General features: G+C 41.1%; 2 protein-coding genes across 3 annotated transcripts; one reads left to right on the forward strand and one right to left on the reverse strand.

Moving 5' to 3' along the window:
• Positions 1-2,816: 2,816 nt before the first annotated feature.
• Positions 2,817-42,317, forward strand: ITPKA (inositol-trisphosphate 3-kinase A). 2 transcript variants are annotated; one of them, XM_050974848.1, is made up of 8 exons: positions 2,817-3,551; positions 3,902-3,952; positions 26,766-26,862; positions 28,992-29,205; positions 30,831-31,035; positions 36,013-36,114; positions 37,195-37,266; positions 38,159-42,317. In XM_050974848.1, the coding sequence occupies exons 1-8, from the start codon at positions 3,048-3,050 to the stop codon at positions 38,360-38,362; spliced, it is 1,449 nt and encodes a 482-aa protein (XP_050830805.1). In that variant the 5' UTR covers positions 2,817-3,047; the 3' UTR covers positions 38,363-42,317. The 2 variants fall into 2 exon arrangements, with proteins under 2 accessions (XP_050830805.1, XP_009100695.2); XM_009102447.4 differs by lacking the exon at positions 3,902-3,952.
• Positions 42,318-43,480: 1,163 nt separating this feature from the next.
• On the reverse strand, positions 43,481-111,887 carry LTK (leukocyte receptor tyrosine kinase). Its single transcript, XM_050974849.1, has 29 exons — positions 111,774-111,887; positions 97,390-97,503; positions 93,312-93,467; positions 92,449-92,671; positions 85,468-85,607; positions 83,546-83,680; positions 82,519-82,671; positions 81,524-81,624; positions 79,752-79,918; positions 74,536-74,630; positions 69,685-69,786; positions 67,911-68,088; positions 67,229-67,379; positions 64,934-65,065; positions 64,241-64,397; positions 63,178-63,360; positions 62,566-62,664; positions 61,925-62,077; positions 61,080-61,190; positions 60,245-60,431; positions 59,496-59,586; positions 58,179-58,243; positions 56,084-56,213; positions 54,744-54,841; positions 52,363-52,455; positions 51,658-51,759; positions 49,589-49,723; positions 49,167-49,257; positions 43,481-48,526 (listed from the first exon to the last, which is right to left on the reverse strand). The coding sequence occupies exons 1-29, from the start codon at positions 111,874-111,876 to the stop codon at positions 47,753-47,755; spliced, it is 4,419 nt and encodes a 1,472-aa protein (XP_050830806.1). The 5' UTR covers positions 111,877-111,887; the 3' UTR covers positions 43,481-47,752.
• Positions 111,888-144,179: the final 32,292 nt, after the last annotated feature.

A 144,179-nucleotide genomic window follows, 5' to 3' on the forward strand; every position in this document is an offset into this window, starting at 1 on the left:
GAGCAAATTTGAAGCTCCCTACTCCTGCCCCCGACTGACTATATATCTGTAGTCAACTCATGTACTGTCTATCAGTTCACCCATCTGTACAACAGGGACATATTTATCTGCATCTTATCAGAGCCAGCTCTTGGCAAGCACCACCAGTGGATGCGGGCAGCCCTGTCCAGTCAGGAATGCGGGATTTCACAAGTGAAAAATACAAGTCACCAGCACTTTGTCAGGACACAGAGTACCATTCCATTTGTTAAAACTGCTGTACACTTACAAAGAAATGTGGTGATACTGACTGAAGGATCTCTTTATTCTCTGGGTAGCTTTGAAAGATTTTGAGTGAAATCTTACACAAACTTCAGACAACAGTCACTCTCTAGAGTGATATGCTATAAATGAAGCCAAACCCATCTAACCTTATCCAAACAATCACCACTAATCAATAGTACAAAAGAGCAATTTTAATTCATGTATTTATTAATATGATAATGTATTGCATGTATTTGTTTTCATCTTTAGTTGAAAGGAAAATCTTTTAAATTATGTTTCATAACTGAACTGAGTTACTAGTCCCAGAACTGTTGCCAAGGTTAAGGTTTCCTAAATAGGGTTTCCTAATCATAGACCACACATAATCTTGTAATTGCAGAATCAGCAGACAGAGCAATGGCTAAAAGAAACTGGAAACTGAAATGTCCTTCTACATGCAGCAGGCCATCTCCTGGAGGGCTCCTGTTTGCTCTGTGAAAGCTCACACGTAAACCCTCTCCTGTGAATAACTATATTTTTCTGGCTTGCTTACCTACAGACAGAAGCTGCCACAGTGACATAAAAGTTACATGGGTCCAACCTGTGTGTATAATCTTGAATACCCATTTAAAACTGCCCTCTGCATTTTCTGCTCAATTTAAAAATTTATTACTGTGAGTATTCTTATAAAACCATCAATTATAAAATCATGCTTTTGATTAAACCGTTATGACTTTAGATATATATTAGGTCTAGTCAATTTTCATGTTTTGAGACTGCCTTTCTGCTACATGAAATTTTGAAACTGATTGCAAAATTAATAATAAAAGCAGTGACTATCTTCTTTCAGAAAGAATGTAAATCCATTACAGTCTACCATGAAGAAATACCCTCCTACAGGTACCTACAGTGGTGTTCTCACTGCCTGTTGGGGAAAAGTTGCACTGCTGTGCACTCTACTGGTTTTGTTTTCACATACTTTGGCAGCAGCTCTCAGCCCTGCCTCCCCCATCACATACCCCTTGAGAGAACTCCCACCACGGCTTCGACACAAAACTAAGTCCACCAAAAAGCTTGGCCATTTCAGCTGAAAATCCAGACCTCCCAGATTCCTCTCTAGGCACCACGTAGTTTCAGAAAAGTGTCCAAAGATGACCGATTTTTTTTTTTTTTTAAGTTTCTCAGCTGCCTTTCTATCTGCTCCTTAGCATTCAGAAGCTGTGGGCCCTGTGAGAAGCACAGCAGCCACCTCAGGAGAAGGCATGTTGTGTAGTGCCTTTTGGAACAGGCTTTTTCAAAGATAACCTGAAAGATCGAGCTGTAAAATAATCAACTGATTATTTTACAGATAATCTGACCGAATCACAAGACAGGTTAACAAATCATCTCCGGAGGGAGGAGTCCCAGCCGTGGCCCGGGCTGGGACTGCGCTGGGTGTAGTGGAGCTCCCAGCCCAAGCACCAGGCAAGAGAGAGCAGATGGTGAGCGACAGATGGGAGAGTACAAGGAAACAATGAGATAAATGAGCAAAAACTCAGCTGAAGACTTTAGCATTTGGTTCCAAAATTATTAATTTTAGTAATCAGCTGATGTAACCCTGTGGTAGAACGCCTTTCCTGTTCCAAAGGTCTTAATAGCTACAATTACAACACATGCGGCAGCCCAGCACGGGTTACATTTTAGGTAAGAGTGGGAGTTCAGCAGGCAAGAAGTACCAAGGCAGGGGGGTGTCAAACGCTGAAATTCGTTCAAGGGGGCTTGGGTATCGCAGCAACCGGCGGCTGAAGGCAACTTGATTGAGCACTGCTCAGCAGTAAGGCGCTGACTGACAGACAATTCGGGCTTCCCGGGAGGCCCCAAGCCCCTGAACCCCACCGCTCGCACCCCGCCGGGGATGCTACAGCGAGGCGTGGGGACCCGCAGCACGGCTGGGGGAGCGCCCTCAGCTGCCGGCACCGCATGGTCACTCACGCACCGCCACCCGGTCCCCGCGGGCTGGTGACAGCCCGGTCACATCCCCGCCCCCGCGGCGCGCGCTGAGCCACCCAGGATGTCGCGGTCCCGCCACGGCACCCGCGGAGGCCTGAAGGTGGCCCCCGGTGTCAGCGCGCACCGAGGGGATGGTCACACACGGACCCAGAACACCACGCTCAGCCCTGAGGGGGTCGAAATCCCCAGGGAGGGTCAAAGGCCACCTCCCCCGCGTCCCCGGCCGGGGGTGGGCTGCGGGGCCGCGCCGCCCCTCCGGCCCGCGGGCGGCCGGGGCTCGCCGCGCTGCGCAGCCGCCGTGCCCGGGGAGCCGCGGCCGGCGAGGGGCGGCGGGCGGGAGCGGCGGCGCGGAGGTAAGGCGGGCGCGGGCGCCACGCTCGAATGGACACCGGGACACCCCCAGGCCGCTCCCCGGGGGCCGCCGCAGGGAAAGCGAAACCAAAAGGGCGGTGATGGTGATGGTTGCGGCGGGAAGGGGCGGGCAGGGGTTCCCGCGGCGCGGCTCGACTCGACTCGACTCGACTCGACTCGACTCGGCTCGGCTCGGCTCGGCTCGATTCGCTCCTCCCCTCAGCGCCGAGGCGGAGCGGGGCGGTGGCGGCGGGCGGGCGATCGGGCGGGCTCAGCGCGCCCCCATGGCCCTGGCGCCGGGTCAGCGGGCACGGTAGCAGCCTCCGGCTGTCGCCGCGGGTGACTCAGAGCTGCCCGGGCAGAGTGGGCTGGAGATGCGCCTCTCCGCCGGGCTCCGGGCAGCCGCGGGAGACTGACTGAGCCACAAAGAAGTTTCCCCGGCGGCGGCGGCGCGGCGCTCCCCCATGCACGCCTCCGGCCGCCGGTCCTGGAGCGCTGCTCGGCAGGCGCCCGGCGCCGACCCCGCCATGGAGCCCCGCGCGGGGCTGCACAGCAGCCCGGAGCTCAGCCGGGCCAAGCGGCTGACCGTGGGGGAGCTCTGCTCCCTCTTCGAGGCTCGCTGCGCCGCCGTCGCCGCCGCCGCCGCTCGTCAACTGCCCGACCGGCCGAAGAGGGGCTGCCGACCCCCGAACGGGGTTCTGCCGCCCGTCATCCCCCGGCTCACCGTCACCGCCGAGGAGAGCGAGGAGGCGCAGGGCAACCCCCAGGCGCGGCAGCCGCGGCCGGAGGGCGGCGGGCTGAGGACGGGCAGCTCGCTGCACCTGCAGTCCCGCCGGCTGTCCAACTCCTCGATCTCCTCCACCGGCTCCTCGTCCCTCCTGGAGGACTCGGAGGACGACGTGCTGAGCGACACGGAGTGTAGGAGCCAGGGCATCGTGCACTTGGAGCACGGCGAGGACACCAGCCAGGTAGGGGTGCGGGGTGAGAGGTTCGCCCGGGACGCGCTGCCCCCTGGCCGGGCAGCTGGGCGCCTGCCGGGCTCCTCAGGGGCCAGCCGATGCTCCCGCTTGGAGTGGGGTTTCTGTGACCCAACTCCAGGAAAGCTTCGTGAAGCTCCTGTCCTGGGCTGGCAGCAGTACGCTGCGGTGCACAGGCTGCTGTGCCTGCTGGAAAAGCGCTTCTGCACGTGGGCTCCTCAAAAACCCGGCCAGGTGTGCGCTGTTTCTTTCTGTTGCGGAGTTGTACTTTTTGTGTCCCAAGAATATGGGGAGATGTTTTTTGATCGTAAGTGGGCTGTTTTTTTTTTTCTTTTTTCCAGTCTCCTGTGTCAGATGCTCAAAATAAAATTTTACCAGGCATTTCCCAGCAGGTATTTTTTGTCTCTTTCAGTCCTGGAGTCTGTGGTGTCAATTTCTGAGCCACTTCTTGCTGTGAGCATGATAGGAGATGGGGAGGAGCTTGGAATGGATAGAATGCATGCTTTTGTCCATTCTGGCAGCAACACATTCTTCTCAGTAAATCCCCTCTGTAATTTGGCAGCTTTCATCCATGAAGTGCACTTTTAAAAGCATATAGTTAATTGCTTTTTTATAGTCTTTCATGTATATTTCCCTGACTCCATATAGCGTGCTTCTCAGGCTTTCGTACCTGAAAAATGTAGCTTTAGTGAATTCCCCCTCCCACCTTCATTGACACTGCTGCTTAAATTGTTGTTCTACTGCAAACTCATTGGTGCTGAATTGTTTTCAAGCACAACATATGCTTTGATAAAAAAGGTATAAAGAAGAAGTAATGCAACTTGTAGGTGATACCTCCAGCTGGACTTTTCTCATGGTAATTGTGGGTTTACTACTTTAGAGGACACATAGTACAGGAACTAAAATTCTGTGCATAATATTGGTTTTGTTTACATCAACTTGTGGCCTGATTTTGGTAGAGGAAAAAAACGTGGTTTGTATTTTGTCATTTTGAGTATAAAGAAACCTGTAATATAAGTCTTTAGTTTGTACTTTTGATTCTGAGATAGAATCTGGTTTGCACAAAAAAAAATCACTGTTGTTTTGCTTTCTTTTCTAAAAGACATGCTATGTGATTTTGTGAAAGTAGCAGGAGAACAGAAATTAAAGATAATAAAAGGCCATGGGATCATCTGGCTCAATATCCCTGCTATGGCAGTATGTGTGCAGCAAGAATTAAGTGATGATGCTTCAGCAGTAAGAGAACTCTGAGATGGCATTGTGGCATCTGGTTAAACTGTGTGTGAGTATAGACTGAAGTAAAACTGATTCTTCAGATGAGAAGCTGTGCTACGTCAAAGCTTATGCTTCTGATTCTCTGAGGTCATTGGTACTGAGTGCAATATTGAGACCTAAATGATTTGGGCTGTATCCTTCCCTGTAGTCTGACATGCATGCATCATGTGAGTGCTACTACTTTCTTTTAGGAAGTCCTTATAGTCACCTTTTAATTATGAGAATATAAAATATTAAAAGAAGATCTCTAACACTGATTTATAGATAAAGTAAAAATATCTGTATTATAAATGTTTTAAACTCTGGAAGACCATACTGTTCACTTAGGTGTGAGGAAAAATGAGAACTTTGATAGTGTTATAATAATTCCGTTTTTGAAAAAGTTTTTGCAGTTTTCCAAAGTTAAGCGCAGCTGCAGGGCTGTTTAATTCCTCCTTGGTAAAGTAACTCAACTCAAGAGAAATACTTGATGTTTTAAAAAGCTGCAGTGTAGGGGAAGATGGGGTAAACTGCACCCAGGAGCTTGCATTCTGGCTGATTTTCTTTATCTCATTATCCCTTCTGTGGCAAGTCCTGGAACCAGAGCAGGGGCTGGTACCTAGGACTCCAAACCAGCAGAACTTAATGGCACTACCTAATAAATTCAATGGGCTCGCCTGGTCAGTGACTGCTTACATGGTTCATCCCTCCCTTCCTTGCTGCATTACCCACCAAGAGCTCAAATCCCAGGAATCTGCTGTTTCTCCTGTGGTCAGGTGCACTGCCCTTCATCTCAAGTGGCTGCAATGTTTGCTCACCAATACCTGGAGGCATCCAGGACGGTTCTTGTGATTGATGTCTTTTGGTCCTGGACAATGCTGTCCAGTCGTTTCTTCAGCAAAACAGTGACCTCCTACTGTGCCCAAGTTGGAGTCTATGCTTTGAACCTCTGGGGGTTCAACTTTACAGGATGTGTCCTTTCAACTCGTAAATCTTGAGGCAGGATGAATGTATGGAATGGTTTTATATTTTGAAGATTTTCTTTAGAGGCAATTAGGAACATTTTATTTATATTTATTGTTTTCAGTGTATTAATAGGTGAAGGCTTGTTCTAAGAGTGGAACACAAAGCATAGAGACTTTTCTGAAGGAAACTGGAATCAGAGGTGGGCCAAAATTTCTGTTTCCTAATTCATGGGAAATTTTGACATTTTAAAGTTTCTCTGGTATTGGGGAATTCCCTGAGGCTTTTCTCTGGAAATGTTAGAAGTTAATTTGGAGTCTGGCGCCTTATGACTAAGCTCAGTCCAGTGCTTAGAGAACTGCTGGGTTGTCAAGCCTACCAGGCTCCCCAGTGCCTACCAGGGACCTTGGAAACTTGCCCAGGTCATCAACTGTGGGAGTAGAAGTTCTGATAATGTTCCTGTTATCAGAGCTTCAAGGCTTCCATCTGGAGACCCAGGAACTTGAGACCTAAGATGAAGAAGGCCCTCCCAGGCCTCTCTACTGTTGGTCTGGAGATCAAGACCCAGCTGAGTCTGAAATATTGTGGGCTCTCAAGCTACCTGTGCAGGACTGTGTGTGAGATGGGAAGCTCAGGAACCTCTGTGTCCAGGGCTTGCTGCCCTGGAGCTCTCAGGCCTTAAATCCCAGGATGGTATGCCTGGGAGTGCTGTCTCTGACTGTATTCCTTGGAGGAAACTTCTCCTTGGTAGTTCACTTGGAAAACAACTTTCCAAGAGGATGAGTGATTCAGTTAAGTATTTCACAGAGCATTTGGGCTTGGATGGATTGACACATCATGATGATGTTAAATTTTTGTTTCTTCTTGAGCACAGTACGTGGGCATGTCCCTGGAGTGTTGGGGGCAGTGAATACCTTGGGGCCGATGGCTGACAGTGACAGTGACAGTCCCAGCCTGGCTCCGCTGGGACAGCTCAGCATCTGGGCAGGCCCACCTCTGAGAGCAGCTCTGTGGGTGGTGTTCCAGTTTCTCTACAAAAGTTATTCATGCCATTTTGCAGTAATTAGCAGAGGCTTTGAAGTGGGGCTGTCCTGGCCATCCTGAAAGAAGAACCTTCCAGCAGTGAAGGGATGGAAGTGTGAGAGAAGCGTGTTCTGATGCTGTCCTTTTTATTCAACTTGGGATTTGAGAAAACCAGTGGTGCAAAGCTGTGGTAATGGAAACTGCATAATGCCATATTTTGAGCTTTGTAACTCTTGGCAGTAACTTAAAAGAAGAAATATTGGTTATTTTTTAAATATCCAATTGACAGAATAGATTTTACCCTATGGCAAAAGCTAATGTTCCTGCATTTAAATGGGAAGCATACCTTTGGAACCTTGGTTCATGCCATTGGGAGGTGTATATACACAGCTGAATCTTGCAGTGAAAACACCAGTGGTGCCTTTGTAGTAATGGAGAGGATACAAGAGTTGTGCATTTTTGTCTCCATCCTGTGAATGAGCAGTTTTAAGAAGTACCAAGTCTGGTTAGCACCTTCTTTATTGGGACAGAGACTTTAAAGAGTGGTTTTCACAGAGAATAAATACCATGATAATGTACAGCAGCCTCTTGTCCCCTTTATAGGAGAATGTTATTTACTAGATAGAAATATGCCTAATAAATCTGCTCATTTTTATAGCTGTGACCTGTCATTCCAAATTCCTAGAACCGTAACCATGAGAACAGCTGACAGTTTGCTAGAGAAAAAGCAGTTCAGTTCTTGCCTGCAGTCATACCAGTCCAGAAACTTTGGGGCATATTTATTAGTGAAGTGCATTTGGTTTGGTTTCGCTGATCTTCTTAATTGTATTTTTCATAACATCAAGTACCTTAAAATGGACAAGTGTATAGAAAGGCAGACACATAGCTAACTAACTAAATAAGTTAATAAATACAGGATGAAAGTTTTAGCTACTTTGGCTCAGGGGTGGGTTACATAAGCTAATGCAGTAGAATGTAATTGTTATTTTTAAATGAAGAATAGGAATGACGGGATGACATAAGTAAGACTGTTAATGGGATTTTAGCCTACTCTCCAAAGGAAAGAGGGCTTGTGTAATCACTCTATCAATTCAATTTCAACTGCTTTAGTAGGTTTCAGCCAAATTTGGCAGTGGCATAGACATCTCAAAGTTTCTTCAAGAGCTCTTTAAAGTTTCACAAAGGTCAGACTGGGTGGAAGAGAGGAAACCAAAATAAGTGCATACTTTTTATTCTCTGGGGAGGAAGTGCCAGAGGAGATAAACAGCTGTCTTCTGTTTTGCTTGTTGACTGGCAAATTGCCATGTGCACACTGGCTAGTCCATAGGTGCTTCCATGCTGGATCCAGCTGCTGTGGGTAGTGTCTCCTCTCCTGAGGGCAATTAGGAAAAGGTGTGGGAGGGGTCATACACTGCTGTGGGCTGGTGAGGTTAGGGAATGTGGAAGGTGCTAGTTGAGGAACAGGGGTGAAAGGGAGGAAGTTATGAGGAGGTGTGGAAGTGTTAGGGAGTTTGGAGGGCTTTGGGAGCAAGTCTGTAGAGGACAGTGACAAGCTGTAGGTACTCTGATAAGGGTGCAGGACAGTAGATGCCAGTCAAGTAGAAACTAAGCTTCTCTAGTGTTCTGCTCATGAGGCAGCTGCTTTTGATGGAATGCATTTCATGCTCCTAAAAACACGCATATTTATAATGGCAGTCCAAAAACTGAAATCTTCCTGTTGTATGCTGAACAAATTTGAGGCAAACAGCAGTAATGTTCCACGTTTGCACAGTACTTGGAACAAAACCCTGAACTGAGAGTCATCTCTCACTTTGAGGATGAATTCCTCACCACTGTACATTGCAGGGGTGGAGTATATCCAACCATCAGCAGTATCAGGTCTAATGGTGACTTTTATTAGTAGTGTGGATTCTTCTCTGTAAGGAAATGACTTAGCTGTTCCCAAATCAGGTGAAAGAGAGGCAATTAAATGCCTTATCAGATAAGAGTTTATAATCCTGGATATGTCTGAAATGGTGACTTGGACGTTACAAGATTCTTCTTTTCTGAATCAATTTTACCCTGATAGTTTTAATTTTTCATATGTTAGAGGACGTGTTGTTTGGGCATACGGTCTAAAGTTGAAAAAATTCTGTGGTAACTTTTTCCTTATGGACCTGCATAGAAGTTTCTCTGTATTTCCACTTTTCTAGTTCAAACCTCATTCTAATGCTTGTTTCTACTGGAAAGGTGAGAAAAAAGTAACAGCAACTCCTTATCACTGGATGTGCATATTTAAAGAGGTCATACCTGAGTGTATTTTTCTCAAGCTGTCATTGACTCAGCAGATTTATTTGTGAAAACCCATGCCAGTCTTAAAAGGAATATGGGTAGTGGTTGGAGCAAAAGTTTGCAAATTTTGCATGTCTGTATATTTTTGGGTTCTGACACTATTACCCTGGTTTGATTAAAGTTAGTATTTTTAAACTGGTTTATTTGATTACCACGTGTAATTAGTGTGGTAGCTAACATATTCAAAAATTACCCCAACACATATATAAAGTTTATTATAAATTGAATATGTTAAAGTGGATTGGTTTGATTAAATGCTCACAATGTGATGCAATTTAATGTTGGAAGCTGAGAATACACATTGTATTTATGTGGTAAATAGCTGTTTTGTTTAGCAGTGGCTGAGAAATAACTAAGGATCATCATATGGCATTTTGTAGTGATTATCTGTAAAATGTGGTGGTAGAAAAAGTAATGTTAACCTTAGACATCTTGGAAGGAAAAGGTGATCTTATGTACAGCAGCAGTCAAGTCTGTCTCTGTTCTTCCTTCACAGTCAGGGTAGTTCTTGCAGTGAAAGGGGGCCGAGGCAGAGAAAACTGGCTTGTCAGTCCATGTTAATTTGGATCTTGCATAGCGTAGGTTTGAATGGAATTTTTAAGTGCTCTTCTCTACCAACAGAGCTTCATCTCAAAAGCTCACAAATTAGGAAAGATAGCATTGTCCCTCCAAAGCATAGCATACCTGGGGAAAAATATGATAAAATAAGGAGGGGAGTGGGAGCAGGTGTTAGTGTCCATCAACTCGTTCTGAATAAAAACATAGGGAAGAGGAAGAGGTTACCTGTTCACCCAGTGTCAGGCTAGCAAATAGCCTGGATGAACAGTGTGGTGGTGGTGTTCCCAGTGGTGGTGTATTGGTGTATTATTTCCAATGCTTAATTCATTCCTGTCAGTAATGGAGAATGCTTTCTGGCATAACACATAACCAGCATTTGAGTGGATTTTTTTACTGAAAAATTATGAGCTTCTCACAAGGGATGAAATATTTTACTTTCCAAAACATGTAGGTGAGAGACAGATTCCATAGAAATCTGCCCTGAACACATCAGGCCTGGCTATTGTTGCTTGTTAGCAAATCTTCTATTCTTTGGCAAGCTTGGGAAGAAGTCAGCCAAAGACAAATCAACAGCTCGTGTGAAGCAGTGATCATAGACTTGACATTATCCAGATTTAGAGTTTGGGACAGACTCTCCAAGACTGTAGCAAGCAGAACACAGACACTGCTTTGGCATTAACCCAGAATCCAGGGGCACTCCATATTTACAGGCTGAAATATCCAAGTAAGGTGATGCAGTGATGCAAACGCTTTAAACTGTTTACCTCAGCCCACTATTATCATGTTTATTTTACTTACATTCAGCTTCAGTCTGCTGCTCTTATTCAGCCTTCTGACCTCATCTGTACATGAGTCTCATTCTAACAGAGGTGTGGTTACAGGTGATAAAGAATATGTCTAGAAACTTGTTTGGTCTGGGTGTCTTTGGTACTGAAACGTGTCTGATTGATCCAGAGGATTTACAGGAAGCTGGAATGTTGCAGAACTGTATGAGTTAGTTCATGGGAATGGCACAGTTCACTTGGGATGTATCAGCAGAAGCTGCTTCATACAACTTCATGTGTACTTTGTACAACTTTCATGTAATAAGAATAATGTCTCTTGATAAATTACATTGAACACTGCATAGGGAGGGAAGGTCTTTGTTTTCAGTGATGGTAGAAAATTCTCATTCATTATCAACATAGCTGATTTTGTCTCCTGATCTCTGCCACATCCCAACATAAAGTGATCCAATCTTAGTTACAGCTGCATTCACTACTCTGAGCTGCTACAGAGAACACAGCTTTCTTTGTGTCTCAGCTCTTTTCAAGCAGTTCCATATAGCTGAGAACACTGCAGCGGTTCTTTCTAGTGATGTTCACTCAAGACAGCGCTATTTTCTGTGCTCTACTTCGTTTGCTTCCTGTGGTGGAGTGCTGAATCAAATGCAGGCTTCTAGTTCTCACCTTTGAGGTGCTGGTGCTAGTCAGAGTCTGTGTGTTGTGGGCACACAAGAGATTGATGGAGCTCAGCTGTGAGGGATGTGTTCGGCCATCCCACTCCAGGCGCAGGAGGTGAGCTTCAGGAGGCTCAGCTGTGCACCAGGCAGCTGTGAACTGGGCTTTCCCATACGAGAAGGCATCTCCCACCAGCCAGCCAGCTCTGGCTCACTCTGCAGCACATACTTTGGAAATTGAGGGAGCATTGTTGCCATTGTTGCCATATGTCAAGACCTTCCACTACTAGAACCTCTCCAAATGCTCTGAAATCAACAACTCTGCTGAAAATCTTCAAAGATTTTGAAGCATCTGGCACAGTTCTGAGCATGTGGCACAGACAGTGGTACTGCCATGTGCTTTCAAGTGGCCAGTCTTTTGGGTACACACAGTGCAAAGGGCAGCTGGCAGGTTCTAATGCAGGCTACTCAAGAGCAAACCTTTGGAGATGTGGGAGGTAAGAGGGTTGTAACAGCTTCAGGTTATGTACCATCAGGCAGAAGGGGAGTGACTGACAGGCATTGGGAAGGGTACTGGAAATGTGAGGGGAAGAGAAAAATTTAATAATCAAGCAGATTATTGCTTTAAAATTCAAGGAAAATACGTTCTCAAAAAAAAAGAAGGAGAACATGTGACAACTATATTAAGAAATCATCAGTCAAACATTGAAAGTATATGTAATGAAAGAACTCACGTGCCTGCAGTGTGGGTATGTTAATGCTCTGCTGTCTTTCATTACAAGTAGGCATAGCACTTGATGCTCAGGATTCATGACTTTCAACAGTTCTATATTTTCAGTCAACTCAAAGGATAAGTTACAGTTTCACAGTGACTGATGTCATGTATTGCAGAAACCTCTGTTTATTCACAGATAGCTCTGCAGCAGATCACAGAAGGGAAAGGCTGACTTCCCAATTTAATGCTGCTGAATGCTGATGTGGAGAGCTGCTGCCTTTCACAGTTTCACAGTCCCTCTTTGCCTGGGAAGAGACTAGGGAAGTTATTTATGGAGACTTTCACCATGGCCAATAGCTGTATTTTTTTCATTCTCCTTTTGACTAACTTGAGAGTGAGCCTTACTAGCAGAAGCACTGAACATTTGTGCATACAGCCAAAGTTAATGGGAGCTCTTCTAAAACAGTACTCTACAGTATTGTATAACACTGGGTATTAGGAAAAGCAGAGGTTGATACCTCAGTTTAAGCTTTCAAAATTAGTTGTACTTTTCACATTAACCTATCTTTCCTTCAGTATTTTTCCCTATAAGAGATTAATAACCCCCTTCATTTAACAGGTTGTGAAAACAAATTCACCAACACTTGGAAAACAGTGTACTGCTGCTGTAATGGTTGTCTTTAAGTTTGTACTGAAAACTTCAATTCTGAAAATTTCCAACTTCTGAGTACTCAGTTTTGCATTTAAGGCATTATTAAATTCCAGCTCAGATGTAATTCTGGATCTGAACATGTTCCAGGAGCAGAAGGTGCTGACGTCTGGCAGTTATGTTTCATCCCCCCTCCATTCCCGAGGGGCTGCCTGGCCCAGGTGAGGTGCCCGTGCTGGAGAGGGCTCTCACAGCAGGGCTGCACTCAGAGAGGCTCTTCAGGCACTGTGATAGCTGCCCTCTGGTGTGGGGAAAGCCTAGTTCACAGCTGCCTGGTGCACAGCTGGGCCCTCTCAAGCTCCCCTCTTGTGCGTGGCTGAACACATCCCTCACAGCTGAGCTACACTGATCCCTTGTTTCTGCTGTGCCAAGCAGTCTCCACAGAAGGTAATTAAATACTAATGAGAGTCTACTGCAAATTAACTTGAGGTTCTTACAATTTGCCAGGCTTTGTCAGGTTGACTTCTGCTCCTCACATTGCTTACTCCTGCTTTGAAAACACTCCTCTTCCTAGATTTCAGGTTCCTTCCTCCAAATTCAAGGTTAAAAAGCTTTTCAGAGGATTCACTGGAAATTTTCTAGTGGGGTAATATGAATCTCTTTCTAGCCTTGGAAACAGCTAAAGTTTTTGTTAGAGTTGTTCAGCCTGAAGCAAACCAAAGAGTTTTAGCTCTTTTTTGAGGTGGTTAACTTACAGCAAATCGCCAGAGAATGAAACACATATAAAGAATTCATGTGCATTGGTGCTTTGCTGGTTGTGCAGGAAATCTGGGTTTTGGGACCCTCTGAAAGAGGCAGAGCTAGAAAAGTCTGTATGGCTTTTGTACTCTTCTCCGTCATTCTGCTTATGTGATGCAGCAGAAAGGATAAAAATCTGTGTGAACAGTGTTTTTGCATGCAGATCAGCTGTTATCTTGTGCAGGGTTTGAGTGGGTTGTTGGCTAAGTGCACTTGACCTGAATATTCTAATGATGATAAGCTCTGCTTGGTGTGGACTCCCTCCTTTGCCACCCGTGTATGGTCTGTAGGGACGGCGCCGCTGACCCCACAAAAGGTCAGCTTTGTTCAGAGGAAAATATAATCTGAAGAACCTCAGAAACCTTCCTCTGCATCAGCTCTCACTTTTCATAGTGCAAATGTTGAGTATCAGAATTTTGAGCTGATAATTTGGTACAGTTTGTATGGTCTTGCTCTGTGGCATTTAAATAAGGAACCTTTTTGCCTTCTTTGTACTAACCCAGAAGGAGTAAGCAATTAAATCCTGAGGTACTCATTTCAGGACAGATCCTGCCATTCTGTTGAAAAACCTATGAAAGGATTTTAAAGGGACTCTCAGGTGCTTGGGTTTGGGCACTAATCAGGCCCCTATAAGAGTTTCATGAGTTGTTTTCCCAAAATTTATAGCAAGACCACAGAAAATTACTTGCTTTCAGCAAAGACGCCAAGAAAGGGAGCAAGTCCTGAGCTCTGTAACAGTCCAGTGATAGTTAATCACTATGCCAACAGTCTCCAAGTCTTTCTCCAGTAATAGGACTGGCTGATGCCCTGATTATGATTTTTCATTCCAACTCATATTAAAACTGGAGTGACAGATAATTAATCATGTGTTCTCTGTCCCTATTTATCCATTGGGATTTTCCGCCTCATCTCTAGAAATATGTCCACTTCTAGAGTTCTGTGTCTCAATCCTAGTCTGCCTTTTCAGTCCTCTGATTTTGCAGGAAACAATCCTGTATGGGACTGTAGGATGAATGTAGCAAAATCACCAATATTCTTTTTACATTGCATTCTTCAAGAAAAAGAATAGATGGGCAGCAAAATCAGTCTTGTCTTGTGAAGTAACTTCTCTGCGTGGCCTGTTCCCCTGAGTCCAGTGTGGGTCATCACCCATCTGCAGATGACATTTCAAATGTCTGTCTTCTCTTTGTTGAGCCCTGCTAAATTGATATTGGTTGCTCTTGGGTTTTGCTACCCATGCATGTCCAACGTGGCACAGAAGCTGCTGCTTGGTCCATATATCAGGAGGCTGGTGTAGGTGGTTGTGCAAGATATGGGAGTGTGGCTTGCAGTTCTGTTGCTAGGAGCCAACAGTATGAAGTTCTTTGAAGTTTTATGGGGGTTTTTAAATCTCTTTTACCATGAGATAATAATTTTGGTAGATAAATTGTCCTTATAAACTACACCCTGTTTATTTTACTTTATTTTTAGGTGAGTTTGCATCTTAGCAATTGGCAATTGATGTTTATGCTTCTACAAAGGTGGGATCTCCAGTATCCTGATGGTGAACACACGTTCACCTTCCGGGCAGAGGAAGCATGCTCCACAAAACACATTTGCTATTGTTCAAACACCCACAACTCTTCAGGAAGACAGATGCCTTGTTTCAGTTTCAGTCTTCAGTTGAGTCACTCATGCTTATGTAAGGTTTGAATTTGATTCTCTTTCTTAAGGCTACATTATGGAAATTAAAATCTTAAATAACCCCTTGTCTCTGGGGCTAGCTGCTACTGATACAGAGGAGGAATTCAACTCACTTCTCTTATGTTGTTCAGTTAACAGAAATTATCTTTTGATCCTGTAGTTTTGCTCAAGGGAGAAGTCATCTTTTCTCTGTATTCCTTACATAGTTCTTAGGGCTGACTTGGAGAAGGAAGAGTTTCTCTAATCTTAGGTTTGCATCGAAAACAAACCTTGTAAGCCTCTCGCTCCAACGGGATAAGGTGAAGAGTCCTAATTTCCATAGAATTACGGGTTTCTTAATCATTGCCACATTCCATTAATAGGAGCATGGGTTTTTGTTTGGTTGGGATTGTTATTTTTTGTTTGTTTGTTTCAAAATCCTTTTGACAGAGTGGTTTGGAATACTCTCAGAGTTATACTGTGTTGAAGCTTGGAGTTATTAAAGCGGTTGAAGGATGTGGCTTTCCCCTAGGTAAACACCACACCCGCTCAGTAGCAGTGCCTGTTGCATGTTGACACTTGCATTCCATTGCTAGGGGTGGGCCCTGTTTGAACAGTGCAGTGCACTGCAGGTGAGGCAGTAACTCCTTATGCTTCCTTAGAGGATAATGGAAGAGGCAGTTCAGAGGAGACAAGGCAGGAGAGGTGGAGTACTGGACTTTGTCTTGTGATAGGTGGAGGAGCATTTGGCAAACTGCTACCAGTATATGTGTGGTCTGTTTTTTACATGACATGTTTTTAGACTCTCATAATCCTTTTCACTTAACACTAAATTGCTGCTTATTTGAGTACTTGGCTGTCTTATTTGAGTGCCTCTAATTTAGTTTACAAGCACTAATGACTTAAATTATTCGACAGTGTTCTGAGGTAGAGTTGTTATGACCTGCAGTTGTGGGAACTGGAGCAGAGAAAGGGCACATATCTGGACCTAGATTCCATATTGAAGCAGTGGAATTTGCTGAGATCTTTTGCAAGTGAGTGTCTGACAGTTTAGGATGTTAGAAGCTGAATTATCTTGGTAGGAAGGAAAAGTTACATAAAAACATTTTAAAAATCAATATCTATCAGTAACCTCTCTGTATGCATGTAGATATATACATGCAGGAACTTGTACTTCCTGTCCTTTCCTATAGAAAAAAATTAATTACAGTACAAGAGTCTTCTGCTGTTACATTTCTTTCAGGCAGAATCTCAAAGTTGTGTGGGATGCAGTTTCTGGGGCTGTTAGGCGAGGATGTGCTGAAAGCAAGGTCAGCTTTCTACAGGTGTCCACTCACCCAAACTGCTGGGAATAGAAAGAGAGGGATCTTTACCAACTAGTAGAAAACAGTTTTGCAATTCCTGTTGGATGGTAGTGGTTTCTGGCAAATAGGGAAGTGGAAGAAAGGATAAGCATTAAAATTTTCTTTATTTCTCTTTGTTCAGACCGGAGGTTCCGCTGTGGCCTCTTGAGTCCGTGGGATGTTAAGGTGGTGGAGTGCCTAGCCCTGAGCTGCTGGGCAGGCAGGATAGAGCTGTGTCTCCAGGTAACAGACTGCACCACCATTGCAAATGAGATGAAGCACATGCTCAGCTTCCTTCCCGAGTTCACTCAGGGGAGATTAGCTTATTGAAGTTATTTCCTGGCTTCTTGCCAGAACACAGCCTCCCTTGATGTTACACAGAAACCACACCTGATTTAAACTGATTGGCACTTGTAGTACATTTGGATTTGAGGTCATGCACAGTTCACAAATGACAAGTTTGCGCCTTAACAAGTTGTGATTACGTTTTGGGCTAAAACTATTTATTGGTCTGTGCACAGAGAAATGTGGATCTGTTGGGTTTTAAGTATTCCCAGATATTCACCCTGTTTGGAGCTGATAATTCTGTGTCCTACCTGATAGGATGTCGGGCTTATTTTATCCTGCAAAGAGTGTTGTCTTTCTAGATGTCCCCTTCTCATGACTGGAGATGTCAGTCAGTGACCCTTGAGATGTAGAAGACAGGCAGAGAACTGTCAAATTGCTAGACTGTTTCTGAATATTTTAACTGCAGTTGTTTTGGAGGTTAAGAAAGATTTCTTTCCTTCTGCCACACCATCTGCTAAAGTGATGTTTGATTTACCACATATCTGTTCTGGGTGATGGACAGCCTGAATAAATCTTGAATGTTTGGGCTCTGAGTCAACTTTCTTGTAGTGAGAAACTTTCCATTTACTTCTTGGATAGTAACATTTCAGCTTACAGCAAGCCTGATGTTCTGGCAGAGCCCTGGTAGGAGCAGAATGTCATTGATTCAGCTTTCCTGTGCTCAGTAGGGACAGGTAGCAGAGCTCCATCCTGTTAGAGACCCAGTGTCTTTCAGAGCAGACCACAAGCTGTGAAAATAGGGATAGTGGCCATATTTAATACCTGCTATGGAAGGCAGACAGTTTAGTATCCCTTCGAACAGAAAACATTTATTCTTGTTGAATTAAAATCTGTCTTTCAAACAACAGCATCAGCTTTTACAACATATCTGTGAGATAAAAGAAGGAAACCCTTGTGACAAGGCACCTCTGAAGCCATCTAACTTTATTATTTTGTCTTTTGGCCCGGGAATAATGTAGAGGTTGCAGAAATTTCAACTCTTAATAACCAGAAACAAAATGCCCACATAGATCCCTGCAGAACAGTCAGCAGATTGTGGCTCTTGATGCTCTTTGCAGGAGGGCAAACAAGGCTTTTGCTTCTTTGTAGTTAATTTTCCTCTGATTTAGAGGGGAACTGCTCCTGGACTGTACAAGTAGAATCCAGCTATGGAGTGGGACATGGGATTTTGTGCTCCTAGTAATTGAGTCTGATACTGACCATCCATTTCTCTTACCTTCACTTCTTCCTTTAGTCCAGACATAATGAACACCCAGCAGGCTTACCCCGTATCCTAAAGAGTAGCAAAACCAAATTAGGTGTTCATCTCACTGCATGGTGAGGCACCACAGGGGAGAAAACACAGGAACCTGAGGCTTCTGACTTGCAGTGTTGTTTCTGCTCATTGCATTAAGTGTTTCTCATGACTCCGAAGATTTAGCCCAGCCCATCCTGAGTGCAGCACAAACAGGAAATGGAAACCCTGCAGTCAGAGGATCCACCTGCCAAATGCTGGTTGAGCAGCTGTGGCCCTCACCCATGGCTGAGTGCAAAGCCAGAAGCATCAAGGGCTAAGAACAGGCTAAGCACTGTTTCTTCTCTGAGGTTGGAGGCTGGAGGGTGAAGGAGAGGCAGGGAGAGTTGAAGGTGTGTTCTTGCCTGGTAGTCTGATGAGAGGTGCTGATCAGGAGGTTGCTTGTGTGGCATGCAAACTGCTGCTCTTTAGGAGTGCATGTTCTCCCTTGCTGTTGATTATCAGTCTTACAGCTCCAGCTGGCACTCCTACAGCACGGGAAGATCAACTTTGTGATAAAACAGGGAGCTTTAAATTCCCTTGGGAACTTAGGTGCAGGGCTGCCAAGGCATCCAGTAGGTGGAGAGGGCTCAGGGATATCCTTGACCAGGGATGTGGTTACACTGTATTCCTTGAGCAGCTGCTGACAGCATTTGAAGTAGCACAGCTTCCCTGGCAGAAGGCCATTTGCTGTGATTTGGCCACATTATCAGTGGGCATTGATGGGCATAGATCTCAGTGTGCAGAACGATGCTGTTGCCTCTCGGGCACAGTCTGTCTAAAGCTGGTGCTCGCAGCCCCAGGCTCTGGGCCAGGATCATTGTGCAGTTATCCTAACGCAGCATCCTGGCCCCAAACTGCTTTTTGTCTAGTTGGAGGCACTGACTCCTCTGTGGATCCGTGTGTGGTGCCTCAGGAACCTGTTTCCTGCCCAGCACCAGGAGAAGGTGAAATGTGGTAACAGTGGGGCTGAGTGAGTTGCTGTAGGAGCCTCAGCCTGCCTTGGGAGCTGAGTTAAGTGTTGCACTCAGAAGCTCAGTGACAGAGGTGTGTGAGGGTTCACTCACATACGTTTGGGGAGCATTCTCCTACTTAACTTGCTCTTTCACCTCCCACCCATTGAGATCTTTGTCTCGATTTGTGATTCATGTCTGATTCAGCCAAGTGGGTAGTAGACTTGGCAGCAAGAATCTCCTGAGCTTGAGGATTCCAGGAACATTTAATAGGGGGCAAGAGCACAGAAACTGGCTGCTGAAAGTATAAAGTGCCTTCTGTGGTAAATTCAGGGATTTGCTGTCGTTGTTTGGGGCATTTTTGTTTTAGCTATGGGAAAATCTTGCACCTTGCTTCCCTACACAGAACCTTTGTGGATATTTCAGTTGTATTTCTCCCCACAAATACAGTAAAAATGTCACGTATGCCTCGCTTGTTCCGTGTCTTGTAAGGTGTTCTAAGTTTCTTCACGTACCAGATGATCCCAAGCCTAGGACTTGTTATAGTCTGGATAATTATTTTAAAAAGTAATGGAATTTTGATCATCTGCAGTCAAAGGCTTTTACTGTATGCTTTAGGTATTTTAAAAGCATGCACAAATACGTATGCATTTTTATGTGTACGCATATTACTAGAAGAAACACTGAGGATAATTTTGTTTTCCTTACATTTGGCATAAAAATGTCAGCTGGTTCAGGATCTGGATCTGACCAAGATGACTGCCTGCCTGTTTCATATCTGCAAAAACAACTACACTAGGCCTCAAACTGAAAGAACTCAAAACCAGAATCCCTTGATAGGCAAATTTTGTGACTGTAACCGGAAAGATACTGTGTTGCTCAGCAACTCTCACTATCTTTTTAGTTTTTTTTTCCTTATATAACATCACTCAGATCCTCGGCTCTCTCCATGAGGTGAAACCATATGCTGAACTGTCCCAGAACTATACTCCTTGAGAAAATGAAATCCCTAATAACCTTTGAAACTGGCTGCTGGGAAGCTGCACCCATGGAACAGTCTTTGGTTTGGGGAAATTGTGCAGATAACAACTTTTCTTGGTAGAGTATTGTGATTTTGACAAAGCAGTGGATGCTTTGCTTAAGTGTTATGTGGTAATAGTAGATTGTAGTTATAGTGCCATTGTTATTGACTACATTCACACAGAGAAAGAAGCAGATCTAATTACTCAGTAATTAAATTAGGCCAGTAATTTTCTTGGTTGTGATTTGCTCAAAATTATTTCTTATGGAAGCTTTTTGTAGTAGTGGCAAGTATTGACTGTGTTGAAACAGATGAAAAGAAAGTTTTGTTTTGGCTAGGTTTAGTCCATTAAAATAATATGGTTAATAGCTTTAGACCCACATTTAAGTTCTTTACCTGTGTAGGTCCAACATGTCAGGTCAAAGCCAATTCAAATAAAGTGGCAGTCAGAAGTAGTGAAAGAAGAGAACAAATATATTATTTTGATTTTCTAAATTATTTAAATAATTGAATAAAATGGCATAAATAATTAGGAAAACAAATTGGCTTTCAAACAGATTTCAGTTTTAATAAACTATGGTGAAAAAGCAGTCAAGGGTTTTGTAAATAAAATTAACAGAGAGGTTTTAGAAAACATTTTAAGTAAATGTATGTAAAAGTTAAAAAAGTGTATATAAAAAGTAAAACTGAAGGCCAAGAAGGCCAATGGTATCCTGGAATGCATTAGGAAGAGCTTTGCCAGCAGGTCTAGGGAAATTATTCGACCCTTCTGCTTAGCCCTTGTGAGGCTGCAACTGTGCTCCTCAATACAAGGGAGACATGGAGCTCCTGGAGCAGGTCCAGAGAAGGGCTTTGAAGAGGATTAGGAGACTGAAGCAACTCTTACGAGGAAAGGCTGAGGAAGCTGGGCCTGTTCAGCCTCAAAAAGAGAAAAATGAGAGGGCACCTCATCAATGTCTATCAGTATCTGAAGGGAGGGTGTCAGAGGATGGAGCCAGGCTCTGCAGTGGAGCCACGTAACAGGACAAGAGGCAATGAGCAGAAACTGAAGCACAGCAAGTTTCACCCAAATAGGAGGCAAAACTTCTGCAGGTGGCCAAGCACTGGAACAGGTTGCTCAGAAAGGTTGTGAAGTTTCCTCCACTGGAGATAGTCCAGAACCATCTGGATGCAGTCCTGTGCCACGTACTCTAGAATGACCCTGCTGGGGCAGAGAGGTTGGACCAAAGGAACCACTGTGGTCCCCTCCAACCTGACCCATTCTGTGAAGCAATGATAAAACTGTAAAAGATACAGAGTTTAAAAGAAACAGTTATGAACAGAAAGAGACCAGCTGCTCACGCTGATATCTAAGACACCTGTGTGAGTAATATTGTGGACCTCCTGAGGATTTGTTGTGTCACTCAGAGTAATGTGGTGCTAGTGTGTGACCAGGAAGGAAGAGAAGAGGGGCAAAAAAGCCAACCCAGCAGAAAGGTGAGCTGCTGGAGAATGACTAATTCTGTGCCTGGATAAGTCATAACTGGTACCCAGTTTAGTAATTCTTGGTATTATTTTTGGGCCTCATTGAAGGCAGTTCCAGCCTTTGACTGGTCTGATGAGTTCCCAGACACTTTTTACTTTTCCAGACACTGTTGTGGTTACTGTGCCCCAAAAGAGGCCAACACATCACCTTCTCATGTGCCCACTGCTCCCTATGTTGGCCAAGATCCCTGGGCAAGGGGTTGCTCTGTGCTCCTGCATTTTGGGCACATGGCTCTTACAGGATTGCTCTGAAATGCACATAGTAACTTTTTGGTAATTATAGTTTTCTAAGTCCCTGTGGAGGAACTTTGTTCCTTCTAGGAGTTGGTGAGACACTGAGTAGGCAGTGGCAAGCAGAGTTACGGATTAGATTTCAGCCCCCATGTCCCAGAGTGACAGAATTTAGCCTAAATGATGTAAAGACTTTAAGAGAACAGTAGATAATGATGACTGACAATTAAGTACTCTTTCTTAAAGCCTTCTTGAAAAAAAAAAAGGATTACTAAAAAAATTTCTCATTATCCTTTTGTTTCTTGCTGTCATAATAGCTTTCTTATGTAGGCTTTGTGTTATGCACAAAAACAAAAGACAAAAAAAAGACAACAGGATCTTGGGTAAAGAAATGGCTGGAATTTACCCCATAAAATGATTCAAGGGTCATTGTTTACAGTCACCTATCAAAATTTCCATGATGATTTAGCAGCTCCATGATGATTTAGGCAAGAAACTACACCTCCACTCTGCTGCTGATGGAATCATGGATATTTTTAAAGACCCTGTTGATTTATATTGAATTTTAGTGTTCTTTTGTTCTTCAACTCATTATAGTTTCAAGTAATATGCTAGAATTATGAAAGCTGAATTACTTCATTTTTCTGAAGAAAAGGTTTTTCTTATTCCCCCAACGATTCCTAATTTAGATGTGACTGATGTTTTTAATTATTGTAATTGCTGAAAAGTCCTAAGTGAAACTAATTCTAATGTATGTTACCTGTTTGTCATTTCTTGCCTGAGGGTAGTTACATGTGTTTCAGACATTCACAGAACTGAGATACTATTGTTTTATTTTTACCCTTAAATAAGTGAGAGATTTTATTTGTTTTTCCATAGAACAGCAGAGGAGCATTCAGGTCCCTATCCACCTTGCCTTTAGGAATTAGAGTGGCTCTCCTGTTCCTGAGGAATTCATCATATGCTCAGAGAGATGCTAGTTGTTCTGTACTGCCTGTAAAACAACAGTAACAACTAAAAAATCCCATCCAATTCAGGGAGTTTGCACCAATCTCTTCAGTGAGCTTGCTTGTTAGGCTGTTGCAGCTCTTGTCCTGCAGTGGTGGGAGGGTTTCAGGGAAGCCTGGTAGCTCTTACTCTTGGCAGCAGTGGGGTCTGAGGCCAAACACCTTCAAATGGGTGAACTGCCTCCCAGAGAGTTCAGTGGATTTTCATCAGGTGAGTCCTCTGGTGTATTTGTGCAGGCTCATCATGGCTGTGCCTCTGAACACTGGTTGTGTGTGAAGTTGTGTGATTATCATGAGAAAAGGTCTGGAGAGAAGTGAGCTCACATAAACCAGTGGTGCTGGGTTACTGCTGCTCTTTGCTTTCCCTTAATGGATAGACATGATGGCAGCAGCCACCTTTATCCAGGGTGGAATAGATGGGAATACCTCATCCAGGCAGCATCTTGTCTGCATGTGCGCTGGGCAGGTCTCCACATCTGCTGCATGGATGTGGGCTTCTCTTCAGAGCTGTGCTTAAATTTAGGAAAGTGAGTCAAGAGAGTAATCCAGCTAGCAGATCAGACACCAAACCACAGTTCCTTTGCATGCACTGTGGCTGCATTGCATGAATTGCTTCTCCCATTCTCTTCCCTGAAGTTTTGTCCATTTGCTGCCAGGGGCACACTTGCCATGGCACAGACTGTCATATGGTCTGCCCCACTGGCAGAAAACTTGCTTTTCCCTCTTTAGTGGCCCACACCTTTTATTGCTAAGGGGGTTTATATCATGTGTCAGTTAAAGTTCACATTGAGTAACTTCTGTGCTGAGTCTAAGAATGTTAATGTTTTTCAGGTTTGCTTCTTGACTCTTTTGGTATGCCTTTCTTCTTCTCTTGGAAAACTCTTGAGCATATTGAGGCATATAAAACAGCATCAGTGATGTCAGTTCAGACAATCCTGAGTGCAAACACAATACAGAGATACCTGACTTTCTCCTGGGAATCTAGAAGAAGTGAGGTCTTGGAGAAACCCAGGCAGAGAAAAAAAAAAAAAAAATCAAGGACTGAGCAGGAATCTAGGAGAAACAGGGGCAGAGGGAGATAAGGCTGCAAATGCAAATGGGCAGTGGTAGAAGCCCTCTTTGCCATGGCAGCATAAAGCAGTGATTTGAAAAGCACATAATGCCATTGCTAACAAAGAAGAGGAGATCTAGCTTTAGAAATAGAAGTGAGAATGATTCCTCCTACAGCAAGCACACAAAGTTTTCATCTTCCCACTCACACCACTGCTCTACCAGCATGCAGCCCTGCTTGCATCCTGGCAATTTGTACCCTGGGTTGAGTGAGCTGGGAGACTAGAAATTGAGGTAGAGGAAGGTGAAACTGCTGAACCCCTGCTGATGGCAACACTCCCCACAGTACAGGTCTGAAGGCAGTCCTTTCCCTCCTAGCTTGAGCTTTCTGCTTCCCTGTCTTGAGGGGGAGGAGAGGTTTGTGAAGAGATTATTTAAAATTAAAAAAGGTAAATAAAAATTGTCAGTGTCTGTTTATTGGATGAGCAGCTTAAACATCCTCCAAGGCAGCTGTAACCTAAGCAGCCAAAGTCCACTTGAGCTAGGGCTGAATTTGGCCCATTGTCTCTCCTTCACACCCACAGTACAAATAAAAGCTTCAGCTTAGCATTTGGTGGGAGGGAGGAGGCAGGAGAGCCCCTGGAGTGTGATGTAGCATTGACAGTTGATGTGCATTGGTTGAGAATCTGTGCCTCTCGTTACTGATGCGTGCAGCAGTATGACAAGTCACTGGGAGACAGGATGCTGTTTGTTAGGAGTGGAACATTTTGATGTGTGGGGGTCTTTATGGCAGAGTTATGGAGCAATGTTGACTTCTGATTAAGGGATGAGGAAAAGCCAGAGTTGCCCTAAAAGCTGGTCTGGAATCCTAAAAAACTAAATCTTTGGTAGGCGCTACATTCAAAGAGGTCATCTTACTTCAAACAATGTTTTTTTTTTCAACTATTGTTTAAATAACTTGTGGCTCTGTCCTTCTGAAGTAGAAACAGCACAGTAGCTTGAAGAGCTTCTGCTATCAGTGAAATCTCACGGATAAACTAGACAAAAATAATTTCTTTGCTACTTGAAAAACAGTATTTACATTGCACTTTCCACCAGAAGGAGGCTATGGACATGTTTAAGTGGTCTTCAAGAGTCTCTCTCATCCTCACAGAACAGCAGCTGGGTCTGCAATAGACACAAGTCACTGTTCAACACTGCAAGGCTGCAGTCTGGAGCAGCTTAAGGCAAATTTGAAAAAATATGAAATCCAAATAATGTAGCATATGATCCTGCAGAAGTTAGTTATGCAATTGGAGTTTAGCTAGAGCTAGTAACATCTGTGGAGTTTTAATAAGTGCAACTGAATCTTCATAATTCTCAAACATCCAGGATTTCTCTGGATGCTTCCTATCACTGGTATAGTACGTTTTCAAAAGTATCATTGCTGCATGGGGCACATATCTAAGAGTGAACTAATTTTAGACTAAGAGTGAATTAATTTCAGCTTGAGCTCCATTAAAACCCAAAGTTTAATAGGTAGAAGCAATCTCATTTCAGAGTAGATATGCTCATATGGCAATTTTGTTGTTATGTCAGTTTAATTTGAGGCATTACTTGATACTTTCTTGTGAAGGCACATCCTTAAAAAAAAATCACTTGTGTCTGTGGTTTCATATATGTTCTTGATACAATCAGAGATAACTGCAGGGTTTTGCCCTGACACGGTGACCACTGTTGCTGGAGGGTACCTTATAGGAAATGTTGTGCAAGTTAATAAGTTTAAGGAAGCGTGGCCAGGTCAGAGAGTGATCTGGAGTGCAACATTTTGCCTGTGTTATCATTTCCTGCAATTTCACATTTTCTGTTTTACACTTAGAGTGTAGAAGACAATAAAAATTGCTTATCCTAAGCATCTAAATCTTCAGATCAATGTCCATGCTAGAGAAGACACAGTTGTTTTGAATGTGTATTTTCCAGCTGATGAGCAAGCACCTGAACTTGTTTTCAGTGACATTAATACTTCCCATTGATTTTGGTGATTTCCAGTTGAGCCACTGATGAACACTTCTGTAAGTGCAGCCTAATCCCCAGCTACACCTGATCCCAACAAAACCCCCGAGCACTAAGCTGTCATGCCATAAGTATAATGCAGCTCCATTTTCCTTCTCCAGCAGTGTGTTATGTTCTAGTGATAGAAGAACTCAGCCTGCTCTCCTTGTTTGTAAAGCACTCGGGGATCCCTCCAACTATAACGTGAACATTGGTGGCTGTAGTTCTCTCCCATCTGGGTTTGACTTTTTCACTTTCTACTTTTTTTTTCCCCCCTGCCTTTGTGACAGAGCACTCAGCTGCTCTTTGTGAGGCTCTTTGTGAGCAGCTGTTCTGTTTCCCTGTCTGCCTGCAGCGGTACCCAGGCAGCTGCAGCCAAAGGTTGCCAGAGCAATGCCCAGCTTTGTTAAAAAGTAACAGGTTTGGGATAGGAGGGAGGGAGTAGGAAAATTTGTGACCTGGAGTAGGTTCTACAGCATGCTGTCAGTGGGTGCTGAGGGACCGGGGTGAGCTCCATGTCCAGCTCGAGATACGCCTTCTGTGCAGGTGTCCCAGAAGGATTTACCTGCTGACTCAGGGAAAGCTGCTAATCATGAGGCGATGCTGAAGTTCTCTGGGAAAGGAAGTGTTGCTGACAGTGACAAGCAGCTTATGTGCATGTCTCATGGAAACTTAAATGTGCGTCTGTGTGCATGTGTGTGTTCGTTCAGCATCTGCTGTCCGATACTCTGTGACTCACTCACAGAGGGCGAGGTGTGGCTAAGAACAGGCCTGTGACGTGCAGTGTGACTTTTTTTTTTCCCTCCTTATAGGCAGCTTTCTTGTGTATGGCAGGGCGTTATCTTTATTTGTCCATTCTTGGGTTTGTGTGCATATTTTTCCGTCAATGATGATAGTGTTTGTTTTGTGGTCCCGCCTTGGAGCACTTACACATGAGTGAGAAACAATTCAATGTGCATGAAGCTGTGTAATATATTTGTGGTGTGTCAGGATTTCAGCTTTTGCCCAACTTAAGATTTCTTTTCTTTTCCAGAAAAAGGCATGGCATACAATTAAAACCATGGTTAACTTACCAGTCATCAGCCCCTTCAAGAAACGCTACTCATGGGTGCAGCTGGCTGGGCATACAGGTGAGAGGGCTATCTTCAGTGTGTTTGTCTCTGGAGTGAGGATGACTGCAGCATGGAGAACAGTCTTTCTCTGTTTCCTTCCTTCCTTCAGGTAAAAAGGAAGCAGGCAATATCACACAAATCTGTGACCTAAAATATCCAGTTGTGGTGTGGATAGGGAAGTGGAAGTGATATGCCTGAATAATGAGATCAGCAGGGAAGCAATGGTCAGACTCTGGAGAAGGGCCAGGCTTGTAAAGTGACATGTGTAAAATACTTGTCAGAGGGAAACAAGAGGTTGGGGAGCCAAAGCCCTAATCTGTCTGGTGCCTTGGTTGCAGTATGGGATCATTTTTCCTGACTGAGTAGCCAGTAGTTAGTTCTCTAGGGGGAAGGATTACTGTCCACTCCTGGATGTACTTCAGCCCTGGAAAGGACAGTGTTTCACTCCAAACCCCTCATCTGAATGTAGGTCCTTGGGTGGGAGACAAATAGGAAAATTGCCTTGTTGACCATGTGTTTGCATTGTGAGTCTGTCATTGTTCAGTGTACGAGTGCAAGGAGCAGCTCAGTTGGTTAGTTCTAGTTTTGTGTCTGTAAAAACTGGTAGGTGTGCTCCTGATGGAGGCTTACTTTCATTTGTAAGGCAGAACAACAACAAAGAGAAGTCATCAGGTTTGTGCCTCTCGTGCTTCATATAATTCCTGTGCAGTGCTGGTGGGGGTTTATTAGTACACATGTGGGCAGGCACCCACGCTGCATCGTGCTGTAATGCAGTACGTGAACCACCTCTGTGTATGCTGATGCCCTAATATGGTGCACTTCAAAGCTGTGCTGAGAAATTTACTGAGCCCTAGAAATTGAGTAGCTGCATTTTGCACAGTGTTGTTGTTGGGTCTGATTTGTATCACACAAAGTGCCAAGATGATCCAGTCTTAATGCAGTTTTTGTCACAGAAGTGTGGAGCTGGCTTCGTCTGTGTGGAGTGAGGCCACTGGTCATGTAATCATAACCCTTCTGGAGACACATATATTAGGGTGGAAGAGGAGAGTTAAGAGTTTAATAGAAGCTGATTAGGAGAGATACTGTTCCAGTTTCCTTTTAGCAGTGTTCTGTGGCTGGGTTTATCCATCCTTTCTGCAGCTGTTCTACTCTGATATGACAGGTTTTTTTTCTGAACTAGAGCCTGGGCTGTTACCACCCTTTTGCCAAGGCAGTGCCTGTTCTAGGATTTGTCAGGGAAGAACCAGTTTGCAATGGCTGAAGGATCCCGCTGTGGTAAAGGTTGAATGTTATCCCCAGGGTTAATGAAGCTCCTACTTTGGTGCCCAATTCATTTTGTCTCAGTTAAAGGGTGCCTCTGAGTGAAACGTGCGCTTTCCTCAGATGCTGTTGGCAGGTTGCAAGGATAGGAGAGTGTTTGGAAACTCTGGTCAGGTGGAGGCTGATTACTACTGACTGTGGCCTCTGCAGATGTCATTTGTGCTGGATACCATTCAGACACAGGGCTGTAAAAAGCACAGTCACCCTCCAGGCTGTACCTGCAGGGCATTAGCAGATAAGCAGGTTTCCAGAGGAGGGGCAGTACCTGCAGGCAGACGCAGGCGCAGTCACAGTGTGTGTGTGTGTGGAAAGGGCAGTGCTTGGCTTCTGGCTGCTTCTGGCTGTTCAGGTATCACTGATTGACTGCACTGCCTCTGTCTGGACACGCTCAGCAGGTGTACATACCTTGTGTGAGGATTAAGGACAAAGCCAGTGCTGGCAGTGTTATGCAGCTTTAAAATAGCCTGTCAGAGGATTAGTGATGAATTCTGGCTTGTGGCTTCTTCCTGTGCATTTTAGTAAGTATAGTACTGTTTAATAACCTAACAAAGACTAGTATGGAAAAAAATCCAAACAGCCCAAAGGCCTGAAGCAACTGCACTCATTAAAGCCATAAATTCTGACATGGGAATGTATCCAAACGGACTTTCACTGCTAACAATTGTTTGTTTTGTGGGTTTTATTTTTTATGGAAAGCATCTTATCTCTTCTCTTCAGGGGAAATCTTTAACTGCTGCTATGATTGATGAAACTGGAATGGTGGGGGAAGGGGCTCTTTTTTCTTGCTTGTCAGTCTTGTCAGGAAGTGTTTGATTTTCTTTTTTTAGGGAATTTCAAGGCAGCTGATAGTGGGAAGATTCTCAAACGCTTCTCAGAGAATGAAAAGGAGTGTTTTGAGCGATTGATGAAAGATCCACTACGCTCCTGCGTCCCTTGCTTCCATGGTGTGGTGGAGAGAGATGGCGAGAGCTACATCCAGCTGGATGACTTGCTCACCGATTTTGAAGGGCCGAGTGTGATGGACTGCAAGATGGGGATCAGGTGGGTGAATGAAAGAGAATGTACTTTCTCTGCATTTGGAGGAAGGGAGAGATGTGGTCATGCTCACGGTCACCTTGGACAGCCTGAGGACAGTATCTCCCATGATTGCCAGTTTGTACAAGGGTTCTGGAAACTAACTGATCTATATTGTTAAAAACTATCCACATCAAGAAGTGTTCAGGGGTGATTTAAGACAAAGCTTCTCTGCAGTGGCCTGATAATACGTGGGAAAAAACGGCATGATTTATTCACTGCCAGTTCATTGAATATTTGTGTATGCAGTGATTCAGAAAGTCTCACAAAGTAAAATTTCCATGTCCCAATGCAAATGACTGAATAGCAGTGTGAAAGCCCATTTCCAATGCTTGAATGAGTCTTTGCTGGTATTGATCTTTTCTTTAAAGAGTCCACCGTTTGCTCAGGACTGACCTGTCTTTCCCTACTCTGACATCTTGAGGTGTTGCCATCTCTTTGTTCTCCAGGTTCCCACTCTCTTTTCCATTAATTGTCTGTGATTAAGACAAAAACATCAAAAATACTATCTAAGCATAACAAAGAGAGAGAGATTTGTTGAGATCCTGGAGTAAGGTAACAGTACAGAGAAGTCTGAGCAGTCATAGTAATCTTTCAGCTGGGATGTCAGCTCAGATGCTCAAGAGTTATTGTCATAAATTAGTTACTCTACTTACAGGAGTACAGATATGCCTTTTCAAATAGATGCAAAATTTTAAATTAATTAGAAAGATGTACCAGTTCTTCTGAACTGGTATGTTCAGAAGAAATAGGAGAAGGATTTGCAACAATACACGTTTTGTTGAAAATAGGTGACATTCTGGCAGTGAGTGACATCATCTCCTGAATGCCATCCTGGTTTGTTACACTGTGATGAAGAAGGTAAACTTCAGGCACTTGACAAAGTGCAAGCTTTAGGAATCTAGTGGAAATTGGAAAACATGGATAGTGCTCTTCTAATGGCTACCAGATTAACAGATTGAGTGATAGGAGCAAAATGTGGAAGTTCTGTGTCCCTTCACCTTCCTGTTCTTGGTTACCTCTTCTGGTTTGGAACTACTCTGATAATCTGCTTTACTCTAGTTTTTTCTATATGAAGAGTGATGCTGTCTTTCACTGAGGTGCATTAAGTAAAACTTAAACTTTCCGAGGCCTAAAAAAATTACCCATGACTGTTTTAAAGTTTTTTGAGGAGAGAGAATGCAGTAAGTCTTCAATAGCCCTATTTTTTTTTTTTAAATTTCATTAAAAGTGATCTTTCCTACCTGTTCTGTGAAAATGCAGTTCTATTTCATGGCACAGTGGGAATTCAGCTTCCTCCAATTCTGTAACCAGGAAATAATCATAACTTGTAACAGCAAGTAAAGGCATAGTTAGAACAAGAAGTGAATTAGAATTCCTGATTTCTGGGGCTGTTTCACTAAATATGCCTGTGTACTGTGTACAGTAAATATGCCAGTCATTGCTCTGTGTACTTTGGTTTCCCCGTATGCAAAACTGGGGCAATGATAAGGCTTATTTTCCTGGTTGTTATGTCTTGAGGCCAGTTTGTGAGCTGTAAAAAGAAATGCTGAGCAAGTCCTTAAGGATGTGTTGGGATGTGATGTTTGCAGAACATACCTGGAGGAAGAGTTGACTAAGGCACGAGAGAAACCAAAGCTGCGGAAGGACATGTACAAGAAAATGATTGAAGTGGATCCTCTTGCTCCCACAGCTGAAGAGAACGCCCAGCACGCTGTCACCAAACCCCGGTACATGCAGTGGAGAGAAACCATCAGCTCTAGTGCCAACCTGGGCTTTAGGATTGAAGGAATTAAGGTAATTGTTTCACCTCTGCCTGTTCCTCAAGATTGAATTTTTTTGGTTAATCTAACAAGCTTGTGCACATCAGTAGGCAGCTTTTCCAAAGAATCATGTGAAAATGCACTAACTGAAACCACAGAGTTCACTCTATTGCAGTGCTAAAACATTCATTCTAATTGTAACAGAGAGTGTCAATCAATTTAAGCTTCAGATACACATCAGCCATATTTGAATCAGCTACAGAGACCTTACAGGAAGGACTTCAGGAGGTATGCAGTGCAGATAGAATGAAAATGAGACTATTGTAAGGAGGAATTCAGAACAGGAGTATTAACTCCCTCTCTGCATGCAATTACTTTTTTTATCCAGGAACTATACATATTTATTCCAAGTGAATCACAGTAAAGTGGTTTTGTTACAATTACGTTTATTGGCAAGGCACGTTAAAAGCATTTGCTTAGATACTCTGGGGATCAAGGAAACCACTTTTTCTTTTAAATACATGATGAGATCCAGTAGAGCTGGAGCTGGAATAAATCCAGAACAATCCAAAATGAAATTTCTCCATCAGCCAAGTTCACCTGCTGTTCTTGATGGATAAGTTTGTGTCCCTGTACCATTCCTAGGATACTACCTTACAGCCACAGTAGAACCTTGGCAATTTTCTTTCCTACCCATTACTTCCTTGTCTTTTATAGAATCATAGAATAAACTGGGTTGGAATGGACCTTAAAAATCATGTAGTTCCAGCCCCCATGCTGCACTAGACCAGGTTGCTCAGAGCTCCATCCAACCTGGTCTTGAAAAATTCCAGGGATGAGGCACCCACAGCTTCTCTGGGCAGCCTGTTCCAGTGCCTTACCCCACTTGCAGTGAAGAATATTTTTTTAATACCTGTTCTAAACCAACTCCCCCTTTTTAAAGGATCCCTTGTCCTGTTACTGCCTGCTCTTGTAAAAATCCACTCTCCATTTTTCTTGTAGGCTCCCTTCAGGGTCTGGAAAACCACAGTTAGGTCACCCCAAAGCCTTTTCTTTTCCAGGATGAAAAAACACAGTTTGCTCAGTCTTTCCTCATAGGAGAGGTTTTCCATCCCTTTAATCAGTTTGGTGGCCTCCTCTGCACTTGCTCCAACAGGTCTATGTCTGTCCTGAGCTGGGGACCCCAGAGCTGAATGCAGCACTGCTGGTGGGGTCCCATGAGAGAGGAAGAGATGGGTAGAATCCCCTCCCTTGCCCTGCTGGCCATGCTGCTTTGGATACAGCCCAGGACACAGCTGGCTTTCTGGGCTGTGAGCACACATTGCTGCGTCATGTCCAGCCTCCTATTCACCAGCACTCCCAGCTCCTTTTTGGCAGGGCTGCTCTTGATCTATTCGCCCCTCAGCTTGGATAGTTACTAGGGGCTGCCCTGACCTATGAGCAACACCTTGCACTTGAACTGCCTGTGGTTCCCATGGGCCCACCTTTGAGCCTGCCTGTGTCCCTCTGGATGGTATCCCATCCTTCAGGTGTGTCAACTGCACCACTCCAGAATCTGGATTAGTTTTCTTTCCATTTCACAATTCAAGCACATAGAAATAAGGTATAAAAGACAGTGATGCTGCTGAACAGAAGCTCTTTAAAAACCTCTTTCTTCTCTCCTTTGCTTTGTGTCTTCTCCCTTCCTTATTTACAGATTCTCTTGCTGTGATACTGGAACTGGGGCTCCAAGCTCATGCAGTGCTGGCCCCTTGTGTGCTGTGCCACCCACTCCTGGCTGTTAGACACAGGCATCCTCAAGCAGGAACTGTCTGGGTGGTAGCTGAGTAGATGATCTGGCTCCAGTCCAGCCAAACCACAGGATCCTGTCTTGCCCTTTAACCAGCTAATGATGTTATCAAGATACCTGTTTTATTCCTGTACAACTTATGTCTTTGTATGCTCCCCTGTGTCATGGAATTAGAAACCCTGATGATCCTGAGGGTTTTCATGCGTGTTCTTGGAAGGATAGTTGGTGAGTGAAGATGTACAGTCCCAGACAGTGACTGAGCTAAAGGAGAACATGGGAGCTTCAGAAAAACCTCCTGGCTTGTTCTTTATGGATTTATTTCTTGTCAGAGGTAGGAGCAGTATGACACACAGACTGTGTAGTGTTTCCCTCTGTGGAGACACTGCTGTAACTGTGCACAGAATGATTACTTAATCCTTGACTAAGTACAGGAAGTACTTTGGAGAACATTCCCTTTCTCTCTATCTCCCTGTGCTGTTATGAGGAATGTAGGTATCTTTTTAAATTTTTTTTAGATGGAGAAAAGGCGGCAGAAACTAAATTGTTCAGGCAATACAGGTAGTCAGTACTCCCTGAAATGTTCCACTGAAGCTGAACTGTATATCCAGTTCTGTATTTTTGCAGAAAAGCAAAGCCATTCTGCAGGGATCCCCATTTTGGTAAGAAACCCTGTAAAAGTCAGTGGTGCCAGCTAGTGGTTGATGGGAACAAGGGGATGTTCTCCCTGACTGGACTGATAACTCCTGGAGTTAGCTGATGAGGTATGTTGGGTTTGGTCATTCTTGCCCTGTGGCTGCTTGAATAAGAATCAAAAGCAAAGAAAGTGAAATTATAAGCCTTTCTGTGAATTGGCTGCTGATAAATGAGATCTGATTCACCATATGCACTCCTGCAGTAATGGGGTATCTTTTATCTCTGGGTTGACCCTTTTCTTATCCTTGCCTTGCTTCTGGATCCCTGAAATCAAGTCAAGTTCATTTATGGGATTTGTCACTTTTCCTCCTATCAAAAATATTCTGAACCATTTGGTTTCCCTACAGTTGGAACCTGTTGCTCAGTATCTTGTGCCTGCCTGATTCCAAACGCGCATTTCCTCTCTGGCAGAGACTGTCTGAAGGCCAGGCATTGCAAACATTTTCTCTATAATACTAAGCTAATGCCTGGGGCTGGGATTTGGGATTTCTGTCTTCCCATTCTGTCAGCGAATATCTGTGCAGTTTGAAAAGTTACTTCTTCCTTTGGTGCCATTCCTTTAGCTGTAGGTCAGGGATAGCCATTTTCCCAGGAGGATAACAGATTTGATTCCTAAATCTTTGTGAATCCCTTAAGTTAACCTAGAGTCCTTTAAGGGAAGTCTGCAGAGGGCTCTGAGCAAGACCCCATGGTTTAAGATGAATAGCACTATTTTATGGAGCTGGGACACTTGCCCTCTGGTGAGCCATGTCACTGTCACATCTAATAAGAACTGGCCCACGAGGTGCACTGTGTGAGAGAGTACTCTGCTGTGCAGGAGTGTATGTGGAGTCCTTAGCAAAGGTATGACTTCAAGGAGTGAGTCAGGCAAGTGCCTCCTGAGGATCAAGTACATGCAGGGCCAACATGGTTTAGAATACTGGGGTGGTGCCATTCAAACTCTGGATGTTGTTTACAGCAAGTAAAGACAGACAGTAATTATGCTTCCTGCCAACCACTGGAAAGGAGCAAAATCATAAAAGTGTTAAAAAGGGAAGCAAGCAACTAGTTTGTCCAGACACGAAAGGTTAGCAAGGGAACAAACACCAAGCAGCTATTCTAGACATTGCTCTACAATCTGCAGCATAGGGAGAAATGATTTTTAAAACAACCTTGCTCCAGTGAAGAGGTAAGAGATGAAGTTCCAAATTTCTACGTGCTCCTGAGTATTATCACACATCAGATCAGATGGATTCTAACTTTCACTGCCTACCTGCTGAACTGCTCTGGCATAACTTGCACATCTCAGGCTGACGTGCGGCACTTGTATCTGTCCAACAGCCTTGGAATCAAATTCTCTTGCATGAGAGATCTGGAGTTTTAGCTTTATTGAGTTTTTTCCATGTATGAATTAGAAAACAAGTTCAGCTGTGCAATAGTGTTTCACCTGCTGAGTGAATTTGTCATTTTGGTGTAGTGACTTAACATGTAGGAGACAACATATTTTATTGGCCTGCTGATTTACTCACAATGAAAATTGTGAGTAAATCAGGGATTGGACTTAAACAATGGAGAGGAAAACAGTTTGATAATCCTGCAGGCTTTTAATGGATTTTTGTTACCAGTTGTAATAACTGCTGTATTTTACATGCATATCCTAAAATCTCCTATTTGTGTCTCTTGAAGCAACAGGGATGCTCTTGGAGACATGCATATTCATATATTCTGTGTTTACAAATACTTCCAATTAATGCACTGCTCTTATTTACTTGTGGCTCCAGAAACACATAAAAATACTTGTTTTTTTCAGTAGCAGGATGCTTCTGTACTGAATCTTACTGCTTGCACAAAAATACTCTGAATTTCTCCAGGACACACTTGGAACAAGCATGCCTGCACTGTCCTCTGCCAAAATTCATTCACCTGCTTTGTCACTGCTAGCGTTGCAAATCCCATTCCTGTCTGCAACAGATTTCTGTTCTGTGACTTCTGTGTCACATTATATGTTCAAAGGTATATTTGGAACTGAATCAGAAACAACAGAAACAGCAACAAAAACCACCACCACCACCAGTAGAAAACCCAAATAACAACAAAAAAAATCAACACCAAAACCCCCAAAAGAAACCCTCAGACTAAAAGGACTAATAAAATTCATGTTGGAAATGTTCCCTCACCCCCTCAGCCAGGGTTTCGCTAGCCAGACAAGACTAAAACCAAAGAGGTCTCTGTGGTTTGCCCCAGTGAATTTGCACTGCCAGAACTGATGTGAGAAAACCCTCCTGCAAGCTGGTAATATCATGAATTGTTTCTTTTTTTTTTTTTTTCTGCTTGTACTCAACAGGAAATAAACTGCCAGTGCCATTTAAAGCTATCCAATCAGCTTTTGTATCTCTTCTCTTCTTCTTGCTTGGTTTCTCTTCCTGTTCAGTTACTTACTTTCATCTGGTTAGCAAGGGCTGAGCTGTTGCTGGTTCAGGAGGATTGAGTGATGAGGGAAAATGATATGATGCAGTATAAATAATCTCTCTGTGTGTGGGTTCTGTGCAGAAGGCGGATGGAACATGTAACACAAACTTCAAAACAACGAAGACACAGGAGCAAGTTCTACAGGTTTTTGCGGAATTCATTGAGGGCAACACAACTATTGTGGTGAGTCTGAGCTCTTCAGGTGCACTGATCTTGGACCAATGCTCTTGCTTCAGGGCCATGCTTTCTTTGGTACAGGAAGTAGGAATTAGAATCCCAAGGGGGTAAGTGGTTTTGACTTCCAGTTGCTCTCAGGAGATGGGATGGACATGGGGACTTGGTGGGTTGTGAGAAGTTGACTGAGACCAGTTTTATCAGCTCTTGCCAGAAGCTGACCCCAAATGCCTCATGCTATCAAAATGTCATTCAAACTAACTAACTTATGGCTTGCCATCAGCTTCAGTCATGGGTGTTAGATGCATTAGATGGGTGATATCTAAGCAAGGATTGTGTTGGCAGGAAAACTTGTGATTTGGGAATTCAGTCTGGAGAAGATAAAACCAGAGTGTGGAGGCAGGAAGTGGGATTGGTGACTAGCTGTGTTCCCATGTGTGAAACTCATCTCAAAGAGGAATTCCTGTGTGCTAATCCATGGGTAGCACAACAGGCATGTGGTAGATGGCATAACACATCTCTTGTGTTTGGAACTTCAAGGATGCTGTAATGTTTTGCTGCAGTGTGGAAGCCATTATGAAGGCAGAGTAGCCCTTCAGGAGTGTGCTTGTTAGCTCAGGGCAGCCTTAAAAATCTGCACTAGAACTTTGTATATTAGGCCTTGATTCATTTTATTCCCACTCTGCCCCCACCATGATTGGAGCTCCTTGTTTTTCTAATACAATTTCTTTCTTTTCACTTTGGGGAACTGGAAGATTTTTAATTCCTTGAAAACTTTTTCTCTTTATTAAAAAAAAAAAAAAAAAATTTGTAGAAATCCTGATGACATCCAAATCAAGAAATCAAGACAGATAAATATGCCTGGTGTAACACATGCAGCAGATGAACTCCAGTCTGTTAATTCACTATGAAAGCTTGAAATGTATTTTCAGATTGACTTTCAAATGATGAACCTGTTGTTTTGAAGGACCTCTAGCCTAAAATGAATATGATCTCTTAATTATATTGACTCTTGTAAACAGATTATCTTTATTCAGTTTCCAATTAAATGTTTATGGGTTGTTTTGGGCTTTTTTTCTTATCTTCCAGAAAAAATACCTCAAACGTCTGCAGGAAATTAATGTCATTCTGGAATCCTCAGACTTCTTCAAGCGACATGAGGTGAGCAGTGAGTGTAAAGCTGTGGAGGTGCATTGCTTCTTCGTTTGTCACTCAAGTGTACTTCAGAACAGCCTGCTGTATGAGTAGAAGGGGTTTTGTGAAGGGAAGGGAAAGCTAATGCATGTTGACAACACAGATACCCTAAAGCCTTCACCACGATGATACAGGAGATTAAACTGGTTGAGGAATAATAAATCCTCCTGTCTTTATGACATCCCAGCACTTATAGCTCTGGTCCACTGTCCAGAGTAGTTTATTAGTACTAGTTTCATATGGTTTTTCTAACCTAGATGTGCTCCAGTGGGAATTTACTGGGGAATGGCATCATGGAAGTTTGCATTTGGTGCAGTAGCATTCAATTGTAGTTTAACAGTGAAGGCTGTATTACTTATAATGGATTTATGTTGAAATACTATTTAATTCTGCTGTCTGTGTTCTCTGTGTGCTTTGCTGTGCAGAAGGCATCATTAGCATTATAATTTCTCCTTGTTAACAGCTCAAGATTTTGAGATTAGACATTTTATTTTACCTTGTTGATGCTCTCTTATCACTAGAAATATTTTTTTAAATTATGGGTCGTGATCTGTCTTTGAAAGGAGTTATTGGCCTTTTCTGAATTGCTCAAATTGAGACCTGATGCTAAGTAAGATGAATAATTGCTTTTCTTCTTGTTTTCTACTGAGTCCCATTTCTTATCTACCCTCCCATTTGTACTTTACTGATTGATATGGTTATGCAAATGGGGCACCTAAATCATCAATTTGTAAGTGCAGCCCAAAAGTCTCTTGGGTCACAGGTGAGATGAGGAGATCATCTTCTTAGCAGGAAGTGTTAATTGGTGGGGGAGGGCTGAAGATGTATTTTTAACTACAGGTCTCAATCTGTTTTCCAGGTCGTAGGAAGTTCACTACTTTTTGTACATGATGGCAGTGGGAATGCCAATGTGTGGCTGATTGATTTTGGAAAGACCACCCTTCTTCCTGATGGGCAGACACTGGATCACAGGATCCCCTGGCAAGAAGGCAACAGGGAGGATGGGTACTTGTTGGGATTGGACAATTTGATTGGCATTTTGGAAAGCATCACTGAAAGATGAGTTGAGAAAGGCACAAAACTTGCCGGGCTTCTCTGTAACTTTCTGCTTTACTGAAGTAGAAGGAAACTCAGTTAGAAGGAAACCTTTAACTCCAAACTCCTGAGGTTGTCAGTGCAGAGGGAGCTGCATCCAGAACCCAGCAGTCAGTGATCAAAGTTACTTTGCATCAGCCCTCTATGAACTTACATGAATCACTCCAGATTGGTCTGTATTGCACCAGATGAACTTGAGACTGGTCCTCAGAGAACGAAGATCTCCATACTCGGGAATCACATCAGCATGAGTCAAGAGGTCTGTGTGGTAATCCAGAATGATTATGATTTCTGGCAAAATGGGACTCCAAATTACTTCTTAGAGAACCAGGACAAATGCTTGGGAACTCAGGGCAGGAAAAACGATTTTTCAGGGAACTGCATAGTTTTGAAACCAGATTGTGTTTTTTCCTCTCTAATTCCAAGTCCTCTTGCTTTTGTGTACACTATAGATTGGACCAACAACTTCTGCTGCATTGTGTTACACCGTGAGCAAGGTGCAACTGGGTGATAATCACAAGAAACTGGGAGCAAAGAGAGACAGCAGTTTACAGTGGCTTGATGTGGCTACCTGCTGTTGACCATTTCTCCCCTTCCCTACCCTAGCCTTGCCTCTATCCAAGAAAGGCCTTGGCTTTTTCTGTAGCCACTCAGGAGATTACAAATACTCTAGGGAGAGAATAGCAGCCTATTGTCTCCAAAACTAGTTGACTTTCCATCTGGGTGAGCTGTTTGGTATGTTGCTGAGTTGGAGAGTTAGGCCTCTTGCAGCTGAACTGCAGCCCTGAAAATCACTAATGATCTTTCACAAACTAGTCAGGGAACTAAGTTTTTTTTTTCCAAGGTTTGTTTATTTTTGAAGATAAAACCCCTACACGCATGCACACACTAGCAGTCAGCAACCAGTGTGACCTCTTAAGATCATGATTTGACTGTCTGTAAATGCACGTGACTTCTTGGCCATGTCCCTCTTCTCAAATACGATGCTGCCACTTACACATATAAAGTGGCACAGCAATCAGGGAGGTTGCGTTTCTGCATTCACAGCATTACACAATGATGAGATAATTCCCAGGCATGCTTCCTCCAAGGTATCAGCTGTTAACTCCATGCACTTTGGGCGAAGGAATGTCAATATATTACATCCTATAGTCCCCATCTGGAATCACAGGGTGATCTGCACTTCATTATTTTGCTGTGACCCAGGCACAGCCACAGAAAATTGAGTTTCTAGGTTAAAATCAAGAAAGATTGAATTGTTTTCTTGCAGTGGCTTCACATACCTTCTCTGTTGGTTGCCTCTAGTCACTGGAACAATTTTTTACATGCTGGCAATATGAATACTATCATTAGTCACATGTTGACTCACATGCCAGGTTTTAACGTGAATAATGTAGTGATGTAGTTTTCACAATGCAGGTAAGAGTTACATTACCAGCTGATGGTTAAAGCCCTTTCAATATCTAGAGGTAGTAATGCACATTGATCAGAAATTCCTGTCTTTTGTTGGTTTCCTGTGCTCAGGAAAGAGTCTGACAACTTTGGATGAAGGTGACTGCACTTTTGGGAAACTGCTATTCCAATAATAGTTGAAATCATAAGCAAAAAAAAAACCAAACCCTATAGAGTCCAGATCTGGAATGAAATCTGCAATATTTGTAGTTCAAGTTGGACAGCCTTAAATAATTTCTAAAAGGAGTTATTTTGAGTAACACACTAAAGTGTGTTGCATACTAAAAGATCAGTCAGATTTAATTACTTTTTCATAAACTCTAAACAAAACAGGAGTATTGAAAATTGAAGCTGTGATGTAAAAGTTAGATGACATAGAGTAGGTATTCTGTAGGAAGTAATGACATTTGGAAATATTTCATCTTAAACCAGAAGTTGACTGAAACTGGTAATTACTTTTGCAGTGAGCTGCAAATTCAGACAACTTCTGTGGCCTCCCAGAGTTTCTCTGTTTTATATTTATGGTAGTATGTTAATGAATTTTTCTCTTAGAAGTTTCTGAGTGTTTACATTAGGTTTTTTTGAAATGACAGCACAGATTAAATCATTCCAGATGCCTCGTAACTTTTGAACTGCTGTGAGATGACAAATGAATCTGAAGTGAATTCCATACAGTTAAAAAAAAAAGTATTTCTCCTTTTCTGCAGCCAGCAGGTAAACTATGGGATAGCAGTGCCTAAGGAGAATAGCAATGCCCAAGGACAATAGCATGTAAATAGGTCTCATAGGCAATGACATTGCCTTTTTTATGAGATTGCAATTGCAAGCTGTCCTACCATAACTAAAAAGAATTACTTAAGTTGAAATAAGATAAAGACAGAATTCAATTAGTGGTTTGCCTAAATAATCTTCAGAGTTAAATTTCTTTCTTCTGTTACCACATGTGTGGATCTTTTGCACCAATGTAACCTATTTTCTGGAGGGGAGATCTAAACAGTAGAGGCTGGTGCTCAAGTGTCAGTTGAGAGTTTAAGACAAACTTTTAGAATGACTGTCCAGTTCTAAAGGAGAACTGGAACAATGTGTTATCAGTAGGTTCAAAGAAAACAGCTCCTGGTAGCACCTGGCTGGTTTTGCAGTACAGGGTCCTGGGAGAAAACATGGAGAAGGTTTGTTCCACTGCAGTAGCTGGAAAGGTCAGGGAAAAAGGAAAATCTCTGCTATAGCAGACACTGGTCTGGAAACTCATTCTAGATGATGTAAGTTCTAGGAAGTTAGTTTTGAAATGGATCTTTGTCTTGCTAGGGGATTAGAAAGAAAGAAGTCACAATCATCTGTTGCTCTTATGGGGAAGGAGAGAAGGAGGCAACTTTTCATAGCAAACTGCAAGTGTAGGACTTCAGCTGAGCACTGGAGCTCTAAGGAGCTGAGTCTGTGTGCTCAGGAGCCACCTGCCTCAGGCTAAGTTGTAGGTTCCTTGTTTCTTATCAGGTGGCCCAGGGCACCTGTCTATGGACACTCACTTGCTAGTGTGAGGAAGCAGCATGGCCTTCTTTCACTATGGGGTAAGTTGTGTTGAATAAGCCTATATTTACCAGAGGGTCAACATGGTGCATGTACACAGGCATATATCACAGGGGGAGGTGATGCATGGTAACCAAGGAGTTTGTTCACATGCAAGTGCAGAATGTCATTCATTAGTGCATCTGCTGAGAGAGTGCCTCACTCTGGAGACACTGAGTACATGTGATTCCACAGCAGGGTCAGAGATGCTGGCCTAGAGGCACTTTGGTGCTGAGCACTTGACCTCTGACTTAGGCTCCAAGGTCCTTAAACCCACCAGTTAGATGCAGTAGTGCTGCAGCTGCTGCATTCCTGTGTGAATCAAGAAGTGGGACTAGGACTTCTCTCCCTCAGCTTCATCATTGGCTTGGGTTTTTTTGGCCTTGGACAACTCTCCTAGGCATTGTTTTGTTCCAGTTTTACATATGGGAATAGACCTACTTACCTCGTGGCAATGGTGTGAGGCTCTCCTTCATTACTGCCTGCAAGCTGCTGTGAGATTCTTTGGAGGAAGGTGCAATATAGAAAAAATTCACAGAAATAGATCGGATAAGTTTAAAAATTACAGATGTTGAGGCCCCATAGAGATATAAATTTGGCTGAAATTTAACCAAAGTGGTAAAACCTAAATCCCTCTAAATTTTGTACAGGAAGGTATTCACTTACCGTCTGATCCAGTTCCTGTTAAAGGGAAAGATTTCAATGTATCTCAGAGGGCTTTTGCTACTTTTTTATTGCTGTTGTTATTATTTGTTATTCTTAAGGTACTGAGATCAAATGGCCTGTATCACCCACATGCATCTGTTCTGAACACTACAATGCAATGCTGACATTGACTGTATTGGACGAGTGTTTGTTACTCTGAAGTGTGTATGCTACAAAATAAATCAGACTGAAGGAAAAAAAGACATCTACTGTGATTTGGTCATGTGAGAATAATGTATTTTCTTCAAGAATTTCTTTAGGGAAGGGAGAAAAACAGTATGTTTCACTGCTCTTAGTCTTTACCATGTGGTACTTCCTAAAGCAAAACCAGAAGCCAAATGGTGGAGCTTGGTTCCAAAACCTATTGGTTTAGAACCTGATTCACCCAAAGCTTGTCAACTTCCTTCAAGATAAGCTCTGTCTCAGAAATCTCAGTGGAATAGCCTGACAGCATATTTTAAAAAAAAGTGCACCAAGAGGCACTTGTCAGACTCAGGGCTCTAATCTATTCCCCTGGGCAGTTTTGTGTGGACACGGGGAAGAAGCACTCAACACTCTAGAACTGGCAGCATTTCTCAGCAAGAGGGAGTGTATTCTTACCACAGAGAGTGTGCAAAAAGTACTTATAAGAGAGGGAAACAAATATCCACCATTAGTGTCTCTTTATTTTGTGTTGCAAATATAGAAGTAAACACTTGTTTAGCTTTAAATTGCATAGAAGCAGGTGTGTCATCTACTTATGTACAGTAGTCACCCAGAAAGGAAAGTTGGCAGAAGTGCTGCCTTGGTCAGAGGTGATGACAAATCAAAACCTATGCACATGACTTTTCCATTTGTGTGATGTGATGGGAAGACATTAGGCATGGTATCACTAAGGTCTCTGCATGGGATTCAGAAGGGTGGACAGCCAGGAGGAGAGAGCACAGCCATACCTACGGGAGAAACTGTCTCACACAGCTCAAGGGTCTAAGGAAGTCTGGTCGCTTTCTGACACAGCTGTGGAGATGCAAATACAGTGGGGGAAAAAGTATTTCTAGCAGCAGTAATTTCTTCTCTTTCAGGAAAGTGTCTTGAAGGTGAAGTTACACTTGCAAAACCCCATAACTATTTTAGCACCCTTGGAAAGCTTTCTTAGTGCACCCCAGCCCATGGGCAAATTAACTGAGACTGAGCTCAGGAAGAGGGTTGATATGAGGGGGGACAACTTAAATTTATGCAATTAAAAATTCTGTTTGTTTAAAGGAAAAAATGAAGATGCAAAACACTTATATTGCAGAGAGAAGGATTACAAAGAAATGAGAAGCAGGACTATCAACAAATGTGAAAAAACAGAGAAATACAAATTGAAATTTCCATTTTTGTTTCATCATCTTCTGTTAATCAGTCCCTTCTTTAAAATGTACATACGAGGTTGTGTGAAGCAACTTAAAGAATGCTAAACACAGTCAGAAACCAACTATATACATACAATTACAAAACGAATTGAGTAATGTTAAAAGACAGACACCTGTCAGGAAAAGCAATTTATAACAACCCTATAAATGGCTGATTCTGCAGTAAGGAAGTAGTGGAAGACTTCACATGGATTATAGGACTGAATTAATCCCAAATCTCCAGCTCATGTCATTCCTCTAGGAAGCAAAATTGGGTTTTGTCTTCCAGTTTCCAAATTAATCTAATTTTGACACTATGGGTTTAACTAATTGGTGATGCACTAAAAATGTCTCCTTAATAAAAAACAGTTTCACACAAGTTACGTTTTGCAGTGCTAGCAGTTGAGCACTATGAAATCTGTGATTGTACAAACAGTAAATTTCAGTCTCAGAATTGAAGGACTGAAGGTTGTAGTGTGTACTGCAATTGTGTTTTTTTTCTTTTGAGATATAATGGTTTGTACAGTATGTAGCATTCAACTTCACAACAGGACAAAAATTATTTCCTCCAGGATATTAATTAAAAATTCATTATCTGTGAGGGTTTTTAAACAGCATCTAAAAAAAGATTGTTAGAGGTCAAAGATTCATAGCAATATGCTGACAGAAGATCATTCCATTTGGGAGAGTTAAGAGCATTGGGGTTGCTAATGCAGATTCTTTTAAAATTACCAGCTCTTTCTTTTAATGCCCATTTGGTGCCTGCATCTCTATGTCTTGTCTTTTTAGAAAAGACTGCATCTGGCTCAGTGCAGCCCTGAGCTAAATGCTGTTGTAAACCATCAGAGTCTGTTTTTGGAAATAAATAATCAGTATATGCTTACTCTACTCTTACAGCTGCTCTTCAACATCCCACTCTTGATCACTCCTTAGGGACAAGATCCTGGTCAGGACAGAAGTCTGTTCAGTCTCAGTGCAGCTTTGTCTATCTGCTTCCTGCAAATGGGTACCTTGGTGCAGCTATTCAGTAAAATCAGGCATTTGTCAGATGTGCTAGACTTGCACTTTATTTATAAAATGAAGGCATAGCTGCAGCCAAGACTGCCCCTGGCACTGGTAATAGAACTGTGCTCTTCTCTCACTTCACTTTTCAATAGCTTCCCTGGTTTTATCACTACTGGCCTTTCATACAAGCCTTTGCCTCAACATAACTCACATAAATTTGTGAGTTATGTTGAGGCAAATGCTTCAGAGGGAAAACAGTGGTAGCTCAAGCTGGGTAACTATCTGGACAGTAGAGCTCATGCCTGTTTCTCACTGGAATCTTGGGGTATTTTATAGTCATTTAAAAATATGAAGTGTCTTCTGTCTGCTGCTTCATTAAAAGTCTCTGGAAAGAGAAGGTAGCACAGTTAACTTCCCATAGCTTCTGAACAAGCCAGTATTTCACTCCTATTGCCACCAGTTTCCAGCCCCTGCTAATGGCTAAGGAGAATTGAAAGCAGAGTCATAATGGGCCTGCAAAAGCATGGCCATGACCACCAGTGCTCTGCTCAGGACAGATAAGGGCTGAAGAGTGAGCTGGCATCACGTCCACTGCAGGTGAACCACAATCGCTGCACTCTGCTGTGGCCTTATATTCAGGGAGGAAGGGGCCAAGTCGCTGGCACCAAGTCACAACTACTGGAAAGTTTGATAGTTCATCTTTTGGGGGAAAAAAATCTACTAATGTATGAACCATAAAAGTAATACAATATGAAAGGTAAGGACAAACTGATGAAATTCAAATTAGTTAAAAGTAAATGCATTTATTTTTGACTAGCATGGTCCAGAGGCAGTCAGTCTGAAATATGACCAAAAATATTAGCCTTTTCAAGAGGAAAGAATGAGAACGTTTCCTGCTAAATGGGCTTTTCTGCCTCATCTAACTGGGCTGTAGCAACTCCTGGATATAAGACAGGACAGGCAATGAACTAAATGTGAGAGAAGCTACAGAGCTAAAGCAAAGGTGAAATGGGAGGAAGGGCATGAGGCAAGGTCATCATCTCCCTTGGTCACTAAACCCATCAGTCTCCACACTTCTGAAATTTGCTCCACACAGAGGGACCCCTCTCTTCTGGCCATCTGTCATTTTACAACACCATGGATTTAGAATTATTTCCACACCATATGGGTCTTTGCTTATAGATGACAATCATCACCCTTTATGTCTGGAAATCATAGAAGGTTTGGTGTGAAAAGGGACCTCCAAAGATCATCTAGTCTAACCTCCCTGCTCAAGTAGGTTCTCCTACAGCAGGTTGCACAGGATCATGTCTGGGTGGGTTTTGAGTGTCTCCAGAGTGGGAGAATACACAGCCTCTCTGGGCTACCTGTTTCAGTGCTCTGTCACCCTCAAAGTAAACAAGGGTTTTTTCTCACACTCAGGAAGAATGTCCTATGTTTCAGTTTGTGCCTGTTGTCCCTTGTCCTGTTGCTGGGTACCACTGAAATGAGTCTACTCCATCCTCTTGACACCTGCTCTTATAATATTTGTATGCTCTGAAATGACATTGTATAAAACTGTCCATTCTAAAGTGAAAGGCCTAAAACTATACAAAGTGTGGAACAGATAGAAAGTCAGACCAATAAAGGATAAACTTGTGCTGAAGATGCCTTTCACTGAGATTGGATTCACTCCACTCTGTGATTTTCTTTACCACAGCTCAGTAGTGTCCACCTTGACTATGTAAAGGACAGGAAGTCTGTGGTCAAAGGAAGCCATCACCTGCTAGCCTGCACCTTCAGATTGTACATGCAGCTGATCACTAAGCATAAAGCATATACCAGAGAACCTCTTGCCTCAGAAGGGAACTGGAGAAGTCTACAACTGGCATCTCACTACACAACTTGATTACACACAAAGACAGTATGTAATTTGCCACTGTAGGTCACACTGTAGGTGACATTCAGGATTGGTACAAGAACAGAATGCTTCCAAGACTGTTCAGACTTAATCCAAATTATTTGCCTTTTCAGTCTCTTTATTTTGCAGCTTTAATCTGTAAACATGAATTTAGATCCTAAACAACTGAAGAAAGCCTTAGGAATGAGCTGTCTTGGAAAAAAATGACTACTTTTATAAGCAAGCCTGCACTTGCAAGGCAAGGAACAATTATTACCTGCTCAGCTGTGTGAAGCCAAGTCATGGCTTTAGCTTTCTCAAATGGTTGAGCTATTCTACTTTCCTGTAAAAACGACATCCTAAGTGGGGTTTGCATTAGATTTCCCTTCACTATTCCTCTCCTTTGCATTACTTTCTACCTCAGAGTATTAAAACCAAGAACTCCATCATACCAAATGCTAGATAGTTACCCAAGAACCTCAGCTAAGTTCTTACTAACACAGCACACAGAATTAATGCTGAATATCAAAGTACTTACAAAAATGAAGTTCATTTTAAGTAAAGTCCATTAAAAGAAAAAGACAGTCGATTTCTCATCACACCATGCAGCTCACCCTTCCTTGAAAAACCACCTGCCCCTTCAATGCCAGGAGCTGTGAGGAAAGCAACACCATGAGGCAAGCAGCACATTTCCTTCACTATTCAAAGGAATATTATCAGCTCCACCAGCTACTGCTTTTTTAAATGGTAAATGTTTTCCTCTTCATTGCTTGTTTGCAAGGCACATGCTCAGAGGAGCCTGATTTTTTTCTTCATTCTTCCTACTGCTTCCAATTTGAGCAATATCTTCCACAAGGTCTACTAATAAAACAGATGCAAATGTGGCTGCTATTTTTTTTACCTCCCTTATAGTGCATAAGCATTAGTAATTCACCAGGACTGTAAAAAGCTCTCAGGAATGTAGCAGCTCAGTTGGTTGCTGCTGGCACAGCACACATTTTTAGACCCTTGGTTCAGAAAGAAGCACAGCCTGTGTTGGCCGTTATTTCCTTTCAAATACTGCAGCTGGATGGTAGGTCCATTTCTTTTCACCTGAGCAGATTGAAAAGGAGTTCTTTCCTTAGGACTCTATTCTGAATCACACAAACCATGCTGTTGTTCTCCACTTCTAAGCTGGTTCAGTGGAACACATTTGAAGGACAGATATAGAAATGCAAGTGTCTTTAACAATGTGGGATCCAGCAGGCAGACAGAGGAAACAGAACATTGCTGATGTTGAAACTTCACCCATCTGATGGAACTAAAGTGGAGGAAGTTAGTGAAACAGGAAGCAGTCCTTCCAAACACACACATTCCCTGATCTTTCGAAAAACCATTTCTACTATACTGGAGTAACACTCAAGTCATCTGACAAAGACAGACCAGAGTCTCTCTCTCTTGATGTTTTCTCTTTTTTACAAAAAGGCTTTTCATCTCTGTGCAGACTGGAGCTCCTTAGCACAGCTGTTCTGATCTCTGCCAAGGCTGATGGCTGGTGCTCAGAATTATAGCACAGGTCATCATAAGCATAATTTACATTGCCACAGGGGAAAGTCTGGAGTTTCACCAGTTCAATCCCACTGATATCCAGGCGAGGGCAGTTACTTTGACTTGGAGATGCTGGAGATTCCCGAGAGCTAGGAGAACTGCAATTCCCATCAAAGCCTGAATCTTCCCGCTCTGGATTTGCTTTGAGCTTGGAGCTGGGGCTGAAGTGACAGATATTCTCTAGCACCCATGATCCATATGTTGGGTTCCAAAGATTTTTTGTTTTGTTTTTAAGTCTGTGGGTGGATGGGTTGCTGAGCTCCAGCTTCTGGTTTGAGGTCTGCTGGAACCATAACCCACTGTTGAAATCACTGAGGCATGGCAGGCTGGGCCCTCGGGCAGTCCGGTTACTCAGGTTCTCCACCAGTAGCTCTTGTGGACATTGTACAAGTTTGTGGCCAGCATGGGGGGATTCCAGTGTCTTAGGTGTTGTCTGAGGGGTGAGAGAAGGGCTTACCAGCAGTGGCACTATCCCACTGGAAATGTTTGGGCGCATGACCATACTCCCTTCATCCTCTGGTGCAGGGCTACACTCCATGGGCAACTCAGTGTTGATCACATCAGGGTCCTGAAAAGGAGAGACAAGAGTCTGTTACACCTTCAGGGTGACTGTCACAGGTTTGGGCAATACTCCTGCACATCAAACAAGGTGCTATGTTCCATCTGGACATCACATGCTGTTGAGACTTACAGGTTTCCTTTGAGAAGAAACTCTGCTTCATTGAAATCAGTGACTAAGCTGGGGGTCTGTAGTATAAAATTTCTCTTTTGAGAGGCTGGATCCAGACCTGTAGCTGTTAAATGCTACTGGATGGTGAACTCACTGTGCCATTTCATTCCCCCTTTCCACTCCATAACTATTCAGCTGTTGGCTGTTGAGCAACATTAGGCAAGGTCAGAATATGGACCTTGAGAGAGACCTAAATACCTTTCCTTGCAAAATGAAGGACATTTTGCAATTGAACAAACTGAGAGCTAAAAGCATCCATTTGCACAGTGTATGCTCATTATGGCTGGGAGGAAGATGGGAGAGTGAGGATGGACACTGGAAAAGAGCCAACAGCACCACCATGTTACTAGTTACTTACTGGTAATGTAATTACATCAGTCTGCCAGGACCCTTCACTTGCCTTAGAGTCTAAAGAAAATGTTTTTGAATAGTTGGCATTCAATGGATTATCATCCAGCTGGATACCAAAGAGCAGTACCTGGGTGCAGTACTTGATCCTTTCCAGGATGGTAGAGAAGTTTGGCCGATACTCTGGACTGTGCTGCCAGCATTGTGTCATGATCCGGTACCTTAAAGTTAAAAAAAAAATAAATTAATCAGGATTATTCTGTATAAAGTGATCAGGGGTCCCAGGGATCACACTTGGTACATGGCTCAAAGGAAGAGTGCAAAAGTGGATCTATCATTTTTATATCTCTGGATTCCTGCCTGACTGGGGAGCCACTATTTAAAGCAAATCCTGTCATGTTCTAAGCTGTATACAAGAGGCAGTAGCTCAAGACATATTTAGCAATACCCACCTAAGACAGAGGGCAATAACCATTCCCTGAGCAGAGGTGTCTTTGTCCACATTTTTGACATGTACTACACCTTGGCTTGGAAGAGTAAGGAAATACTTACACTGGCCCTGGACAGTTTTTTGGTGGATCCATTCTTCCTCCACTGGTGACAAATTCCAGCACTTCCTGGTTGGTTTTGCAAGGGTAGGGCATGTAGCCTAGAGAGAAAATCTCCCAAAGCAGCACTCCAAAGGACCTGTGTCAGAAATCAGCCAAAAATACCAATCAGGTTTCATTTGTGCTCCACAAACCTAGCTTGTAGCTGTGTAGGCAACACCACAGCAATGACCTTTCAAAGCTTCAATCCAATGACAATAAAATGCAATTAGTGTGATTATGAGTCAATGGTTACATAAGAAGACACCCCAGTCAATCAAAACCTTTGCTCAAGCTCCAAAACAAGGAGCAGAACAGAGGTTTCAAAATATTTAGTAGCTCTGAAGGTGTTCTTTCTGCTGCATTCACTATTAGCAGAGCAGGAAATGCCAAAGCACCCTTGGTTGTGTATGGTCTAACCAAAAAGAACTGTTAGGTCTGGCATGGACGTTTCTTGCCTTAGTTGGGAAAACTCGAGATGTTAGTACTGAGGAATACATTTGGTGCTGGTAATTTGGCTGCAGGTTGAGCTCTGGGTGGCAGAAGCTGAAGGCAAGAGGCTGTGACCTGGCACCAACCTTCTGCAAAACAAGGGACAAGGACCTGCGGCATTGCCAGGTGACAGGACACTCAGAGACACAGCAGGAGCCAATGACTCCAGACTTTGGAACATTTAGATTGTAAGGGTATGAGAGCCCAGGGCTTCCTTTGTTTGGGGCTCCTCCTGAGAGGAAGGAGCTCAAGTCGTTCTTTTGCTCCTGCATCTTGATTAAATTATTTCCGTATCCCAACCTCTGAGGCCCTGCTATGGGAAACCTGGGGCCAAGCTGGTAAGGAAACCTGGTCTGACTGTGAGTGTGGGGGTGTAGCTGTGAAGGGGCCTCCACCCAGCTCAAGTGGTGCAAGTGTGACTTCTGGAGTGGCTCCTAGATGGTCAGACAGGGACCTTCAAATGTTTCCTTAATATTTGAATCAGTGTTTCAGAACAAGATGCTCAAGTATAAAATCAAGGGAGAGAAATCCAGTGAAATTGAAAGGCAGCAGCATTTCTGATATGGTTGTGCTTTTTTACATCCACAGGTCAGATAGTCAGTGCCACTAGGAATTTTGTATGACTTAGACACAAGGGAGTCAAGAGAATTCTGCCAGAACACCAGCAGGGTCAGAATTTTCAGTCACTTTTTGCTACAAAGGTCAAAGTAATTTCCAGTATCTGCATGTTACTTATAATAGTCTATTACAGGAACTGTGGCACTTTCCTTCAAAATATTTAGTGCTGGCTGCTCACAGTTAGGCGCTGATAAGCAATCCTTGTCTTCCGGCACCGCTAACAACTCCAGGAAACTGGGTCAGTGTGGCATTTGAGGGAATGCCTCAGTACAGCATATTGAAGGATCTGCTGTACAGAGAAGGAAGTGTTCTTAAGCAACTGGAAAGCTTCCATACCCCAGCACCTGTGCATGAATGTGCTGCTCTTGAGGGGGGTGCTTATTTTAAAGAAAGCTCAAGTTGTATGAGAAATAGGTATATAAATATTGTTTCCTCAGCAACCAGCAAGGACTTCTGATTAAACCTGCTGTCATTTTATATGCAACAAGAAAAAATATACAAAAATAATCCTGAGTGGTACAGAGAGAGTAATTTACAAGCGATTTAAGCAGACCCTGTCGCTAATGGAAACTGGAAGTTTCTGAAGGCTGAGGGAAGTATTTGATGATATTTGTCTCAATTTTTAACTGAGACTTCCTGAGAATCTAATCTGCTTTTGCCTTTTACTTCTTGATTGACTTTTTGTGATATTCTACTCTTATGAATAGCAAATTTTTATTACCTCTATTTACATTTGGCATTTAAATACTTATTCTGGATTCTTTAGCCATACTTCTACTGAATGCAGTGGGAAGACTTCTCATATTTTTCTGGGAAATTCTGACTTTTTTAAGGTTACTGCTGAGCACACTTTTTTTTTCTTGAGCAGTACATTTCTTGATGCTTTTCAGTGAGTAGCAGAAGTAATTAAAAGACATTTATTACCAGGTATCAGTCTTGGAGGTGAAAATGCCCTCTAGAAAAGCTTCTGGTGGCATCCACTTGACAGGAAGCATGGCTCTTCCTCCCTTGCGGTAGTAACTTGCTCTGGGAAAGATGAAATCCACAGAGAACATCACACAGCCTGAAAGGGCTTTGTTACAGAAAAGATCTTATCACCACAGTAACAGCAGCTGGGGATTGCAAGTAACAGTGGCGGCCAAGTGAGAAAAAAGAAAAGTCATCAACACAAACAGTGCATTGAAGCAGGATTTTATATCCTCTTTGCAACTGAGATGGAAACCGAGGACGTTCTTGTGTACAGCTAAAGACATCAAACTTGCTAATGCTTTGCACAGGGTGTTGGTGCAGCAAGTCTTCTTGACATCATGAACTGATAATTATGGTTGCTGGGGGGTTTTAATTTCAATTTCAATTTAAGATTATTTATGATCAAATAACTAAAAAAATTTGCTTATGCTTGATTTAGTGTCCACAAGTGTTTGTAGTTTCCTGGGACCACAAATGAAGTGGAATGGTTCATAAGCATAGATCTGTTAATTTACAGTCTATTAACAAAGTTAGTTAGCTGCTCATCAAATTCAGAACCCTAATGGAGGAATCCACTGCTTCATGTATCATGAAACAGTTCAAACCTGCTAAAATTATACAGATTACTGAGTTACAGAATTGAAATTGCCCTTCACTTACCTGTAAATATCTCTGGCCATTCCAAAGTCACCAATTTTGGCTATTCGGCCTGCTCCAGTACAGGTCAAAAGGCAATTCCTTGCAGCTATATCTCTTTAAAAAAAAAAAAAAATTAATTCTAATTCTAAACTCTTAAATAGCTAAAGGAATAAAAAAAAGTATTAGACCTGGTCCTGCAAATCTTACTTGAGTAATCTTTAAACAAATGTGAAGAGCCCTGTTAAAACATGAAAGAATTCCAGTAACATTATCATTTTTGTTAACCACAATTCTTAAACTGTATTTGAATTATATCTTATACCCAGCATCTGCCAAGCTTTTCCCATTCCCACCTTCTTTCACTAAGGCAGAAAACAGCATCTGTATCAGAAGAGGAACAGACCTAACCTCTTTTGTTTCAACCACATTATGATGGATTTCTTTCTTGCTCTATTTTTTTTTAAAGAGGGACATTTCAGCAGTGTCCTCATCAGTTACAGATGTGATGCTGTTGGACAGTGTTAGTAAACTGCTTGAAAAGTTATGTAGAACCAGATTTGGTAATCTGTTGCTTTGTTACTTCTGGATATCTCCCATGGAATCAGACAAAGCTCCATATGGAAGCAGATGTTATCTGGGTGCAAGTTTAGCTTGTGAGAAATGGAAGTGATGCCTACATGGTCAAGGCTAAAACATTTCTGTTAATTTTAAATATGCATTCTGAAAAGAAATTCATTAGAATCATAGCACTGTGGGGGTCCTGTTGACTGCCAAGAAAAATAAGCTCCTTTAACAACTAATATGTTTATTTCCATTGCCAACATTGAAAAATCTCTGAGGATTTTGGAAGTCAGGTTCAGCTTTCTCTTCTATATCACCTGTGACTCCTAGATGCCCTGTGGAAGACTCTCAACAACCCCACTCCACTACCTTTTACCCCTAGGATTCCTAATATCTGTAATGAAAGCCTTCTTCATTTCCCAACCCACTCTAAGCAATGCTGACATCACTAACAAATACTAATACAAAACCTGAGGGAAATTTCTTGTGTTCAGATTTATTATATTGTTGGCTAAGACAAAATGAATCCATTCCCAGGTTGCTTATATTGGAAATCTAACAGTGCAAAGATTGACTCAGAGGGGTTTTTTTGAAAGTCACACAGTGCTAAAGATTCTAAAATAAAATGCTGTAGTGATTAACTCAGAGGTTTCCAGCTAGAATACTGATCCTCTCACATAGTTATTAAGACATCTAAGAGCCACAACCTGTTGCACGTTCTTACTGCTCTTTTTTAATGACAGAAATCTCTAACCCTTTACCACCAGAACTTCCTTACTGTTGCAATATAAACAGTAGAAATCTGTTTCAGATGTTCTAATCATAAAGCCATATAACATATTCCCATATCTCAACCTCCTGGCTTTTTGCTCCAACGGCTGCTTGCCATTGTTTCCCTGGATTTCTCCAGCCCCTTCCCACTGTTTTCCATCTCTGTGCTGTGCAGCCCCATACATGCTGCATGTGTGGGTGAGTCCAATTGCCTGCTTGCACATCTCCAGGCTGCACCTTTGTTTGGTTAGAGCCTGTGTGACCCTCTGGTGTGCAAGGGCTCTCCTCGCCTTTACACACGAGCACTGAACACAGCATGCACTTCACAGTAAGGAATCCAGCTGCCCACTATGCCTAGGAACATAATGAGCTGAAATAATTCTAAATCAAAAATAAAGGATTCCAATAGCCAACCAGAATTTTTCAAAGGGTAATTACAACCTTTATTCCTTCTATAATAATTTGGTCTTATTTGAAGCATCCTATATCAACATTTTTTGCTCAAAAAATGAGAAAAAGGAATTTGAAGAAACAAATATGGACTTCCTAAGACCATGCAAGCAGGTCAGACACTGAGCTGAGAAGGAAGCCTGAGATGTGTTTTTATCTCCTGTCATCCTTGCTCTACCCTTCTCTCGTCTTTGGCTCAAATATTATGGACTGTCCTGTGCTGGTGGGATAGGAAAAGCGTTTAAGTCAAGATAGGGAGATGAGAAAGGGAATAAATACCTCATTGTCTTATCAGCCGACACAGAGTGACACTACCATCTAGTGGACTACAGGGCTAATCTCAACTGTCTCTACATGGCAGGCGCCCAAAAATTAGTACTTAAACCCTCTCACTTGGAATAGAACATTGCCCTCCCTCCAGGACTGCAAAGAGCAGTGCGGAGCCCAACTCCTAAAAAAACCCAGGGAGATCCACTTGGTCATCTAAGCACAAGCCTGCATTGGTGGAGGAAATAATCTGTCTCCCCTGTGGAGATTAGTCCTGTTTAATCCACTGCATATAGAAAGCGTATGAGCCTGATGCACCTTGGGACACATCAGAAGAGACAGTTTCTCCTCACCTGTGGATGAAATGATTCTCTTCCAGGTATTTACAGCCACAGGCAATATCCCTAGCTATATTCAGCAGGTCCTGCATCGTTAGTGTGGATGGCTGATTCTGGAAAAGGACATGAAAGGGTAAGGGAAGGATAGTGAAGTAGAAGAATATCATTCAGGCAGGGTATAGTCAGAGAAGGACAGAAGAAGGGAAAGGGAGAGATATACATACAGAATAGGGGAAGGGCTAAATGAGTCAGGAGCAAGGAGAAACATATAGTAGATCAAAGCAAAGAATTAGAAAATTATTAAACTCTTGTTTAATCCCAAAAATTTTCAGGAGATTTCACCTCTCTTGAGCACCATGCATGAGTGCAATCTGCCAAGAGACTTATGGCCTGGTGTGAATAGCCTGTTAAAGGAGGTGGGAGATAAGTACTCCCTACTGTGTTATGTGAAGTCAAAAGACAAGCAGGTTTAAAAGGTGAGATAGCAGAGAATAATAAAGCACCCACTTTTAAAGAGTGAGTCAATAAATTATCAAAAGAAATTAGTGCATGAACAAGAGAGAGAGAGTAAAAATGCACAAGTGCACATCTTTACACCAACATCAGCATTCATCAGCTTATCTGTACCTGGTAGAAGGACAGTGATTACCCTCAGGAGCAGAATGCAAAAAAGGGATGCTTTACTACAGGACTCCAGGACTGGTACTAACCCTACACCATCTGCACTTCCCTAAGAACAACAAAGAATACTTTTTCCAGGAGCCCTGCTTATTTTCACCCCCTTTACATCATTCTCCATAGGGAAATTTTTGTCAGTTTTTCTCTAGGAACTTCTTTATTGCTCTCAGGAATGGTGAAGAGAAATTACTACACTGCTAATCAAAGTCTGAGATATATCAAATAAATTAGGCTCAACTCTTCAACTGGTATAAATTTGTACCTCTCCATATGGTGCCGACACACACCTGCTGAGGACTTAGTTCTGTGAATTCTGATTATAAGTCTAGCTCCTCACGTGCCATCACAGTACACAGAAAATAAAGCAGATATTGAAAAAAGAAAAACCAATTATTTATAGTCTAATTGACAGAGAAGTCTAGAATGGCAGGGCAGGATTTTACCTCCTGAATTACTGGAGTTTCTTGCCCTGCTTTGATTTTGTCGCACAGGCGCCTGCTTGCATCAAGCAAACAGACACGGGTATCCGTGTACCTGTGGGAGCTGGGACACACAGACAGTGGCTTCAGTGCACAGCACAGTGGCACAACTTGACTTCAGTGTCTTTATCCAGTTGACAAAAACATTAAAGCAGTCATACTTGATCAACCAAAAGCCTCACAGGGAAGCTCTCTCACCATCCTGGGTCGGTTCTGCCGAAGGAAACTCTTCATGTCTCCTCCAGCCATGAGCTCCAGCAGAATGAAGCGAGGCAGTGTCTGTAGGCTGACACCAATGCACTGCACAATATTTTGGTGATTGAACTTACTGAAAGCCAAGGTCACAGCACATGGAAAAGAAACACAGCATTAGTACCTGGCCAACATCCATCCATTCTCATTGCGCCTTGAGATTTGACAATCTGGACTGAAGCAAATCCTGATACGGTTACCAAAAAATATTCAGCCGTATCAAAATTCCCCTCTGTTATAACAGTCCCAAGAACAGGGTTATGCCTGGCTTTGCCCATGAAAAGTCTTCAACAGAAGGTATGAAAAGCTAAAAGCAAAGCAGAGTCTTCTATCTGTGAAGACAGAATTTAATGGACACACTGACTGAAGGATGAGAGTGACATGAGAGTGGTAAGAAAGTTAAGCATGCAAATTTCATTGGCATTTGTGATACAAAGTCCTGGCTGGTAAGAATTTTAATTCAGAATTGGTTATTTTAGGCATAGTGCTGTCTAGTTTGGGGGACTCAGTGTTTAGTCTGCCAGAGGGACTCAGCTAATACCTACTGCAGCAGCTGCTTATGTGATTCTGCTTTTTATAAAAGGAAGCTGAGCTTGTCACGAAGCACAGTAAGACTCAGTCATTAGACAACTGCATCTTCCCTTAGATAATGATTACCTGGATAATAAAGGAACTAAAAATAGAAAGGAAGTTGGGGAAGAGAAAGAGTCATGATACTAAGTGAATCAAGGCACTCCTTAATTGATTAAAATTGCTCTTTAAAAAAGCATACATCAGTGTTGTCTCCTATTCAGCTACCAGATTTCTTGCAGACTGTAGGGAGTGGCACTATGTCATGAGATTCATGATTTAATAGCAGAAAACTAGCATCTAAGTATGAGCTGGGCCAGACAATGAGAAGAGGAACTTCACATTGCACAAATTCAAAATATATACATTCCAAGTACTTGAAATTAACCTTGAATATGCTACTATTTTAAAGTCATCCATGATCCTATCATTGTTTTTAGCTTATGGATTTCTGTTAATGAAGTAAATTCTAAGGCTGGAATACCTAAAGTACAGGTGGTAAGAGGAGTGGCTGTCTGTTATCTTTTCCAATAAGCTTTTATAGATCTTATAATTCATTGTCATAGGGTCATGCACATAGGACCTTATAAAGGTTCTGTCAAGCTTACAAAGACATCAAATAAAATGCAGAACATGTTTCTACAAAAATGTTGTACTTTCTTACTCTTTTGAACAGGATCAGCAGAACCAACCAACCAAAGTTTTTGTTCAATTGTAATGATTTTTGGGTGGGATAGAGTTAATTTTCCTCACAGTAGCTCATATGGTGCTATATTTTGTATTTGTGATCAAAACAGTTTTGATAACAGATTGATATTTTAGCTACTGCTCAGCAGTGCTTACACAGCATTATGGTTTTTCACACACACACACACCTCCCCCGCAGCAAGAAGGCTGTGAGGACAAGAGGTTGTGAGAGGACACAGACAGGACAGCTGGCTCCAGCTGACCAAAGGGACATCCCATACTGTATGGTGTCATGCTCAGCTATAAAACTGGAGGAAAGGAGGGGGACAAGGGGAAGGGGTCAGTCAGAGTTTGGCATTTGTCTTTCCAAGTAGCTGCTGTGCATGATGGAGTCCTGCTTTCCTGGGAGGGCTGAACACGTGCCTGCTCATGGGAAGTAGGGAATGGATTCTTCAACGTTGCTTGGCTTGCTCACACAGATTTTGCTTTACCTATTAAACTGTTTTTATCTCAACCATGAGCCTTCTTGTCCTTCTGATTCTCTTCTCCATCCCTCTGCTGTACAGCCAAGTTGCCTACTGGCATTAAAGCACCAGAGACAGGCAACAAAACAACCTCAGTTATCATGTTTGAGATAAAGTAGTAGTACCTCATATGCTACTGGTGAAAAATAAGACTGAACTTATTTTCTGAATACAGGCAAGGGAATAAAAGACTCTATGATTACCTGCATTACTCTTTTCCCCCCTGCCCACTATCAGTAAAAAAACCCTTTATACCATACCTGATAATCAATGCTTCCATCAGGAAATCCATCTCATCCTGCTCAGAGCAGACTTCTGGCAGGGTCTGTTGAGAGGTAAAGGCAGCGAGGGCCATCCCACCAAAGAATTGAGAATATTTGTGTGACCACCAGAGAAAAAGGAAAAAAAGAAAATAAAAGAAAATAAAAGAATGAGCATGTAACATATAAATCACCTCAGGAACCTAAGAGGAGTGGCTTGTCCTTTCAAAGCCCAGTTTATTGCACTGCATGTGACCCATTTGCTAGTTAAGTCAGGATAGGAAACAGTGGCATACTTGAAATTTTTTTTCTGTGTGTGCATTGAACTCTATGAACAATTCTGGAACAAAATATCTTCAGGTACATATCAAGAAATATATTAAATGGGGACTTACAGACCTAGAAAGATTTTTTTAAATGACAGTGGTTATTTATTCTCCACTTTCTTTGTGTCCACATTGCAGCACATGCTTGCATGCCATATGACACACACAGCCACTTGATTTAAATACTTGTGTCACATGCCCCTGTAGCTTTCTCTCCTGCCAGCAGATTTGGACATCTTCTGCTGATACAGATGAACTGGATTACCACAAATGAATGACATGCTGATCTCCTTCTGCCTGCCACTGTGCTCTGGTGCTTCTTCCAGTCTGGATAGTGAAACTGAGTTGGGCAGTTCCAACTGCTTATTAGTGTCCTGGGTTTTCACCCACATTTGTACAGTGGCACAAGGAAGTTCATGACATGAAAGACAGAGTGAATAACAGTAGAACGTTTTTAATTAATGAAGGCTATGTTATTGAGCTGAACTCATAGAAGTAGATTTGTTTCTCTGAGTCACCAGCTTATAAAATAACAGAAGCAGAATATGAGCATCATTAACTTCAGGGCTGAGTAATTGACAAATCCTGATGCAACAGCAGTAATTTCAGAGAAAACCAGTCCATTGTCTCTTGCCATTAATGACAGAGAAATTATTGTGAAATTGCAATATATATTCACAACAGCATCCTTAACACTGTGCAATATCAAAAGACTACCTGAAAAATTCACATATGGTAGAAAAGCACTACTCTCAGTTTGAAGGGAAGAAATTGAGAGACAACACAGATTTTTAAATACATCATGTGGAAAAACTTGTGAGAAAGCACTCATCAAAGCTGATAATGCCTGGATGCAGCAACGTGTCCAAGTCTGCATCACACATATGCATATGCCATTATACATATGATACACATGCATTTCCAGCTGGAATAGTGATAACATGGCTCTTACGGGTAATTATTGCTGTAAAATAAATTTGTGGGTACTGACCTTGATAGCCACTTGTAGAGGGTTGGGGTCCCCTGCAATGCCTACCACAGTTCCCTCATAAACCTCACCAAATGCACCATGTCCTAGTGCCCTGCAAGAAAAGAAGAGGGGGAACAGATGTTATATGTCCTTGGATCCAGAGCTGGCCAAGCTCTTATTTTCATCCAGTCCAATATAAATCAAAAAGTGAGTTTTGATTTCAACTCAAAACTTCTTAAAATACCTTATCAGTATTTTCTGTCACTATCACAAAAAAAGAGAGATTGGATCCTTGCTGGTTTTGAACAAAAAATAGGCCTGCTCAATCCTAAGGTCTATCAGCAAGTGCAGCAAAAGAAAGACAAGAAAAATGAAGAGCAATGAAATAAGGTGGCTGCAGACTGACGTCTTCAGGAGATTGTATAAGACATAAGAATGATCACATTGTTCCTTCTAAAGTTTATATAACTTTGATCAGTATCACCTGGGTGATGAAGAGCAACTTAGCATGTATCTCTTTGTGACAGGAAATGCTGAAATTATAGACATACTGCTATAGATTTGGAAGGGGGCTGTTGCCAGGAGGCAAGAGCAATAAAAACACAATCACAGTAGAGGTGAAATACCTGTGTGTGGGAATATGGAACAGGAGAGTCACAATCTTACATTTCTGCTTGAGAACTTTATGGAATCAAATTATCTTAGAGAAGCTAGTATCACATCTGTTGTATTTTGGCTGACTTGAACTGGGTGCTTTGCAGTTTTCTCACCGAAGCAGAGAGATGTTCTTCCGTGGGATCTCCTTCAGCTCGCTCAGAGTGGCGGCCTTCCCTGCAAAGCAGTAGTTGGGGTTGTAATCGGTCATGATGACAGATGTGCGGATTTTGCTCAGTTTATACTCTGGGCTCTGCAGTCGTGCTCTGGATCCTTCCAGCTGCTGCTTCTTCAGGTGATAAACTGCGAGAGATGAATGAAAATGCATAACCAAGATCTGCAACTGGGCAGAAGAGATAATGCTGGCCACACAGAACAGAATGACACCAATCCCATAATTATAAATGGTCCAGAAACATCTCTGGCTTGCTGTATCATGCTCTTCTTCACAGTCATCAGTGATTTAGTACTGGATATGTAAACATTGTTATTCCTGCAAGCACCTAATCACCTGGGAACAACTTAGGTTTCCTATGCTGCTTTGTGCATTGACTGAGGAAGAGGGCTCCACAAGACATCTTGCTGACATCAAGTCCCAAAAAGGAAACCATCTCCTTGAATGAATTATGTATTTAATTACAGATTGTGATTTCATCTGATATTGCAATGGCTGCTACAGAAACCTGCTAAGAAGGCTTCCCTAGTTCTTCTGTTCTGTGGCAAGTACTGAGGAAGAGCAGTCCTTGCTCTTTGAGACTATGCTTGTGCCTAACTCTGGGTGGTGATGTTTCCTATCAGTTCTTTTTCCCTGTTCTTCCGATCCACTTGGGAGACCCCAACACTTTGGCTCCAAGTATTGAAAGCAGTGGCACGTGGCCAGGTGGTCTCCTTTTGTCTAATTTAGCTGGAAAAAGCCAAGTCAAAGGGTGGTAAGAAGTGAATGTATCTTACTGATGGACAGGCTACCACAGGTGAGGATCATTCCAAGCACCACAATCACAGACACCACAGCTAAGAGGAGGGGGAGAGGCAGCTGTCCCTCTGGTATAGGACCCTGGGGCACTGGAAGAATAAAAACAGAGCTGCATGAATCAGAAAACAACAAGAGCTACTGTAAAGCATCCCTCTGAAGGTTGTTTATATTCCAGAAAACAGTACAGAGATCATAGTCAGAGCATCTTATAAAAATTACAGCAAATCCCTCTATAATCCTGAAGGTTGAAAAAGTACCTAAATAATTTTTAAATCATTGTGAAGATAGAACACACACTGACAAAATACAGATTTCTTATCCATTCTTCAGTTTTCTATAAATGGGTAACATCACTAAATGTCTACAGTCTTGATGTTTTGGAGCTCCAAGAGACTGTGAAAGGAAATAACTGTGAGTACAAGGCATCAGGTGACAGGCACAGTGGGAAACTGCTGTGGAAGGAAGCAATTTGTAGCTTAAATAACTCAGCAGTAGGTGGTACGTTATCCTGGAGAGGTATTTATGCTTAAATATCTGATACACTGAGCCCATTCAGGAAATTCACACCACGTCTCTCTACAGATATTTTGCCTCCTGCCTAATCCAAATATGAATGTTGGAGATGGTGGCAGAGATGCAGCTCAGCATGTAAGCAAAGGTCAGCAGGAATTTTCAGTCCTATGTTTGACTGACATTTCTCACAACACCTTGTCCACTGGATCCACTAGCTGTAACTCGGGAACTGAACATCAAAAAAGCCAGAAGGAGATATGATATATAGAATAGAGATGCTATCCAACGAGGCTAAAACTTCTTAACTTACCAGTGCAGGTGACATTGTCATTGGCCAGCACAGCCCCCATCTCACACTGGCACACTGGCAGGTTGGTGTCAGGGTCCCGCTTGCAGTTGTCTGAGTGGCAGTGGCTGCAGTTAAGATAGATCTGAACCTCCACCTCCCCATGACTCTCCATGGCTGAATAAGGAATCAGACACAACAAGTGGGCTTAGTTCAGTTTTTCCTATCTTGTTCCAGTAAGGTAAAAAAGCCAACAGAACAAAACCCAGCAGGTACCTACAACCTCTCTCCTTCTCTGCAGGAGAGCAGATAGTCCAACACAGTGTGGACATGTCAGAAGCCTGATGGGGATCAGTAGGTAAGAAGATATTTGGTCCCTTAAGCAAACAGAGAGGCCCTGAAGTGAATTGACCTGGAAAAGTCAGGGTTGAACCTGATGACTGGTGTCTCTCCTGGTTTGGAGATTCAGAGAAAAAAGGTCCCAGAGCACTATGGAAATACTTAAAGAAATGACCACAGCTAAAGATCTAACCTGCAGCATGAAAAAAGCTTTAATGAAATGAACAGAAAACAAAGACAGGAGAAGAGGGAGGAGGAAAGAGGAAATAGAGAGGAAGAAGGAAAAAGGAGAAAGAAAAGAAATGAGAGTAAGAACCATACTGTACCTGCTAAGGGATGCAAGAAGATTTCTCCTATGGGGTTCACAAAAGAGATGCCATCCTGCCCACCAGCTGTGATATCATCACTATCAGAGGCATGTCCCCCTGGGGAGAGAAGAGTACGGCTAGCTGATCAGTGCTACAAGCTGCAAAAAATATGATGTCTCTGAAGTGTTGTATTCATTCCCATTATCACCTGGGGTCTACCTTCCAGTGATATTGGATAGTATAATGTCAAACCCTCACTTCACCCAGCCAGTATCAAGGTTAGTGAAGTGACTTCATCTAATGTAGGTTTCTCAGTTCAGCAAGGTAAAAATGTATTTGTTTTGACAGAAAAAAGAAATGGAACATTTTCCATGGGTAACTTGATAATAGGGGAAGGGGTGATTCAACACATCTTCCAAATATTAAATCACACAGGAACACTTTATACTTGATTTCCCCAACTATGGAGAGATGGTGGAGAGCAGGGTGGGTTCATACCGTTCAGTTTGAAGTATCTGTACCTCACCTCCTTCAGCCGTGCACCTCTGCTCTAAGAGCACTCTTCCTGACCTGCAGGTGCTCTGAAGGGCACAAAATTAGTCACCATGACTATTGCCCCAGCAGGCTTACCTCTGTACCCTCCACCTCCTCCCCCAGAAGTACAAGCTCCTCCTCCTCCACCAAAACCACCAGAGGTGGTCCACTGGAGCTTGGCTAGTGCTTGGGGACAAGCTTGACCTCCTTCTGCACCTTCCAGAAGGGACTTCCCAGCCTGAGGAAGCAGACTCTCATCTTGCCAGCCACCACCTCCACCTTCAGTCAGAGAGTGAGAAAAGAAAACAAGAACAGGTGAGAGAAGCACAAGCAGAGATGCTTTGTAGAGAAACAGAGTCCTTATTAATTTCTTAAGTGCCTAGTTCAAGGTAAACCTTTAAGTTTAAAAGAATATACAGACAAGCTCCTTGCCTCCATGGGCAATAACAAACAGGAAATCTAATGCACAGCCTGTGGTATGTGCAGCATAAACCCAACACCTCAGCACCAATTTCTTGTGGTGTTAAGAAAATAAGGAGCCTACCACTCCCCTTCAGGATAACTGGTTAGGGCAGTCAGCCATGTAATATGCTGAGTTCCTCAGGGAAATAAAAATAAATTGGATTTCTACATCTCACTTTAGTGGCCTCTCTGTAAGCCTACTACAGCAGGAGATGGACAACCACCAGATCTTTTTTATCTCTTAGGAAATAAGAGATAAAAAAAATCTCTTAGCCACCACAAGATTATAAATAAGGTTCAATTACTGGTATAATTTTCATAATAGAATTGTTGTTGTTGTTAGGGTTTTGGGGGAATAAGGGGGAAATGTCTTCTCTTCAAAGGCCATTGTTACAGTGTGAAGGAGCAGACTCCACCTCCCAAACATTGTTTTCCCTGGTTCAGTTCATACAAGAGAGGCGTCCTCCTGTGGAATGGCCTCTACTGGAGCACTCATCAGCTGTCTTGTGCATTCTCTTTTTATCTGGTGACACAACATATCAGAAGATATCCCTTACAGACTACCAGCGCGTTTCTAAAAACTACTGCCACAGAAAAATTCCAAAAGACTGAAAAAGAAGCCCTTCACTTCATGCCTACAAGACAATGGATGTATTCAGCCACCTGACTCAGACCTTGTTCGGTTTTAGGGCCTCACCTGCTGCCCCAGTCCTCCCACTGACTCCAGGTACTGCGGTGCTGTTCTCAAATTGCTCCAGGGGTACATCATCCAGGGAGTTGTCCTGAGCCTTCAGGTAGGCTTTTCCTCCTCCTCCTGCTGCGATGAGCAAAGGTTCGAAAATCCCATCCTTCTGCTGGAAAACCCCCCATCAAACATCAGAAAAACTTCACATCCCTTGGACATGCCAACTCATACAAACTTATCAAAGATGATGAAAGCATCCCAAAGAGGACTGGCCTAAGGTCAGAGCATTGCTGCTGCTTGTCTCATAGAATCATTACAAAAATATTTCACATCATGTTCCTGAGTACAAAAGTAACTGTTTAGTGGAATGTCAAGGTTTTGTGATTCATTTTTTTATAGACTGCTGCCAGTATTAAAGCGGGATCTTGGTGTAATTCCCACATCTGAGCTGTTAAGAACTGAGGAACCAGATCAGCTAGCCTAATGAAGGTGAGAAATACAAGCAAGAATATAAAAAGAGATAAACAACTAAAAAGACAAAAACCAAAGAGAGACAAAAAGAAGAGAGGGAGAGAGTCAGAAGAGAAAGATTAATTTTTCATAATCTTTTTTAAAAGAACTGTTTATGATATACCATGACTGACAGTGAAAGCTAGTTGCTCTGCTGGACACTGCTCAGACAGGATGCAAAGAGGAAATACTTACTCTAAAGATGTAGGTTGCTCCTCCTCCACCCCCACCTCCTCCAGCCCATTCCTTCAGGTCCCTTTTTTTTTTGTAATCTTCTTCAATGAGAGATGACTCCCCTAAGCAGATCTTCTGGGTTTCAGGATTGCCCTGAAAGGAGATAAGAAATGGAGTCAGATATCAGCAAAGTTCAACTCTTTAGACTTGTCTGTGTATTTCAGTATAATAATGTGATAGAGCTCGTCATGCATATTAGACATATATAAACCAGTATGTAGATTATCTTTGTAGAAAGTGACCTTTTCTACTAGGACTGACAGCTGAGGGATAGATTTGTCTGTAACTCCTGATTTGCAAACTCACATTACACATGCAAATGAAAATAGAGATGCATACAGGAAAAAATGTAATAACTAATTGTTAATTTTACATTAAATAATTAATATTTTGCACATTTAGAACTTCTTATAACCAAAACAGTTAAATATTTTAGATTATGGATTAAATCTGAGAACTTTCTTACTGACACATTTACTGTGAATTTCTCAAGGAGATAAATGCATAAAGCAAAGGTGACCTACACATAGTTGGGAATAATCTATTGATACGTCTTAGAAGAGCAATTTGGAGACCCAGTTTCCTATTCCTGCACCAGTCTTACTGCCTGTGTCCTCTTATTCATGCAGAATCACAGAATGGGGAAGGCTGGAAGTGGCCACTGGAGGTCATCTAGTCAGCTCAACCTCCCTGCTCAAGCAGACGTCTCTGAGGCATGTAACTCAGGATTGTGTCCAGATGGTTTTTGACTATCTCCAGAGAAGGAGACTCTACAACCCCTCTGGGAAACCTGTTTCAATTCTCAGTCACCCTCACAGCAAACTCTTCATCACATTCAGGTGGAACATGTTCTGTTTTCTGCCCATTGCATCTCATCCCAAGACTGAGACTGAGATTGACTGAAAATTGACAGAGGGAGGGCTCTTTCTCAGTTCTGTTAGTGATGGTGCATGGCCTTTCTTAGTTGGTGGAGCAATTTGTCTGTTTAATTTAAATAGGAGAACAAAATATGGCAAGGTAGATAAAAACCAGGGAAAAGCAACTGGCATAAATCTGAGGAGACAAAATCAAGGTTTGGATCTGCAGAACTTCTCCAGAGAAAGAAAAACAAACATTAGTCACCCAATAGAGAGATTCATCATGACTTTCAAAGCCAAAGAAAGTTGGGCTTTGGAAGCGGGAAGAATTAACTGCAACTTTTTCCAGTAGCACCTGCCAAAGGGAGATGGTGCTGGGTTGTAATTTGCACTTTGGAGAACAAATGATGAAATGCAAGGAATTAATGGACAACTTTTCAGATTATGACCTAAGACTAGAGAGTGCACTGAAAAGGGAACTGCAGATACACAAATGTATATTTTATTTAAATAGATATGATTCTTTTACTATATTAAGTGAAGAAAGAGTGGATTTGGAGTCTATTGGAGCATCTGGGTAAGACAGCATCTCCTTTGGGAAAGTCAATAGAAACTTCAAATGCCTACAGGAATAGTTTATGCATCCCCAAACACACCAGTCTGTGAGGAAAAAACAGCTTTGTTCATGGGCAGGGGTAAACAGCATCTCGGGAACAAGGCAGCATCAAAAACTGCTGCTGAAAAGAGATAGTTTTTGAGCCTAAGAGAAAAAAGGACTTTCAGATCATTTGGTATAACATTTTGAGGAAACACACACATAAGTGTTCATGTCACCAATTTCCACTTATCTTGAGTGGTTTTTTATCATCACAAAAACCTAATTCAGAGGCCTCTGGAATTAGTGGGAAGATTCTCACTGGTTTTGGTAGGCTTTGGACTCAGCCTTTAGTCTCTAAGCCTAGAGAGTATGTAACACAGTGTAGCCACTACACAGCTGGATGCTTCCATAAATAATAGTAAGTTTTCTGAAAATCCTGGCAGACAGCAAAACCCCCAGATTGTGGAAAAACAAGAGAGGGAGCACATCACTTGCCTATGAGCTTCCTGCTTAAAATAAGCATAAGAGAGCTGATGAAGAACTTATTTCAAACACCAAGAACTTAAAGCAAAGTTTCTGTGGGTTTCATATTTGTTTGTGCATTTTGGGATTGTTTTTCTTTTCAGTGTTCTTTATATCTATTTTGAGACTTTTTCTAACTTCTTTTATTGGGTCTTTCCTGTCTCTTGACTGGATTTCATTGCTGGATTCTGGGATTTCTATCTTTTATCACCAAACCCCAAGCCACCCACTGAATAGTATCTGCAAGGTCTCTGTCCTACTGTGCTTCATGGCCCTCACCCCAGGGCAGGCATCCTCCCCCTGCTGCCCCACTAAGATGTACAGCAGCTCATCTTTCTCCAGGTGGAAGGTGGCTGAGATGAAGACCCCGTGGGACCTCTTATTGTGGTTTTTGGCTCCCTTCCCCCCAGCTGCTCCATAGGCAGAAATCCTGCAAGACAAAGTAAATAAATGAAGAAACAGCTCTCACAATTCTCATCCCTAAAGTAAATCCATCTGCAAGGTCTCCCAACCTTCACTTCCAAACAGACATTTCTCCAGAGCAGGCCCCCCTGCTGTAGCAGCTTGTGACTATTCTTTGTCTGAGTCCCATGGAGGCAGGCTGCATGAGAGGACAGACCAACCCTCATCCAAGTATTGGAAATAGAGACTGCAGGAACAAATAGCATGAGCTGGTATATAGCCCACTCCAGAAGTCTAAGGCTACAGGATTGAGATGATGGCAGCTCTTCTACTTGGCTGCACGCCCACTCTCACTCCTCTTCTGATCTCTTCTACATCTCTGCTCACCCTTCCATGCTTCATAGTAGCTCAGGTATATATCCTTATATCTACCACTCCTATTTCTTCACTGTCCCTTCCACCCACTCAGTACAGGTGGTACCATACTTGTGCTTGTTGAAGCTCCACAAACAAAAAGCAGTTAGAGGTGGCTGCCCCCCCAGCACACACTGATCCTCACCTGTATCTGTTTGTGGCTGGCACTCTCCAGACTTGCACTCCCCGGAGCCGGCCCTCCTTCTCCACAGTCACTGACACATTGCTGTTCTTGTAGGCACTGTCACACTGAGCTTGAGTTGGCCCATGGGGACCACTGGCACCACATGTTGAGAACCACCACAGAACAACAGTTGTGTCCCCTGTGACCAAAACAGCAAGAGTTGAGTCAGATGTGAGCTTCCCTGAATTTCTCAGTATTTATATTATACCTACTTTCTTCTAGTCATAGCAAAACTACTGCTTTGTTATGGTCACTTTTGCTTTTCTCCTCTCACCCCCTATTTCCTGCACACCATTTGATAAATCTTTGGCTGAAGATAAACTTTATCAATTGGGTGCAAGGGGGGAAAAGGAAATAGGAAGAGGGACTGAACTTCTAAGAAGGGGTTTATCCAAGTGTCTCACAGATGAGATCAAATTCCTCTTCTCAGTGCCAGTCAGAAACCAGAAGATGTTCAGCTTTCCAAATGAGAACTAAACCATGTACACAGAGACAAGGGTTGAAAACATCTGTCATTTCAGCTAGTGACCATTTATGAAACACAGTGAAAATTTGAAGAGACTTGTCTCAGGTTTGCACAAGAAGCCTGTGACAGCAGCAACAGCCAGGGAACAACCTCTTGCTACCATCTGTAGGGACCCTTCTTCCCCAAGAAATTTCTATCCTGGTTCTCATTAAGCATTATTCTTTTGTTTCTACAACAGTGCAGCAAGTAAGGATGTTTTCTATTTCACAATTATTTTCTAAGACCCTAACAAATCCATCTTCTCTGCTGAATTAGATGAGACCTAAGAATAAAAGTTCTCAGTAATATATTAAAAAACTGTGTGATGCAGTTTATGTACAAAATCCAGGGACAAAAGTAGAACTGTTTAAGAGCCAAATAATGAAAATAGAGGTAAAAATTACAAACTTTTAAAAGAAAAATTCCAATCTTGTTTAAAGGAAAAGGCAAGCAAAACTATCCACAACAGACATCATCCTGTGAACATGGAGATGGATCAATGCAGTATGAGTTTCAGCTGCATTACATCACTCCCCTGAGCTAACGGGAACAGACAGCAGTACAGATTGTCACATTTCAGGTGGACACAGCCTTCAGGAGCTGGGACAGTCACACACTGGTATTTGCTGGCAGCAAAACAGCCTCAAGAAAACCCCTCGTCCTCACCTTCTCCTTTAGACAGATCTTCTCATCCACAAAATTCTTATCTGTCCTCCAGAGTGGTAATCTCTACCACTCCCAGTAAATTAGTCCCCAGTGTTCTCTTGTTCTACTTTTTCATCCAATTATTCTTTTCAGTGGATTTCCTCATCCTTACTTACTTCGCCCTGGATTTTCATCTTTACACCACTTTTCTACACTCATTTTATTCAGCTTCAGTGCTCAGCACTCTTTCTATTCCCAACCTTCTGTACAGGTCTATGCCTTTTGTTTCTAAGCTGCCTTTCCATGCACTCCAAATCTGAGTCATGCAGCTTCTGTTTTGACTTGAAGAGATTCTGCTTTTCTTCAAAGAGGACCTGCCATTTCAGGGCTGGTGAGCTGGGCCCCAGCAAACTGCTTGCCTATAACCAAACCTGGAGAGACTACCTGATACAGTCTCCACATCTTGGCATCTTTGGATTATTTATAACTGCTTCACTGCTGTAGGCAGGCAGATCACACACAGGAGACAGGAAGGGAGCCACCTTTTATAGCCAAGATACAGGTTATCAGTACTGAGTCATGTACCTGGGAGGGAGGGCTCTTCCAGGGGGTTCAGAAGATGTTCATCCAGGATACTAATCTCACGTGGGTACTGGCGTTTCCCACCTAAATGACTCGGTTTTCTTCCTGTAATAGTTTGTAGAACAGAGAAAGAGGTGGAAGGATGGTAGAAAAGAGTGATGGAAAATTTTAAAATTACATGAATTAATTAAATACAACTGTATGGTTAAGATAAGTAAATATTACCTTGGGTAGAAAATGTGTTTTGAACAATCAGAATTTTGTATTACTCTTTTGAGCCTACGACTTAGCTAAGATTCTTGTATCTGTGCTGAAGGCAGTTGGTCTTCACAGGAACACAGACCCTCCATATTATCCCATGCAGGATAAGCTCCTTGGTCTGCAATTTCCCATAGCTGTGGTTACAAGAGATTTTAGGAAAAATGTACTGTGGGAGAACAGATATCAGGTATTGATGTTCTGCTGGTCAAACAGGCACGTGACAGTTCTGGAGAGTCAAATGATTGGAGGTGTAAAGGAAAGTGGTGACAAAAATCATTGTCTTTGGTTCTGAATACTGTCATGGCAAGTAACCCAGCTTAACAGATCACTCCCACTTCAGCAACCAACTCTGAGCACCTGAGAGCTCACTTAGAGAATAAATAACTAAATAAAATTACATGCCTCACTAACATACACATTTAAGTAACAGAAACATACCCTTGTCACAAAGCATTAATCTTTGGACAAACCTTTTTGAAAATCACAGAGCAAAACCATACACTTCTGACCACTGAGATAGGCCTTTGAAAACCATCCCTTTCTCAGAGAGGAGGAATTTCAAACCAATTGTTGATCCAAATCATCTGAATGCATTGAGAACACCACAACACCGATGCTGACTTAAAGCAGGAAAAAGTAATAATAAACCCTTGCTCATAATCAGCAAGCATCCTGTTCCAATAGATAAATTACCCATTTTTATGCAGATTTTTTCATTGGAAAATCTCTAAGAAAAAGGGCAGGCTTCTTTCCATTTTGTGAGCCCTCAGTTAATTTAATATTGAAAATTTTTCATCAGTGGAAAAACATTACAAATATTTCAATTTGTTCCAGTTGTGAGAATCTAACAGCTGTCTGATGCTCTACTGAAAAGAGACTCACTCAGTTCCAGATGGACAATTATCTCTGCCACAAAGCCACTGCTCTAAATAGCAATAATTAACACACTTGTTAGCTGTGTCAGAAAGGCCAAATAACTAATTGAAGCATGGAGACCTTGCTGAGCTTTTATTCCTGAGAATATTCCCCCCAGGTCTGACTGAAAGCACATTGATGCATGCAAACAAAAGAAAGCTTTGTACTGACACACTCTGCTCATACTGAGAGGGAGAACTTCAATGGATGAAGTTGTCAAGGCAGTGAAAAATTAAATTAACTCAAAACAAATGAAATTAATCAAATGCAAGGAGGAAAATGGAATGAAAAATACAATGCATGGCCAGAAAAGATGCTCCCCAAGGCCTGCACTGAATTACAAATTCCAAAGGTCACAACAGTTTCAGATACTTAGCGATGTACCAGAAGTCTGGTTATTTTTGCCAGAGCAAAGGAATGTAAATCACTCTCTGAAACAGAGAGCTGATCTTTGTGTCTGCATGGATTTTTTTGTGGCACCTCAATGAGTATCCTAAGGCAATGCCTCATTTCCAAACAAACAGTCTTTCCTCCTTTTCCAAACAGTCTCAAGCCCTTGCTCTCCAGAAGAAACTTTCTGTCTCCTCCATGCTAAGCAGCAGATCTGCTGCACCCAGGCTGAGCATGGCCCTGTCCACACCAGCTGTTAACACTTTAAAGGCTGATGTTTTATGCACTGTCAGACACAAACTTGTAAGGTAGCATTTTCTACAAGTGTAGCGTGGGACCCAGGGGCTGGTGCTTCACTCTATTTTAGTTTCCACTTCCTCTTCTAACAGCCAACATGTTGACAGTTGAGTTGAGTTCTTGTTCCCTTCCATTCATGTAGAGTGAATAGAAGGGAACAAGAATTAATTCATATTACGGTGTATCTGTATTTAAAAAAAAAATGCAAAAAGCACAGGCTTCCTCTCTCCAGGTTTTAGCTAATACTGATTTCCCCATTGAAATGAGACAGAAGCAAGTATAAAGGAGACACAGACATCGTCTGCAAGCAGAGAGCTGAAGTAATTCACTCATTCACTGCTTCAATATGTCTGTGACTGTAGTGAAAATGGAGATAGAGATCTGGTGGCTGAGACTAATCAGAGTAAGATGCCTCACAGGATCCTCAAGCTGAATGGTCTCCTCAGAGATCTCACCTCACTAATGATGATTGCAGTACTTCTGAAAATCAGACTTTGCTGGATCAGGGACCCTAAAATCAAGAAGTAGAGGTAGTCTATACAAAAGCTCTCTTTGGACAGTCTTGCCATTTATAAATGATGCACAGGCTGAAATTTCTAGGCCAGGGCAGTAGAGTTTGATAGACCACAGACCTGTGATCCTAATTGGAACAATACAATGTTTAGAGCACCAAAAGATAATAGTAAAGGCAGTGAAAAAGGCAGCTCAACTATCAGCATTCTATTTGCAGTGCTAGTCCACATTTTCATGTTAAAACACTCAAAATTCAGACCTCTTCCTATATAAGCACTATTTCACTGAAACTATGAAGTATCTTTATGCCTGTCTGCCTGAAGTTCTCAATGAACCAGACATGCAATCCAGTCTGTCTTACACTGTCTTACACAAGGTGATTGTATAAGCCAAAATGTGGTTTTGCCTCATCCTTTCCGCAGGGAAAAACATCTGTCAATGCCCAGGAGCTGCCATCCAAAGAATGGTCTGTTTGGGTTTTGTCCTTATTGATGTCTCTTGAGCTGCCCTCACTACTCAGTTGTTCACTTAAATCTTACTGAACCTTTCCTCTCAGTTTTAAGGTCTGTGGAAAACCTCACCTTCTTCACCATCTTGCATACAAAAACAATGCTTTAATTCAGCACTGGGTTTTGTAGAGAGTTGAACTACAAGGTTGAAATAGATGAAGAAAATAATATTTACATCCTAGCTAGCAGCAAATCCTTCCTTCCTGCCATACATCCTTCCTGATGCCCTCATGAAAAGAATTCACTGCTCGGATTTTAATTGGCTCTGTCTCTGACATCTGAAACCTGTCCTTGCCAGGGAGAAGTAATTTCATTACTGAAAAGACAGCAGAGCTGCTGGGCTTCTCTGTAACCTAACTGAATTAAAGTCATGAGAAGACAAATACAAGGGGGCTGCTCGAAGAGGCGAGAAAACGTCAATTTGAAAAGAGGATTCAAGGAACAGGGGCAAGTGCAAGGTTCTGAGAAATGTTTCCTTGGTGCTATGTTTCTTCTGCATGACTCACACATCTCTGGGTCGTGCCTTCAGATGGGGTAAGTCCAGTTGCTCCTGGACATCAGTGCAATTCATCCCAATTGAAAATAAAGAGTCACCTGAGTGATCTAATGGACAAGCTCTGATAACATTGCTGCAAAGGCATTTATACCCCACCTCTTTGCCAAAGGATGAATACCTGCACCACTCCCAGCAAAATGTCTGTGGGTAAACTGGAGGATCTATCTGAGAGCAGTAAACTTCAGCAGCTGGGTGTACATCAGCTGGCCCAAGTGCATCTGGAGTCACTCCCTTCAGCTTTCTCAAGATTCCAAAACTAACTGTTAGCATGGAGGTTGGGAGAGAGGTCTGTAAAGGGCTTGAGTGAAAAAATGAAATTACCATAATGGATCAGCTTTTCCTCTTAATTTCAAGTGAAACTGTGCATACTCGGCATTTTATGAAAGAGTGGTTTCAGTGCCCACAGAACAAAGGGACAGAGAACAGGATACTGAACCAGAAAAAGATGGGAAGGAATAGTGGCTTCTGCTGATGAGCTTTTAACACATCTCTTTTGACATAAGCCTTCCCAAATATTATGTTAAGCTACAGCTAGCCACTGCAGGGACATGCTATGACCCTAAATGCTGACATACTGAGTGTGGTGACACGTAGAGTGGCACAGTATCACCAATCCACATTTTGTCTGCAACAGAATTCACCATTCAAGTGTTGCATATCTTCCAGTTCCCTTGCAACTGAGCATTTTTTTTTCCACAGGGATAAAAGAAGGCAGTTTCTAATATTTGCAAGTAGTTCAAGTACCTAAATTCTCTCCCCTTGTTTGCTAAGAAAATCCACTACAGCTCCTGCTAACATGTTTCAAAGGGTAGCACTGGCTCCAGTTTTCTTTGGAATAGTTGTCAGTCACATTCACAGTAATGAAGCAGAGGAAGGCTGTTATATATCTGGCAGTGATAGCTAAGGTACCTCCTTACAGACTAAAACAAACTTGTTGGAGTAATCTAAATTTCATTGTCAGAGAGTCAATTTACTCCTTTATTTTCTTCCTTTTCTGCACAAAAATATGGTGACTTTTGCCTTTGACTTCAACAAATTTGTTCCAGGTATCAATTACCAGGGTGCATAGATCAGCAGGGACTGTGGAAAAAGAGCGTGATGTAATCCTTCCATTTAGGGCTAAGGAACAAGTTTAGTGTTTCTTGCCAAGACACTCAGACAGGTCTCAACTATGTGATACAGAATATCCCAGATTAGAGAAAACGAAAGAGCCCTGGGAGACTCTGACACGGAGTAAAATTGCCTCTACTTGCAATACTCAGTAAGTCTGAGATAAAATGGCATTGTTCTGACAAAGCTGACACAAATGATCCATGCAACTCCACGGGGAGAACAGAACATGTGTCCTGCACCTGTGGGATGCTGATTACACTACCTACATTTTGGGGGGATTCTACAACATTTGTGGCTCACCGTCAGTGAAGCAGTCCAGGCCAAATGTAATGTTGTCGATAGCAATGTCAGCTTGGGAATTCCAGCCCCAGGTTGCCAGGAGTTCCAGCTGAAACCTTTGCAATAAGACAGATGTTTTAGAGAAGACCGACAAAGGACTAAGGAGAGGGAAAAACAAACAAACAAACAATCTCCCTAAAAATAGAGTGTTCCCTTATGATGGAAAAAGCATCATTGCTATTTAGACATTTTCCTCCAGACAAGTCCAGCTGAGCAGCCAAAAGGGCTTGCTCTATGTCTTAGACACATATGAACCCCTTGTAAGCACCACAACATTCATACAATTTCTTATTTAATGGGGGACAAAAATGAGAGCCCTGCTTCCCCTGCTATCTGCACATACATACAAGAAACTGGCCCCCACTAATTTTTATACACAAACAACCATCCATATTCAATTTCCAGAAACAGTCAGGAAATTAGACTAGGGAAGAAAATATCTCCTTCTTTCCACCCCCAAAGAGATAGAGTAACACTGAGCAGAATATCCAAATATCTCGGGCCTGATCCTCAGCCAGTGTAACTCAGAGGTGACATGAGCTTATTTCAGAAGGATAGGACATTGTAAATTTCAGCCATAATTCCTTGAAGATTTAGCTCCCTGGGCTGTCTCCTCTTTTTCCACTATGACCAGGTGTTCCTTATCTAGGAGCTCTGTCATGCCCATGTGTATTTCTACCTTCTGAATTCACACGGAAGAAAGAAAATGAGCTAAAGGATCTCCTTCTAATAGATAGGACTGAATTGGTTTTCATTACATTTCAGGAATAAACAGATGCCTGATGTCCAGTCCATTTAGAGCTTATTAAAAGCATATGGGCAGGACCTCTATTGCTGTCTCTGGTAAAGCTCAACAATGATTTATGAGAGATCAAGCACTGACCTGCCTAACACATTTATCATTCAGCCTAGAAACACACTTGTCCCAAATTAGTGGCAATAAAATATGTGTGTGCATTCCACCCACCAACCAAATGTTGGTTGATATCCACAGTTAGTTGCATCGCTGCATAAAAATCTTTAGGGATAAACTGCTTTTACCTCAACTCAAGAATGACCCCTTGTGCTTAAATGAAAGCACCCACACCTTCAGGATCTGAGCACTCTGGGAGTAAGTGCAGCAAATGCAAATCAAGGGTTTCTTGAATGACCTCTTAGCTGTGGTGGTAGTGGGTGAATTTTTCAGTAGATCCCCTTCCTACAGAAACCTTCCTCTTCAACAGGAGGCTTAGCAAGAGCATTTTCAAACCTCGTACGTAAGTCTGCTGACAAATGACAATAATTCCCCCATTTATCTGATGAAGAGAGTCAGAGCACCCTGAGTCCAGAACCAGGGCACTTATAGAAGGCATAGACACAGCACCACATCCTACCCCTTATTAAGGCACTCACATGGCAGCATACCCTTGGCCAGGTCAATCTGCTGTGTCTGGTCCATGGAGACAGAGCAGACAAGGGTCCCTGGTGCTGTACTACAAGGTAGGTTTCTGCTCCACAAAGGGGAGAAGAACGGTACAAGGGGGACCTTAAGGAATGACATGCCCCCCCCCCCACCAGCGCATGAGAATTGACATTTCATTACTTCTAGGCTCTGTATGTCTCCCTTTCCTCTTAACTTCAGGAAAAGGGGAGGAATTTGTCTTTTAAACTCAGTGCTGTCTTAGCTTGATGGGTTTCCAGTGTTCCTGTTCATTTATCTCATTTTGCTGACTCCAACAAATTATGTTCTCCAGCTCTCTGTTGTCTGGTCTTCTGCCTTTTTGGTTTTCTTCTGATAACATTATTTCTCCTTGTGTGTGTGAACCAAGTAAGTGAATTTGCCAGCCAATCACCAGAAGCAGTTTTTCAAAGTAGCTAGGTGCCCAATTGGGAGGCTGATCAGCAAACTGCATCTTTCTTCTCTCCTAAGAAATAAATTCATAGGATGAAGGTGTTGCTAAAAACTATCTAAATAGAGCCCTTGTGTCCTTCTTGTTCTTTTTGCTAAGGTTTCCCTACTTCTGGCCCCGTGAAGCAGCTCATGGCCTGCAACTTGTTATGTCTCAATTCATGCCTACTCTTCTCTCTGTGTGGTCTGTCCCTACCCACTTTACTACTGCCTACCATCCCCTTAAGGAACCAGGGGAAAGTGCAGCACTTTCCTATAGCAAGAGAAAGACAGGAGTTTCCCAAAGATTTGGGATACAGAAAAACAGCATGCCAGCTCAAAATCTGCACTAAAAATTAACCTAAGCACAGCATTGCTAGAGCATGCATTACCAAGGAAAGCTGACAACACCCATAAATACACAGAATAGTCATTCATGAAGTTTGGTATAAACTAGTAGTAAAATTCTCCAGCAATGTTTATCGCACACCTCTGTTTACAATTGTTTTCAACCTCACTAACAATAAAGTGATTTAGGCTGAACTTTTCTATTTTGGGTGACTTGGTATGGCTTTTCTAGCAGTCAAAACATTCTGTGAGTGCTGAGATTGAGTCAATGCAGGGATTCATGATTCTGACCATGCTCAAAAATGCTAGTAACTTTTTAAGCACTCTGTGCTTCTAGGTATTGGAAGTGGGATCTGAAATTTGGGAGGAAGAGTCACATGGCAGACATAAGGTGGTTTTTTTCACATGAATGAGAATCAGTTAAAATTTTAAGGAAATACCTTTGAAATTTTTAAGTTCCTGACATTTCCATGCCTGCCTTTTTTTTTTTTTTTTTTAATCCTGCAGTTTCCTCTTCCCTGGATATCTGAAAGTCTCAGGAAAAATGGTACTTTCCACACAGTGCTATTATGACCCATGTCAGGTCCTGCTTCACCTACATGAGAACTACCTCTCCAAATTAATGAATAAACATTTACTTCCCCAGACTTTCTTTCTGTTGCTGATTCTGGCCAAACAGGAGAAAAAAAAAAAGCTGCCTGAACTGAATCCAGAGTTAACAAGGTGTTATCCTGGAGGGAGGCTGGGAGCTCACTGGGAATTTTACAGCAGAGGGGCTTGGACTTGGTGTGCAGGGGATTTGGGCCCCAGAACTTCAGAGAGAATTAAATAGCCAGTCAAACAGGAGTACTGCGAATAAACCTTTACTGGAGGTCTGGGAGCATTGAAATGAAAACACACAAGAGATAGCCAGGAGGAGAAGGGAAGTGCAGGGAAGGGATTCAGACTTCATAATAGAAAAAACCACTAAACTAAACAACACACAGAGACAGCAGCTGCTAGAAGAGAGATGGAAACAAGAAGCAGGGAGGAGTTCAGAAAGGAAATTACAACCAGAGGCATGAGATAGATAAAATGGTTTCCCAAATGGGAGGGTGAAGCAAAAGAAAGAGAGACCAAGTGTATGAAAACAAGGAAGAAAGGTAACAAGTGCCCACAGTAGCAGATAAGACAGGAGAGAAGGAGTAGAGCATGAAAACAAGACCAGAGGACAGGGATGGAGCCCATGTCCTGGGAGCACAAAGACCAAGGTTTCCTGGGGAAATAGCTTCAGCACCTTCTAGCAAAGTGTGTGTTTGTTCTGTGTCTGTTATAGATCAGTGTAGCAAATGGTAACTTATCACTTCTGGCAGTCACCTGGCAATCACAGCTGGTAGAGATTTGCCTTCTGGACTATATAGTTCCAGTTCCATCGTTACTCACAGTGATCATCACTGTTATGCCACTCAGTTTTAAATTAAAATGTCATACAGAAAGGTTGCATGAAGTAAAATAGGACAGATCTACTTGAAACAGACTGTAATAATTAATGCATGCATGACCTAACTACATCTTTCATTTTGCCTAAGAGCTCAACTTTTTCAGACATTACAGTATTTGAACATTTGAATATCAATTTGTTTTTCATGTCATTCTGGCTAGTGCTTAAAAAAAAATGTCTTGCTGTCCATTCCCTTCAGCCATATAAGATCCATTTTGCTTCAGAATTAAGGGCCGATACAGAAATTGGAGGCTTCAGGAATCAAGCATAAGGGACTGTATATCAGAGGAGGCAGAAGGTCTTAAATATCTCTGAAGAGCCCCTCGGTCTCTGCTGCAGACAGGTCCACAGCAGAGTGTTCAGAGAAAAGAGCTATTCTGCCCTAATTCACTGGCCATACTTTGCATATACTTAATTAACAGATGCTAATCCACAGGGCTTCAGATTGTGTCAGGCAAGAATTTTAAATGCAGTGCTAGCAGGCAGACCAGTCCTACCTTAAAGGAGTCATTCATGGCAAAGGTGTGTATGGTGAGCACCTGATAATACTGAGACCAAAGGTAATCAGGAAATTAAACTAAAAAGCGGGTAGAGCAACATTTATAATATTCACTGTATAGACTTGGAGGGGTTTATTTCTTAAGTTTCATGTGTAACAGACCTTTTTCAGGAACTTGAAAAAAAAAACCAAAAGCAAAAAAACCCATCAAAAACAGATTGGAGAAAGTGAGGGGAAAAAAGCTTACATTGTGCAAAACAACCAGCTACCAACACCAGCTACATGGTTTCAGATTGAGTGACGCTAGGTGAGGGAGGAGAAATGCCTGAATAAAATTTGATTGCATTGAAATTCTGTAAATCTTCAATATTTTGCTTCATCTGAAAACCAATGATGCACTGTATTTCTACATCTAAACCCATGAAAACTTTAGTGTAAAGCTCATTTGGGCAACAGTCTTTTTCTGAAATCATTGCATCAGTAATGTGGCAATGAAGGATTTCCAGCTGTCCAGGCTGTACTGATATAGATCCTAAACTGGACAGCTCTATTGGCTGAACTGTGGGATTACCATCCCTTTGATAAGGTGAGAAACACTCATGTGAGTGTTTTTTACTGTGAGAATATGAAGAGCAGTTATTCTAATGCAGCTGTTTCCCTGCTGAGAGCACTTTGCCCCTGTGAGTACACTGGCTTGCTCAGATTGCTAAAAGGTTTTTAGTACAGATGCTTGCTGTTCCCAAAACCTAAGTACTGTTTGAGGCTGCACAGAAGTGCAGGCACATGGTGTGGGCTTGTGTTGAGCTAAGCTGTGCGTGTGCACAAAGATAAGCACTTATGGCAGAATACTTCCTGAGCAAGCAGAGTCACTTAAAAAGAGCCCTGAAAGAAGGCAAGAATGAAAGTGACACTTCACAATAAAAACAGTAACAATTCACTAAATCTATAGAGATAACCCTGGCTGCTGACAGTGGAGCTCTTACCGGTTCTGAAGCACTGGCATTGGTAAGGTGATGAGAAACCAGTGGTCGCTCCAGCTCCCTACCCTTTCCCACATTGGCAAGGTGATTGGAGCTCCCTTTATCTCTTCCCTGAGAGAGAAGGAGACTGTACCATTGTAGCGTCCAAAAACATGCACTGAAAATTGAATCTGTAACAGAGGAAAAAGAGGAAAAGAATGGTAATCTGTGACAGAAGGGAAAGGTAGTCACTTCTCCCCTCCCTGGGAATTTGAGACACCAAACCTCTGAGTCTGGGTCAAATTCTTTAATGCCAGAAATCACTTAGCCCCCACTCATTGACTGTATTTGACTCAGCACTGTTACCAGCACAGAATTTTCTCAGGGAAGACCCGAGCTGACACTCCTGTTGGGCAGCTGTTCTTCAACCACTGATGACAATATCCGTAGCCTCTGACACCATCTGGGTGAGAGGACTGGTTTCCTTGTTATTGCCTTCTCTGAGGGGAGAGATGTCCTGCCCCGAATACCTTTAAAACAAGAGCTGTCTCTAGAGGCAGGAAACCTCAATCCATCTACCTGCTCCAATTCATAGGCACCACCTGAATTGTAACACTCCTAAGACAAGTGAACAACAAAATCAGCAGGCCAAAGGATGTTTTGAAGCAGGACTTGTTCCTCTTTCTTTGTAGCAACCACTTCCAGTTTGCCGCAGAGCAAGAGAAAAGTTGCCATTTCTGCCCCTGCTGTGAATACTCAGCTGTCCTTAATGTTACAGAGAGCTCCAGTACTGGGAGGAAAGGGAGCACATGTGTTCTGCAAAGAACAACCACAGAAATTCCTTGATCCTGCAATGTGGCCTCAAAACCTTGCCAGTAGAGGAAAGAATGGATCCAGACCTCTTGTGGCTTCTGCACAATAACCAACAGCTACTGCTTCTCCTCTCCTAGTTTTGCAAATCTATCTCCAATCATATTTTATTTTGTTGTTTACGTTGTACCCAGCATATTTTTCCTGGATTTAGAAATAAATATAAATGCCAAAGTTACATTTCTGGCACCTGCACCATATTTATTTTCCCAGCTCTAATTAAGAGGCATCAAAGCTTTCTCTTTTTCCCCTAGCAAGACTGGACTCCAGCTCAAACTTGCAGCTTAATTTTCCTAAGTGTTATGACTATAATGTTATTTAATATTTTTAACTTCAGCATCTCAGAGCTGCAAGGCAAGTTGTGTGATTTTATCAAGGCCAGGCTGCATTAACCTTATGAAATTCCTGAAGAATGTGATCAGAAGTTTATTATATTCATTTATTTCTGGAAAATCTAATGCATTCTAACTTCACATTCCTGTTCTCAGTGAAACAATCAAGTTTATTATCTCCTGCACAAGTATTGAAGAATTTATGAAGAAAAATCTCAGCAGTAGATATACTAAAAGACTCAATGGCCCAGCCATTCAGTTCCCTTTTCTACAAACAGTGGCTGCCCCACACAATTTAGCTGTTGGCACCTCTCAGGGTTACCGCTCAGTAACTCTTCTTTGATGGTACAGTCAGGCTGGGGACTTTTTCACAAGGACTAACTGATTTGGGGCATCTGCTTTCACTTACCGGGGATGCACCTCACATCTTCTTTCCAGTTCTGAACAAGTGGCCAGCTAGGCAGTACAGCCAGCTCTTCTGCTTTCCAGCATTGTGTAGAGTGTGCAGAGGGACAGGAGAACAGGCTAATTGTGCAAATAGTGCCTACAGCCTGGTGATTTACTCCACAAAGGTGCTAAGACAGAGTGACTTACCTGGTAGTCTTCAGTGGCAAGACTGGCTGGCAAGCTGGTACTGCAAGCCTTAGCCATACCACTTGTCTGAGTGCTGTCTGCTCGCAGGTAGAGGAAGTGTCCTGTGAACACAAAAGTGAAAAAGACAAAATGATCTCTTGGTTTTTTGTGTAATCACTTGAAACAATTTAACATTATTAATGTTTCTGTAGGTATGTAAGCATATGTAGGTGTAAGCAGGGCTTGAGACCAACTCTGTTGGTGAGGTTGTAGTAAACACTCTGGTAGATATCAGCAGCACAAAATTCAACATCCCAAACCACTTATTGGAATGTGAGTGGATAAACCTCAGACACCACTCAAGATCTTCCCATATAGAGGCACACATCAATCTACACTTCTAATTCCTACACCATTAGTATCAATGACTCTTGCTGAGTAAAACACTGGGCTGGAAGAGTTTGTTTGCAGTCTTTTTTTCCAGGGAGAGCTTACACAAGCTCTCAGAAGACAAACAGGACACTTGTATGGAAACCCTTCATTTTGGCAGGGAACTGTGAGGCAAGACTCATGTGTGCTAACACTTCTGACTTTCAGCCTGAACAGGTGAGGGTCAGGCCTCCCCCCTTCTTACTTAGCAAGTTGACAGTTCTGCCATTCTGCTGGGCAATTTTTACCTTGTGATGCAGCAGTTATATTGCTGCTGAAGTACTCAGCAACTGCACAGCTCACAAGAGGAAGGAAGAACGGAGAATATGCTTTATAAAATTTTTTAAAGGTGAAAGAGAATCCTTGTCTCTGAGAGTTTTATATTAACTTTTTTGCAGAACCTGTTTAATATAAAGTCTTGAGTATGGTTCAAAAGTCAATTTTAGCTACATTTGAAGTTGTTGCAGATAATACTGATGCTGAAGTTCACGTGGCAATGATGCCAAAATTTTCCAACCAATTTAAATAAACTTAAGTTCAAGACTATTGTGTACATGCATGCAGAGAGAGAACAGTGAAGAACCTACCACCAGTGACTTGCAAAGTAGACCCTACAAATGAGTCCTCTTGAATCATTTCAGAAAAGCCCCGAACAGACCATGGAGATGCTGCAGTTTCATTCAGTGTCCAGCCACACAGACCTTCTTCAAATGAACAATGTGAACCTTCTGGGAGACTGTCTACAATTGAGAACAAGAAAAAGTAGGAAAATAGGAGCAACTTGATTATGGAAGAACACAAACAAAAACAAAGGTGAAAATCCATTGTTGTTGTCCAAGTTATCCAACCTATGCTATGCTATCAAAATAGGTCTCATTTGTTTATTTCCAGAGTCACCATTAGAAAGCCATCACTTTGCTTCTGTAAACATTTGAGACTTTTTTGTGCTATCCTACTCTAAATTCTGGGCAAAACTGCAGCCCCTGAAACCTCAGGAATGGCGAATCACAGCCACATGTTTGTAAAGGTCTCGCTACATACGAAATTGCAGGCATCACAAAGTTTTGTGTCCACTTAAATCAACAGATTATTTTAAGCCACCACTGTACTTGCTAAAGCTAAAATTGCTTCTTAGCACCTGATATACTCTTAGGGGTTTTTTTTTTTGTCCTGATGTGCAACTCCTGAACTGGGATCCTGCAAGGACAGATTTATGACACTGCAGGTAACTAAGGGTGGAAAGATGATTAATACCTTTCCCTGAAGGGAAGGCTTAGATCTTGGGCCCAGAAGGAAATTCTCACCCAGCTGCAGACATGTAAATAAGGTTTTGCCTTTCTCTGAAGTAGCAGTAACTGTGAAGGGAAGGTCATTGAGCTCCTTACTGCACTACTTAAGGAACCAAACCAATATAAAAAAAAATCCATTTTGTTCTATACAGGGTGAATTTTCAAAGAGAATTTGGTATCCAATTAATGTAAATGGTACAAATTAATTCAGGAGGTGAAATACTGAATTAATCTAAAGATGGAATCAATTTAACTTATTTTGTATTCTAAATTATTTCTTCTAATGGAATGAAGGTTCCCATGAAGTGCCATGCCACATACTCACCACACCTCACTCCTGCCTCTTTGGTAGGGCAATCACTGATGAACTCACAGATCTGTAGGTGGCTAACACAGCCTCCATGAAAGCAGGGGAAGGCTGAGCCTTTGTCATGTACGAAAAGGTCTTGATTTCCTTTATCTAATGGGGAAAAAAAAAAGATAACTAAATCCAGAGATGAATTTACAGAATGTGTATGACCCTTGGTGTGTATAAGTTTTCACAAGTAGGACCTTGTCCTTTGTATGATTAATCTCTGCTATTTTCATGTAGGTTTCTATCCAGTGTGAGATTCCTGGACCAAATTTCTTGTCCTTCTCTTTCTGATATACTGCTTTTGCTGTGATTGTTCTATCTTTAGATAATTTTGGTTTTTTTTTTTTAATGAAGGGTCTTGCAGTTTCCTACTGTGATGTGCTGCTCAGTTCTGCACACATGACTGTGCACCTGCCAGGCAGCTGTGACATGCTGCATGGCACCCTGCTGCCCGAGGCAGGGTCAACCACTTATCTCCAGCCCTGACAGACACATTGCTATGCCCTGTTGAGGCTCAGGTTTAAGCAGTACTTGGGCTGCTGACTCATTTCTGTGCCAGCTTCCAGCTGTGGCATCCAGCCCATGAGGTAGCTGCTTTCCCAGCAAGCTGGCTTGCTGTACACAGATTTTATTTATGCACCCTAACTAGTCTAGTCAGTTCTAGTCTGGAAGCATTTGACTGACTTCACTGGTACCCATCAGCCAGGCTGAAAACTATTTTTAAGTCTGATATTTCCCAAAAGCATAACTCTTAATGCACCCAGCCTGTCCTGTGCATGCACATGCATGCCTTGGCGTGTTATGGCCCTGCTGCCCTTTAGCAGAGCTCCGCACAGAAGTTACATTGGCACCACTACTGCTCTGGAAAAAATGCAAAATTAGGGAACCAATTGCAGGAGAAAGAGAAAAGAACACCTCTGCAGCAGTCCTGGTACACACTCTCAAATTATAATAAATTTTCATGACACTGTTTGGTGCCAGATACATGCACCAGGTTATTTAGAGACTGAGAGCACAGTGCTTCAGCTGTATGCATCCTCCCAAAACTCTAGGACTGTCAAAAAAACTTACATTAAAAATATACCATGTTAAATTAAAAGAATAATGACTAGAATTAAATCTCTAATATGATCAAAACCATGCTCACAATAGTGTTTTGTTTTTCCATTACATTCCAGGCTATTTCTACAGAGTCTGCAAAATGGAAACAATAACATTATATTAATTCATAAAATTCAGGAACAGAAGATGATTATGTCCCCAGCCTGAAGACTGCCTGTGCTGACAGACTCCTGCACTTCCAAGAAGCCTAAATGACATTAGCAAGGTTCTGCACTGCTGCTGAGGATCATTTGCATGACATTCAGAACAAAACTGAAGCTCCAGGTAAAACTGAGGTCTTAGCTGAGCACTCAGTACTTTAAAGAAAATAATTGCATTCTGATTATTTTCATTTTAGATAGAAATTCTCAGCCTGGCAGTAACAAACAGACCCCATCGGGAGCAGATAACTTTTTATTTTCTTTGTATAAAGCCCATACTTGGGCTTTATACAAAGTAAAATCATTTTTTTTAATCTATTTTGTTCGATAAAGCCCAAGTATGGAAGAGGCTTTGGTTACACAGGGTAGACTGTTGCTCTTGATTAATTAAGAGAGGAAAATACTAAACGCTAAAATAATCTAGGTAAAGACTTTTTTCATCCTTATTGTTGGATTCAGCATAAGTCCAGTTGGTTTTGGGGTTTTTTTTCATATAAAGATCATACAAAGCAAAGCTCAAAAGCAGAGAGGATCACTAGAATTAGTTCTGTAATTCTGAGTTACTCATCTTTCTTCTAAATCCTATCCTATCCCCCATTTTGGTTATTCCAGACCTGTGTTGCAGCATACCATGAAAGCAGTTCCTGAGCTGCAAGGAGCCCACTGCCAGTACTCCAGCCTCCTGTGCTCCACAGTTTGAATACACCAGAGTGATTTTGAAAGGTTTTTCTATCCGTCCAATCTGGGCCACCAGGTGTTTCCATTTCATCCTAGAGGACAACAGAATGTTATCAGACGTACACACGCACATCAGATTCCATGGAGTCTCCAGCATAAAGATTCTGCACACTACCAAAGAGAAGTAATAGTATCCATGTGGGAAATGCATCAGGGAATACAAATGGGTGTTAATATAAAATAAGTGATGTTCAGCCTAGCAAGCTCATGTAAGGTTATCTTTGCTGCAGAGCCTATTGCTAATGATGAAGAGATTCAACCATTCCCAATGATTCTTAAATGGATCTCAAATTATCATCAGTTTTGGACACAATACCCCAAAATGTGCTTTCCACATACATGGTTGTGTTCTGTTTGCTCTTGAAAGTACAGATCAGCCAAGCAGCTGCACAAGACTCTGGATCTCCTCAAGCCAACACTGACATTGTGTGTTCTGGAAGTAAATGCCTGACCCTGAATGTTTCTTGGTTGTGTCAAGAATGAAAACCTTTATCTGTTTGTTGTCTGTCTGATTTTCCACCTTAGCAAACCACAGTGCACCCACAAAGCAAGGGATAGAAGAGAAGTGCTGTTCCAGGAAATGCAGATTACTTGTGCCATTTACATTTCACTGCAGAGCAAATGCTATAACCTGCAAATCTAGACTGCAAAGGTTTCTCAGTTGTGCAGCTCTTGTGGCAGTTTGGAGAAAAACAAATTATCCCCTGCACCCCAATTTTAAGGATGGTTGTCAGACATCAAAAGCTAGAGAGAGATACCAAAAGGGAATTTTTGAAGTACCTCACTCAAATTAAGTCTGATGGAAGTCAGGGTATCCAGGTATGATTTTAAAACTAAAGCAGAAGTCTTAAAAATATTTTAACTTTATTTTTGTTTCCAAATCTATTCCTATATCTTACGTTAGCAAGACAGCAAAGCACAGTTAAATGTACGTGTTAATATTTTGTAAATAGATTGGAGCATGGCTGGTGAGAAAGGAAGCCTTGCTCTAAGCTCTTTTCTAAAATAGTATCAGACAGAGATAATTTTACCCACATTCTACACACTGCTGATGTTACTGGGGCCACTTTGGACAAGTGATCTAAGTGGTAGCCAATGGAGTAATAAGAAGGCCAGGCCACAGTGTTAAGACATGTTGATCAGCTCTGCTCCTAGGATTATTTTTTCATTTAGGAAATTACTTCAGCTGCCTTGAAGCGGTCATGTAGCCTTTGTCCTGCACCAGAAACACCTTAGAAGGCAACACCCAGATTACAAACACTTCTCTTCTGGACTCAGTATAAAAATCACAGAACTGCATTTTCCACTTACAAAAAATCCAGGGGCAACTTTAATTTTTTATCACCCTCTCTTACATTCTTCCTTCCATAATTATGTAACTTTGTCTGGATAATTTTTTACTATCTCTTCTATGGCACCCACCCACCTCTCATTTTCACAATTGTACACACACATAAATACCCACAGATATCCTGAACTCATATGAAACTGAGCTCATATGAAACTTATATGAAGATGACCCTACTTCCTCTATTTCCTGTCCCATCATAATATATTCAATAGCTCATTATAATTTAGTTCATCTTCAGAAAGGTACAGCCCTGAATTGCAACAGCACAATCTCTACTTCCCAACATAGAAGAACAACTGCTTTGCTTTCAATTTGTATTACAGTGCAGCTTCAGGAATGTCTAGCACCTAGAAATATATCTCATAAATATTCTTATAAATATGTCCCCCCTGCCACACAGTGGGACAACATCCAAGACCTTCCAGCACTGACCCAGAACTGAGTCACTTCTGCTACATGACAAAGCTTTGTTCATCACTCCATTGCATCCTGTTGACCACAAGAATGAATGAGCCATAATCAAATTGGTGCAATGAGTCAATAGGGTAAGGACAATCTTTAAATCTTTCAAATTTAGCTATTAGGCATAGTTCTAGTACCTCTACCCAGTTACAACCCACACTCCAGCTGAGACATCACAGTATTGTCAGTGTTAACACAACACTGAGTGCAGAACCTGTGGCACACAGCCTCTGATTCACAGCCAGTGGTACATTTAGCAGGAGCAACTGAAGAGCTGAAAACAATGACTAGTTCAGCTGCTGCACCTTAATCCTATATATGTACTTTATGAGCCAGACACTTTGGAACTTGCTGTTTATAGCCTGGTACATCAAAATAAACCTAGTCATCTAAGACAATAAACCAAGCTCTGAAATGCCATGATTTATGAAGACAGATTGTCCATTCTGCCATCTCTGCTGGGAGAGCTGTGGTGTCTGGTGGCTTAAGATGGAAGGCCCCCATCTTAAGCCACTACTTCTATGGATTGGCAGCTCTTCTGAGCCAGAGAACTAAGTTCCCATGAAACATCTTAGTTCTGCACTGAAATATCTCTGCTACTGAAATTTTCTCCATTTATAACATGGCAGAAAAAGCTGTCTAGCATCCAAAGGCTGCAAAAATGACAAGTAGCTTTGCATTACATAGAGTGCTTTTGTGTATAAAGTCTCTTCATCATCAAGGTATTCCCCTTTAGAGAAAGCCTCCCCCACTAGATCCAGCTGCAGCAAGAATTCAAATGCAGTAAATAATTACACCTCCTTTGCTTGGTCCCACCATTAAAACAGAAGTTTGTCAGAGCCAATGTAATTTTCTTAATGGAATCAGGAACTAAGCCCAGTGTTGATCCAGCAGAAGATGGATCATTGCAGCAGGCTTCCAGATTAACCAAGCTTGGCAGTAACTTTACTATTGATTTTATGTCAAACCAGATCTTAAGTATCAAGGCAATATTACTCTCCTTCTAAAAAGAGATGTTAAAATTCATCTGTATGCATGGAAGAACTATTAGGGTCTGACATAATTTGGAGAAATTGCATGAATAGAAAGTTTGGTGTTGCAAGCTATCTAATGCTTAAGGCAAGAAAACTCAAGATTCACCCTGAAAACGTTTAATTCCAAATCTTCTTTTGTATGGTTCACTTTGGGTTTTCATTAACCTCTCAATCTTCTCTGCTGAACAGATGTTTTCCACCCTCTTCTTACCAATCCTTTTTATGATGTGATTTTTTATATCCAACAAAGATAACTGATGATTAATTTCAGGAAATATTTTATGTAAAGAACAACAATTTCTTCATTAGGACTGAAAAATGCAATGAAGCAGAACATGAAAGCTGAAATATTTTCTAAATTAGGGGGTCCCACTGCATGGGTTTTTGCACAAAGTTGTGTATGCTAGATATTTCTAGACTCAATCGGTGAACATAAAGATTAGAAGTTGTACTTTACTTTTATACACACAGGAAGATGTTGTCTGCAAGTCCTCACATACATCCGGTGCTAACCACTGGACTTAAAAGGAAATAGAGAGTGCAAAACACATGCCTATCACTCCAGCCTTCACCAAACTCTTAGAGGGTTACTCTTTGACGCAGTATATTTTGGGTGCAAGTTCAAGAGAGGCACAAGAGGCACTAACTGAATCATACTCCCAGCTTAGTGTTCAAAATTCATAGTCGTGTATAGCAGCTGGACAGCCTCACCCTTTCTAGACACATTTTTTTTAATCGAAAAGGCTCTGCTCATTGTTGTCAGCACGCATTTAGACATTATCTGAGAACACTTACCAGGCTACTCCCTTGTCATCTGTACAGTAGGAGAAGTTAAATAACTTTTGCGAATAAAACAACCACATTACTAGAAGTGTCAAAGACGGCAAGTTTTTTCAAGTGTCTCAGAAGATGTTGGAGCATTTTATCACCACCACCACCCCTCCAAGAAAAAAGGGGAAGACACAAAAAAATAAGCAATAAACAGTTTTGTGAGGCTGGCTAACTGAAAACCCATGTGTGCACATGGCCATGAACATTTTGTTTTCTGATCTACCGAGACTTCAGTGGCCATTCCAGAATGAAATCAGAACAAAATCAGCTAGGATAATTGACTACAGAAAGTGAAAATATTATCCCTGCCCCAAATGATGCTTTTTATTTTCAATGAAGTGTGAGTACTTAGAGTTGAAAGAAACTACCTTTTTACTGAGAGAGTTTTGGCTAAGAACACTGAAATAATTGTGGTCCACAACAAACATAGGCATGTGAAAACGCTCAAAACCACACAGAACTCAAGAATTTTCAACTGTGGCTGATTCTGGGTCTGTGCAGCAAAGATAAAAAGGTGGGATAAACAAAATAGTAAAAACATTTAAGAAAAAAAAGTTTAAAAAAAAGTAAAAAACATACTAGATGTGACCTGAATAAGCCCCATAACCATAACCCTGAGGCAGTGAAAACGGTTTTCTGAGTTAAGTGCCAAACAAAGAAGGTTTGGCCTTGCAAGCAAGGCTACAGGCTCCTGGTGTTTGAGTTTTACAGACATAATGAGAAATGAAATTTTATATACTTTTTGTAAATACATAGAATCTCAAACACCTCACTCCCTCAGCAGTTCTCTTTCTAATGGCAATAACTCAGAACACCCATGTTTATAGGTGTGGTATTTAAAAATAAACAACATGCCTTTGTGACCTTGCCCTGCTTGTTCAGAGAACATGGTACCAAAAGCCCATCTTTTTCTTTTCATTAAGGCTTATGTGTGGAAAAAGTAGTCACAGCTTCAATACTACCAATTTAATGATATGTCCTACTCATTGCTGAGGTGAACAGGAAACTTTGTCTTACATGTGACATATATCTAAGCTTTTGGGAACTGTATAGCTGATGGATCCTGAAGGAGAAAACACCATTAGGAGAATATTTCTACGTCCAGAAAGAGTATTCACTGAAGTAGTCTGGTGCAGCTGGAGTTTATGATGAAGTGTAGCTTGGTCATGGAATTGAGAAGTGACTGAAGCATGATTTCCTGGTGTTTCTGATTATCTGAAAAAAGTGCCACCTAGACTTTTTTCTATGTCCAAGTTTCTACTCTGATCTGAAGGCAAACTCTCGGTAGTAATTTTCCCTGGTTACACTAGGTACTACACATAGGCACCTATCTCAAGCTCATCTGCTCACTGTCGTCATGTGTCCCCCACACCCCCCGCCGTATTCTGCTCTAAATTGTACAGCAGTGCTTGGTTAAGACAGAAAAGCTTAGAACTCCTAACTTCCTGTGGAAAGTCCCTGTAAAGTGGGAACCCAATAGGGTAATCTCTCCTTAACAACCCATGGTGTTAAAATCTTAATCATGGAGAGAATGCTCATTTCAGGCTACCTGCCTAGCAAGAAGCAGGTCAATCGCTGTGTTAGAAATAAATTCTGTTTTGCCTGCATAGTCAGGTTTTTTAATTGTACCAAGATTTTAAAGTTCTCCTGTAATGAGGGAGGAAATGAGGGGTATTTGATAGTTTGTTTTATCTCTTTTCTATCCTCCTTTCCATCTTGATTTCACCCAGGACTTGGTCTCCTCCCCTGTTTAAAATCTTAAGTGTAAATTCTCTGAGCTTATCAGTGCTTCATTTCATTCAGTAAGAAAAAGTAATACTGGTGTCTGTGCCAACTTCCAATAAAGCTAACTTCATTCTAATAAATCTAAATGCCATCACTTTTACAGAGATGATAATCTTGACTTCACATAGAATTGTTTCGCAGTGCTCAAATAAGCTGTTAAACAACTTCTATGATCCATTCCAGAGATGCTGCAGTGATTACCAGCAAAGCCTGGCCTGACCAGAAAGGTGTAGCAAAAGGGTATTTTATGAGTTTACACTGTGGAATGGAGCTGCAGCTGCAGAGGCCTGTCAAATATTCAAAAAACAACAAGGACAGCTTTGAGTAGGTAAAAAAAGGATATTAGAAATTAATCCCAGAAAATGCAACAGATTCCCAGTGAAATTGGAAAGAAGATGGGGAAGGAATAGCCAGGAAGGAACTGAGCAACAGCTGAAAATGAGAGAGAAAGAGGGAGAGAGAGATCTGGGGGAAAAAAAAAGTTTTCTTAGTCAAACTCTGCTATCTTTGGCTGACAGGGACTCTTCACTACAGATCTCCATGGCAGCCTGGGGAGTGCCAAAGAATTCAAAGAAAACAAGAACTGGGATCTATTGCTTAAGTTCTCCCTGAGAGTCGGTCAGGTGATGGAAATAAAAAACTCTGTTATGTGTCTGACCCAGGTTCTTACAAGTTGGACTGCAGCAAAGGAAAAACAAGCACATGGAAAATGGAAAAATTAGATGATATGTGGACTTTTCTCTTATTTTTCCTTTTGTGATTTGTTCCCTTTACCCATTTCTCTTCCCTACTGCATTCTGCTACACACAGGAATAAAGAAGTAAAACATTGGCAGCATCAAAGAGAATACAGGACAAGATCTGGGGTTGTTACACTTTCTTTTGTTTTCCTTCACCTCTTCTTACTTCAGTTTTTTCCCTCCCTGAATTCTACAATTGGAGCAGAAGCGGATACTCCTGAACCTACTAGAAGAGAGGAAATTTTTTTAGAGGTAAATTAACCCCACCTCAAAATGAGAATTGGGACCCTTGTAACATTGATAAGACCCACTGAATCTATTGAGATATCAGTCATGTTACCAAGGCAGTTGTTGGACTGAATGTATTTTACAGCTGCAGTCCTAGAATCAGTGAAAAAATTAATCATTCTTCACTCTTCCAAATGTGAGGGTAGCAGAGTAAGAGCTAAGCTAGTGTGTTCTTTGCAAAGGGGACACACAAAACCTGTGTCTATTACAGGCATCCTGTCAGGAGGCTGTATGCTTCAGTCCCAAAAATCATACCTTTATTTTCTGCTGTAATAGCAGCAATGATCTCATGAAGGCAAAAGACACTGATAAACATCAGCCTGAAGGAACTCCACTCTACCTTGCAGTTCAAAGGCTCAACAATTGAAAATTTATTGTCTTACCCGGCATTTTCCTCATGGCCAGCTCTCAGAGAAGTTACTGTATTTTTGTTTGTCTCTGCATATTTGATTTCAACTGTGAATCTCTGGAGAAGAGGAACAGCATCCTGTGAACATATGGCCAGCTCCAGCAAGCAAGAATCCAAGCTCCCAGGCAGGAGGGGGCTTTGCAGGCTGAACTCACATCTATCTGCTACTCTACTGGTGTTCAGGAAGAAAATGTCCCCTGTGAAGAGAAAAAAAACCACAACAAAACAAGAGACACACAGCATGGATAGAAGAGACATAATAGGAGGAAAATGGAGAAGAAGTTTAAAGAAAGGAGTAATGAGAAAAAAGGAAGAACTATGCACTAAAAAAAAAAAAAAGAAAGAAAAAAAAAGAGGGAGAGAATAAACTAAAAATTAAGGGTTTAAGTAAAGAAATGATAGAAGAAATGAGAAGAGAAGAAACCAAAAAAAGCATGAAGATATGTCCAACAGAACAAAAGCCAAAGACTTTGCCAGTCAGACATCAGACAAATGAAGCCAGCTCTGGCTTGTATAGGATTGAATTTCCAAAGAAAAATGCAGACCCTGTAAGTAAAAGCAGCTTATCCCAAAACGGGGAGATGGAAAATGAGTATGTAAAGGGGCCAGCTCTTTAGAGGGTACATTCATACACAACCTAGGCAGCACACTGCATTACATGGGCTTTTCTTATTTGCTCTTGGGCACTGACTGTGCCTTTGGGAGCCCTGCACCAGAACCAGCACATGGTGGCACTTTTAGTGACATGTGCCTGAGGCCTCAGCCTGCTGACTCCTGCTGCAGCCAGGGCTGGGAGAAAGCAGGCATCCATTCGAGGGGAACTGTAGCTCTGCCTACCTTCAACATCTCCATGGGAGGAACTGTTTTCCAGAAGCATCTGCTGCCTCTCCTGCGATGCCAGGACACCAATGGAAGATAACACCCAGTCTGGCTTTCCAAAACTGTCTGTGGACGTCTCCCATGAACAGCTTGAGCCGATGACACAAGAGATTTCTATTGCAAGAAACCAAAGCTTTCAGTAAGGCCTGTCCCAGCTCAAGGGGCACATGAGTGACTGAATGTACAGTGTATGGGGGCTATATCTCCAAAGAAATAGAAGAATTGAAGAGAAAAAGGAAATTTTGTCCTGGGCTACAGCAACAGAATCTCTCCCGGAGCAGGTCAAGGAACATCAAGGAATTAAAAAATAACCTGGAAATTTTTGCAGAATGTAAGTCATTCCTCCCACTGGTATCAACAATGAATTTATATCAGTTGAAGAACTAGACCACAAGCACTCCAAGTCCCAAATAAGAATAATACCAATAATATCAACAAGGATATTGAAACTGTATGGAGTTAGCATTTTGGCAGAAAGAAAGAACTGATACTCTAAGGGCAACCCTCTGTTAGCAATAGAAAGAGCATGGCAGGGTCTCAGGCAAAATAGATGAGCAATGCAAGTTTTACATAATTTTTTTTTTCTTTTTTAAACAGGTTTACTTTTCTCTAGCAGGATAGATAAGAATACCTTTTTAACAAACTCCAGAGTTTCTTGCAGTACTAAAAACACTAGGTCATCTTGGCCAGAATTTTTCATAATCAGCATATTATAAACCAGACAAGAAGTAATTCACTGTTCTCTCATCAATCTAATATAAACTCCCTGAAGGGATGTTAGCTGCACAAAGCTCTCCCACACAGAGTGGAGCTGAATAGAGCTGATATTAATTTGCATGATATTTTATTTTCAATAGTAATAATAATATTACAATAATAACTGGAGCATCCCCAAGCCAAGAAATATTAAGAGACTAAACATTCATATTTAGGAACCTGGTGTTCGGAGGGTATTCAAACCATGCAAACATGAATGACACAAAGATATCCCTTTTGTAGTACTATTCCTGTGGAGGAGAACAGGCAGGTAGGAAAGAGAGAACTAAAGTCAGAGATATAACAAGGAAATGTGGCTGCACAGGTATGGCCAAAAAAAACCCCAAAAAACATAAGAGGCTCCAGAAGATTGCCTATATTTCAACTAAACTTTCAGACAAAGGAGAAAAGGAAGCATCTTTTGAATGCGACAACAAAAGCAGACTAGCTTTCTCCTAATTATTGAAGTTAATTCTAACTTCATTTTTATAAAACAACATCCAGTGAGCAGGGGAAAAATAAACACAGATGTTACAGAGTTGCACATAACTTTGGGTTGGCATAGACTCTGGTCTCCCACCCAAACACTTCTCCTCCCTTTCTTTGGATACTCCCCAACTCTTTCTGGCCTGCTCATACTGGAGTTTGCTGCCTCTCTCAAACTGACACCTGGGCCAACCATCCAAATACCTTCTTAGCCCAGTTCATGGAATGCATACAGCTTAGGAAAGGCCTGGGCAGTGTTCAGCCCATCATTTTTACATGGAAGCCACAAGCAGATGAACTGGCAAACTGTGTATGTGTGTGTATGCAATGCTAGATACCAGCAGCACACAGGAATGAAGACTCCAGCCACTCTCCTGGCTCTGTTGGATCTAGGGAAAAATGTCTGTGCACAGTTCCAGGCTATGGTTTGATGATCCAATAAAAAACTTTAAGGATCTCAATAGCTCAGAAACTCCATAGACGTGTGAGACAAAGCAGAATCCTGACCCAAACCTGCTGAGATGTTTCAAATTTATTTGAAGGTTTGACAGATTAACTCAGTACCTACAGACTTATTGTTAGTAGAAATAATATTTGCATTGGACATTTTCTTTCAGTTGGTGGTAAAACCCAGAAAGCAACTTCTCTCACAAGAGCATAACAGTGAAAGAGACCATTAAAGCTCAGGAAAGAAAAATTTCCTTTTTCAAGTAGACAGTAACTTGAAAAACAGTAACTTGAAACTATTGTTTACGGCAAAATCATTTCATCAAACCTTACCAGTACCTCAGCTTGCAGTGGGACAGACTCTACCAATGCACACTTAGCCCTTTGAGCATGTCTTACATGACAAGGTAGTTCCCGGCTGAGATAGGTGAACACAACTTTTCCCTTGAAAAGCATCTAATTCCCAGCTCTCTGGGCTTTATACTGCCTGTCTGCCACAACCTGAGGCTGAAGAAATCTGAATACCTGAAAGAGTCTGAAACTGATCAGAAAAGTTTTTGACATCCAGTAGAAAAAAGACTTTTCTCTGGGAAGAGATTATATACATTGCATTGTGCTGGATGAACATAAAGCTGGTTTTTAGCACAAATCACAGAGTAAGAGAAATGGGTACACTTGTGGTTACAGTGAAAGAAACACTGAAAACTGAAACCTCTACCACCACCATGGTGTTTCATATCCAGCTTTGCTTATAAACTTGGACAACCCCAAGTGAAAGTTAGCAAAAAGGAAGAACATGACAAATTAAAAGAAAAAAAACCAGTATAATAGAGAAATAGATCTGTACTACTACAATCAACAGAGAACATATTTTAATATATTACAAAAATGCTCCAAAGAAGAATGGATTTAAAAAAGCTCATGGACAGTCCAGGGTATGTCAGAAAGGACTTTAAAGAATTAGACACCATCTGGAAGAGGTTACTGTAAGAAACATTCCTCTGGCAAGGCTAGCCACCTTGCTACCCCCTGGGAGGAATGTGTGGCTTTTCTGACACCCGGAGGCCTTTCTTTATTGTTTAGCATCTTCATTACCAACCTGAACAAGGAGACAGGGTGCACCCTCAGCAAGTTCACAGAGGTTACAAGAGAGAGGAGCAGCTGATGCACCACAGGGCTGTGCTGCCACACAGAGCAGCCTCAACAGGCTGGGGATTGGGCTTGCAGGAGCCCCTTGAAGGAAAAGCCAAGTGCTGCACCTCAGGGTATAACCCCCGTACAGCAGTATGTGCTGGGGGCTGACTGGCTGGAAAGCATCCAAAGTGAAGGGCTTGGAGAGCGTGGTCAGCAGCAAGCTCTCTGTGAGCAAGAAATGCACCCGTGCAACAAAGGCAGCCAGCAGCTTTCTGGGCAGCATCAGGAAGAGCATTGCCAGTAGATCAAGAGAGGTGACCCTTCCTGTCTATTCAGCACTGGTGAGACCACAGCTGGAGTTCTTTGCTCAACTCTGGGCTCCTTAATGCAAGAGACATACTGAAAAAGTCCAGCACAGGTCCTGACTAGAGGACTGGAGCATCTTGCATAAGAGGAGAGGCTGGCACAGCTGGGATTGTTAAGTGTGTAGGAAAGTAGGGTCAGGGGGATTTTATCAATGTCTACAAACACTTTGATGAGAGGGAATAAAGTAGAAGCTAGGCATTCTCAGTAGTGTCCACTGACAGGACAAGAGGCAGTGAACACATGTTAAAAAACCTCACAGATCACTTGGTTTTCATGATGCCTTGAAAATAAAGTCCATTTGGAAAAAAACTCCATTCAGTATTTAAAAAAATAAAAATATTCTACTGTAGTGGAAAAGCGGCTCCAATAATTAGCTTTTATTTCAAAAACTCCCAATACCAGATCTGATGGATTTCAGTGTGCTGATGGAAATTGCTTTATTTTTCTTTCCTTTTTCTTTCTTTTCCCTTTTTCTGGTGTGTTGGGGATTTTTTTTTTTTTTTTTGGCTTATTGAGGGGGGAGGCAGTAAGTTTCTTCTCTGGAGGGTTGTCTGGGGTTCTCTGTGGTTTGGTTTGCTTGCTATATTTTGGGTTTGGTGGGTTTTTTTTGGTGTTTTTTTTTGTTTTTTTTTTTTTTTTTTTTTTTTTTTTTTTTTTTTTTGTTTAATGCAGAAATAAGGAATTCCCTTCAGTTTACACTGGCCTTTCTGAGTCATTGCTCTAGTTCCAGTTGGAAATACAGTGATATAGCTTTCTGGTAAGAGGTGCTTGTAACTGCCAGCACCTATCTTACACCTAGATTCTGAAGGAGAAAAAAGGAGGATGTAAGGAAGAGGATTTGTGGTACCTGGTGTAGAAGGCTGATGCAAAGAAACCATCCTATTTTTTATCACGGAGAACTTCTGAGTTGGATTTGGTGAAGAAGAGTTTTCTTCATGTGATCCAGAGCAGAAGACAACAGCTATAACAAAATAAAAAGAGGAAAGGGTGTGTTTGATGTTGCTTTACAAAACTCTGCTCCCATAATATAAAGCATGAACATATATATAACAAAGCCCTGCTACATCACTCTCACCTTCGCTGCAGTGCATTGGGGCAGTACCATCCTCATGTCTCCAGAACAATTCAAACCAACAACAGCTCTTTTATTTATTTTACCTGTGCATGTGAAAATATACAAGTCCTGATGCAGTAGTTTGTACCTAAGATTATCCCTTATCTTTTCTAGAAGTCATAAACAAGTTGGCAAAAGCAAACATATTTGTTGCCAAAAGGTGTTCACAGGCAGCAAGATGCAAAATGAATTGCTTTCAAACCTCAGCCATTTGGGTTATGAGTTCAGCAACATAAAAATGTCAAATCATGTCAGAGGGGACAGGAATCTTATTCACATGACTTGCAGTTGAGAAAAGGATGTACAGACATGTCATTTAAAACATTTAAGATATTTTCATCAGAGATAATTTGAACAATAATATTATGAAAAATTGCATCAGTATCTATAAAAAGAAAAACCCCTCAAACTTGAACATATGTCCATATATTTCACTCACTATTGCATATAAGTTTTCAGCAATACCTGCTCTGACTTTGAATTGCTGTAACAATTTTAATTTTAGTATATGCGACAGTGCGTCACACAGTGAGTAAAATGCTGTGAAATGTTTCATAGCATGAAAATCCTGCATCCTTCTATTTTTTACTATGTTACTAAAGACAGTAATTCAAGGGGTTCCAAGGAAGAGAAATTTTAGAACAGAACAGCACTGTGCTGCAGCAGACACATGCTGTACTGATGGCAGATTTGGAGTCTCCACAGATCAGTTGTCAAACACTATATTTTTTTTCCTGTTTCCAAATATTTAGGGACATTAAAATAGGAAAAGTTGATTTTGCACTGCACATAAGACACAGGCACTGCCCTAATGAGAAAGGTATCTTCAATAACTGGATGAAATCCTCAAAAAGAATGGGAATTTTGTGGGCAAAGTTTAGCCAGCCTTATGAAAAATCCATTCTAATAAACAATTATATATTGCAAACAAATCTATTTCATTATATTAAAAGAAATTCTGCTATGTAAAGGGCTTTTGAGAACCGAAGTCGGCTCCTCCCAGCTTATGTTCTGTGTTTTGAGATATTGCTCAGTTTTCTATCTCCCAATCTTCACTCAGCGCTGCTACAGCTTCAGTATTTACTTCCCTCAGGGCTTTCTGTAAAGTCTGTTCCACCCACTCGTCTCCTCACACACTCCAAGCTGCTTGTATACTTTGGAAATAGCCTGAGTATCATGGGACCCACAAACATAGTACAGTCATAGCAGAAGTTCTGCTGGAGACATTTTTCCTGATACAACTAAATCTTAAACAAAATATTTGATGCAGTCACAGCCCCATCCCCCTCCCCTAGAAACACCTTTGTGATGTTCCTCTTGTTTTTTATTAACAAGCACAAGATCCTATGGCATATTACCAGCAAAGGAGCCCTAAGCCACCCGAAACACGAATTTACTCCCTCAGTGTGGAAAATACCTCCATTGCCATTGGTGGTGGTTGAGACAAATAAGACACAAAACAATGGTAACACCCTACTCAATTTGGCAAAAAACTGCAAGAGTTCATTCTAATGCATGTAACAACCATATTCACCTGTCCTGGGAAGATGCCACTTACCTAACTGGACATCTGAGAGGAAGGAAGGGCAGTCATTACAGCCAAGTTCACTGACAAAGTATACTTGGACAGAAGTCCCTAGACTCAGTGAGAGGCAATGCACCCACAGGAATAGGTCCCCATTAATTCATTTCATTTCATCAGAGCAAAGAATTTCTGGCTATGGCTGAGCAGAAGAAGACTCACAGTAGCAGCTTAGCAGCCTCTAGTCTAGCTTATGCTCTTACTCTTTCTCATTTTTTCAACTTATTCCATTGAATTGAAAAATCAGTGTACATAATCACTAAGATGATTCTGATAATCCCATATCATATCCTCTCTCACATATTTGCATGTAATTTTTGTATTACATAAATTTCAGCATGAAAGAAATAATAATGACTATTACTTTTCACCTCCATGATTTCTCTATCTTGATCAGCAAAAGTCAATTGTTTAAGTGAAAAGAAATATAAGAGGGAGAGGAAGGAGATTCATTATTTTAAGCTAAGTCTGTAATTAAGGAACATAAGTGATCGGGAAGAAACACTGTAACATATTCAACTGCCACAGGAAAAAGATGGGATCTTTTAACAGCACAGCAACAATCCATCTCTTTTTCAGTAAAATAAGAAGCCTCCAGAGCTGAGAAGGTAATTCCATTTCTTTCACTATCTTACTGAAAAAGAAAAAGCAGTAAGATACCTGCAGGGGTGATTTTTCTCCTGCATCCTGCTATTACCTTGTAGAAGAAAGAAAATTACAGAAAATACTTACAGAACTCCTGATGGGGAATAAATTCTAGATCAGCCAAGGCATCTTTCTGACTAAACAGGAATTTCCTTTAGAGCACTTTCTAGTTGTATTCTCCATCTAATATCAAAATAGCCACTCAATGTTTTTCTGAGAAGATAAACTAATATATAGGCTAATAGCTCTGTCAGGACGTCACACTAAGCCTGAAGAAGACTCTTTGTTTGCTACATATTAAAGCATTTTTCAATGATCCTGAAACTTCCACTTTCAGCTCAAGAAATAGTCTCTCTTGTTCATGAGCATTTACAGCCTTAAGTTATTAACCTTGCTCTTTGAAAATATCACTGGGATCTCCTACTGCTTGCTATTAAACTCTCTTATTCTTTGCTCATTAGTTGGTTCAACCCCAAGTCCCTTGCTTACTTCATGACTCTTGTTGTACTCTATCTGGACAGATTGCAGGTAATGGTCAAAAGGGAGCAACACAACAAAACACAATTTTCCCAAGGTGCTACTTCAGGATCTTCTAGAGCCCTCTCCAGTTTTTCAGGGAAAAAGGCAGGAAGGCAGACATCAGTGCACACTAATATCATGCTATGCACAATGGCCATTCTCTCTCTCCTGAGATTTCCCTGTTAATCCATGCACCAATCTCATCAGACATTCTGGCCATAATAAATTACTGTAGTTAATTGTATTCCATGACATCAAGTGTCATATTTCCTTCCAGGACATGTATTCCCACCCTCCACTGTAGTTCCCTTTGAGATGCCTAATTCCATGGTTGAGTTCCACTGAACTCTGCATTTTTTTTTCCTACCTTGATCTGCAACTAATCAGCATATCATCAGTACAGTTTTAATGTTGTCTTCTTACTTATTCCTAAACTCCTAAAGAGAACATAACCCAGAACTTACATTTACAGGAAACTTATAGGCGGAGTTAATTGACAATAATTCTGGTTGATACTTAACGTGATGCAGCAATTTGCATCAGGCACTCACTTAAGTACACATGTGGAGTTATCAATTAAAGAATGTGACTGAAGGTAGAATGTCCTACAGGACTTTTGTCACACTGATAAACTCATTTCACAAACTGACATTGCAACAAGATGTCTTTTCAAATGAGCCATTTAGATTGACAAGTAAATATAAACACTTTTTTCTAGCTCTTTGATCCTAAATATAATATTCTGGTATTTTTACTCAGACTGATGTTAAGGCAGCAATCTTTGTATTACCAGGCAGTCCTACTTTGCAGGAACAGAGCAGATGCAATTACTGTCATCCAGTTTATTCCATTTATCCTTTTAAAATACTAATGCAGCATTAACTTTCTTCCAGTTCTGAAGAATTTCCTCAGTATTCTGACACACTAACTAAAAACATCAGCACATGGATGTGTTTCAAAGATGCTTAACTACTTCTTTCAAAATTCTTGATCAAGAATTCTTGAACAACAAGCTGTCTCAACCAGTTGTTTTACAAAGTAGGCATTTTAATAACAGGCTTTATCACAACATTTTTTGGCTGTTCAGAAAGCCACTGCATAACTTCTATGTGACAGCGAAAAATCAATTGTTTTATTTTATCTTAGAACATGAATATTTACTGAATTATTTTTCTTTTTGTCTCTCGTATTGAGAAAACTACCACACACATTTATGACAGATTCATATAATTGCTGAAATATTTTTGTTACTAATGCCCTTGGAAAATTTCCTTAGACTTCCTGCTGATTTCTTCTTAATTTCTTTTGCTTTTTTTATCTATAGGTAAACTTTCAACTTTTCAACTTCCTTTTAGTGCAAGCAATGTAGTATTTTCCTTATTTTTATAACAGCATAGCCTCCCCTGTCAGCTATATGTTTGTAGCTTTCTAGCTGTTTAAACAAGCAACTCAATTATTATCTGAATCTTTCTGTCCACAAACTTTCTTTCAACTGAGCTCCTTTGGCACTGTTTTAAATTCTGAGAGATTTACCTCTTCTGGAACTTTCAAGATATACAACTTTCAGATGTAATTTAGACACAGAAGTCTCTTTATTTTAATATCTCAGCTGAAGACATATCAGACTTAGGATTTTTATTCTATTTCCAAGAAAGTGTACTCAAGCCACAACCACTTCCACTTGCTGAACATCTGGGTTTGGCTCTGAACTCAATTCTTATCCCAATTCTTTATCTGCTGAGAATGGATGCAAGATATTATCCTAACAAGTGACAGAGGAATTCTCATTCTGATACTGTCATCTATTCAATATCTGCAAATCTGCTCCCATGCTAGCAGAATGAAACCACCAATATGCCACTTTTGTCGACAGCTTCACACACACATACACACACAAGGAAAAAAAGACTTTTTTCCCCTCCCCTTACACACAACAGGCTAGTCATTATCTCATCTAGATCTTTAGCTGGGTTTGACAGTGTATAGCAATCATCAGCAATCCCATTGACATTTATTTTAGGTATTAATTGACCTTCAAGATCATTTTGTTCAATGGCTGGGGAAAGAGGCAATGTCATTTTAGCCATACAACACTGTTCCAAACTTACTTCTGTCCTTTGAATTACAGGAATTCTTCCTCCTAGTCTGAGAAATTCCAGTTTATCATCACTGTAGGTTTAGAAGTTATTAATTGCATTCACTGCTACTTGCTTACTAGCCAGCCTCATTGCATTGGTCACAGGCAGTTGGAGAGCTCCTCTTTGGGAGCCTTGTTTAATTTTATTCTCAATACCTTGCCTCTCTGCTAAGCAAGTGTTTTTATTTCTTGCTTTTCTATCATTTCCCTTGGCTGCTAATTTAACTGTATGTGAAGAAGTCTGTCCTAACAAGTCTGGAAGTTTGCTTCCTCTCCAGTGAGTTGGAGGCCAGTCAAACCGCACAGTCTCTTCTCACTAGAGAATACAGACATGCATTTCATTGACCCAAGTCTTATTCAATTAATCTGACTAGAAGAATACTTAAAGACCTTTATTTGGTTGGTTTGTTTTTAACTTTCTTCTTGCTTTATATGCAGAACATGAATGGTATCTAAGAACATGCATTGTCCATGTTAGTTATATTCTGTGAAACTAAACCCAGTCACTTTTGTTATGGACTATACTTGGTAGCTATCTTGGTAGATATTTTCTTCAGAGAACTTTCTCAGATGTTGCAATCCCAAGAGACAGAATGCCATCTCCTTGCCCACTGGCTGACTGCTGCCTAGAATCTTCCTTGAGGGGTGGTAAGTGAATCAATCCAAAGGGATTTTCACAACCAGTAAGTCCCTGTTATAATTTTCACTTGGATTGCCAAAGATCATCTGCAGTTTCCAGACATACTGAATGACTAGACATTTAAGGTTGCACGAAATTCCTAAAGTCCCCTCTCCTGCTGCTCACAGCAAGCTGCTTCCTGGCTGCTCCTAGATACACAAAATGCTGCTTTGTCTCACATTTCCTCACTTTCTTTATTTGGTCACTCAGTGACCAAAGTTCCTTCCCTGGAGAGTGCTGTTTCCTGGATCATTTTGTGCAACCACTCTTTATTTTCCCCAACACTTTGTAGAGTTCATCCTCATCCCTTCATGCACCAAATACTTGTTTCTAACAAAATCACTGTGTCTCCCTTCAAAAGCAAAAAACTTGTGAAGGTCTAACACTAAGCACAGTACATTGCAGGTTTCCACCCCTGTGCTACAGCTACTAGACAGAACCTCACCCAGAAAAATTTTGCCCATGCCATCTGTATTTTTCTCACAAAACTCACCTATTGAATAGGATGCAAGGTGAAATTCCTGGGTCCTCCTCTGGATACTTCCCTAACTTGGCAGATTGCCTTTGAATAGCAACTTGCTAATTATGATTTCTTACTCAGTTTTCAGTGTATATCTACACCTCCTGAAATAGATCTGAATTACTATTTTAATTTCTATTGAGAAATAGGATGCCAAAATCACTTCTTGAAATCCAAAAATACAGCATCTACTTCATCCTGCTGGTTGTGTGTTGTACACATACACGTACTTATGTGTGCACATACTGCCACATTAACTTGGAAAGACTTCTTTTTTTTATAGCTAAGCTGCTCAATACTTATATGTCTATTTTTATAACACTAACTGTTCATTACTCATTACGACTACAGGTAATGAGGGCTGGGTTTTGCACTGTGTCTCAGCTCTTTTTAGGCTGCCTAGAGTCAATCATCTGCTGCACAACAGCACAAAGGCTTTCCAAGGACATTTGAGATGTAGTGTTTGGAAAAAATCCATTCTGCTGCACTTATTTTCTCTCCTCTGTTCAGGCTGGGGTGAGTGGTAGAAGAGGCACCTACTGCCGTCCTGCTACCTGTGTACACACTTGATCCTGCCAACTATCACAGGTTGCATCAATGTCAGATCTGAAAAAGAGGGTTTTGTCCATATGACCTACAGCTTCACTGTCAATCAACTTCTGTTCTTCTTGGTAAGATTCCATTGCCATGACTACAGACTTGCATCTGAAAGTTGGACATTGCTGGGATGACATCATGTAAAAGGCACACCTGTGTCAGAGACAGCAAAATTCCACATCCTAAACTCCTGATCTAGTACCTTTTCTTCCCTTCCTCCTCCACAAACATTAATGGGGAAAAAATTAATTTAAAAGATGCATAACTGTGCTTTCCCTGAAAGGAATATGGATCTTCTTGAGTTCTTGAAAACTGACCAAAAACAGAAGAGGGAAAAAGAAGAAAAGCAAAAAGAAAATAATCAAAAGTGTCAAATTCTTTGATTGAAGTGCAAAATTCTTTGATAAAAGTGTGAAATTGTTTGATTCTTCAAGAACTTTTCTTTCCTTTCCAAACCTCAAAATACTTTTTCATTTTTCAGCAATAAAAATAATATTCATTCTTAAGGAAAATTTTCCTTTCTCATCAGTTAAATGTTTTAGATTAACTTTCAATATTTTCAGTCTTGTTTACATCAGGCCACACTGGCTGTTGCCAAAATCAGAAGAACAACAAGATGGGGAGTGAGGAAGGACTCAAGCCTTTCAATCTGGCTTTGTCATTTGAGAAAAGAGAGAAGAAATTGCACCCTAAGACACCTGTTTTACAGCAAATTGCCAAAGACCCATCCTCCCAGAGGGAACGCAACTTAGATGACTGACTTACATTAGATGTATTACTCTGAAATGAATAAAATGTATGGGAATGTGTCCAATTCCTAATGAGGCATTTCAAGCAGCTACAGAGAACCAAGAATACATGACTGAAATACATTTTGCCTTCCAAGGGAACAGCACTTCCAAACTGATGTACTCTTGCACATAAATGTAGAGGAAGAAATATAATTGGTTTATTCCTTTAGAACAGCACTTACAGGGTTTTTCAATTGCAGCTTAAAAGGAGATATGTGTGAATTGACACATGCAGAGGTGACAGGCATAGTCACAAGAGAAGGTGAAGGAAGATATGAAGCCTGTGGATGCAGAGACAAAAGCAGAAGGGATGGGATCCCTCAAAAGGTTACCTGAAGCCTCACTCTCTGCTGATGACAGTAAAATGCTGAGTGACCATTTTCTCATGGTGTTTTTTTATGAAGATGTCAGTTCCATTACTTAACAGAAAATTACTTACTATCTTACAAATAATCAAGTGGAAAATATTACATCATTTTGTTAAGGTTGAAACATGTCATCTTCACTCTGTAATCTGCTCTGAGTTTAGAGTTAACAATATTACAGTAAAATGATATATCTAGCTAAAGGAAAATAATGCTCTCAAAACAGACTGCCGTACTGAATGACTACTTTTGATAAAGTAAATGCATCAGTTTGGAACAATTTGTTTTGTGAAAAATGTTAAGATCATGAGTCTTCATCATCATTAGAATGAAAAAAGATTTCTAAAATCAGTTTCCCATGAAAGAGAATATCTAGTTTTTAAAAACCTCGTACGCTAGGATGCAAAAAAAAAAAATTTCTGCAAGTTGCCCAGAGCAACCAGCAAAAATAGGTGAGACAGAAATGGGATACTTAATTGCTAGAGATTTGTCCTTCAGGAGATGCTCAGCTTCCAGATTCAGGATGCCTCTGCACTTTATTGTGTGTGTGCAGGAGCTCTGTCTCCCCACCCTTCAACTTCCATGTAACAGCACTGCAACATTTCACAGAAAAAAAGGAATTGTGTGCCAACAAGAAAGTGAAAGAAATATGATTTTCAGATCCAGGTCTTGATCCAATTAATATAATGAATATGAAATTGATCCTGCAGAATTAAGTTTAGTAAAAATAAAATTATTTGCAATTACTTGATTTCACACAACATAAGTAGAGAGAACAAAAGTGACTTTAATATGTCCTTGAGCTCTATTGATCTTTGAGGTTACTTAATGTCCCTTTCCATCCTTGCTTTACTAGTAAGAACCTTAGGAATGCTCGAAATGCATGCACTGCTTTAAGAATCCCTCAGGGGATGCTTTGCTCACAGAGGCTATCCAAGCATAAAGGCACATTTCCTGCACTTCTTTTTCCTTGATCTACTTTTGACACAAGGATGACTGTCAACAGCTCTTCATCATCTAAGGATTCCCTTTTGAGTACTTAACCCTTGCACAGCAGTGCAGGACAGCTGCCCATATATCATTAAAAGAAGATTTGTTTTTTGGTACATTCCTTTGTCTGGTAACTCTCCCCAGACAGGAACAGAGGCTCTCAAGGTACAGAATGGTTGAGCAGACACTACTCAAGAGAAGGGTCCCCATTCCCATACTGCTATTAATGCTCTAAGCCAATGGGTGCAATAACACAGATTATGGGATCAAGCTCTTAGGGAAGGTGCTTTTAGCAAAACAAAGGAAAAGTGTGATGCAAGGACTTGGTTGCTGTTGTCTTATCAGCTCTCCTGGACCAGGGAAAACTAGCACAGCCAACGCTAATTTCTTTCTCCAGGTCTTTTGGTCAATAAAACCTACAAACCTTTCTCCTACAAACATTCAACTTCTGATGAATCTGTTTGGAGATTACTGAATGATCAGAACCTAATTTGTATATGGCAGATAAATCCATCCATTTTGTATCAGGAACAACATCACCTCCTGGTTTCATTAAAACTTAAACTCCACTCACTGCTGAAGAGCAGAAACAAAGAGGGAAAGAGTTATATCACCCCTATAGAAAAACAAAAGATTGAAACAGCCTGCTAATCAGTTGCTTCTACTCATCTTTATTTAATCACTCCAGAGACTGCCCCAGAGATGATGTTCATCTCAATCCATGGAGGAACAACTGATTATGAAGGATCTAAATAAACCTAGCAAAAGTATAACTCATAGCAAACCAACATATAACTCATTGCAATTCAACATTAAACAAATAAATTAATCAAACCCAAGAAATTCCTTCCCTCCCCAAAAGCAACTTTAGAACAAAAAAGAAGCCAACAGCCCACCCACCCACACGCAACTTGAGCAGAGTAGTTAATAAATGGGGAGGAGATGCAGAGCTACCAGATACTTGATTTTTTTTCCTAGGAGACTGGAAAATGCTGTTAAACTATCAATTCTCTAATGATACTTAAATGGTTAGACCTGATGTTGTGCTGGTACATTAAGAACATCTGTAAGGAAGGCAGAAAATCTTGCAACAGGAAAAGCTCCCAGCTACAATCCTCCTGACAGTACTGAAATGTAGTCTGGTATCAGAAGCACGATGTGTGATTTAAAGTACTGATGTGAGTATGAAAGTGTAAGAATGAGGTTCAAAACTCTTATCATAACATAACACAAATACCTTTGAGGAAAAAACCATCCACTGTACATACAGACCATGGGGTGTAGAATGAGAGACATGCTAGAACCATGACATTATTGATTGTATTTGGTCTGATTCAAATAGAGGTCTGCTTAGAAATGGTACCTATTATTACTGAGCTAGTCCAATAATTTGTTTTCTGTAGTGAAGTTTCACATTATTAAGAGAGCAAAACACTTTAAACTGCATATTGATTACTATAGTTAAATCTACGGTCTCATTTTAGTTAATTAATTTGAACAAGAATTTCAAATGTACCAAGGTTAGTTGAACAAACAAAAAGTATGTTGACATGATAGTTATTGCAATGTATCATTCATGACTTACCAATTCAGACTCACAAAAGAAAGGAGAATGCAGTTGTTACTGCTTATACTTCATGTCTTTACCCCTGAAGAAAAATGAACTGGGAGGTAGTTAAAATATTAACATGCTGTGAAACCAGAACGGCAAGTCTTCTCTAAGGATGTCACTCAGTTCCCCAGTTAGCAGAAGTGAATATCAGAATTCCCAAGACACAGTCAATAGCAAACTTTAAAGGGTAGCAACTGTACAATTTGGATTAAAAGCAGGTGTTAAGAATTTTTAAGAGATCATTCAGCACCAAAAAAGACAAAATAAACTCAAGGACAACCAGATATATTTTTCTTGTAGCATCTAGAATGCTAAATACATTGTGATACTTGGTGATCCAGACTGTCAATCAGTAGTTGCCAACAAAACCTTTTGTCAGCCCCAGAAATCACCCCCAACTGAGCTGGAAGGGGTCAAGCGACAAGAAACTGTGTGAAACCAAAGTTCAAATAAGTTATTGGTGCAAATGGAGAATGAGGCAGGTTCTCACACTGCTTTGCCAGGTCACTTTCCTGACTTTCCTGTATTCTACAAAGTACTGGTGTGTTGCGAGTGAGAAGTTTCGCTTGCATTGTTTGAAAGTAAAGAAAAACAGCCATAGTCAGTAGGATTAGTTGTTAGTCATCTCTTTTATCTAAAAGCTTGCTACCTAGCCCCAGGATAAAAATTGGCCTTTCATCAGCCTTTTCATTCAAATTTCTCCTTTATCTCAGCTAGATTCATTGGCAAGCTTCCTATTCTTTCCCCCAGCAGCATCAACTAGAGTTTGGACAGAATACCTGACATCAAAATATTTTACCAAGGTACAGCTCCAAAGTTATCCTTTTTTGTCAATAAGGAGAAGCGTACCAGAAATGTAACACATCCTAGATAAAAAATCAAGAATATAGGGCATTAAAGTTCAGGGGAAGAAGAAGATGTGGGTAACAAGAAATTTGTTATCCAAACACATGTGTTTCTATAACCAGGAGAGGAATGTGAAAAGCAATCAGTGTCACTGTTTTATTTATTTTTTCCCTCTTTCCTATTTGGTCACCCTCATGTGAAAATCACTCTGGGCTCTGTGACTTCAAAGGATAATATCTTGTACACAAGGAAAGATACCTTCACCATTTGACATGTAATTTAATATTATGTTAATGTTTTCTTTTAATGAAAGAGCAGAGGTTGTTTATTTGAAAGTTGGCTGTTGGCCACCTCTTTTTAAGCTATATGAGACTGTGGTTTCTTAGAGCTGTATGAAACATCTGTTATGAAATTCAGGACGGGAAGAGAAACCCTTAAGACCTGAAGAACTGAATCCCATTCTCAGCTCTTCCATGGATTATTGACAGTCTAGGCATAGGCAGAACCTCTGATCAATAATACATTCCATGGAGGTAACACAGATAATTAGAATCAGGCTCTATCTTATGTAGAGAAAGCCAAATTCCCAGCTCACACCTCGCATTCTTCAGATAAGTAACAATGAAGAAACAGCACTGCAAATAAAGTTGCATGGAGAGAAGAAGAATAAACTCATATGAGAAAAGAGAAGAAACATAACTGAATTGTGCTCAAATATAAAAAAAAAAATGTTTATCTTTTGGTTTTTGGGGGTTTTTTTGGTTTTGTTTGTTTGTTTTGTGGGTTTGTTGTTGTTGTTGTTGAGTTTGTTTGAGGTTGTTTTGTTTTGATTTTAAGAACCTGGAGCAATGAGCCTCAGGTAATGCCCACTGTTTTAAGAATACATCACTGGAGTCCCAAAGTGAATAGTCTCCAACTGTTACAAGCTGTGCCATCCTGTTTTGCCAAGCAGAAGACATGGTACCTGCTGGAAATTTTAGAACATACCAGGAGTGTTAGTGGCAAAATGTACTTAATAAAACTGACTGCTGTATGGTAGGAAAGCTGTGTTCTCATTCACAAGCAAGCACTCATAAGGTTCTCATTTTCAGGTAGCCAAAGGCTGTAGCTGCTAGACTTTGGGAACCGTGTAAAGCAGTACAGATCTCTGCCTTTTTAGAACAGCAGCATCTGCTTTTTGCCATACTGACTTTCTCAGAATTCTGCCTCAGAAGCCCCACCCATCACTCTTTATTAAACCTATTGATGGGGGAAAAATACACTGCACTGTAATTGTGGTGGGCTTCCACACAAGAAGGCAGTCTCTGAGTATGTATAGTTACTTGCAGCTCACACATTTCCTAGCCTTCACCTAGAGGTATCACTGAGCACATCTGTGTGCTCACCTAAATAAGCCTATGTGTGTGTTTCTGCACTGCTAGTTGTGAGATCCTATGACTTCTGCTTTTTACAAAACAGAAAGTAGTGAAGACATGTAGTTAGGCGGAGGCTAATTTTATTCATGCGATCAATTTTCTCTAACCTGTCTTGATGGTTTTTGCATTCAACACATAAGCCAAGACTGAGTAAAGGTTCTTCTGCCTATGCTGCTTCTGCCATTTCCTATAATATGGCTAATTGACTCTGGGAAGGAAAGAGGCAGATCAGTGAATATCCAGTTGAACTTGCAGCTCCTAGGATGGGGATCAGCAAAAAAAGCTCATCTTTTTCATTGTATTATGCCATTAGCAGAGACATTCATGGAAAATATTGCTATTAGTATTAGATCCTAAGCCTGCTCTTTCTTCAGAAATCAGTCTAATAACTGAGTTACAGAGAAACAAAGAAGGATGACCCTAATTTCTTTATTATCTTAGAAACCAAGGCAGCAGGCATGCTGCACAGTTAGTTTCCTTCCTGGTAGGACTGGTATATTAGAACAATTTGCTTGAGAAGTTTTAAACAAGCATTTTAGAAATTAAGCAAAGAAATCTCCTTTCAATATATTCCATTAAACAGGAAGAATCTTAGCTTGTGGGATACTCTTACTTAAGCTGCCTAAAATTGTTTTCAGATGTCTAGAAAAATCAAGCTAGAGAAAAGAACTCATATTATTATAATTACTTTTTCTTACTCCCACAATCAGAGCACGTCCTGTTACCTAATTTGACACTGCTGCAATACTACAGCAGTTTTTATGACACAATTCAAATCACTATTTAATGAAGCAACTATCTTTTTTCAGGTGGAATGCTGCAATTGACACATGAAAATGAAATCAGATTTAATCTTTGGCTCTGACACTTGGCCTGGGTCAGAAAACCCATCAGGCAGCTCTGCCCCATTGCCTCAGATTTGAGTTTAGCATCTCAGCCAGCTCTTGCTTTTTTTTTTTTTTTTTTTTTTTTTTTTTTTTTGCATTTCCAGCACTCCTGGCATAGGCTGAATGTTTTGTGGTCCTTTCTCATCTAAATTCTCATGACAGGGCCGCCTGGATCTGTGGCGCTTTGTACTTTGTAACACAAGGGACTCAGTGGGTCCTGTAGTCCTCTGTTTTTTTTGCAGCAGGCTTGGCTGTTCAAGTAAACCTGCTGCCAGTAAGTCACACACTTGAGGACTCCTTGCCTTGGCAGGCTACAGCACCATTACATAAGTCCATGTAGTCTGGCACGAACACCAAACCAGACAAAGCCATGAAGAAATCGGGCTGTAAGGTTGCTTCAGCATTAGTGACACAGCTACACTTTGCAATGTTCTGCATATTCCCAAGTAATAGACAGTCAAAGTGCCCTCCTAGACCCAGAACACATTCCCACTTCTTACAGAGCCAGCCCTCATCTGTAGGAGCCTTTTACCTCTCCACTGAAATCCAGTCTCAATTCCCACCAACGGATGACATTTTTGTAGCTTTCTCTTTCTCTTCTGGCTCCTCTGCACACTGCTTTCACTCACACCCATCTCAGGATTAACTGACTTTCACTGAAGAAGCCTGTTAAATATAAAAGCTTTTGACCTCCAACCAGGTCTCCAAATAAGTGAATTTGATGATTCATTTAGAGCATCATTATGATATTTCAGTGAAACTAAATGCTGGGATTTTAGATGCAATTTTCTTTAGCTAATTATATTTCTGCTAAGTCAGTTCACAGTACAGTAAGGATTGGGGTTTATGCATATGAACTGATGTATTTAAGAGATTTACTGAAACGAGTGACTGACAGTTTGTGAATAATTACCTGCTATTAGTTAATTTCAGACTTTATAAAGAGCAAACTGTAACTTACAGGGTATTACTTCCCTGCTGCTTGAAATATTGTGCAATATGTGGGAACAAAGAATTTAATTTAAAGAGAGCCATATCTTTCAAACACTAGAACTAAATTACATTTTTTCCCCTGAAGGCTTCTGGGTTTTAAAGAACAAATAATACACAAAACATGGATCTATGCACTCTGCAGAGATTTTTCTCTCTAACAATTACTAAGGAAATATTAAGAACAAACCAAGATATTACTAGGCCAAAACTACTTTAAATTTTCTAAATTAAAATCTAACTATAGCCAGATCACAAAGAATATGGATCAATAAATCAAATAGGTTAATGGCGGTGTCTTAGATAATCATATTCTGAAATCACCAAATGAATGCATCAGCTAATCAAATCAAATCACAAAGTTAAGAATTGCTTTTCATCAATCCTCCACCAGGAGATTGAAACTGATGGCTGTTTTCCTTTGGTCTGAAGCTGCACCTTGGTTGTGTTCTAGCACAGTGGTCATGGTGCAGCTGCTGTGGAACACAACATTCCAGGATGAATTTGAACTGTTAAACAAGTTTTAAGACAGAGCAGCAAGCTTCTTTCTTGTATCACATTACTGTTACACAGACTCTTACTCCTCTGGTCTTACTTCTAATGTTGTATACGAAACCTTGAACATTTAATGGCAGTCATTATTTGGCCTGTGAGCTCAGGCCATTAGCTCACAGTACTAGCTCTGAATTACAATTCTTCATCTCCTCATGCATTTCCAAAAGTCCTATCCAGTTCTCATTTACATGCAGGGAACTATTAACAGCATTGTTTCCCACCACTTCAACCATCCTGACACTCCACATATTTCTGTAGGTTAATGAACAAGGAAGTTTCTATCCTTCAAGGTTAAAGAAAGGGAGAATGAGACTTAGGTTTGGAGGGTTTTTCTTTGCCATCTTGAAAGCTTTGATGCAGGTGACTGCAGTTACTAGTACCAAACAGTACAGCAGCTTGTGATGGAAAAAAAAAAAAAGAAAGAAATAAAATGGGATTTCTTTTCCATAGACAGAGAAGTGTCCAAATCACCTGGTCTGTCTAGAGGCCTCCTGTACACACACTGGGCAGAGAACAGTCCCTCTAAAAAGCAGTTCATTGCATGTCTGCCAGCTGTGGGTTAGTGACAGAGTTGAATCCTCTCCAGACAGGCTAGGTGGGATGAATCTCAGTGTTTCAGGACTGAAATGTTTCACTGATATAGCCAAGGAGAAGTGTCTTAACCTCCCAGACAACGAAAGTGTACTGGAGATATTTTTCTGCTGATACAAGTGGTCAATCATGAGAAAGAGCACTCTGCCTAATAAGCATAATTTTTCATTGAAGAATAAAAAGAAACAAAAATTATCAATACTGCAATGGACTTCCACCTGCTAAGGGATTTAGGAACCTTGTTATATCAAATCCAGGGACAGGTAAGTGACTTCTGCATCTTAGAAATGGCTGGTGTGGCCTAATTCTCTTGAAAGATACCTGCTTTTGGCTGCATTAGCAGGAGTTTTAAAACAAACAAACCCATGGTACCTTGGCACTTGCCTGTCAAAGCTTGGCCTGTCTCTCCACAGAGAACCCCAACGACACTGTCAAAAGAGCCCACAGTGCCATGAATGTGACTAAAGCATTAGTCAGCTAGGGTGAACAGAAAACTATATCAAGAATGCTACTTTTCTTCTATCTTTGGAGTAACAGTTGGACAGTACTGAATGACAGTACAGCATGAACTTGATTTAAAAGGATCCCAGAATGTTCATAACTACAACTCACAGCTTTCCATTCCTTACCTAAATTCATACAGCCTACTAGCAGCTGTGAAAATAAATAAAACAACCTTCCCAAAATCTCATATGTATGTTCACACACCTCTTAACTACCACCCCATCACTGCTCCCGAAAAAATGAGGGAAGTAGAGAAAACCTCATCTGAATTAAGAGAGAGTAAATTTTGCTCTCAACTTTTTCAGTATGTAATTTAATTGATGTGAATTAAAGTTTATCCAGATGCGTTTGGATAGGAATTATTCCAACTCAGTTGAAAATAAATTGGAGTAACAGCTAATAAAAGGAAGCCTTTCCTGTTTCTTTCGAGTAGACTAACACCAGCCATGGATTAACACTGCTAGGAATTTAACATAGCTTCCTGAATTGGCTGCATATTTCTTAACCTTTATATTTACTTGTAACATCAACAGAACTGACACTGATGAAATTTAGAAGTTTCTGTCTTTTTCTCAGTAGTAAGTTGTATGCTGAAGCTAAGTTATGAAATCTCTGATTGCATGCTATGTTATGTCTTCATATAATCATTTGTATACTGTCATTAAATATTCAGCAACTTTATACTGATAGACACAACACATTTTTATGCTTTGAAGTATGGCCAGTTGCATAAAATACTCTCTTAAATGCACATATTAGATAATTTGGTTTTCTTAATGCTGCCATTTTCTCCAGAAATGGCTACTGCTGGAAATAGTCTTCTTTCCATGTCTTCTATTTAAACTTGTTCCCGTCATTCAGACACAGATTAATTTTGGGAGGGAGAGGTAGGCCTAAGGGTTGAGAAGGACAGGATGGGCCACTCATCATTATATGATGCTCCTGGAACTAGACATCAGCCTAATCAAACCCAGACTTTAAATTCATGTTAACCCTTCCATTATGTAATACCTTGTTTGTTTCCAAGAATGTTGCTAAGACAGCCTGTGATCTCTAACCTCAGCAAGTATTTTTGCAACATTATGTTTGATTCCTCAAACATAAATGCTGTTACAGTATCTGTAACACAAGCTTTGAGTATTCAGTCATTTCAACCCATAAACAAACATATCACTTGGTCTCTAAAGTTTTCTTTCCTCAGTCTGGTCACAATTCTATTTTGCTGTCCTCAATGTTAATGAATCTATCCTCATGAAGCCAGCAGTTAATACTCTATGTCCCACTCAATGTTTTCCATTAATTTGAAAGTTACTCCAATTCCACAGGTTTTCTGAAAAATAATTAAAAACTGTGCTCAATTTATTCTTTCATCAGGCACATCAAAAGCCTGTTGTACTTACAAGAACTTCTTTTTATATAATTTTGATTATGTTAACCTAAAAATGAATAATCTTAGATGTTAACATGTTCTGTATTGTTGTCTTTTCCATTTAAGGGGTTACTGCTGATTCACCTACTTCCACATAAACTGTGTATTTTTTGCAGTATTTCTGCCACAAAGTATAGCGGATGCTGTCTAACCATTCCTGGTCACTTTCAAGCTTTTTTGGTGGCATGTTGCAGCCCAGAATTGAACATTCATCCTCTTACCATCGTTCTTCCAAGTCAAAAATTAGCATTCATTTCTGTGTTGCACAATTTGTAGTGATCAGACACCTGGTGTTTTCTGCACCTTAGTGACTGACACAGCTCCAAGATCTGTGTGATCGCATATACAACAGCTATAAGTCCTATCTGACAAATCTACTACCTTCTTTTCTATTCCCTTTTCTTTGTTGATGCGTGCACAAAACTTCCTTGACTGATTTTAAGAAGTCATGGTTGATGCTTTTATTCTCATATGACAGTGATATATATCAGATAACCACAAGGATATAGATGAGCAATAAAATAACCACAGTACAGAAATAAAAGAAGTGAATACATGTTCTCTAATGCAGAGGGGAAAGAGAATCTGAGGTCATTCAACAAGGTTAGAAGTATCAAATTATTAACAGATATCCAGTGAACCAGCAACTAGTGTATCTGTCTCTGTAATAGCTCCTGGGTACACACCTTTCCAGAACCCTTGAGAAATTAGGGAAGCTGCTGTAAGATTTTAAACCTGCATAGGAATGCAAGGTTCTATTAGAGAAGAGATGATCAGTGACATGCTATGTAACATCACTGGTGCCTCAGATCTGGGAGACTTGAATGCACTTGGCTTAGTATTAGTTAGCACAGAGCACAAGAGGAAGTAAAGACATGAATATTTACTAAATAGAAATCATAAAATTCTCAATAATCATGCTGAAAAAGCAAATGTTCCATTAACAGAAGATTCTGTACAAAAGGGGATAAAAACCCACAGTACATAAATGCTGTATGAGAATGTAAGAGCACTACTTCCTCAGGCATAAACAGCTTAAAAATACAGAGCTTGAACTCAAAATTTCTTAACAAACTGGCTGGTGGTTCTTCTGCCATAAAACTCATTTTAGAAAGTCTCAAAATGCTGAAAGTATCTCAGTATGCAAAGAAAGGGAACATTTGATTGACATTTTAAAAAGGGTAAAAGGGGACCCAAAAAATATGCCAGATACTGATCACAATCTTGAAGAAAATAATGGGAATATTGTATTAGGTTTTACTAATTAACAACAAAAATACAGATAAAACCATAATGTTTCATGGAATAAAAACTTAGTTTAAACCCACCTTAATCCTTGGAGACTGTAATGGTGTTGTCCACATGAACGTTTCCTACAGATCCTAGGCTCTTTACGGTCTTCCCATCCCCTAAAGTTGTAACAAACCCACCAATTTAAAACCACACTTGTAGTTGGTAATTTTAGGGGCATACTCCACCAGCTTTCCAAAATATGGCAAAGAAATTACTTCTGAGATCTTTTGGGCTAAACCTGTATGAAAACACATTCTTGATTACTTAGTGATTTTTCTTTTTAACAGCATTTATTGGTTCACTCATTGGTATTGCGTTCTTTATGATTCACTGTCTAGCACAGATATTAAAGAACATTTAGGTCTCCAGGGAATAGACCAGGAAGTGTTAAGGTAGCAAGCTCCTGCCTTTCACAATGATATTCAGAAGCTTTTCATGTAATAGAAACAAATAATAAACTGATGTCCTTTGATAGGGACCTTCCAGCTCTGTTCATGGACAGTGGGTTTCAGAAGCATACAGAGTTTGCATTTTCTGTTTCCTACTTTCGTAAGAGAATTCTTTGTCATAATTTCAGAAACAATTTGATCTGACCACTGACATTTATGTACTCTTGTTTACACTCTGTGCCAGACACAGGTTACTAATAGGTGTGCAATGGATTCTAATACCAGGGAAATGCTGCTCATATAATCATACAAACAACTACTTTCCTACTGCTGCCCAGTATATTTTCCCCAGTAACTTGCTTCATCCTACTTTTCCCTTATAACACAAGTATTTCAAATTTCAGCTTAACTTTCCAGTTAACAAATCTGATTTATGCAGCTGTATAAGAGCTTGTAGTCTTGTGGTTTTCCTTCATCAGAAAGCACCATATTTCTCAAATTATATTTTTATATGGGACTATGAATACAGGATTTTTTTGCTAAACTTCATCTAGCAGTATGCCTACCACCAGTACCCTGGCAGCAGCTATGTGGAACAGCACGGAAGATTCCATCCTGTATAATTTCTCTGCAATTCCGCCAGGAAAATATGGAAGCACAGCCACAAGCCTCCTCTCAGTATCTGCCAAATTCCTTTCCAGAAGGAGAGGCTCCAACTGCTCCATGCCAAAACTTAGTTTTCATAGGCATAAATTGTTAAAATGTAGGATGCACAAGAATACTGGTAAGAGATTAAACTTGGTCTTACCATAAATTGTCCAGCAAATATATGAGAGTGGGATTTATAACTTCAGGCACCTACTACTTGGGTGTTAACTCTAAGCAAGTTCACAGAGAGGACTGACTTAAACTACTCACTTCTGAATGGCTCAAGCTGGCCCAAAGGACCTCTATTGTCAGTGCCATGCAGTGAATGGATTTGTCACGCATTCACTGTGTACCTCTTAACACATGTTGAGAACCTCTGACATGACACTAAAAGACTGATGCCTGAAGCAGCCCCTTGGTGGCTAAACTAGGTTGCAGGAAAGTACAAGACTAAAAATTGAATCTTCTCTCAGTATCCCTTGCAGTGTTCATGACCAAGACCCCAGACTAAATTCCCCAACACTCGTTGTTACCTGGGGTTTTATCTGTTGGTGCCCAGACTACTGAAAGAAGTAGTAGGGCAGAAGAACTTTAAATCCTGCTCATTCTTTGATGTCTCCTGTAAGTTCTTCAGGATCACATCCTATTCTTTTACTCCTTGTATTCCCCTCCCCCACAAAAAGGGAGAAAAGGGAGAGGATGTTTATATTATACTGTGAAGAACTTTGGCATCAACTAGCAACTTTGAAGAATAATCCTGAAGATAAAAGATACAGATGAAGGATCAGACCATGTTCAGCAGTCACATGGCCTAAAAAGAATGGTTTACAAAGAAATGGATCTCTGGGTAGTAATTTGAAGTTAAAAAAAGATTTCTACATGCAGCCCAGGGAAATGCAGAATTTTATCAGCACTGGCACAGTCCCAAGCAAAGGAATTAGCAAATGTGGAAGAAAAAGAGCTCTCATAATGTCCACTCAACTGTGACTAGGCTAACTGCAGTGAAAAGTGTTTCCACTTAATCTGCACTGACCCCTAACCACCTAATGCCGAGGACATTCCTGCTTATTGAATGGAGGTAAGTGGAGAGAAATCATGTCAAGGAGGAGACAAACCCATATCATGAGACTCAGTCATGACAATTAACAAAGAGACATAAAAAGCAATTGTTAGGTATATGTGCATAAGCTGAAAATCAGAATAGGGTCAGAATAATGACTCCATGCATCAGACCTCGATTGATTTCTGAAGGAACACTGCAAGGTAGGCTATGACTAAACCAAAATATGTGAATTGAGAAGAAGGGTGTAAAGATATGATGAAAGAAGAATGAGAGGAGCTGTTTGAAGTTCAAGAAGAATTACTAATTTTTCAATTTTATTTGGACATAAAATTAGAGGTGCAAATGAAACAATGTAAGACATGCAAATAATATACCTGTCAAACAAGAGGACAGGTCACAATTTTTTTAATCCCAATCCAATGCTTGGCAAAGTAAGAATGGATTTTTTTTTAATTTTTAATGACAGAAATTATCTTAGCACCATGGCCTTCTACTTCAGCCATTCTCCAGAAGTGGACATGTTTACATGAATTATAATTAAGAAATTGGAGGACTATTTTGCACAGTCCAGCACGACTAATGAAAAAAGCACCATGGATAAATTACAGATCATGTCACATTATTCTTAAGCGCCACAGATTCAACTACAAGAAAGAGTTAGAAAAAGATACTTGAAAGTCAACAAATAACTAAAAACACCAGAAAGTGATGACCATGGGGCAAAAAGAGGTATGAGGATGAGGATGAACTAGTAGTTGGCAGTTTTGTATCATCACAATATACGCTTTCAGAAGTAGAGAGCAGAAATCAGTGCACCCAAAGTATTTAGACAGCTCCACATGGTCATGGTGTGCTACAGCCCAGAGGGGAAAAAGATGAGCTGAGCAGAGCATAACAAAGGGAAGCACCAGGGTACACAAGCTGCCTGAGGCCGTTCTGCTGTGGCCTTGGACACAAGTGCACTGAATGCAGAGGAGCAGACCCGTGCACAATTACAGTAATCCATGGCAAAAGGTGGCAACTACAGAAAAACGAAGTTACAGGTAACCTCAGACTCAGCAGCACGGGTAAAGCTGAGGACAAGGACGTACTGGGGCAGGCAGACACCAGTTCCAGTCCAAGGAGGTCAAAAATTAAGAAGGTAAAGGAAATGAAGAACAAATAAGTCAAAGAAGGACATCAAAGACCAAGAAGGCCATCCTCAACAGCAGCTGGACATGAAGTACAGAAATGGGTTAGATGGCCTTTGTCAATGAGAGGCCTGGCAGGCCACAGTGGCATGGCGAGAAATCCACTTTTTAGGGATGTAGTATAAATGAGGTTGGTGAAACCTCTGTTGGAAAGAAAAACTGCAAACTAGCAGGGCAAAAAAGGTAAGGCTCGGAGTAGTCTTCAGGAAATCAATCTGACAGGGCTGGGATGTTAACGTGGGTCTCAGCACCAATATAAATAGTTTGAATAGTGAGACAGTTTAATAAGCATGGAGTCCTGATGGTATGCTAAACATTAAAAAGAGTGATGGTTTCATTGTCCACTGCTTCAGAGAGTCAGGCTTGAGGAAGATGAGTCTGGGCAGTCTCCTTAGATCTGTATGGTTCTCTTATGGAAAATATTAGGACAAAGTTCATTCACACTATTCAAAGCATTTACCATCTGAAAAATGACTCGCCAGTATGAATATATTCACTCACAATCAGTAAAATGAAAGTGGTGTAGAATCTTTTTTCAAACTGCAATTGGAATTACTGCTGTGAGCAATGAACTTTGTGTAACAGAAATCAAGTGGGTGGGACAGCCCCGGAATTCGGAACTTCCTGAAAGGACTAAAAATCAGGAATAACTTAGACTACCTTATTGGTTTTTGGCAACCTGTTTCCTTATTTTTAAAGACACATCTGTAATTTGTGCCAAGACCCAAACTCTATTTTTTAATCCAAAAAAATCACTCTCGTGCTGAAAAAATAAGACAGCTTTTGCTCATGACCTAAAACGAAATAACTAAGATGCATGGATTGCACCACTCTGTTTTTTGTAGGAAACTAATTTAGCAAACAGAAAAGCAATCACCTGTATTTCAGTTTTATCATTTGTTTTCCCCTAGTAAAGAAATGTAGAAGGCAGTGGGGATGATAAGTCCGATGTTTCCACTGCTCACAGAATATATAAACAGAAGACAGACAGTTTTGTTGTAAATAATGACTAAGACTAAAAGGATCCCTATCTTTACATTTCATTTTATTTTTGGCTTCCAAGAGAGTAAGGTGTGGTTTAGAGAGTGAAATGTGATTTAGAGATGAAATCTTTAGGCTACAATATCACACTTCTGACTGGAATGCAGCTAAGCAGGGATGTTTCCTATGAAGTCTTTTATTTTATTTCAAGAACAAAAAAGTCCTTAAATATAATAAGCTCCTCCTTTCCTTTAAAGAAGCCCTTCAGAATCAGTCCCAAAACAAAAACAGTGAAGTTGGGAATGTCTATCCTGCCAAGGAAGAGTGCCTCAGATTACTGTCTCTCATTACTGCAAGGGTGAGCTTAAGGGTTTGACAACTTAATGGATTAATCAAGAGGGTGGCACAGCCGACAATATTGTGGCTATTCTGATACTTTCAACACCCATGAACTGCTTTAAAAATATCCTCCAGTTCTCACATTCAGATGGTTTCATGGAAGCGAATGAGTAGTAGAAAATCCAAATGGCTGATAGGTCATCAGCCACACCAGCACTGATCTGATCCTTTTTAAGACAAGGGGGTCTCTGTCCTTCATTCCTTTCACAGATGTTTCAGTTTATCTCAAGCTTCATGATGGAGATGAGAATGTCACAAAAAACCCACCACCTCAGTCAGAGATTAGTGCAAGAATATCAAAACAATAAACCAGAATGGGTGTCTGCAAAGAAACAAAGATTCTTGGAAAAAATTCTGACTTCCTTTCAGACCATTGGTAATTTGATTAAACACTGAAGAAAAAAGTAGTGCCTGAAAGAAAATTATTTGGGACAGTCCTGAGCTATTTAATTTACAGGCAGTAAGGAAACATAATTGGATGCATTTCTGGATATATCTAGAAAGTGCTTATTTGCATGATAAACAAGCACATAAAACCCACTAGATACAAGCAGAACACATAAATGTTGAATTCTCTGGATATCTCATATCAAGCTCTTAGGTTTGTGCAAGAGAAAATAAAACTGTATTCTATTAGAGTGAATCCATGAAGCACTGTGGCTGCTGGAGGCCAGATCTTTTTCACCACCACTTACCTTATGATGTGCTAAGTTCTTTTGGAATCACAAGAAGAGCACTCAGTCTCTGGAGGGGATAGGACAGGAAATGATGGATCATCTGCTCCTTTCAGCTTCAGCCAGGCTTTTATCAGAGAATTGTGAAGGATATTACATATTTCAGTAGAGTATCCCTAAAGATCAGTGTCTGACTACTGCTGGCCTGGGGCTACAGTTCCTTCACTGGCAAAGGGTCAGTCCAGACCTGTCCATGCAAGGGAGAAAAATGAGATGTCTATTCTTCAGTCCTCAAATGAACAGCAAAAGAACAGTAGACAGCCTTCGTTCTTTGCTCCCGGGACACCAGCCAGCACAACAAGGAAAACAAACAACATGAGGTCAAGAGTTTGGTCAGTTTTCTTCTCTGTTCATCCTCATTAAAAGCCTGAATCACAAGTCCTAAAGCTAATCTGCCCCCAATACAGTATATCAACATGAAGTCCTTAATAAAAGACTTAAGTCCTTTACTCACAGTGGCATGTAGTTTATAACAGTTAACACAGACACTGTCTGAAAGGCTCTTTAATTCTGTACAATTCCTACATTTCCAGTGCACACTTTTCTGATATCCAAAAAGGCACTACCAGACCAAGGATAGGTTTCTTGCTTTATGCTCACCAAATGCAGCACACCTGTCAATTTCTGTGAGTTTAGAGCATGCATAGACTACTCATCCAGCATATAATTTTACCTTTTCAGTTCTAAACAGCCTGAAATTGTAGCTGTAAGTGGCAGATTATCATTCATAGGAAAAGACCAAATACATATTTGAGTAGTACTGGTTTTTTCTGTGTATGTTTGTCAAGGGTTCTCATTGCCCACTTGGTACTCAACTAGATATCAACCCAACAGAGGAGAGAGTGTTCAGCAGAACTTCTTCCAGATCTCTCACAGAATCACACATTTCAAAACATCCTTTCTGTACCAGCTTCTCCTGAAAAAGCCTCAACATCTCTGGGTCGGGAAGTTGCAAATGACACTGTAAGTACCAGAAGTGTCCCTAGAACTTCCAAGAATCGCTCTTGCCACAATAGCCAGTTACCTGGTATTGTAATGAAAGCTACTGCTTCTTTGCAAGCAGAGTAAAAACCTCACTTTATTTACAGTAATTAAAAGGTGTGACAGAGCACAACATATGCACTCAAAGGCAACTGCACAGTCAAGAGTAAATAGTATATTCTTTTGGAAGCACATGTTGAAGCCTCTCACTACAAGAAATACATTGAGGTACTGAAGCAGGTCCAGAGAAGGGCAATGGAGCTGGTGAAGGTTCTGGAGACAAAGTCTTAAAAGGAGAGGCTGAGGAAGCTGGGGTTTTAGCCTGGAGAAGGTTGAGGGGAGATCTTATCTCTGTCTACAACTACCTGAAAAGAGATTTTGTCAGGTGGGTGTTGGCCTCTTATGACAGATAAAATGTGACAGGACAAGAAAAAATGTCCTCAAGTTGTGCCAGGGGAAGTTTAGACTGGACATTAGGAAAAGTTTCTTCACTGAAAGGGTGGAACAGGCTGTGCAGGAAAGTGGTGGAATCACCATCCCTGAAAGTGGTCAAAAGATGTGTAGATTTGGCACTCGTGGACGTGGTTTAGCAGTGCTGGACTAACAACTGGATTCAAAGGTATTTTCCAGCCTAAATAATTCTGTGATTTTATTTGCATTGCCTTCTGTTGCAAATAAGTAGTGTGTGCTGTTTAAAGAATCAGAGTTAAACCTTTTGGCAAAAAGCAAGTTTTCATATGAATTTGTAACTTTTAACAGAGTTCAGTGGCAAGTTTCACTCTATTACTTACCAAATGAATGAAACAAAAAGAGGAAAATCAAATCAAAGGACATAAACATGAAAGGTAAGGGTGCAGAAGGGTTTAGCAGCAGTTAATCATTAACTGATTTAACTATTATTAAGTAATCAATTCAATAGGGTTTACAATAATTATAACAGTGACTTAATTAGATTTAGATTAACAACATTCCTACATAATCAAGGCACACACATGGACACAGGCAAAGAAATGTATACATCTGTATCTACATGTGTTCCTCCACAAAGGAAGTAATTCCATCTTGTGTTAGGAAAAACTGCCTCATACCCTGCCATAGTGTCATAACCACATCTGAAAAATCCAAGCTAGAATCTGTTACTGTATCCTCCTATGTCTCAATATTTTTGGATGCCTGGGTAGACGTTGTTTTTGTTGGGAAACTGAATATCTACTTCACTGTCTTCTCTACACTCAGAGCCTTCTTGGAGAAGACCAGATTTGAAGTTACTCTCAGGGATGATGGGAAGCCAGCTCCATTCCCAGGACACTACAAAGGCAGGCCTCATTGGTACAACCTTGTGAAGGAGCAGGCTGCAGCATGCAGGGCTCAGGGAGGTGTGCACCTGACTTTGAAGACAGTCATGGACACTGCTCTATCTGCACATGAACATGTTGAGGGCACACAGAGCAGTGCCCAGGCTGAAGAGAGTGCAGTTACTGTGCCAGTGAAGGTGGACAAACACCTACCCCTCCTATTAGCTCCCCAGCACAGCCTTGCCGCTCTAGAGTCAAACACCTTTCAGACATCTCCCTCACAGCCTCAGCTAGAAACTGTTGCCAGCTTCCAAGGTAGGGACCTCAGCTTTGCCAGCAAGTACTCCAGCAGCGTGTGGAGTCTGCCAGCGCCAGCTGAGACTCCCAAATGTGCTTCCTAACACCTGAGCCTCTCAATGCCAGCTGGACTCCAGAAGAGGAAAGCAGTCAAACAAACACTCAGAGGAGGCTAAGAAGGTGGAATGTAAAACTGAGCACAAGTTTAAGCAGTGTATTAAACAGTTTGTCAGCCAAGATTTCAAATGCTTTCCCTGCCTCATGGCATCTTCTGCTCCTGTAACTAACTCCTGGCTCCAAAGCACACACAGCTAGAGTAATGTGTGCATTATTTTTTGCATACACTTATTCCTTCCTCTTTGTGCATCTGGGAATCTGGGCTTTGAAAGTAAAAGCATAGAGTCATGAGGTGATTGTTTTGCATTTTTTTGAAGCTCATGCCAGGTGCAAGTAAGAAAAGGAGATAAATAAGCTGTGTACTTCTTACAAGACCTAAAGATGCCAGTGCATCCTTTGCTGAGCTCAGCATGCCAGGTACTGCTATCCACTGTGTGTAAGAGTTACCAAGACACATGCAAAAGAGCAAGGCAGGCATCAGGGATAATGAAGTGCAGAGACTTGGGAATGGCTTTGCACAGCACACAAAATAGCCAGAAAGCTTCCAAAACCCATAAAACTGAATTTGACTTTGGAAAACTGATAACAGAACACAGCTCTGTCAAAATGATAAGGCAGAGTGAGAAAGAGAACTGATTAGTGTATTTTAGTAGCATTCACAAAATGTCCTTCAAATAGCACAAGCATTTGGTTGCACCTAGAAAACAAACACCAGCAATTACAGGCATCTCCTCCCTTCTCTTTCTTTGTGAGATGAAAGCATACTCTGAAAATTGACTCAGTGTCAAAAATGACAGAGCTGGCAGGAAGAATATCAACCAGGTCACCAGAGAAAAAACAGGGCATTTTACATCTATGCATCAGTGCTGTGCCTTCTCAGGAGCAAATAAGGATACTTTATGGAAGAATAATACCAATGTACACCTTTAAGGAAAACACTTTTGTCCCTTTACCAACGGAAAAGCCAATGCTGTTAGAAAACTCAATCAGTAACCCAACATTCAATGTGAAAGAGTAATTTTTATTTCTTTTTCAAAGCAAATTTCCACTGAAATGGAGTTATAGATTCTCCTTAATTATATTTTACTATAAAAAGGAAAAAAATCTGTAATTCTGTGCACTGGATCTAACTGAAGGAACTAGAACATATACTGCTTTATATCTCACTACATCTGAATAAGGGAGATAAAATAGGTAAATTAGGACAAGGATAATAGCACCAAGGCTCAGGAATCTTTCTCAAATCATAGGGAAAATTTATGGCTGAAAACTAGCCCTAGAAAATCTGACTCTCATTACCATATTGTAAGAAAGGTAGGCAAAGAGAGCTGAAATATTCCATTGCCTAACTTAGATACACATTAAAAGAAAAAATTGATTTATTTTCTACATTTACTTTTAGTAGTATATTAGGTTGACTGAAAGAATGACAAATGTCTCCAGTGCTGCCAGTGCTTATAATTCTACTCTGAATTCAGTTCTCTACAGTGTTTTTCTTAAACATGCAGTTTCTGGAGCCATGTAATGACATGAAAATTACAGCAACAAAAATGACTTAATAGTTACTCAGGATAGCAAACACAAACTGGAAAGACTCTGAAACCAGATGGCTCATAAATATGTTTAATTTGATGATTTTTAACCCTATCTGTGAAACCTGAGCTTGGAGAATTTAAAAACCAGGAAAACAGTGCTTGCTATACTTTTTCCCTTTGTAAATCTCAGAAACACTATGCAGAGGTACTTTGACCAGCTCTATTTCTTACCCCTTTGTGTATTTGTCACAAAGAATGAAAAGACATACTGAAGAATATTCTTATGTAGCTGATGTTTCTTTAAAAGCTCTTGGGAGCACTTCTGTGTTATACTAGAGAGTATGAAATATTTTGTGCATAAAATTTAAGCCTAGGTTCAAAACTTTTTTTACTGTCTACCTTTAAGATGATAAATGTAAACCCCCACTCTCCACCTTCAGAACAGATTCAGTTCTATCCACAAATGTTAAAGAGCACCTCCTCTTAGCAACACTCTGTACAGGGTCGGGGTCAAAGTTGAAAACAAGACTATTTTGTTGGAAGGGCTAAAGGGGAGACTTAAACACCACACAATATCATGGTGTATGTCTTATTCCTCAGCATCATAGCATCAACGATAGGATTCAGACTATCAGCCCAAATTTGTTCTCTAAAACTGTTACAAGTTCTGTTAACCGTATGCAAAAACACTAACACGTTCCAAAAATAAGAAACTGTCAAAACCAGAGCTAAATGACAGCTAAACCAAATATTTTTTAGTTAGTACAATGGGATTGTAGGTGTTTTCACAGTAGTACAAATTCATAAGGCAGTTGCCAACTCACTGACACCAAGCTGACAAGGCTGGCGTTAAGCACTTGCTCCCTTGCAGAGATTGGAAAGCAGGCATCCCTAAGCTAGATCAGGATGTATTCACATAGTCTGAATTCAGGTGTCTAATCCTACAGGCTGGTTTCACAAGATACTTGTTCCAGTGACTGTTGGGAGAGATTTAGAAAAAAAAAACAAACCAGACTTAGAGTTTCCCAGAACAATTCCTTCTGCCCCAGCTGGCCTTCCTTCTGACCCCACTCTGAGACTGATCCCCTTCTTGTCCTTGTGCATCAATCACCATATCCTCAGTTGTACCTAATACAAGCTGTAAAGGGTCTCATATAACTGAAACATTAAAATTATGTACAAACCAAGAAAGCTAGCTTTTATTCTAGATCATTCCAAAGCATCCCTGCAGTATGACTGACAGCTGAGATGACACCATGCTACGACTTGGGGGGTGCCTAGAGAGGTTGAGAGGGGCATGCAAGCCAGAGACACAAGATAAACATCACCCAGGTGTTGACCTCCACGTTCACTCAGTCTCAAGAGCCCTAAGAAACCAGCAGAAGAATCAGCCCTTCTATCTCTGAAATTCTGCATTTACTTGTGTGCTAGTTTTGGGTGGGGCAGAGCTAATTTTCTTCACAGCAGCCGGGCTGTATTTTGGATCGGTGCTGAACACAACATTGATAATATAAGAGGTGATTTTGGTTATTGCTGAGCAGGGCTTACACAGAGTGGAGGCCTTTTCTGCTTTCCATGCTGCCACAATGGTGAGGGGACTGGGGGTGCATGGAAGGTTGAAAGGAGACACAGCCAGGACAGGTGAGCCCAGCTGACCAAAGGGATACTCCAAACCATATGGCATCATGCTCAACATATAAAATGGGAAGAAGAAAAAGTAAGTGGAAGATGTTTGGAGTGATGATGTTTGTCTTCCCAAGTAAGCCTTAGGTGTGATGGGGCCCTGCTCTCCTGGAGATGGGTGAGCACCTGTCTGCCTATGGGAAGCAGTGCACAAATTCCTTGTTTTGCTTTGTTTGTGTGCACAGCTTTTGTTTTCCTGTCAATCTGTCTTTATCCCACCCGTGAGTTTTCTGACTTTCACCCTTCTGATTCTCCCCCCACTCTGGCTGGTGGGGGAGTGAGTGAATGCCTGCATGGGGCTTTTTTACTGGGCAGGATTAAATGACAACTTGATATAAGTTTCCCCTCATCTTTCTCAGGGGAAGAATATCAATAGCAGTATTAATTGGGATGTTGCTTGTCATCAATCCTTTTTTTTTGCAGCCACAAAGCAGTTCCTACTAACAATAAAATAACTTCTCCAGCTTACTCTACATATTCCTTAGTACAAAAGTGACTGTAATTTGTTCTGAAATGTAATTGAAAAATAACTGTTGGCTAGATTTACCAAAGCTGATAACCCAGGCACTCACATACTGCACAAATCCCTGAAAAATGGTAATCTCTATATAAAATAGGTAATTAAAATATTATCACACAAAATCACAAGCAACTGCTGAGTAGTGCACAGTTTTGGATAACTGCATCCACTGAGGGAAGACAACATGTTTAAAGCAAAGGGGTTTTCCATGTCATTTCCCTTTCATTAATTTTCATGCATACATTCATACAGTATATATAAATATATATATATATAAATGCAGGAAGGCACACAAGCAAGGAAAAAGTTGTGTGGGAATCAAAATATGAAGGTAAGAAATAAAAAACCTATGCCCTGTCCAAAATTTTGCAAATAAAAAATGAAAATAGCTTTTGGAAGGGAAGCTAAATGCTTGAGTCTCATCAGAGTAAACTAGCACAGCCCTAAATGAGGAGAAATGAGCTAGATCTGCATATATCTCCCAGTTTTCTGTCCCTCTGAATAGCTGGAACACAAGCCCTTTTAACACAGCTAAATAAAACCCAGCTTGGTTTACTCACCTTGTTTTTCTTATAATTAATTCAAAGTTTAAATACAAAACTAAATACAAAGTTTAGTTTTGCAAATTTTACTGACTTTTGTCTCTAGGTCTGCAACAGACTGACAAACACAACGTCAAACTCTGGAAAGTTTAAACTCTTTTAAGGACCTGATCTTGAAGGGCCAGGAGGTATGTGGGACTTCAGAAAAGTTGAAAAAAATTAGTGATAGTGACAATTATGCTATCAGGGCTTAAAAGATTCATAAATTCCAGTGTCTCACTAAGCTCTAGGCTGAACTGTTTGCCTGCATGGGGTTAAAGAAAGCTTCCTTCAGAGGTTTTAAATACACTTTGGGTTCCTGCAGTGACTATAAACACAGAAAATACTCCTGTTGTGAACTGCATACTTTAAAAGTGTTACTCATGTAAAGAGATCTGAACTCCAGCACAGTACACATCAAATTGCCACAGAAAAAACTCTGAAAACATGCTAAAAACCATGGAAATTTTAAGCAGTCATGCTTTTCAGTGATTCTGTTTGCTGAAGTCAAAGTAATAAATAGGTCTTCAAACACTCAGAGCTTGGTAGGAAAAAAAATATAAACAGAAAATACTTGGAAAATCTAAACTGCAGTTAAATATAACAACAGAAACAGAAATTTTTTAAAAAAATCAAGACATCAAAGTTATTAAAAGTTTCTAAGAATAATCATCCATGCTCCTTACATTGTCTAAAATATTAGTCAAGGCACATGGGTCTGAAAAATCACCAAATGAGTTATTGAGAGAAGAAAAGCCATTTTCCAGTTCTGTTCCAGAGTGAATTCAGCTTTGCCTGAGGTTGCTCGAGTTCAGGCTGACAGCTGCTAACCCTTCTTTTGGTAATCCAAAACCACACTGGCTGGGCTCCTCATCTCCATTGGAACAGAATTCCTCCATCCTTCTTCACCACCCAGCCTTGGCCACCTCCTATCCTCTCTGTGCATCCCCAAAGTTTCCTCCTGCCTCCCCAAGGCCAGGAGAGCAGAGCAGATATTGTAAGGCAGATATTGCAAGGAAGAGTGCAAGGGCTGAATTCACCCTCAGCATACAGAAAAAGTCTTGGTCACAGCTGCAGAGCCACTCAAAACAGCCCTGAGTCACTGCAGGGAAGCAAGTGCTTCCAACAGCATCTCTGATGTGAAAATTGGGATTCCAGCAAACTGTGACTCTGAACCAGTAACCAGTCTGGTTCCATTCTCATTGAAGTTCCAATGTGATGGTCAGTTCTGCTTCAAGGCAGGTAAAAACTTACAGTTTGGGTTTTCTACTGCCTCCTGAATAGCACAAAACTCTTCACCAGAACAATGTAGGAATAGATACTTCTCACCTCCTGTACTTAATTCTGTGCAACAGAGCACCATCACATCCTTCCATGCCACTTACTACTGTCACACTCAGTTACTTTATCACTCCTATATTTTTAATATGTAAATATGTATCACCACAAACATAGACACAGAGGAGAGGTGTGGATGCTCTAACTCCAGAAAGTTTGGCTGTTTATGCCCTCAAACACATGCTGTGCTACAAACTGGGAAAAAAAAAAACTAACTGAGCAACTGAAATACATGAATAAATGCATCATTCTTGGCTGATAAGCCAAATCTTATGGGATTTCAGATACCAATTAGCTGAAAATCTGTGATGCCTTATTAAAAGACACAGTTCTCCCATTAGACAGGGCAAAAGTTCATCTGAATTGCAAGGATAAATCTGTGCTTTTTGAAAAGACTTCATCATTTAATTCTATATTATAATTCTATATTTCACTCTCATTCTTGACTAACTCTGGTGACGCTGCTGTACAATAGGATTTTAAATTCAATCAGTGCCAATGCCAAGGATGTTTATGCCTTCACAGAGAATAGAACAGTTCAGTTGGAAGGGATCTATAACAATCATATAGTCAAAATACTTGAAATAAACATAAAGCCAGTTAGAAATCTTATGAAGTTTTTCACCAACAAGTGGAGAACTGTGTAAAGCTTCATGTTTTTACAGCCAGCTTCGTGTTAAAGAGAACATATAGAAAACCAACATGAAATTCTCCTAAAAAGGTAACATTTGGCCCGTGACTGTGTATCTCACTGAAATTCGGAGCTCTTTATTTACTCAGTACTTATAGCAGAGCTGCTTTTTCTAGGTGAGGAAGACTGGAATGTCACCTCTGTTTCCTTTTATGTCATTTCCCTCTGTTTCCATTTCTCCTTATGGGTTCAGCTGTGTTGATATGGCACAAATGGGAGAAGGCAGAACATGGAGGTACAGCACCTTGAAGAAAGCTCTTGGGAACAGCACGCTGCAGTGATACCCTGCCACTTGTCTGGGGGCTGTAATGCTTTAAGCACTGCAGAGGTCCGGAGAGGTCTTCACATGGCATTTGCTGAATTGTAAATGTTCTACATCTTAACTTCCCTCTTGTGCATGAAGCACAAAAAGGCAGGAACCTGACATTCCCCAGGCCCAGGCACTCTGTAACCTAGTAGTGCTAGGAGTCACAATCTGAAATAAAATCTCTACATGTTCCTTCTGCAACACAGTCACCAGTGTGACCTGTCACCACTCTCGTAAGGGACCTGCTCTCCCTACCCACTCAGAGCACATCTGTCAGCTACAAGTCACCTCTCACCAAACACTGCAATTCACCCCTTTTCCAAGCTGGCCTGCTCTCCTACCTGCCATGGGTTTCATCTTTGTGCATGTGGTTAGCAGACTACATCAAAGCACTGGGTTTGTTACATGCCGGTAGAGGAGAGAAGCAGAGGAGCAATTATAATGGAATGGGAGGAAGAGGAATTGTAAGAGGAAGGACTGATGCTGAGAGGCAGGAAAAGACTATAAGCCTGATCCAATTAATTAGCATAATTAATGTCATTATTTTCCTCCTCTGATTTAAGGATTCAATACAGGAATCATGCTTACTCGTACGAGTCTCAGATAAAAGTCTCCAGATACAGAAGGCAAGATGTTGCATGGCTGTAACTGTATTCCCATAGACATCCATCATTTTATGTTAACCATGAACTCTGTGGGTTCCTTCCTCTCCATTTATTTCTGGAAGGAACTCACCTGCCTCTCCTCTCAGCAGCTGCTTTCTGTTCTTCTTTTACTAAAGGTTTGCAAAAAAGTTATTTTTGTTTCTTTTATTTCTGAGTAATTTGATCCAATACCAAGCTACAAACAGTACCAGTCACTGTCTGCATGTAGAGTAATGAACATCAGCCTAAGGACAGCCACCTGCATGCACAAATCTAAGTACAAACTGGAATGTGATATTATAAGATAACTGGGAAGTTTTAATACAGGATTTTCCAAGTCATTGGCAAGACCAAAGAAATTTTATAAAATCAAAACAAACAAAAAACCTGTCACAGGTTAACCTAAAAATCTTCTGAATCAAAAGTTTTATAAAATTGCAGAGACCGACACATTTCAGGGAGTGCTGGACTAGAACAGTTCATGTCAAAACTAAACATGTGATATTAAATCATGTTTTATGCTCTTTAAATAAATATTTCAGATTTCTGAATGCAAGGCTTTTCTGAGCAAAAGTTTGAAATAAAAAAAATTAAACCATGTAGATTTATTTGAATGTCTCAGTATGAACTAACTGGTGCACATAAAAAACAAATGACCAAATGTAACAGCTCAAAGTCTAGACCACTTTATGAAGCACCTAGTATCACACATCAGCAGTCTTCACTAAAATTAATTCAAGGTGAAAATTTCTCTCCACTCTTGTCACAGACATCACAGATACTCTTCTACACACCAGCACAGCCAGCACGAGCTCCTTCACATTTACAAGCAGGCTGAAGACAGGGACCCTCCTGTGGATCTCTTTGAGACACCAGGGAGCAGAAGAAGAATGCTTTTGAAACTTCACTAGAGTGAGGCATCCTTTTCTCTAATTTTAATCTTATGGACTAATTAGAAATTATGCAGCTATGTAGCATCGATAGGAAGATGGATTTTTCTACAGCTGCTCATAAGACATTGACTTCAGCTCTAAAGAAACACTACATGTGGCTTACTATCTGATTTCTACCTCCTCCAACTTAGTCGTCCCTCCTGATGCAGTTTAGAAATCACTGGTGTTTCTCTCCATGTGCTCCCTTACTGTGGGATTTCCATAAATTTATCAGATCCTTTTCCATTGTATTTCAGAGTCCTCAACTTTGTAATATCTAGGACTTAAAAAGAAATGTCTTACTTTACTTTCAAGGCATCCACTCCATATTTTACTTTCAGTGACAGCCATAGTGCTTTGAATTGGATATTCAGACTAGGCACAGTATATGGAGACATGCTGTCATTTGCACAGTAAAGGACTGTGGATACAATTCCTAAGACAAATTTCAAGGATCATTCGATGTTCTTCTGGTTGGAACCATTTAAGAGAAATCACTACTATACCTGTGTGCTACTTTAACTGAGCAGAGATAGGCACAAGAAGAAGAAAATAAGAGAGAAGTTCTTCAATGAAGAGACAAAAGAGAACACAGGATCCCATCCCCTCCACGCTTGGCATGCTCTCCTCCAACAAAGGACAAAACAAAAAACATTAAAGGTTTGTCTAAGTGAAATAGACGCACTGGTTTATTTAAAAAAAAAAATAAAAAAAAAAAAAAATAAGGCACTCCTGTATCTTCCTGCACATGTGGACTGGCTAAACTTAAGCCATTTTATACTCCTTCTACAAAGCAGGCCAAATCAGTCCTGAGAGGTATATAAATCCTGGCAGAGAAACAAAATGTTTGGGGCGTCTGAAAACTGTTAGTTAGACAAATGCAATCACCCAGGAACGGGGCGTTCATCGTTGCCATCCTGATATACCATTCCTCAAACAAAAGAAAAGCTGAGTGTCTTACTCCTAAACCTGCCATGAACCTTCCTATACTTCTCTGCCTCAGAAAGAATTCAACAAAACCCAAAACCATAACTATTCACAGGGCTGAAATTAAATGTAAGTTACCATAGTCTGTGATGGCTGCACTGCAAGTGTTGGAAGGGACTGTAAAGAAATCCTGACAAAGTGCCTCTACCAATATTTTCTCATGGACTGTGGTTATACTCAATAGCTACACTCTGAGCAATGACATAAACATGACCACACATTTGGAAAGGTGTTTGGGGTTTGCTCAGGATGTATGCTGTGCTGTAATTTTGCAAATAGTTGGCTCTCCACATTCAAAGGCAAGAGTATGACATCTAGCCAAGCACAGCCTGGTTTCTCACAGAACAGAAAAAGACTGACCCACCCATCCTTACCAAGCTCAAGTAATCAAAAGAATATAATCCAATATAATCCAATATGAAGGTTCAAAGTAATACTGGTGCTTAAAATAAAAAGAAAATTCTCCCAGACACTCACCTGGTAGCTTTTTTCACCTTCTTCCTGAGACCTGAGGCTAGTGTGCAACCTCAGCCTCAAAAAGACTGTGAAGTTGCTTTGACACTGAACAATGTATACCTGTGGATTAAGTCTTTTCCTGTTTTTGTTACCTTTGGTTTGGTGGTTCTTTTTCTGAGGGTTTTTCCTGCTATTGTTCTCTACAACCTTCTGAATTTTCTCATAGTGTCCTAATTTTTGCGCCTAGAGGACTTGCAACATCCTCCAGTGTTTCCATGAGCAAAAAATTGTCAGTGGATGGGAACTCTGAAACCATCCTCTTATGATAGAGCTCATTAGAAATACATATTACAGCCAAGAAAATAAAGGAGTGAGAAGAAGACCTGCAAATTCCTTCATCACTTAGTTCTTGGACTTTCCAAATAAAGAAGGAAATGTAAAGCCAGTCCAAGAATATGCTCTGTTAAAAATTGTACAGTGGAAATACAAGTCGTTTTTAAAGCAATAGACTATAGATTCTGAGAGCTGACCACAATAGGCCCCAGAGTGAGGGTATGCAACCCCCATGTGAAGATTGTGACAGCAGCTACATAGCTAAATGCTCATGCATTGAAACCTCCTCCAGTGATTGAGATTATTTTTGGCAGAAGATTGGGCAGAGATTGTAAACTGTACGTTTATTTTCATTTAGCTCTTTACTTACTTTCTCTGAAACACATCCTTTTTAAAATCTTTCCCAATACAGACATGCTTCATATCACAGACTTGGATATACAGCAAATACAATTATTATTCCTTACATTAACATTACTTGCATGTTGAAAGCCACTCCACCAAAAACACTGGAAAGATACTTAGCAATACTTGATGAGACCACATACCATGAAAGCTGAGGTAGGGACATAGAGCTCTGCTTGCATGAGGAACACTTGTCCTGGGACCCTTCAACAATAAAACAACCTCCTTCCTCCCAACAGAAATAAAAGGCCAGAAAAAGCCCGAACTCAAAAACTCTGTGCTATGCCTTGGCATACAATTGTAAATAGAAATAAATTATAAAACCTGCTTAGAAACTGATGTCCCAGTGTGTCTGCATATAAAAGAAAATATATACAAGTTCATCATGTAGCCAGAGAAAGCAAGAGCACTGCTCTAGCAAGAGCTGGCTGCAGCCCCCAACAACCTGTTTGCCTTTCCCCTTTTCCTGCCTGGAAGTTACACGATCTGTTACACTGAGAAATACAAAGTGTCTCCTGATCCTGTCTAAGGGTCACGTTGTAGTCACTGTATCTACACTGGAGGTACTACTGTAACTGCAGCTCTCTGAGAAGTTCAGCGTGTCCTGATAGAGGCTTTTCTTTCCTAATATTCATAACAAATTTGCTTGCCACTGTGCACATCTAGTATATGTGTCCCACTCCTACCTTTTTCTCCCATCACTGGTTGCATGCATGCTGCCACCTCCCAACTTCTCTCCTATTCCTGCAGCTTCCCTCCTAATATCCCTCTTCTTCTCTCCTACTGTCACTTCCTTTCTTATGCTGTACTTCAGAACCAAAGCTGACAGTGACAAACAGAGCAGCACAAAGATTCCTTTCAAAACTTAGCCTGAGAACCACTTTCTCGGTGGGAGCTCTTAAGTCCACCTTTCATAGTCCCAGTAATTACTCCTCTCTTTATCCATGTCCCTCATCTCTCTGCTTAGACAAAGCATCCTCTCCAAACTACACCTTTTCCTGTAAGCAACCTCCACTGCTCCTGGAGCATTACTGTTATCCCCCTGCCCAAAAGAGTCCCAAAGAAAACAATCCAGCAGCCAGAGAAGCAAAAAGATCCTAGGGTATAGCTGTTAGTTTCATACCAAACCCTTGAACAGTGACTGCCTGCATCCAGCCTCAGAGCCTCGACAGCAGCAGTTTTTCTAAAACTACAGATTGCCTATTCATTTCAGTGAACAAAATTTACTTACAATCAAGATTTATTTTCCTGCATGTCACCCACTTTACATATATTTCATGCTAGTACTTTCAATCCCCATTCCCCCTTTTTTTCCCTACTGCTCTGAAATAATGCTTTTCTGGTTTTAAAGGTAAAAGGGAAGAGGCAATGAAGTAAGTCTGAGCCTCTGGGTAGAAGAGGGACTTTGCAAAATAAGGAGATGAGAGGGAAGAAAAATAAGTTCCTTACCCACTGTGGTGGCCCACAGCAGCAGCTGTGGTAGCCGGTTCATAGCTCTGCGGGATGCGGGCTGGTCCCACCCGGGTGAGCGGCTGCGGAGGGGACGTGCCAGGCTCTTCCTGAGGGCTCCGCTGGAGCTCTGAGACCGGGCTCGGGCTCCTGCTGCCTTGGAGGAAAATTCCCACCTCCTGCTCGGGAAGGCTCGTACGGGTCCTAGAGCCACCCTCCCTTCCTTGCCTCCTCCTCCTCCTCCCGTTTTGCATACCGCTCCTGCACGATCAGCAAATTCACAAGGCAGTTGCTTCAGGCACGAACACATCCATCTATAAATTCTCAGGCATTAGTATTCACCAGGACAAGATGAATTCATAATCTAACTGGGTCGTTCCCCTCTCTCCGTCTTCCCTTGCAGCTGGTCCAAGGACACACACGAGACTCATGCACCCCCCCGGACTAAGCTCAGCTCGTATTTAAGATGATAGAGAAGGTTCCCACGGCCTGGAAGTGCTTTCACCGACTGCCCTGAAAGAGAAATTGGACCTATGTACACAACCTAGATTCCCACCTTTCTTCCCTTAGTGTCACTTACAACCACTTAGCTCCCGACCAAGACAGCCTCTGTTGGAGACACACAGTGAGGACCTGCAGCACAGCCAAGCGCGGGCTGTCCAGCTGCGAGCTTGGGCATTCGCTCTTTAAACACTTCAAACTCCGTCTTCTTCAGGGACCATCAGCATTTCAACTGCACTAGTTCACTCCACCTTCAACCTCTTTGCAGGTGTGTCTTCCCTTCATGAGAAGTTTCTTCCAAAATGGATGTTCTTTTTATAATCAGAATGCATTCTTTATGACTAATTCTCCAGGTGGATACTTCTACTCTGAATGAGGGGTGCTTTAGTCCAAATTAGCATAATTTATTGTGGTTGTTGTGAATTTAACAGGTAGTACCTGAGTCTTGAGTAAAATACCATCCGAAATGCAGGAACTGGAGAGATTTGGAGCTGACCTGAATTAAAGCCCTTATATGTCTGGTGGGGCTGGCACTTTCAAGGCAGAAGCCTGCATTCCATGTTTAATTGTGGTTCATAGAATAGAATAAAAATTTAATTAATTTACTTCTCTGAGTCTTCCTACCAATATCTATGCAGCACTCAAGGGTATATTTTATTTTTGTATCTTAATAATTTATCTGGATCTAGAAAATTGGTTTTTGTTCAGCAACATATTGCTACTTTCAGCAGAAGCATATTTTTAACACAACCTGGATGATTTGGAAACAAACATCATTCTGAGGCTCTCCTCTATGGCCACATCAATTACAAAAGTATGATAGCAAGAAGGACAGACACTATTAGTTGCCTACTAGTTAAATTTATATAAAATACCTCCTAAGCAAAGTAATAGACTAAGACCAGAAATAAAAAAAAAAAAAAAAAAATTAAAAAAAAAAGAGATAGAGAGAGAGAAAAAAAAATGGCTGCCAGCTTTCCATATCTTCATAAATAAATATCTTGGCTGAAGCTCTGGGACTCTGGGATTACAAAGCATGTAATTTTTTAGTCCCAATTGGTAAAAAGTAGGGGCACCTCAGGAAATTTCCATACTTACCTAAACCCTCCCGTGAATAGAAATATAAACAATCTGTATCTTCTGTTAATACTGTTTTAAGGAAATTTGTATTTTCCATGGTTATGGAACCGGTTTTCATTTAGTTTGGCAAAGACAGAAGAATTCTGAGGCTCATTACAGAAATGTGAGGCATTCTATAAAAAATAGATGCATGTGATGATTTTAAGCAGAGGGCAAAAGCAGAAGATAAGGTGACTCATCTCTGACCAGCTGCTTCATTAGACACTTTTAAGAGGTTGAGCCCTGGTTAAGCAAAGTAGACCTTGGTCTACTGGAAGGTCCATAATTATTCCTCAACAAGATAACCCACATCTGTCAAGCAAAGGATTCACCCAGACCAGACAAAAACTGTTATTTTAGGGAATCAAAAATTTTAAAGATAAAGGACAGAACACAGAAAAACAGAAGTGTCCCAATGAAAAGCACAGCAAGACATACTGAGTATGAAAAAATTAGGAGTCAGAACAATGCCAGCCTTTGGAAGTGGGATAGCAATTAAAAGCAAGTTCCACTTACCAACAGTGTGCAAGTGATAAAAGAGCATGCATAGAAAAGGAAAAGGCCCAACAACAGCAACAAGAGAATGGCAGCAACACAACTAATGCAGAGGAAAGCTCTGTATAAGTAATTAGGAGCAGTGGACAATGCTGCATCATCAGAGATGATCCAGACTGAACTGCCAGTCTGGAAGGAACTGGTACTATTACAAGCTTTTAAATTGGGCACTTACACACTAGAGCACTGCCAGAATCTGGACACCAACAATTGAAAAACCCACTGGTCTTAAATATGATACCATCTTTGGCTCAGCAAAACAGGAACAACCTACTGGAGCCCAGGAGAGGGAAGAAGATGTGCTTATGCTATTCTTGCATTCATCTGAGGGCATCCTCTATTGCAAACACAACACAGAAATTTAACCCGTCTCAAAAACATTTGGAGCAAAGTTGCAAGAAAAGTTCCAACCACGCTACCAAGAAAGTGCCTCAGAACTGAAGGGAGATGAGGCCCTTAGCTGCTAAGCAAGCTAAGAGCTTCAGCAATGAAGGTCTGATCAGTGCCATAAAAAAGGAGTTTTCACGTACCTGTACACTCAGGGGACAAAAATTATAAACACTGGAAAATATTTCCCATATAAAAGAAAAAGTGATTGGTGATTGCTCCAAAATGCATTTCTACATGGGACACCAAGCAAGACAAATGTTCACGTCGCTCCAACACCACCTTTGAAAGATACTGTTCCCTCTTGGCCTGCATGGTGCATAGAAAAATACAGCACATTCTTGATAGCATATCCAGTACAAAAGTCAGTATCATGATATGTGGTGGTGTTTGCAGGGTCCCCAGGACGAGGGAAGAGAGGAAAATCTTGACACCATGTTTCAGAAGGCTGATTTATTATTTTATGATATATATTATATTTTAAAAAGTTATATATTAGAACTATACTAAAAGAGAAAGGAGACATCAGAAGGCTAGCAAAGAAGGGTAATAAAATCTTGTGACTGACCAGAGTCCCTACACAGCTGGACCTGTGGTTGGTCATCAAGTAAAAATAACCCCATGACACCAATCAAAGATGTACCTGCCACATTCCACAGCAGCAGATAATTATTGTTTACATTTTGTTTCTGAGGCTTCTCAGGAGAAAAATCCCAGCAAAAGGATTTTTCAGCAAATATTTCTGTGACAATGATAAATTAATCTGAGAAAAATATGAGAAAATCACAGTCAGAGATTTCATAAATCTTGTATGAGAAACCAGCTGTAGGGCAAAAGCTAAAAAATATTCCTTATGCTGGAAATAATATCCAGAAGAGCAAGGTGAATGGGATGAGATGATACAGATTGGGCACTCTGAGATGAAGGAGTACAGATTTGTTTGAAACAAACACAAAGTGTGTAAAGAAATTTGTGCTCAGTCAGCCTGCCTTAGCATCCTGAGTACTGGTGCACAAAACTCTTTAAGAGACATAGGATTTGACTACTACAAAAACATCTGGAAGCTTGAAGATCAAAGATGCCTCAGCTGCAGAGATGGTACCTAAGCACAAGACTAATTTGTCCTTGTATTCTTCTACTGAGAATATTGATAACTTTTTTTAAGTTGCATAGTCAGAATTTGAGACCAGTCACTTATCTATATATTAAACTTGGTATTAGTGTAAATGAATAAAGAAAAAATATTTGGCTGTACTCCGTAGCTATGAAAGATTTGTGTCTTCATGCATGGAAGAACTTTGTGAGCTGAAACTGATCATAAAACTCTTTACAGCCTAAGGAATCCCTTAGGCTGGAAATTCTCAGCCTAAACTTTCCCACAAGCAAAAAAGCTAAAAAAGTATTTTGGTTTCAAATATATGATTTCAATGTCCCATAAAAACTAAGCAAGGTCCGATGATGGTTAGACACATGATCTCTGGAGTACTCTATAAAGGAACTATGAAGAAAATATATCCAGAAACAGATTTTATATCTGTTGCACACACAAGCTCTTAAAGAAAAAAAATCTGTCTGGGGTCAGACAAAATGTGAACTTTGATTGCTACAGAGATAGCTGGGGGCACACTCCTACAAAAAGTGATTGGGGCCAGTACCACAGATAACACCAGTTGCTCCAAGTGGTGCATAGCTAAAAGTTATGCTTTACCCCTTAAAATTATAATAGTTTAAAAAGGATTAAATTTAACTGTTAAGTGTGACTTTGTTTCAATGCAAATTATGTCCTCAGGTATCAGGCAAAAAAAAGTTTTAAAAAGGACATGCACAGAACCATTTATGGATTTAAAATCTAAAAAAAGGACCAATGATATTTTACACCAGCCTCAGATGAACAGCAAATTTGAGGATATTATTGTTATGCTAGTTGCATAGGACAGAAAGAGAGGTAAAGATGTAGGTTGTGGAAGAAGGCAAAAATATCCTGATGCCTTAGGGCAAAGGCAGCATAGATTTTTCACTGCTGCAGGGAGAAAACAAACTTATTTGCATCCTCTACTGTCAAATTCATTCCTACATAGAAGAAAAGGTAAGTCATTTGTCCATGACAGTTCTATCCTTGCTGCATTTTACAGTACCTGTGCTAGTAATGTCTGATAACAAGACACCTTTAATGAACATGAGATTTAGCAGTTTGCAGCGAAGTACGTACGAGGCATGTCTCTTTAAGTCCCCATTATTTCCAGCACAACAGGTCAGTAGAAAGAAGTGTCAAAATAATAAAGCACCTACTAATGAAAGATGATAGAGGCCATACTCAGCCCTGTTAATTCAGAGCATGGCATCAGCAAAGCATGGCGTGTCATTTGCTGACATTTCATTCAATGGAAAATTGAAAACAAGAGGGCCTGTGCTAATAGGAATTGATGTCAAGAGCCCCTGGGAACCTGTAGCTATCTAAGGAGACAGATGAGGAAAAACAGCAATCCAAAAAGTGACTTGAAGTACCTGGAGCCCATGCCATTTGCCCAAGACAGAAAACTAACGCCTGTGAAAGCAAAACAGGCAAAAAACCAGAATGGATGCCAAGACAGTTCAAAAGTCACAGGAGTGTATCACACAAGGAAGAGCCACCCTGTGAATCAGTTGCTATGTAACATTCCCAGGAAATTGCATTTCTGAAGAACCTGATACATACATTTAGAATTACTGATGCCATCTGGCAACATATATGACCAGAATTTCCTAAACACCTATGGATGCAAAAGCATTCTTCTTTCAATAGCACCTTAAGCTCATAGATACCTGAATGACTCACAATTTCTTACTGAGATCCTGAGTTTAAATCACAAGTCATCCTCCACAGCAATGGCTGAACCATCTGCTCTTGCAGCAACATCACAGAAGGCACTTAGTGTTTCCTAATGCCTGATGTTATCTAGTAAGAAACCAGGTATGAGGTTTAGCTGGATCTCAGTAAAGTACTACAGCCCAGCCACAGAGCAACTCTTCATTGATCTGGAAGAGGATTTAAAGAATGGCATGGGAATCAATATGCAACCTTTTCTTAAACCAAGAGACCACTTCCCCTGATGTTTTCACTACCTGCCTTAGGTTTTTTAAAAGAAAATGTCAAGACATGCTGTAAAAACATTTAAATAAGAAGATAGTGACTGTAAACAACACTGAAACATTAGCCAAGTGGTCTTGTTGATTGATAGCGTGGATTAGGCAGGTTAAATGAGTTCAAAGATAATGTGTGTTGCATTTTTATTTTCTATAGTATAGCCACAAAATTTTATTCAAATTCAGAGTCAGTCATTTATATGATCAGCCATATTACTGTTCAAGTAATAAATTTTTTGACAGTTTCAGATGATGTGGTGCCATCACCCTCCTAAATTAATAATTTATTAGTGTTTCATGCATATTTCCAACATTGCAGCATGCTTTTCTATTGTTCCAGCTTTGGATACTCTTGAATTGATTCCATATGTTACTACTTATGCAGGTAAGTGAATTACGGAATACCAAACGGAAGGGACCTTAAGGGTCGCCTGGCCCAAACTTTATTGGAAAATGCACTGTGTAGACAAGATGGACCAACACCCTGTCCAAACAAATCTAAAAACTTTCAAATGTTGGGGAATGCACCACTTTCCAATGGCTGATTGTTCTTGTGAATAATTTTGCTCTAGTGTCTAATAATAATCTCTCTTGGAATAACTTGTATCAAATACCCTTCATCTTCTTTGTGTGCTGCCTTGTAAAAAGAGGGTCTACTTTTATCTACCCTTTAAATACTGGAATATGGTGATAAGGTCTCCCTTAAGCCTTCTTTTTTCAAGGTTAAACAAACTCATCTTTCTAAGCCTTTCCTCATACAGCAGGCTTCTCAGTCCTCTGATAATCTTTCTGGATCTTCTCTGAACCCTCTCCAGCCTGTCCACATCGCTTTCGCATGGCAGGGACCAAAACTGAGCACAGTATTCAATGTGTGGCCTTCCAGGCCCCTTTAATGACTCATTAAAGCCCATGGTTTTAATCTCAATATATTCCTTTAGGTCTAACAAAACATACAAGATTCAGCCTTTATATTGAAAAGCCCACAAAATTATGCATTACAGGTGGATAGCACTGAAGAAGTCCAAGCAGTTGATCAAATCAAACTTCATCAGTTCTGACTTTCTCAGTGAGAATATCAATAGCAGTGTATCAGAACTAATGAAGACATACAGTAGCTGTGCCTGAATTCAGAGTGCCATGGAAGACTGAATTGTACAAGCCCAGCTTGGAGGCAGAAAAAGTCTTTGCCCTCTAGCCCGTTTGATTATGAGTCCACCTGTCTGTCTGCCTCTCCTGGTTGAAAAACATAACTATGAGTGTTGCTGACATTTACACATTGGAGTTAAAGGAAAAGTTCTTCTCACTTGCATCTGGTGATTGGGGACAGAAAGACAGAAAAGGACTTTCAAAAGATGGGAGGAAAAAGGGCAGGAAGAGAAAAAGGATTTTACACATTTGCTGTTTTGTTGATCGTGTGGCTAAGTGGTGTGTAATTGTGCACTGTTCTAAGGAATCAATAACAAAATTTTCTTGAAGAATCACTATAAATTTCTGTCATATCTGAATTGCTCCAGAAATTCTTCTGGTATTTCATTTCTGGGCAATGAGGAGGCAACTAGCTGCTTCATTCTTAGGTATGTGTCTCAATATTTGTAGTTGAGTCATTAGCACTCAATCTGCTGCATCATCATCATGTGCACGATTGTGCCAAGAGACAGATGTGGCAGATGATCAGCATTCACAGTTTGCTTTGCTGAGGATCAACACAAAGCCCAGCAGAAAGCAGTGAGGACAAGGATTAGTTATGCCCTTGCCTGCTCCTTGTCACTCCTACCTCTTGAGCTGGAGCAACGTGTCTAACAGTGATGCCTGCCTGTTACTACTGAGACTTTCAAGGGTGCCTTTCAGGTGACTCTTGGAGATCTCTAGAACACCCTGTCTCAAATAAATTCCTTCAGCAGCTTTGGTAATGTGTGTGTGGTTACACACAAATATC

This window comes from Serinus canaria, chromosome 5 (assembly GCF_022539315.1).
Source record: "Serinus canaria isolate serCan28SL12 chromosome 5, serCan2020, whole genome shotgun sequence".
Lineage (NCBI taxonomy): Eukaryota > Metazoa > Chordata > Aves > Passeriformes > Fringillidae > Serinus > Serinus canaria.

Excerpts from the sequence above, each read along its gene's own strand:
- ITPKA (XM_050974848.1), top strand. The coding sequence starts at position 3,048 with ATGCACGCCTCCGGCCGCCGGTCCTGGAGCGCTGCTCGGCAGGCGCCC. Across the intron at positions 3,953-26,765 it reads TACCAGGCATTTCCCAGCAG|AAAAAGGCATGGCATACAAT; the intron begins GTATTTTTTGTC and ends TTTCTTTTCCAG. Across the intron at positions 31,036-36,012 it reads TTAGGATTGAAGGAATTAAG|AAGGCGGATGGAACATGTAA; the intron begins GTAATTGTTTCA and ends GGTTCTGTGCAG.
- LTK (XM_050974849.1), bottom strand. The coding sequence starts at position 111,876 with ATGGGTGTGAGTGAAAGCAGTGTGCAGAGGAGCCAGAAGAGAAAGAGA. Across the intron at positions 65,066-67,228 it reads GGGAGGATGCCTGCCCTGGG|GGCAATCCTGAAACCCAGAA; the intron begins GTGAGGGCCATG and ends ATCTCCTTTCAG. Across the intron at positions 56,214-58,178 it reads ATGGAAGCATTGATTATCAG|TAAGTTCAATCACCAAAATA; the intron begins GTATGGTATAAA and ends CTTGGCTTTCAG.